Raw genomic sequence first — 144179 nt, 5'->3', positions numbered from 1 at the left:
GATGCACTAGATTCAGCAATGAGATGTGCCCTTGGCTATGAAATTTGCCCCAATACTTGAACAATCAGTTGAGACCCTCTAACTCATTTTTAGCCCATGATCTTTTGCTACTTGGGGTTTAGACATCCTTGGTCCCTTCCTATTTACCAAATCGATGGAAGTAAAAACCCTCGCCACTATCATATGTGTTTCCAAGAATTCTATAAGCACTAAAAACTACTTAAAGGGTATCCCATTTTGACAACCAATGGAATGAGGAAGCCTTTAGAGCAAGATTAGATCTATTGGAAGAACACGAAAGATCATGTCAAGATAATGCTAGCAACAAGAGCCTAGGTCGCTAACTGTTACAACACAAAAGTATGTAACCAACATTTTCAAATTAGTGACTTATTAATAAGGAATACAAAAGCTAGTCTCTTAACACCATAGTGAGGTAAAATGACACCTAATTGAGGGAGAACATATAAGGACCCATAATGAAAAGCACTTGAATTTTTTTCTATAAACATATTTGATTTTGATGAATGAAATTTTATTCTATCGTTACTAAATTCCCTCCAATACATATTCTAACACCCCAAAATTCATAGGATTAGAATTAATTAAACCATCAAGAAGGATGCCTTAGTTTAGGTGGTTAGGAGCCTAGTAAACTGCCTAGAAAGCCAAGGTTTAAGCTCCACTCTTTTCATTTTTCCTCTATTGTTTTTCAGCAACTAAGGAACAAACTCAACCTAGTATATCTATTAATTATGGTAGAAATATGCCAAGTATGGGTAGCAACTCAAGTGGTAAGGCTTCCATTTCTCCCGTTGTCCCTAGGTTTAAGTCACGCTACTCTCATTCTCATTTCCTCTTTTTGGACGGCAAAAAGGGTTTATTGCCCAATCAACTCCTCAAATTTTGAAACCCTAAGTATTTAATAATTTTTCCTAATCATACATTGATTTCAATTCCTTTTCAACCCTAAATTGAACTCTTTTTCTTCACCTTTAAAATCTTCATCTTCTTTCATTTTCCCCTTTTTCTCTTCATAAAAATTCTACATTCTTTTGCTGGATATTGATTGTAACACCCCACACCCGGCCTAGACGTTATGGATGAATCTTGAGGAATTATATAAGTTTGTTTTAAAACCAGATTTTGTAATTCGAAATCATGTAATAGAACAATGTTAAATTTTTTAAATCGATTTCCAGTTTTTAGGGAAATATTCATCTAAACTATTTGTTTTATTATAGAAAAGCACTTGAGTGATCACCTCATTTTGTAGCGAAAATTTTCAAAGTTATAAAATATTGAAAATCGTGGCTTGGTTTGTAAAATAAATGATTTTTACAGTTTGGAAATATAGTAGTTGCTAAAGTCGTTTAAGAAATTCAAAAATGAAAAATAAAATCCCAAAAATAATTTACAATCCGAAAATCCCGAAAAGTCCATAACAATCACAAAGTCTTTTAATAGCCATTTTATTTCAGAGAATGCAACCTGAGTTTTCGTACGTCGTTCGATCCTAAGAATGTTGATCACTTGAAAGGATAAAATAAAAGCGTAAGCTAACAAGCTTAGTGTGTAACTCAACCCAAACAAACAGAACAGAACAAATACAGTCACACTAACAGATTCAGGTGCAGATATAGAAACAGATACATAAATAGATTTTATCTCCATCCGCTACACACCATCTCCGTCCATCCCTACAGACCAATTAGGGTAATAGATACCCATCCAACCCCACACACCTATAAGTGAGCATATGTCACTTTTCAAAATAGTGCAGTCAAGCTGCCAGATAAAGTGCGGTAATCCACCAGAAACAAATAAGTGTGGTCAAGCCACCATAATAGATACGTACTTTAAACCACCAGATAAGACAGATCATTAAACTGCCACAGTTCCTCTGTCACATCATTATCCCTCCCCAATGCACATGCATACACTAATCAAATAACAAATGCACATGTATCATGCATGCTATTCACATCAGAAAATACCATCATGCTTTCAGAAATTGCACTAACAGAGGCAAAATATCATATTTCATATCAATAAGTCATACATAACACACTACGGAACCTACGAAGTGGCTAACCTCGAATTGCAATTCAAATATGACCCTAACTAAATTTTACAATAGTGTAGCCCGCACGGTTTGGCACACGATCGTGTGGCTCACACGATCTGGAACACAACTGTGTGGCGTCAATAGTGAATTTTTTGGCTTCGTGCCATTTGTTATTTTTCGAGATTAGTGTTACACACCTTATTGATTCTAAAAAACAATGATGAGGTACACTTACAGTCCCTAAAAACAATATTTAAAACGGACTAATTAGTAACAATATACAAAATCGAGTCACTAATTTGGCCACTTCTTCTAACTATCTATTAGCTAGCCGAGATGCTTTTATCATCTAAAGGTTGTGAAACAACTAACCATTTACCATATTTTATACCCAAATAATCATTTCTACTATTACAATCAACATTCTTTATAACTATCGCATTTGTTTGCCAAAATTTGGATATTATAGATGAGATACCTATAACAACATTTTAGAGTTAAATAATTTTTGTATTTTTAAATTTGCAAATTAAAAAATTATAATATATTAATAATGTTATTAATTAGTGAGATTTAAATCACATCTTTAATTAAATTTATAAATGCAATTTCATTTAATAATATTATTTTATGTAATAATATATTATCAATATGCTTTATATAAAATTTAAAATTTTATTGAAATAATTTTTATGTTTATTTCACTTAAAAATAAAATTATTTTATTAAATTTTGAGATAAGAGAATATTACAGAAAATTAATTTAGTAAAATGTATACTTTACTATCATTATTATTATAGATAAAAAGCTATTATAGAAAATAAAAACAAATATAAAAATTAATTTTACGATAAACTTAACCATTATAATAAAATGTTATTAGAAATGATATAGAGAAGAAAGCTAACCTTACCCAAATATGCCCTTTAACTCAATAATGTGAATTTAATAACTTTGACCTAAAATTCCCATAAATACTGCAAATTTTGATTTCAACCGTCACTTATTCTTATTTGTTTAGGTCATTTTGATGATAATTATTAGACTCTACCAACCATTCTAGGTTAATACTAGCATTAATTTCCTTGATACAATTTTACATTATATATATATATATTATAAGTTCTTTTAGTAACATTCTTATTCACTTTTGAAGTATCTTATTTTATATATATATTCCTAAATAATTATTTTTAAAAAAATTTTAAAGATATATATTTATCACTCTTAGTCCACATATTAAAAGATTTAGTGTGAATTGGATGCGTTTACTTGCGATTAGTGTAAAAATAGCGGTGGTGGTAAGATCACTGCAGCAAAACAGGCTTTTAACGGCGTTTTTTAGACCTATAGTAAAAATTTTGAATGCCGCTATAGACAATGTCGCTAAAGAACATGTACTTTAGCGGCGCTTTTGTCACAAATGCCTCTAAAGAACCTTTAACGGCACTTTTATCACAAACGCCGCTAAAGAACATGACCTTTAGCGGCGCCTTTTTCACAAACACCGCTAAAAGTACCGTTCTTTAGCGGCGTTTTACAAAAAACGCCACTAACTTTGGCAGATTTCTAGCATCCAATTTTTTATCCATATGCAACCCTTCCTGTAGCATGGAATCCAACCAAAAACAGCAAATCTAAATGATACTTCAAATTCAACGAAAGATATATGATATAAATTGATAATTGAAGTATAATTCAAATTATTCTTACAATAATGTTAAAAGTTAAAAAGTTAAAAATATTCATACGATAGTCTAAGATGGCGGATTTTGCGACTGCTGAGACATCATCATCATATTCTAAAGCTGTAGCTGGAGTGCGTCGTACTTTTTGCTCTACTCTGCTTCTCTCGCTGTTGCCTCCACTTTAACTTGTAGCTGGAGTTCTTCATATTTTCTTTCAGCTTCCGCTTTAAGTTGAGCAATTCGCTCATCTGTGCTCGCTTGCATCTGTGCCATCTGGTCTCTTAACCTTTGAATTTTAGCTTGAGCCTGACTCCCCGAATGCATGTATTGCTGTGAGCTGGATCCAAAATATTGGGTTGGGTTAACAAAAGATCCTTGAAATCTAACCCGACTATACCTTTCAGGACCCAAAACTTCAGTAATAATCTGGTTATCAATGTCGTCAAGATTAACAGAACTATCACTCAAAGCAATCGCTTCATACTCCGCCTTTTTATCCTTTAGTTGCTCTTAATAAATCAATCAAAGAGTTAGAAACGCAATATATATTATAAAAACAAATGCAACATAACTTAACATTATTTGCATTACAAACAAAGAATTAAATCATTATAATTAAACATTATAAATATTTAAAATAATTCAGATTTTATTAAGTAAACATACCATAATTTCTGCAGCTTCCAAAGTCATAGGAGATCCATCTTTCTTCCATGTGTAATGTCAAAAAGCTGAAGGCGTCCAACTTTTTGACCAGACGACAGTTTCTACAATATAGTAGTAAAAATATTATTTAATAGAAAGTAATAAATATTTGAAACTATTAATAAATTCAAAATACCTCGGCCTCAGCTACACAAGTAAAACTTTTCGAGCCAGCTGTGTGAGTGAATTTCTGTCTTTGCCAGCTGTTTGTTCCAACTCATTCACGATCCTACATTATGAAATTATTATTACGTATATAGTAAATACTATAAACCAAAATAATTATAAGAATTTGGAAGTACGTAATACCTCTCCTTTCTTTGAATTCCAAAATCTAACTGCATCTTCCCATTGGTACCTCAGCATTCCCGTCGGGACATTTCGCAATTTCTCTTTGAGGGTTATTTTTGTTTTAAAATATTCTTTCTTTAAAGTACTTTTATGGTCTCTCCATCTTTTTTCCAATGCCTTCTTGACATAATTATCCAAGACCTCTAAAGCAAACCTCTCCTACAAAAAACACAAGTTTAGAAAGTAAATATAAATGAAACTTAAACCAAAGTATTATAAATTACATTTACGTTTTGTTACCTTAATATTATCGAGAGCTTGATTTTTGTTATTATCAGGCATTTGATGCCATGACTCGTAGTTGATAGGCAACATATTGACATTTCGTGTTATAATGCCCAAATATCCTGCTAAAAGTCGAGCTTCTGATCCAACAGGCTGACCAAGATTGTTTCTAGATACTTTGACACGCTCAACAGGATTGAACTTGAATAAATCTTTAAGTAGCGCACGTCCTCTATAGACCTATCCATGGGCTGGGTGGCCCGGACCGGCCTGATGGCCCGCCCGAAATATGAGAGGGTTCGAGTAAAAATATAGGCCCAAAATATAGGTTTGGGCAAAAAAAGAGGCCCGTTTAAAAAATGGGCCAGGCCTCGGGCAGAATTTTTTTGTCCCGGGCCCGGCCCGGCCCGAAAATATATTAAATATATATATTAAGTTTTTTATGTTTAAAATATATATATTTATTTTTATGTTTAAGTTTTTAGTTTTAGTTTTCAATTTCATTTCCCCGACATTATAATCTACAGTCTGTCTTCCAATTCCAAATCCCTAACCCTATCATGCCTTGACTTCCTTGACTGCCGATCCACCTCCACCGTCAAGACCTCCATCGATCCACCTTCAATCCTCTACCCACTTCCAGAATCAAGCGTTTAAGGGTTTGTTTCTTCCCGAATCGCCAAGTAGAAGCAAGCATACAAGAACGAGGAGTTTGGTACAGGTACGGGTTTGCTCATCTTCTTCGATTTCCTCGTTTTCATTCTCTTTAAGATACTTCATTTCTTCTAATTATTCTTCTTCAGGTTACTCTTTTCTTTGTTTGCCTGCTGATCTTCTTTGTTTGTCATTTCTTTTCTTGTTTCTTCATTTTTCTGTGTTACATAAAAAATGCAAGCCTAAAATATAATAGACGCCTTTTGTGTTTTGAGATTCTAAAATGACGTTTCAGGGTTCATTGATGCCATGCGTAATAGTTGCTTTGCTTGATGGTCCGAACATAATGATTCTAAAATATATTTTTTAAGTTTTTTTTCCTCTCCAGTCTCCAGTTATGGAACTATATTGTCCTCATTAACCTTGTTGTTTTGGTCCTCAAAGTAATTTGCTATGGCCTGATATGGTATATGAGGTTTCGGTCCTATGAGCTAATTTGCATGTATTGGTTTGTAACTTTGTATTTAGTTTCATGTTTATTATTTTACTTTGAGGTCAGCAAGTAATTGAATAGGGAATACATCTAGCAATATTTTGGAAAGAGACTTCAAGCTGCTATAGAGTTGGCTGTAACTAAATTGTACCTAAACTGTTTTATCCTTTGATAGGAGTTTTAATGCGTATTGCAAATAAAAGAGAACAGCTCTATAAGTGAAAGATATTTCAACGTGATAAGTTTAATAAAATTGCAAAAAAGCTTTCCTCCGGGTAAACTTTTTGTTGTGTGGTTTGGAGGTGTGAATCTCAAAAAGAAATGTATGTTCTGATACGTGCACGGTACACCTGTTGCTGGTTTTACTTTTATTTACCCACTGAGATCTGAAGTCTCTTCAGAGTGTTGTTTTTGGCTTAATGATTTTTGCCTTTTTCTTCTTCCGTGCAATGTAACTTGGAAAATGGGAATGTGTACAAACTACTAGTTCTTATTAGTTTTGGAGCCAGTCCAATCCGCATGATTTTTTAATCTGCAGTACATGATTTTAGTAAACATTAGGACTAATGTATTTTACTTTTTCAGGCATTAGGTACAGATTCACTCAATTTGATAATACAAAAATGTAAACAATCAAATGTTAGATTTTGTTACAACAATTAATACAATCAATACAATTAACAATTAATACAATTAATAATTTGATAATTTTACTAATCAAATGTTAGATTTTGTTACAACAATTAATACAATTAACAATTAATAATTTGATAATTTTACTAACAATTAATTTTAATAACAATTAGTTTTAATTTGAGTCAAAAAGATTAATTTTAATTAAAAATGGGTCGGGCTGGGCCGGGCTCGGGTCCCATATTTTTTCTTCGGGCTGGGCCTGGACAAAATCTCAGGCCCATATTTCGGGCCGGGCCGGGCCCAAGCCTAGGAAGCGGGCCAAAATTTTTTTTTGGTCCCGGCTCGGCCCGGCCCGGCCCATGGACAGGTCTAGTCCTCGACCTCTACGTGTCCCACCACTTTCAGCTAAAAATGGTATATTATAATATAAGAATTTGAAAAAGAAATCAATAATAAAAGTCAACACGCATGTAAATTAAATTTAACATTACTTTAAATTTCTGCAGGTTCGTCAAGTGTATTCGGAACATTCAAAGATTCAATAGCAGTATATTGTTCACTATTTGTTTCTTCCGAATTTGGAGTATTTTGAACAATAATTAGATCTCGCAATCTTCTTCTAGGTATTTTATCTGCAATACACATAAAATAGTTGAAATTTTAGTAACTAATTACAATAATAATAGTACATATAAAATAGTTGAAATATTTAATAAGACCAATATTTAAATTATGATATTACATATAATTAAAAAATCGTAAAATCTTACTACATCATAATTCGTAAATATCTTCATCAGCATCCTGGCGAACCCATTGAAATTGTGTACTAATACTAAAGATATTTTCATTTAGTTTTTGTTATGGAAAAGGCAAAGTTTCTGATATTTTGTCGATGCCATCTCTACTTCCATTGCCCATGTCAAACAAGTCTCTAGGGATGTTACGGAGTACAACGTACCAACCCTCATCAGTTAGATCTTTCGAGTAAAAAACTTGTTTCACTTGAGAAGAAAATACATACGGTTCATCTATCAATTGTTGTCCAGTGTGAATCAATTGAGAGAAGTTCACCATTGTAAAGCTAAATTGATCTTGTTTAATTCCGCGAGCAGTTTAACATCAGCCCAATCACATCGAAATAAGACAACTTTCCATTTGCCATAGTAATCCAACTCAATAATGTCAGTAAGAAGTCTATAATACTCCACATTTCCCTCAACAGGATTACAGTCCCTAGCACTAGCATAACTTGTAATTAAAGAATTAACAATTATTCCACAATTTTGAGTTCTCCACAATCTCTCGCGATATTTCGTATGAAATCTGAATCCATTGATGAGAAAGGCACTATATCTTTTTACTACTCTATTAATACATTGGGAAAGCCATTTAACTTTGTTATTGACGTCCTTCCGACTCTAAACCTATTGAATCGAAAGTAAATTGAGTAATTATAAATGTTATGAGAAAACATTATTATTTGTCAATGAAAGCTTCAAATGCATACTGTTTGGCTTAACCATTCATGAAAAGATTCTGTGAATAACTTATTAATCTCTCGATGTTGTAATCTTCGGGAACGTGAATGAGATCTCAAGATTTGTTTATACTCACTATGTTAAAAAGAGGTTTACTTTGTTAGAAGATAAACAAATTAAAAAGATGAATATTTGTCAAATTCTAGAACTTACTTGCGTAATGGGTCTATTGAATCTTGGTGAAAAAGAACATATCAATATGCTTGTACCCACGATCTATCATCTAATTCTGCAATTTCAACTTTGCCGATTGGTTCTCCATAACTTTGAAATAAATAAGTTTCGGCCAAGTTATGATCAGTGAGCCCAACATTTCTACTTGGTCTGTTCGGTCTTGTTTCAACATCTTCTAAATATCTAGAACAGAAAGTCATACACTCCTCTGCCAAGTAACCTTCAGCAATTGATCCTTCTGGATAATGCTTATTACGGCAATAAGACTTCAATTTGGATAGGAACCTAAACACTAATACAACATTATCAAAAGTTGTAACTAAAGGCATAGAGGTGAATGAATGAATAATTTACAAATAAATTAGCACATTTCTATGGGATACATCCATCGATAGAAAACGGGTCCACCAAGTATTGCTTCATGAGGGAGATGGATTAGCAAGTGCACCATAATAGTGAAGAAGGAAGGTGGGAAGATCTTCTCCAAATTGCATAAAGTCAAAGCGGCTCAATCTTATACTTTCTCAAGTTCTTCAACATTCAAAACTTTTCCACAAATTGCTTTCATTATATTGGATAGTTCAATTATACAAGAAGTCACCTTTTTTGACATAGAACACCTTAAAGCAACTGGCAGTAAATCTTGCATTAAGATGTGATAATCATGTGATTTTAAGGAATATAGTCTTCGATCTTTAAGACTCACACATCTTGATATATTTGATGCATATGCATCTAGAACCTTTATATCCTTCAACACCATGTAGAACACTTCTTTTTTTTCTTCGACATTGAAAAAATAGAAGGCGACAACCGATATTTCCCATTCGAAAGTACTTGGGGATGCAGATCATGCCGAATTCCCATGTGAACTAAATCAAGTCGACTCTAAATATTGTCTTTCATTTTTCCATCGACATTCAAAATTATCCCAATAATGTTCTCGCAAACATTTTTCTCAATATGCATGACATCAAGATTGTGTCGTAAAATGTGATGCTCCCAATAAGGCAACTCAAAAAAAATACTTCTTTTTTCACAAGTCCGCCTCATTAAGATCATCCTCTTCATCAGATTCATCATCAGATTCATCCCTCGATCTTCTCTTTGTTTGCGTGTTGGGCTGTTGATTCATATTTCCATAACTGAAATTCATATCTTTCAACATGAATAAGATTTCAGATCCAATGGTCTGCAAAAGAGCTTCTCTGAACTATTCAGTACCGTCAAATAGAGTACTCTGAAATTTAAATCTCTAATTTCCTGATAACCACTGACGATGCCCCATATAATAGAACTTCTTCCCATTATATAACCATTTCGAACATGTTTGTACAGCACAACAAGGACAAGCATAACGTCCCTTGGTACTCCAACCAGATAAATTGGCATAAGCCGGGAAGTCATTAATAGTCCACAACAAAGATACACGTCAATTAAAGTTCTCCTTTCTCAATACATCATATGTCTCAACACCTGCCCACAACTGTTTTAACTCTTCAATAAGTGATTGCAAATAGATGTCAATATCATTTTTGGGACCTTTCTCTCTAGGGATAATTATAGATAAGATAAATGAAGATTGATTCATGCAAATCCATGGAGGAAAATTGTAAGGAACAAGCCTACAGGCCAAGTACTGTACGAAGTGCTCATGATTTTATAATGATTAAATCCATCAGATGCTAGCCCAAGCCTCACACTCCGAGGATCGCTTGCAAAGCTTGGAAATTTACTACCAAATGTTTTCCAAGCTAAAGAATCCGCAGGATGCCTTAATAATCCATCATCGGTTCGTCCATCATGGTGTCACGTCATAGACTCGGCTGTCTTCGACGACATGAAAAGCCTTGGTATTAGCAAAAAATATCGCAAAATATTAATTGGCTTCTTCCTTGATTGTGCATCATTTTCATCCTCATTCATATCTTCTGTATTTCTATTCATCCTACGAGATTTACCGCATACAGGACAAGACTGTTGGTTTTTCCGATCACCCCAATACTACATGCAGTCATTTGGGCAACTATGAATTTTGTTGTACCCAAGGCCTAAATCTTTTATCAGTTTCTTCATATATTTGCATCAATGAGGGATTTTTGCAAACGAAAACATATCTCTTAAAAACTCTAATAGCATTATCAAAAAGTTTCCGGTCCACCCTCCCAAATATTTTAACTGAAAAAGACGAATATAGAATGACATTTTTGAAAATTTTGATCCCTCATAAAGTTCTTCATTCATTTCATTAAATAATGTGTAGAACTTCGCCGCTTCTCCATTCGGCTCTTCATCAGGTACACTTCTTCTCGTTTCGATAAAAGCATTTCCACCAAGATTACAATCATCGGATGCAACAAAGTCGGGTGGAAACGATTGCAAACCATGACTGCGCATATTAAATGCATCCCACAACATACCTTCCATGTTATCTTCTCTAACAGACTGATGGTAAGGACTATGAGGATAAGCTGGATTAATCGTTGAAGAGGTTCTACTAGGTGTGCACTCTCCATGGAAAATCCATTTTTTATACCCCCGAACAAACCCATCAACAATTAGATGTTCGTAGACAACTTCACGAAAATCCAATTAATGTTGCAACACTTCTTACACGGGCAAAGAATCATATTCTCTTGGCTTGCATTTTGAAATTCAAATTTTAGAAAAGTTTGTACTCCATTTCGATAGTCGTTGCTTACCCTTGACAAATTCATCCAAGACCGGTCCATTTCGTAGTTCTTGAAGTCTAAAGTTGACAATAAATTACATGGGTAAATTGTTTATTTATAAGTATAATTAAGTTATGCAAGTTATGATATGATATATATTTATGTATTATGTAAATTACGTAAGTTATGAGAGTTATATAAGTTATGATATTATATATATTTATGTATTATGTAAGCTTTGTAAGTTATGTGAGTTATGTAAGTTATGTATGATATATATTTATGTATCATGTAAGTTATGTGAGTTATGTAAGTTATGATATGATATATATTTATGTATTATGTAAGTTATATAAGTTATGTGAGTTATGATATGATATATATAAGTTATTAAGTTATGTATGTTATGTGAGTTATATAAGTTATGATATGATATATATAAGTTATTAAGTTAAGATCCAAAGTTTTTTTTAATTCTTTAAAGTTATGTAAGTTTTGATATGATATATATTTATGTAAATTATGTAAGTTATGTATGTTATGTGGAAATTAGTATTTCAAGATTTGTATTTAGATTTTTAAAATAATGTAAATTGAGTAATATAATATTTATAATTATTTTAAAATTTAAAAATTTATTAGTAATGAATTTGAAATATAGGTTATATATCCATACTAATATAGGTTATATATTAAAAATATAGGTTTTAAGTTATTTAAAAATATAATATTTATATTTATTTTTAAAATTTAAAAACTTATTAGTAATAAAATAAAGATGCAAGGTAGTCTATACGAGAATGTATGAAACCAATGCCTCGCAGGCCATTTGATAAATGCAGAGATTGTCTTTATTCATGATTTTCCACAGGAGCAAATGCTTGTCTAAAACCTTCTTGTGTTTTGTCATTGGATGCTAGCATAGCATATCCTGATTTGCTATTATAATTCCTTTATGAATTATATTTGCTTAAGTGCTACCAGAAACTCTATTTTGAACATGAATAAAGCTCCAAACAAGCTGCTATCAACGAATGAGATCTCATCTTTAGGGGAAAATTTCTAAAGAGTTTTTTTTTATATAACAATTCAAGTATTTATGAACTAGTTTTAGTACCAGTTCACAGGTTAACCAAATTTTTACCAGTTCATGAACAGCACATTTTTATTTTTGATTATTTGGTACGCTCAAAATATCAAACACTTTATGAACAAATAATCAAAATTGATAACAGTTCAGTACTTAGTATTATGCCACAAACCTATTGAATCCTGCAAATGTAGCTAAGTAATGCTTAAAAATTAAACATAGAAACAAATTAATAATTTCTAAAGAAAATATTCCAAAATGTGAATTCACTAAGGGAGAGAACCCTAATTATTGGATTACTAAAAAAATGATTCCAAAATGAACTAGCTACAGCGTATTCATTCCAGAAACATTGACATACTCCCCAAAATAACAACAACAATAATAATAAGACTAAAACTTCAAAATAAACCCATTTCAAGAAACATATAATTTCAATAAGAACAAATTATACAAAGTAAACCCCAAAAAAAATATCGAAGAAAAAAAGAGACAAACTTTACTAAATTAATCTAGAGATGAGCGAAACTGACCTTCAAATCCTGAAAATGGAGCCCGTGAATAGAGGAAGCGGGCAACAGAGGAAAGTAATGCTTAAAAATTAAACATAGAAACAAATTAATAATTTCTATAAAAAAATGATTCCAGAATGTGAATTCACTAAGGGAGAGAACCCTAATTATTGGATTACTAAAAGAAATTAACTTAACAAGTTCAGTTCTCACAAAAATGAACTAGCCACAGCGTATTCATTCCAGAAACATTGACATACTCCCCAAAATAACAACAATAATAATAAGACTAAAACTTCAAAATAAACCCATTTCGAGAAACATATAATTTCAATAAGAAAAAAATATACAAAGCAAACCCCAAAAAATAAATATCAAAGAAAAAAAGAGACGAACTTTACTAAATTAATCCAGAGATGAGCGAAACTGGCCGTGAATAGAGTCCATGAATAGAGGAAGCGGGTGACAGAGCGACCGCTAGAGTGGAGACGACTGCGACGGCAACGGTGTTGGATAGGTCAGTTGGGAATTTGGGAAAATGAAATCGGGGAAATTGGGGGAAAAGGAATTGGGAAATTAGGGAAATAAAATCGGGAAATCTGAGTGAGGGAAAACTAAGTAAGCGGGTGACAGAGTGACTGCCAGAGTGGAGACGATTGCGACGGTAGCGGCGTTGGACAAGTCTGTTGGGAATTTAGGGAAATGAAATTGGGGAAATTGGGGGAAAATGAATTGGAAAATTGGGGAAATAAAATCGGGGAAATCTGAGTGGGGGAAAACTAACAAAATTCGGGGCTAAATAAACGACGTCGTTTAAGTTAGTTTAATTAAAATTTGCGGCGTTTATCAAAAGCGCCACTAACGCAGCTAAAATCGCAGATAAAAATGACAACGTTTTGCAAACTCTTAAAACATATTTGCGGTGCTTTTCGTGAAAACGCCACTAACGCATATCCTTTTGAGGCATTTTAGTAAAAACGCCACTAAAAACACAGACAAAACGGCAACGTTTTGCTATCTTTTAATACATATTTGCAGCATTTTGACCAAAAACGCCACTATTGTTCAACTTTTTGCGGCGTTTTGGGCCAAAAACGCCACTATTGCTCAACCTAATTAACCTTTATGGCGTTTTTTGTATAAACGCTGCTAAAAACTTAATCAGTCATATACCCAAAACATTTTAAAATTATTTTAAATAATAGTATTTATTTTTATTCATTTTTAACATATATTTTTTTATGTTTTTAGCTAAACCATAAATACTAAACCCTAAACACTAAATCATAAACCCTAAGCCACTAAACCCTAAAACATAAAATTTAAACCTTAAACCTTAATCTCCTAACCCCTAAACCCTAAGCCCATAACCCTATAAATCCTAAGCTCCTAACCCTTAACCCTTACACACTAAACACTAAACCATAAACCTACACCCTAAACCGTAAACACTAAACTCTTAACACTAAATCATAAACCTTAAATTTTAAACCCCAAATAATAAACCTACACCCTAAACCCTAAATGTATATATTACAAGGGACAAAAGTAATTAAAAAAAAATTTATTGCTTACCTAAACCCTAAAATGAATTTATTTTTATCATTTTATCAAAAACCCTAACCCTTAAACCCTAATAGCCTAACCTGTAAAACCATGAACAATACTAAGACCTTAACTATAAAATAATAAACCCCAAACCACAAACTGTAAACCATAAGCCCTAAACTCAAAACTCTAATCCCAATATAATAAACATTATATCATAAACCCTAAAACCCTAAACTATAGACATTAAACCTTAAATACTAAACCCTAAAATAAAATGATTTTTCTTTACAGCGTTTTTCCTAAAAGCGCCGGTAATGCTCGATCTATTACGGTATTTTCGACAAAGTGCCGCTAATTCTCGATTTATTGCAGCGTTTACTAAAAAGTGCCTTTAATGCCACTAAAGTTCAACAACAAACAACGTCGTTTTTCCCAACTTTTTTACGGCACCTTTTTAAAAATGCCGCTAATGCTAATTCTATAGCGGCGTTTTTCAAAAAGTGCCGCTAATGGCACTAAAGCTAAACATAAAATGATGGCGTTGTACTTATTTTTTTTGCTAAGCGCCGCTATATATCGAGCATTAGCGACACTTTTTGAAAAAAGCCGCTAATGCTTGATCTATAGCGCGTTTTTTTTAAAGCGCCGCTAATGCTCGATCTATAGCAGAGTTTTTCAAGAAGCGCCGCTAATGCTCGATCTATAACGACTTTTTTCAAGAAGCGCCGCTAATGTTCGATCTATAGCGGCGTTTGAATAACAAACGCCGCTAAAAATGCCGCTAAAAACTTGTTTTGCTATAGTGGATTAGATACTGTAGTGATACTGTAACGTGAAAGAAAAAGTAAACTAAATACATCGCACCGTCTGTCTAAACTCACCATTAATCTTGAAAAATGAAGCAACATATCTTTAAAAAGAATGAGAAGATAAACAATAGACACGTATATGTGAAAAACATAGGTGAAGCATGGGCATGAGGTACAACAAACCCTTTGAAAATGGTTGACGTGAAAATAGTATCATTTGTACTAATTTTGATTTTCGAAAAAGAGAGGACATAGAGAAGGTTTTCTTTAAGTTTAGGAAAATATTTAACATTAGTAAATTATTTATTGAAATAGTGGAAATGGAGGGTTGGAGGAGCCGACTCTAAAGCCGATTTGAAGAGTTGCAACAGGGAAAACGGCACCTCCACATGCCCACTTCCCATTCCAAGTTTCACATCCCTACTCCATCTTATAAAAAGATGGCTTTTTGTCATAAATAATCCTTGAAAGTTGATCAAAATTTTAATATAGTCCTTCCATTTTGTAGGTTTAAAAGTAAATCATGACGTTCATTTTAAAAAGTCTACTTCTTCTACTTCTTTAACAAGTAAATCTTAGATTTTCATATTTTATAAATACTTTAATTTTAAAGTCTTATAATACTTTTAATTTAAATAAAATGTAGTTTAATCTTTTAATTCAAAAACAACAGTTTTTAAATATAATTTTAAAGTGAAGGAAAATATAAAAATTTGATAAATTTTAAGGACTATATTGAAAATTTTAATATGAAACTAATAAATTTTAAATATAATTTTGAAGTGCTGGACTAAATTGAAAGGTTAATGAGTTTTTAATGATCATTTATGATAGGGAAGTCGGTTATGCTCAATAAAACAGGAAATAATATCATACATGGTCCCTGATAATTCATTAACCTTTCAATTTAGTCCATCCACTTCAAAATTATCCAAAAAGTTGTTTGTTTCATCTTAAAATTTTCAATATAATCCCTAAAATTTATCAATTTTTTACAAGTTCCTTCAATTTAAAATTATATTAAAACTGTTATTTTAATTTAAAATATCAAATACTTTTATTTAAATTAAAATTTATTATAAGATTTTAAAAATTAAAGTATTGAAATAAAATTATTTATAAAATATGAAAATCTAAGATTTACTTGTTAAAGAAGTACACTTTTTAATATGAATGTTATGATTTACTTTTAAACCTACAAAATGGATGGATTATATTGAAAATTTGATAAACTTTCAAGGATTATTTATGACAAAACGGCATGTGGAGGTGTTGTTTTCCCTGTCCAGGGGATACCGACTTTGGAGTCGGCTCCAACCCCTATTTTAGGGTTTTTTACCCAAATAATATAAAAATAATAATTAATTACGAAAAAGGCATAGAAAACAGTATAATTACGAAAATAGACACTTGCTACAATATTCTGACGGTGCCGCCTGACATATTGGCAGCATCAGACTAAAATGTGATGATCTAAGAACTCCAGGGACCTTATATGCAAATTTGTCATTTTAATTAGGTGCTGAAAAAATGCTTTTAAAAGGGTAAATTGCACCCTAAACCCTCTTATTTATTATTAATTTTTATCCTCCTTTTAACACCAAAAATAGATTGACCTCTTATCAATTAGTTTAAAATATTGTTTCTCTACCAAAAAATATTTTTGTAAGTAAACCGATTCCAACTCGAAATAAATTTTATTTATTTTTCAAAAATATTTTTATTGTTCAAATTATATTTGACATAACAGTTAATGGTATTTATAGTAGTTTTCTTTTGATCTCATTATATTTAGAAACTATAAATTTAACTAATAATTATAATTTATACATAATAAGATTTTCTAAAGCTTTTATAATTATAATTTTATCTTGTGTCCGTAAATCAAATTGATAATAAAATTATAAATATTTTTTAAAAATAAATAAAATTTATTTTCAATTGGAATCGACTTACTTACAAAAATACTTTTTGGTAGCAAAACTTTTTACACTAATTGATAAGAGGCCAATCTATTTTTAGTGTTAAAGGAGGATAAAAATTTATAATAAATAAGGGGGGTTTATGGTGGAATTTACCCTTTTAAAATTTGGTGCTGCCATGCTGTCAGGTCGCACCCTTTGAAGCATTATGTCAGCACCTAATTAAAATGGGAAATTTCCATATAAGGTACCTGGAATTTTTAAATCATCACATTTTAGCCTGGTGCCGTTAATGTGTCAGGCAGCACCACCAGAATACTGTAGCAAATGCCTATTTTTGTAATTATTCTATTTTCTATACCTTTTAGTAATTAATTATTTTTATATTATTTAGGTAAAACCCATTTTCGCTATTTCAATGAATAATTTACTAACCCGACTAATTTGCCAAATATTTTCTTAAACTAGTATATATGATTAAATAAGTCCATAGAGAATTAATTACATATAAAGGAAAAGAAAATAATGTTTAGATTACTATTTTCAAAAACAGAATCGAATCGATTAGTTAGATCAAAAGTGATTAAAATATCCGTTTGGACTAAAGAATTGAATCGATTAATCCATAAATTAAATTAAAAATAAATTCTTTTCCAAATTAACAAAGATTTTATTTATTTATAATTGATCCAAATGACTAGTTTTATTGTTTTAAAATAATAAATATAAATTTAATTATAAAATATATAAAATATTAAATTAAATTAAATTAAATTTTTAATATAAATTTGCATTTTATTATTTTTAAACAATAATATTATATTAATTTTTATAATTGTTCATTTTGTTAGTGTTATGTATGAATATATAATTTATCCATAAAAATATTAAAATAAGTTAAATTCTGCTATCAGATCTTATACTTCACATAATTTATGGATTTAATATTTGTACTTTAATTTGATCAAATTTAGTTCTTATACTTTCCGAGTTCGTCAATTTTAGTCCTTACACTTTTCGAATTTTAAAATTTTAGTCTTAGTCAAATGGTGATAGTTAAATATGTTTGGTTAAATTCTACTATTAGTCATATACTATGCGTAAAGTTATAGATTTAGTCCATATTCTCATCTTGGACCATTCTTAGTAACTATATTTTTGAATTTGAAATTCTAGTCTTAATACAAACAATAATCAATAAATCTATTAACTTTTTTTGTGTGTGAGGAATATATGGAATGGCAAGTTGATATTGCATTATGCATGTGATAATATGTTTAACGCATCAAATTTTAAAAATAATAGAACTTAATGAAATTAATAGCCACCATTCAGGTCAAGACTAAAAATTTAAATTATAAAAGTACAAGGACTTGAAATGAAGAAATTAAAGTATAGGTACTAAATTCACAACTTACTCAAAGTACAAGGCCTAATAGCAAAATTTGACCTATTAGAATATTACCAATGAGGATACCTATTTCTTTTAACTTAGCCCCTATACTTTAATTTCTAGAAATTTAGTCCCTCTACTTTTCATATTTCAAAATTAAAGTCCAATTGTTAGCACTTTTAAATTCTTGACATAATGACTTATTTGGCCCTCCAACTTTATAGAAAGTCATTTTAGCCATTCATATAATGTTTTGCCTCTTTTAGCCCTTGAACTTGCATTGATTGTCAAATCACTCCAAAACGGATAGAAAAGTTATGTCTGTTAACTTTGTTGATGTGACATTCACATGGCAGTCTACGTGTACGTCACATTAACAATTAATTAAATTTTTAAAAATTAAAAAATGTTTAAAATTATTTGTATATAATTTGTATACTTTTTAATACTTTTAAAATAATTTTTATAATCTTTTCGAATTTTTAAGTTTGAAAAAAATAATTAATTGCTGACATGGCATTTACGAGGAAATCCATATGTATGCCATGTTAGTAAAGTTAACTTTTTTTATCCATTTTGGAGAATATGACAAACAACGTAAATTTAAGGGTTAAAAGAGGCCAAAATTTTAATTGAGGGCTAAAGTGATTTTTTTTTTTTTGTAAAGTTGGAGGGTGAAATAAGTCATTATGCCTAAATTCTTTTTGCTATATTTGTTGGTTTGAGATTTTGAAATAAAAAAAATACTCACTTGGTAGACTTGTAACTAAAAATATGACATTGTAATGAACCTGGATTTAACCAAAAAAATTTAACAGTGTTAACAGTTGGGCCTGAATTTTGAAATTTCAAATGTTGAAGGACTAAATTCCAAAATTTGAAAAGCCAAGGACTTATGACATCTTTTTTTGTATTCCTTAGGTTTAGAGTTTGTGGCTACCTCTCCTAACAATGTCATCTCTAAAGTTCAAACAAAGGCATAGCCAGGGGGTTGGCAGAGGGCCCGGCCCCCCTAAAATGGAAAAATTTTCATTTAGGCCCTTTAAATTTTTAAAAAATTTAAATTAGTAAAGGTAAAATTGCACTTTGGTCCCCCTAAAAATGATAAAAAAAATTGATTTAATCTTTTAAAAACTATAAAGATATAGGCTATTCAAATGGTGAAATTACATTTTTACTATCGTAAAAATTAAAATTTAATTTCGCCCCCTAAAAAAAATTTATGTCTTCGCCCCTGAGTTCAAACCTGGATCATCCCATTGAGAATGTAACATCTCTTATCATTGCACCAACCACTTGCTTGATTGTGAAATGGAGGAAAATGATCTTATAAGTACAGTCACAAATAATAGATGTTGGAGCAATTATACCTAGAATCAATTCAGTGTAAAGATCAATCGAACAAAAAATTGAAATTTATACAAACAAGACTCACACAAACTCAATTTAAAGAACAAGTAGACTAGAAATCTATATTTGAAGAAGGCCATGCATGGTGAAAGTTAAATCTAAAAAGATGTATACGAAAACTCACATATGATATTTATGCTTTATGAGATTCTAATCTAGACACTCGAAATTCAAATCCTCAACTTTGTTAATAAATTTTTATTAATATTTGATATTTTAAGTATGAATATAATATGCATAATGTCGAAATCGTTTTTTGAAAACAAAAAATTTAGTTGTCGACTTTAAAAAACAAAAACTGGAGTCATCACCGATCCTTTATTAGGGTGTGATCGGCTCACCTTAAAAATTATTTTGGTCTGTGAATTTTAAGAAAACAGGTTCGGGAGTCAGTTACGCACGAGGAAGGGTTAGCACCCTCGTAACGCCCAAAATCGGTATCAATTTGATTATTAGATGTCTTGGTGTCGAAAGTTTAAAAAAGATTTTAAAATAAGTTTGAATGATGAAATTTGCAAAAGGATAATCAATTGTTCAAGTCATGTACAGAAATCGAGTCCCAATACGTTAGGGTACAATTCCTCATAATCCCCGAACCCTGAATATCACTTTTATTTTATACAAAAATCTTCATTACAAGAAAGTAACATGCCACACCCAATACGTTAGGGCACAACAAGTTAAGTTCCCAAAAATGATTTTTATGCATTTTGAATGAAAATATTCTCGATCATCTAGGATTGACAAAGAAAATCAGAACCCAATACGTTAGGGCTCAATTTCCCTCGAAAATCCCAAACCTCAAATAATATTTTTATTCAAAAAAAAACCTTTAAGTCAAGAAAATAACTTTGATGCATAGTTAAAACCAAAATATATTTTCAAAAGAGTATGTTAAAAGTTAATATACAATATGATCTGGTCATTTAATTTACAGACATATACGAATAAATATTCGCAAATATATATACAAATACAATATATCAAGAAAGTTGCAAACATATGTACACATATATCGAACACACATACCAAAGATACATGTAAAAAGAGAGAATGGAATATATCAAAAAAACAAATACAAATACATGTGTGAAAACAAAATAAAAGTATAAAAATACGCATATGTATACATTTACAAAATAAAAATGTATGGGTATATCATGAAAATATGAGTGTATGTAAATATATGTATATATGTACAATACGTATATAAAATAATAGAATATATATACACCAATAAAAATGCTTTAAAAATGTAAATATATACTATAAAAATGAATGTATATTTTAAATTATAATATATAGAAAATATATGTATATTCTAAAATGTACATGTATACTTATATATATATATATTTGTAAAAAATGTGAATAATATATAAAATATATATGGAAATATGCATGAATACGTATTTACAAAAGTAGGAAAAAACTAAAATATAAAAGCATATCTATATTATAAAAAAATGTTTGTATATACAAAAATATAAATGACAATAATAATAATAATAATAATAATAATAATAATAATAATAATAATAATAATAATAAATTAAATAGTAAAATAGTTCAAAAATGGATTAAATTGAACAAAAGACGAAAAAACGGGGCAAATTCAAAATAAATAAAAGGGAGACCAATTTGAATGCGAAGGAAACAATGGAGGACCTAAAAGGAAATTATTTCCGCCTTCCCAAAAGCAGCTAGCAGAGATGGGCCAAATTGAAACAAAAACGAAATCTGGCTTAATTTAAAAATAAAATAAAATGGGCTTGATTGAGCGCGACGCAACCAGAGGGGCCAATTAGCAAATTACCCATTTAGGGTAGAGAGCGCGGACCCGACCTGGGTCGGGTCAACGCGCGGACCCCCCAAAGAACGGCGCCGTTTTGCTCTTTAGTTTTAAAAGCAGTTTTTCTTTTTTAAAAACATTTGCGAGAAAGGAGAAAATAAAATAAAATAAAATCCTCTGCTAGGGTTTCTTCAACTCACCCTCTGCTAGCCGATCACAGGGCGGTGCTTCGATGGCGACGGAGACGCCCAATCCGGCGAAAAAGGTAAGTTTCTCTTCCCCTCTCCCTTTTATAAATTAATATAAGCACAAAAATACTGAAAAGAGGATAAAATCGAAAAAACACCTTTATATTCAAAGAAAAAAATGTATTTCTCTTTTCTTTTCTTTTGTATTTCGTATTTCGTATTTGTATTCCTTTACACCGAAATCCCCCCCTTACAGATTTGATATCGGCCCTTTTTATAGCCGAAAATGGAAAAAAAAATCAAATAAAATCCAAACAAAATCTATACTATTGCTCGTTTTTTGCTATTCTGTTTGTTTCTATTCGTTACTGCAGGTGTGGCGTGGAAGCGAACAGTAGCGGGAAGGCGCGCAGAGGCGCGGCGACGTGGTGGTCATTGTTGAGGGCGGCGGTGGTGATTTTTCCTTAGGGTTTCTATTTTTTTGTTTTTTTTTGGGCTAGGTTTGGTTTGGGCTTAGGTTTAGTTTATTGGGTTTGTTTATTTGCTTGGGCCCGAGCATTATTGGGCTTGTACACATAAAATATATTAATACCATATGATTATATGAAATGTTAGAATCAATTGAGTGTTAATCTATGCTTAAGGTGACTTAGCAAAGCATCATTTTCCAAATTTATAGAAAATATTGTAAGAAAGAGTAATCATATACCTTAAAGCCAGCATAAAAGATATTATGATTACGACGAAAAGAAAAGAATAAGTGCTATAGACAATTAATTTGGAGATAACTTTGGGAAAGTAAGCCCATAAACCCACTTACAAAATGAGGTACTTGATTTAGGTCAAAATCCTAAGAATATATTATATGGTAGTGTGGTCAGTTGTGCTTTTAAAAAGTATATATTATACACACACAAATATAATTTACTTACATATAAAAATGTTTATACGAAGTAAAGTCAGAAATATTATATAGATAGTGAAATTTTTTAACCTTATTAATAAGATTAAAAAGCTGATAATATAACTCCACTTGTAAAATTAAAAAACTTCATTTATTATTATTTTAAAACACTCTCAAAATAGAAACAGATTAAGAAGTCGACAAAGAGTCACTCACTTTTCAAGAGAAACTGTTGGTGGCTGAAGGAATTTCAATGATAATATGTACCGTTATCTGTCCATCACAACTTGAGAAGACAACAAAGATACCCACAAAATATGTTTGCAAACTAAAAATGAGGGAACGCACATGGAGCGAAAGAAAGAGAAAGTTGTTGGGGGGAAAAATGTTAATTATCTAAAACACTCAACAAATTAATACAGTAAAGTTAATTATGTAAAACAATATGATATACTCAATTGCATAAGATTTTTAAATGTTATAATGCATGAATGAGGATTTATAAAACCAATACCTCATAAATTACAGTGAAAAATAAAACAGTTTAATAAGTGCATAAATTGTAATTATAAATTCTTTAATTATCCACTCTCATAACTAGAAAGAAAATTAAAAATATATTACAAATTTAATTTAATGATAGAAGTAGAAATTCACAATTAATATATATGTAAATTTTAAATTACCAAATAATTTGTTTAATTTCCTCAATTTATATCCTTAAAATTGCAAGGTATTAGTTTACATGAATATTTGAATTAAGGACATTATTTGAATAATTTACCTACATTGTTTTTTTTTCAAATTAGTCCGAATACCTTTAAACATTAAGGATTATTATATGATTTGATTTTTAATACAACTTGTGGAATAAAAAAATATAGTTATTTTTTAATTTAGTTTCTCTACGGTTATTTCAAGTGATTTAATTTCTATATATTTTAGATTTAAAATGTAAGCCTAATTTTTAATATAATTAAAATCTTCTATTAAAATCAAGTTCATTAGTATGTCATTTTTTTATTACATGACTAATTAAAATATAATATTAAAAATTTTATTAAGATAGTGTTTGGGAGCTAAAATTTTAAATTTTAGATTTAAATTTTAAAATAATGTAAATTGGATTGTGAGATGTATAACATTCACAATAATTTCTCAAATCCATGAATTTGTTAGAGGTTTATTTAATAACAAATTTAAAATTCTTAAAATAATTTTCAATTTGACAAATCTACGATTTTTATATTTTTTAATATATAATCTCAACATTTATAAAAAAATATAAATAAAATAATTAAATTAAAATAAATATTTTCTCTTTAATTTATAATGTTGGCAATTACGTGACAAGCTGCAATTGGCTAACTTTGGGAATTGCAACCAAGAGAATCGTTTTGAAAGAGAGGGAGAGAGAGAAGTCGTGTGACGGCTACACGAATAGTTAACACGTAAAATCAAGCACTGTTAAAGAGGAGATGAAGGGATGAGATTTTGACAGGTGTAAGAGAAAGGAGGAGTTGAAAAAGATAGGTGATTGTGATTTAGTGCGTCAGCCAGTCGCCCCAGCACCACTGTCTCAGGATTCTCTCTCGTAATAAATGTGCCCCCTTTTTTTGGGTACCCATACACGCCCCTATCTTTGTCCCCCTCTTTGCAATTACCATTTTCTCCTCCAAATTTTCTTTTCAATCTAACAATGGGTGAGATTTCTATATCAACCAATGTAATTAACATTTTTGCAAGTATTTATACTCTTTTTTGTATATTTAAATTTTTATTTTTATTTTAAAAATTTTAATCAATTTATTTTCATATTTAAAATTGTAAATCTCATTCCAAAATTGTAAATCTCATTCCAACATAATTATTTTTTAAAATTTACATTTTTTTTTGGATAATTATTAAGTGAGTTTTTTTCTAAAAAATATTAGAACACCAAATTTAACAAAATATTTTTATAATATTAAAATTAGACTTAAATTTTAAAATATTAAAAATAAAGATTAAATTATTGAAAATATAAGTTGAGAGATTAAATTTTAAATATACAATAACCAGAAGGACATTAAAACATATTTTAATCTTTAATTAATTGAGTTCGAAGATTATGAGTTGTTTGACATTTGTATAAACAATTGTTGAATTGAAAATGAAATTTAATATTTTAATTGTGTTTGATAATTATTTTAGTTTCTTACTTAATATAAAAATTTTAACAAAAAAATGTTGAATAAATAAGTAAATAGGTATTGTAATACCCAATTTTTGACCCGGGCCCAACTAAGCCTAAAGCTCAAACCCATTACAAGCCCAAGTCATTAACCCAAATACCTGACCCACTAGCCTAAAATATAAAAAATGAACAGCAGAAACATTTGGCAATAAGCAGCAGATCGGCATCACCCTCGCCCCCACGTTGCAGCAACCGTCTTCACGTATGATCGCATAGCAACTGCCCACGTTGTCTCACCCACGTTCTCCAACGCCCACACCGGCAACAAGCCATGAACCACGAATAAAAATAATGGCAGAGAGGACGACAAAGGGGGGGGAGAGTTTTTTTTCGATAGTTTCTTTCTCCGTTGTTTCGGCTATATAAAGCCAAATCAAATCTGTAAAAGGGTTACACAGACATATATTGAAAAATACTGAAATACGAAAGAAAAGAATCAGAAAAAAAACAAATTTTTGAAGGTGATTTGTTCTTTCCAAGTTCTTTTTACTGTTTCTTTTTTTGTCTCATCTTTTTCTTTTGTATTTTACTTCGTTTTTTTGAGAAAGAAAACGAAAAGTAAAAGAAAGGGAGGAGATTCTTACCAGCAGAGGCGCGCCGTCGGTATCGTTTGCTTCATTTATCCAAATCAAAGTTAAAAGGGAGGGGGTTTTGGCGTGAGGAGTTGGGAAGAAGATGAAACAATTTTTGAAGCTGCTGCAGAATAGCTTTAAATTTGAGATTGAAATGGGTTTTAAGCACTTATGGGTTATTTATGCTTTTAATCCTCTCATGTTTTCATTATTTCAAAACCAATGTTTTTGCTATTTTCAAATTTTTCCCTAAAACATTAAATTTGTTTGATTTTAATCCAGTGCTGCACAGCACTTTGGGAGAGGAGGGATTAATTTCCCTTTTGACCCTTCATGTTGCCGGCATTTTGCAAATTCATCCTCTATTTTAATTTGATTTGGTGTTGTTAATTTTGTTTTGATTCTAATTTAGTCCATTGTATTTGCTTTTACAAATTAGATTAAATATTAGTTTGTTAATACTATTATTGTTATTAAGTTGCTGTTATCTTTGTTATTATATTATATTATATATTACTATTATTATTATATTACTTATTATTATTTTTATTATTATTATATATATTTATGTGCATATGTATCTTATTTTATATATATATTGTTTTATTTTTATTAATATATATACATTTTTTATTTTTTATTATTATATTTATGCATATATACGCATATGTTTGTTTTATTATAATATATATGTATATATTTTAAATGTTTTTAAATGAATACACATACACATACATATTCTATTATTATTTTATTTTCTTAGTTTTTACATACATACGTACATACATTATTATTTGATAATATTTATACATTTTTCATATTTTTATAATCCTATATATATATTTCTTTCATAATGTGCATGTTTATACATTATTCAAATTATTATAAATATTTTTTGCATGTTTTTATGTATATATTTTCCTTTTTTTGTAATTTACTAATATATTATATTTTTACTTTTATTTATTTTTTGTAAATGTATGAATATACTTTATATGTATTTTATTATTGTTTTATTTTCATGACTTTTGTATTCATATATATGTATGCACTAACATTTTATAAAACTTATGCATTTATTATTATTATTTTTTTTTATTTCATGGTCATATACATACTTGCAAAATTTACTTTTATACCATTTATATATATATATATATATCATATACATGTATAATTTAAATTAAAATATTCGTTTCATGTTGCATTGACATTTTTAACACATTTTAACTACATCTTGATTTTGTCAAAACATTAAATTATTTTTATGATTCAAAGATTTTCAAAATAAAAACGATATTCAAAGTTAGGGATTTTTGAAGAAAATTGAGCCCTAACGTATTGGGTTCCGATTTTCTTTGTTAATTCCAAATAACCGAGAATATTCATTATTTAAAATGTATAAACAAAAATCATTTTCGGGAATTCAATATGTTATGTCCTAATGCATTGGGCATGCCATATTGCTTTCTCGAAATGAAGATTTTCTTTGAAAATTTAATTAAAAAGCGATATTCAAAATTCGGGGATTTTGAGAAATTGTATCCTAGCGTATTGGGTCTCAATTTCTTCGCATGACTTGAATAATTGATTATCCTTTTCAGATTTCAACATTTGAGTTTAACAAAATCTTTTTAATTTTCGACACTAAGACATATAATAATCAATTTGGTACCGATTTTTGGGCGTTACGAGGGTGCTAACCCTTCCTTAACTGACTCCCGAACCCGTTTTCTCAAATTTCGTAGACCAAATTGTTTTAAAGGTGAGCCGGTCACACCTAAATCACGGATCGGTGGCGACTCCAATTTTTATTTTTTTAAAGTCGATGACCAAATTTTTGTTTTCAAAAAAATGGTTTCGACAGGTATCTACTTATCACTTAATGTAGAAAATATTTAGTTGATTTTATTTTATTAAAAATTTAAAATATATATTTTTTTAAAATGAAGTGTAACACCCCTTATCCGTATTTGACACCAAAATAGGGTACGAGGCATTACTAGAACACATACACTTGTAAACGTATTTAACCGAGTTTTAAAACTTCATCTAAATTAAAAATTTCAAATTATTAACATGCTTTTATAATTCTTCATAATATATCCTCAAAATATTATATTCATAATAAATAGGACCTACGCGACCGATACATATTCATGTAATTCACAAGTCTTAATAATTCAATGTTTCATTTCCATTTCATTCAGTTCATAAATTTCTCATGTTCACAATTCAAATCATTAAGTTCAATACTAATACATATTTATCATTTAACTCAATGTTTATCGATTATACCATTCATTAACACATTTATGAAATTCTCAATTTTGCAATGAAAATATCACTTTAGCTTAAATAACAACATCAATTCAACTCATCATCCCAGTATAAATTCACTACCACTTATCCATTTACTATAATTCTTTTGTGCCCATTTGTCACTTACCATCCTTAATCAAATTAGGGAACGGTTATGGAAAATTGAGTACTTCATTTCCACTTTGCCATAGTATAACTATGGTCTTGCGTATGATCACTTAGCACTTTTCGAAGCCATAGCCTTGCCATGGTCTTACACGGATCACATTTATCACTTGTCACTTATCCTTGATCAGATAAGTGTAGCTAAAGCTACCACTTATCACTTGTCACTTGTCACTGATTAGATAAGTGTAGCTAAAGCTACCACTTATCACTTGTCACTGATCAGAAGTACTCAAATCTGACGTTCCGCTCAGTTTGATCATTTATTCGGTTTTGCATTGTTATTTTATTCTCAATTCAGCAACAAATATATCTCATCATACATTATATAATTCACGAAATTAACATTTAATCATTAAATTTCCGCCATATGAACTTACTATTTCATTAACTTTCCACAATCGTTTCCTATGCACATCACACAAGATATAAACATATCATTCAACCATAGTCGCAAGCTAGTGTATTTAAACATAACTCTTTTTGGAGCTAACCACATGATAAACCATTTCACTAGAGATTACATAATTTAAACCTTACCACCATTTTCATGATCACAAGCATATTTTCAATTAGGCACTTACCATTTCAATTCATAACTTATAAATTTAACGTGGCATAATCCAGCCACTACTTGGCCAAAGCCTAAGCATGTACACCAAATATGTTAGCCAAATACACATACAGCATAAGCATTATAAGCATGGATGAGTACAACATTTATTCATGTATCAATCTTACCAACATGTGTTAATTCATAAACTATTCATGACATTATTTCATGCCAAATCATATACCGAATATACCATACACACATACTATGAAACTTTATTTTCACACATGAGCTTAAACCATGACCAATAATGCACAAATATAAGCATCATTTCTATTTCATCGTTTATCAATTATAATCAAGCATATGACCAATTATACACAAATCATTCATACATTTCTCAATTTTCCTCCTCCTCCTTTCCATTCCACATCCTTAATGTGTATAACACATTTAAACAACATTATCCATACTATCACTATTTTCCTGTGTGTAAATTCAGGTTGTCTGTCTGAGTTTGAGTCACTAATTTATTTATATCTCGAGCTACAGAGCTCCAAATTAAGTTCCATTAATTTTTCTTGAAACTAGACTCACATATCTTCTTACATAAAATTTTCAAAATTTTTTGGTTTAGCCAATAATTACAGTTTATTCTTTAAAATTTACCCTATTTCACTGTTCAACAGTTCCGACCTCTCTTCACTAAAAATTAATTATCTCATTGTACAGAATTCGAATGATGTCCTCTTTTATTTCTCTTGAAAATAGACTCATTAAGGATTTTAAACATATAAATTATAACCCATAATTATTTTCAATTTTTAATGATTTTTCCAAGTCAGAACAGGGGATTCCAAAATCATTCTAACCCTATCTCACCCAAGTTCAAATATCTAATAATATAAAATTCTTGTGTACACCGTTTCTTTTATGTGAAAATAGACTCATTCAGCTTTAATTGCATATATTATTCAGCCCCTAATTCAATTTCCACCATTTTTGGTGATTTTTCAAAGTCACACAACTGTTGTTGTCTAAACCGTTTTGTTGCTAATGTACTCTTTCATAATTTTTTCACTTTTTCTCGCTTTTTTTATTGATCAAGGTCAATTTCTCGTCTTTCTTGATTTATAACAACATATTTAAATTATTTAACACTCACATTATTCAATTTAGTTCAAAAATCACTCTTTACAAAAATTACATTTTCGCCCTAAACTTTTCATTAATTCCTATTTTATCCCTAGGCTCGAAAAATGAAATTCATGCAATTCAATCCCCTTTTCAAGCCTAAACAAAATTCATATGTATCTATAACAGTCCATATATTTCACAAAAATCAGAATTTTCTTTTGAATTTCACAAGTTTACCATTTAGTCCCTAAATCTCAATTTCACCCAAAATCACTTTGTAAAAGTTGTTTATTTACTAACAACCTTTCATTTTCTACCATAAATTTTTAATTTTCAGCATGTTCATCCATGGCACAGTTTTCATACCTTGATAACTTTTCAAATAAATCCTCAAAATAAAGAGAACATGTTATCTCGATCTCAAAAATATAAAAATTATTAAAAACGGGATATGATTACTTACCGATTTATGCCATGAAAGTCTTTTTTCTCTCTTGTAGGGTTTCCATGTAAATTTTGGGAAAGAAGATGATAGAAAAAGATGATATGTTCATGTAATTAATTATCATCTTTTAATTTCCCCAAATTCCAATTTAGTCCTTTTCTTTTCTCAAATTCCATGGATGATTCATCCATAAAATCTACCATCTTTTGATTGATAGCCTATTTACCATATAAGGACCTCTAGTTTTGAATTTCATAGCTATTTAACCCTTCTAGCTTCTAGAATTCAATTTCTACATTTTATACAAATAGGTCATTTCCTTAATTAATCACTAAATCTATAAAATTTTCATATCAGTATTTTCATGCAACCTTCCTATCATAATGCAACCCATGTCATGATTTTAAAATATATTTTTTTCTTTTCAGATTTGTGGTCTCGAAACCACTGTTCCAACTAGACCCAAAATCGGGCTGTTACATGAAGTATCCAAATTATCGTATTTACCTTTTATTTAAAACTATCTAAAATGATATAAAATATTATATTAATAAGATTAAAATTTAAAAATAAATAATCTTTTAAAATAAGAATTTACTTTTATCAAACAATATAATTATATTCCGTGCTTATATTTAATAATTTATCAAAAAATTTCTAATATAAATTTAACACTTATAAAATTTAGTAGTAATAATTTAGTACTTAATCTATTAGCACTTAAATTTTCAGTTTACCAAACACACTCTTAGTTAAGCATACTATAATAGTATTATATTTTGTCACAACCATGATGTGGGTGAAAGATAAATAAAAAATTAATATATCACAATTGAATCATAGGTAGACGAGTAAAGTTAAATTAAATAAGTTTTCCTTAGGCTTAGGTTCAATATTTAGACATAAAATAATTTTAAAAAATGAAAACACTCTTATATTAGTAATAAGCACTTCGTAAAATATGATTTTAAAGTAATTTTCCTCGTTGAGTGAAAAATACATTTACAAAAACTGACACAAAAAAGAAACAAACAAGGCTTTAATTGAAATAGTAAAACAAACCTGTTGAAAATCATAACATCTTAGGTTTAAATCTTATTAGGTATGTATTTTTATTTTTATATAAAAGATATAATAAGATAAAAATACCCTTAAAGTAAGTAATATAATTTACTTTGTAAAGTAATGGTATTTTAGTTATTACCTCTTGAGTTAGTGCTCACTAACACTAGCCCGATCAATGACTTATATACAGTATATATCGATATAGATATTTTCAAAAATATTTTTAGCAAAATTTATAATATTAACAAAACAAAATTTTATTCTTAAAACAAAAAACACACTTTTAAATATTGATTAATAATTTTATCATATGTGTATGTGTGTGAAAAACATATTTAGAGCACAAATATAGTATTAAAATAGCATTCACTAAAACAATGTAATATATATAATTTGACTGTGCTTTGTAATTTTAATTTTGATTGTAATTTTTCAAATATGTAGGTTAAATTGGAGAAAGAGAGAACCTATCCATTTTGTTTCTCAAATAATTTCTTTTTTTATGTTTATTTTTGAAAATTAAAAAACATATTTGGTAAAATGAAATAAAATTTGTTTTCAATAATGAAAACATAATTCATACCTATTTTCTTCTAATAGAAACATGAACATGATTATAAAATAAAAAGTTTTATATTTATATGGATTTGAATCAAAGTAATTGATCTGATATTTAAAAACTGTTGAAAAAAATTATTTGTTTTTAGAGCCAATGCACTATTTGCCTTCAGTGTCTAAATCTGATAATTATTCTCACGCTAGGCTTGAATTTTTTTGTTCAAATTAGTCATTGATTTGGCAATTGTTCCCATATTGGGATATGAACTTTGTTTTGTCCACGTTAGATCCTGAATTTGACAATTGTTCCCATGCTAAGGATCGAACTAGGCAATTGTTCTTATATTAGGGTTTGAACTTTTTTTGTTCAAATGAGCCCCTAAACTTGGAAATTGTTCTTACACAGGGGGTTAAAATTTTGCTTTTTCCAACTTTTTTTAAGGAAATATCATGGACTAACTTGGATAAAAAAAGTTCAAGCTTCAACATGAGAACAATTGTCAAGTCCAATGACTAACTTGGACAAAAAAATTTAAGCCCAATAAAGGAACAATTGTCAAGTTCAGGAACTAACTTGGACAAAAAAATTTTAAACCCCAATATAGGAACAATTACCAAGTTCAGATCCAAAATAGAGCATTGACTCTAATTATAGTTATTTCATATAGGTATAGTTTGTAACTATAATTGTATTTGTAAACTTTCTCTTTTTTTAATTTTCATGAAGATCATACTCAATTTTGTGATAACATGCAATTTATACTATATTATGGCGCACAAGGAAAATAATATAACAAATATATTTATAAGTAATTTCATATAAAAAAAAACTAAAGGAGGTACTGGTTGAAACTATAAAATTGCTGGAAACCATAATATATATTTGCACATGCTTTTCTTTTTATTTAAAATATACAAAAATTTTAAAACACCTTCAAAATAATACAGTTTACTTTGTAAGACAGTTATATTTTAGTCATTATCCAATTGAACTGGTTCCGGTCAATTTATGACTCCAATTTAGTCAATAACTTAATATTATATTAGATTATGTCACACCCACAATGTGTGTGAAAGAAAACATTTCATGTAGAAAATGTTTTCTTTTAATTTTACTCAATAATGATCACTAGAGCGGTAAAGAATTTGTGTTAACTCCAGTTAACACGGGTATCCTGGATATATTAATTTTAATTTTTATTTAAAATTATATAAAAGCATAAAACACACACAAAAATATCATAATAATAAATATAAATTAATATTTTTATATTTAAAATAAAATGATAAATAAATTGTAACACAAAATAATATATTTATGTTATCTTATTTGATACAAATACCCCAATCATTATGAAAACAAATCAATTTTTTGTAGCATAAAAAAAAAAAGCTTATGATGTAATGTTATGTATAATAACCAAGTTCACACTATAACTACTTAAAATAAATGTGTGATGTGATTTCCATGTTTCACGTTTTGATTTGTTCTTTTCATTTATTAGTACAATATATTATTTACGATTACATGTTGAAAGATGACACATTCACTTATAATTTTTATAATTATTAACATAAAAAACATTTTATTAATATATTTGGGTTTAATTTTATGGTTAGATTTGAGAACGTATAATTTTATAAATAATAATTCGAGTATAGTGTAAAAAAGAGTAGATAGTCGGTTTATTATTTCGGTATGATTATATCTTTAAGTGATGCCAATAGCCTTTTTATTGTTCTGATTTTATGATTATATCTAAATAGTAGTAAAGATTTTTACTAAACCGATGTCGTATTTTAATTCAAGTCTTAATTTAGTAGAGAATTTATTTGAAGTTTTTCTATTTTCACTTTTCAACCAGCCCCAATTCAATAAAGAATTTATCTAAAGTCGTTTATTGTTACAAAGCGAAGATATTGTTTTGAGGGTAATTTTATCTTTCCACATAAAATTAAGAAAATTATTTGCACTTAATAGGATTCAAATTCAAAACATTATAAATTTTAATAACTTAACTTACCATTTTAACCAAAACCATATTGGTTATTACATCAAATTTTATTAAATTTGTTACATAAAAATTCAATGAGTGTGCCATATTCTAGTATGATTATTTTACTTTACAAATGTCAAACGATCCGTTATTTCGGTCGAGTTTTAAATAAAACCATTTGTAATTTTATAATTTTATCGATTTGAGTGCAATAATTATTTGTCTATATAAATTTAATATTAAAAATATTTTTGGTTGAATCATATAAATCGAAAGAAAATTTTATAGTTATAGTAATTTTTATTAAGTTAGTATTATGGGTTAATCAAGTATTAATTCAGATGTAAAATTATTAATTTACCCTCTCAAATACAAATTAAGTTATAAGAAGATATTTTTATATTATTATATATAATAAATAAATAAAAATTCGAAACCCAATTAACTTTATCATTATAACCAAAATAACAATTAATTTTAATAAATATACGAGTTAAATAATATTTTTTCGCATAGGAGAGTTAAATCTTAAAAGGAGAAAGTAATTCTCTTAACAAATATTTTAACATACTCTAACAAATTGAATACTAAACCACTTAATCTGTAAAAGCTAAAATATGAGATAATTATTTTGGTAAAATTTAAATTTAGCCATTATATTTCTATTCTTAAGAATTTAATCCTCCATGTTTCAAATTTATGAATTTAAGTTCAATTGTTAAAATTACTTTTTTTATTAAATTTATTGGTATGACATTTTAAAATAAAGAACATTCAATTGGTAGTAATATAATTACAAAAATGACGTTGTAATAGACCTAAATTTAACAATTTAATTTGGGTGTAAACTATAGAATTAGTCACCCAACTATTAGTGTGTTTCTGCTTTGGTCACTGAACTATGAAAATTTCAATTTAGTCGCTAACATTTCAGATCATTCCTATTTCGGCAACTCATGTTTTAGATAGTTTCTATTTTGGTCACTCTCTGTTAAATAGTTAACGGAAGTGATAATGTAACCTTTTTCTTAATGGTATAATAACACATTTAATCCTCAATACTTACGCTAATAGTTGGTGACTAATTCTATAGTTTACCCAAATAATTTTAAGACAGTTGAAAAATTTTAAAATAAAGAGATTAAATTTCAAAAAATAAAAGTATATTGACTCATTTTGAATTTATTAAGAGTACAAATACCCATAGCAAATTCAAACCATTTGTAAATGGACTGTATAACCCCACAAACGTCCATTCCAGGTAAATTAAAACTAAGGGTTAAACCGTAATTTCATAACCTTATACAAACCAAAAACGGAAACAGAATAATGTTAAAAAGGAAAAGGATATTTCTGTCTTTTCCAAAATAAAAAATGGTATTTGGTGTAATTTCTCTGAACATAAAGGTTAATTCTAGTACTTCATATCCTATATATTCTTTGAGCACTCTTCCACTGCCATTTCTACCTTATATTTTCTTCCTTCTCTCCGCCTGCAGTTCCTGGGTTCTTTTTCGCTTTTCCGCCGTTCTTTTTACTCCTTACGCCGTCTGTCTACGGCAGCGACCACCACTTTAACCGCCGTTTGTAAGCACAGATCAAGGACTTTTTTTTCGATTCCCTGCAACCCGTGATTTTTTTATCGGATAATTTATTTTTTCATATTTTCGTTTTTATTTTGAATTTTTTTCCTACTGGTTTTGTTAAAAAATATATATTCCCCAATTTTTATGGTCGGCCAGATGGTTCTTTTGTAATTCTATTTTTGGGTCTTTTCACTTGTTTTGGACGTTTACGCTCACTTCTCGATAAAGATGATTAGACGTTTTTACCCAAGTAAAAAAAGATTTTTTTAATAGACGTTTTTGCCCTTTGTTGACTATCTGCTTACGTGGCAGTACTTATTATTATTTTATTATAAAATGAGTCATCAGCAGCGTAAGATTTTGACACCTGGAATCTGTAGAAAGCGTAAAGAACGAGAAGCTTTTTATTCCTTTAAACCGTCCGTTCCGGTTCAATCCTCGGTTTATACGAATCCAAAATCCCCGCCCCAACCTAATTGCTCGAACCGGCTCTTAGCTGGCTACATGGCGCATGAGTTCTTGACGAGGGGAACGTTGTTGGGTCAAAAATTCGATCCGGATCGATCGGAGGCGGTTCCGATGGTCGGCTCATTGGCTGAACCGCGAAAGGTCAAGACGGGAACCGAACCGAATGGTAAGAAAGAGTGCCCGAGCTATGCTGAGGTGGCAAGCGTTTTGAAGGGCGATGGGGCCCACATTCCGGGGATTGTTAATCCTACACAGCTGGCCAGGTGGATACAGATGTGAACAAAAGGAATTCCAAATTTCGAAGATTACGTGGCGGTATACGACTGGTGAAATTTTGACACCCACGTAATGGAAGTTTGCACTCACTAGCACCTGATTATCCTGCTTTCTCTCTCTATTATGTAGCTCTTTCCGTGGTGAGTCCCGTCTCAATCGAATTTTCGTGTAAACGGGAGAGATTCGTTTATCTTAATATAAAATTAAATTATTTTTAGTATTTTTATTTATTTAATTTTAGTGTCTGTTTGGATGAAAAAATTTAAGATTTTGGAAAAAAATTAAATATGTTAGTATTTTAAATTAGTATTTATTATTATTTTGAGGTAAAAAGTTCACATTTATGGTATTTATGATCATTAATGTCAATTACATACTGCTCAGCATGCACTTGGAAGAGTATAAATGTAGTTTTATTTGGTGATAAATAGGAAATGCTAATATTTTAAATTATTAATATTTATGATTATTTCCATTGTTACGATAGGTTCTGATAATGTCTTCTTAGGAATACTCACGACCACTTGTTAAGGAATAAAAGGTTGTAACAGTTAGTAGTTAACAGTTAGTAGTTAATAGTTGTAGTTAGTTAACAGTTAGTTATTAGCTTGGCAGATTGTGTATATATACCATAGCTTGTTATTCAGCTAAATATATGATAAATCAATCATTTTGTGCTCATCATAGACTGTTTCCATGTTTTTCATTATGGTATCTGAGCCATAGTCGTTTTTTTTTCTTCTTTGTATCTGCTCCATGGCAACTGAAGTTGTCTCTGGCAATGATGACGAGAATTGTCAGTCATTCAATACAGTTGCTCCAGCAGATGGTTTTTCTCTCGATCCTAATAATGCTTCTTTGAGAAAGATTCAGCAGTTTCCTAAGCATGACATTGTAAAACTCGGTGAGCATAATTTTCTTTTATAGAAACAAGTTATGTTAATTCTTGAAGGATAGGGGCTGCATGACTTTGTTCTTGGAACTATTAGTGTTCTTTCACAGTCGGTTGTCGATAGGGATGGTAATCTTGTTGCCAATCTTGAGTTATTGTTTCATAAGCAACAAGACAAGCTTTTAGCTTCCTGGCCATTATCCACTATTTGTGATGATACCTTGGTACATCTCACTGGTGCCCGATCAAGCTTTGATGTATGGAGTACTATTGTGCGTTGTTTTGCTTCTAAGTCCACTTTGACAGTCTCTACTCTGAGACATTCCTTATATTCTCAGAAAAAAAGGGCAATTAACCGTTAAAGAATACTTGGCTAAGGTTAAAAGCCTGTGTAACACTCTAATGGCTGCAGGAAATGTTATTTCTGAGCAAGAACAAATTAGCATTATTCTTGTTGGTCTGCCAGTGGAGTATGAACCGATTTGGATTGTGGCTTCTGCAATGAGTGTTCCTCTTGATCTTCTTGCTGAAATGCTCACTGATTGTAAAACTCGACAACAATATTTAATTTCAAGTGTCTTTACAGGCTAATGTTGCTCAGCAACATGGTAACAATGATAGCAACACAAGTCAGTTTGATAGAGGCTCTAGGCCACCCTATAGGGGTAGTGGTAGGTCTTCTCGATGCAGAGGTCGAGGAAGAAAGTTTGTCCATAATAAGCATCAATGCTAGCTGTGTGGACGGATTGGTCATACTATACAGAAGTGCTATTATCAATTTGATGAGACTTTTGAATGTGTTCCTGATCAGTCTATGCAGGTGCATTGTCATCAGTTCCAAGGTCCTTCCAATTTGACATATAGTGGGCTTCACTGTTGTTCTCACAGAGGTACTGTACAAGGTTCTAGCTTGCAATCTAATGTAGTCTTCAAATAAGAGCAGTTTCTCACGGGCCCTTTGAATGCGAAAGTTTGTATCTAGACTCAGGTGCATCCAATCATGTTACCAATGATCTGGACAATTTGCAGGAGGCAGCACCGTATATAGGTAACAACAAGCTTTTCATGGGGAATGGTGTGTGCCAGTACCTGTGGCTCATGTTGGCTCAAGCTTCTTTACAACTGAAAGTAGAGTTTTTTCATTTGAAAAATGTTTTGCACGTTCCCCGAATTTGTAAAAACTTAATGTCTGTTGCACAATTTGCAAAAGATAATCAAGTTTATTTTGAGTTTCATCATTTTCATTACTTTGTGAAAGATATCAAGACAGTGAACATATTGTTCGTGGGCCACATTCATGATGGCCTGTACCAGTTTGATCTATCAAACTCTCAAAGGTGTAGGACTGCTTTTCCTTCTCTAGCCACTGCTCATGCTACTCATTTGGGGTCACCTATTTCTAGTAGTCTCGTTTTTTTATTTGTGACACAAACAGACTTGGTCACCATTGTAATATAGTTTCAAATAGTTTTAAGTTGAGTTCAATCTGTTCAGTATGCCAACTTGGAAAGTTTCATAAGCTTTATTTCTCTCTTTCTACTATTGTGTATTCGGCTCCTTTTGATCTCATTGTTTCTGATCTTTGGGGGCCAATTTTTGTAGCATCTGAGGGTCATTCTTACTATGTCCCTTTTGTTGATGCATACTCTAGATATACTTGGTTATATCTCATAAAACACAAGTCTGAGGCTCTTGAAAAATTTCATCTACAAAAGTTTGTTGCAGTTCAATTTAAATGTAAGATAAAGGTTCTTCAGACTTATTGGGATGGCGAATTTCGTTATTTTCCAACAGTACTTTCCTAGCTGGGAATTCACCATCGACTCTCTTGTCCTTATACCTCTGAGAAAAACGGCTCGGTGGAAAGGAAGCACATGCATATAGTTGATACTGGTATGACATTGTTAGCTCAAGCTAGTGTCCCTATGCATCTTTGGGCTCATGCATTCATTAGTGTTGTTTATCTCATTAACAGGCTTCCCACACATATTCTCAATGGAAGATCTCCATATGAAATGTTGCATAAAACTTTGCCTAACTACATGCACTTGAAAGTTTTTAGTTGTAGGTGCTATCCATACCTTAGGCCATTTAACACTCATAAGCTGCAGTATCGTCCCAGGCCATGTATGTATCTTGGCTATAGCTCTGTTTACAAAGGGTACAAATGTCTTGATGATACTGGTAGGCTATTTATCTCTAGACATGTGGTGTTTGTTGAAAACTGTTTTCCCTTTACTACTTCTGCTAGTTCAGGCAGTGGTTCTGTCTCCTTTGGGATTCAGCCAGTCTCAAGTACCAGTTGTGGTCCCTTCTTTGCAACAGTCTGGTCTTGGTGCTCATCCTATGTCTATCCCTTTGGAGTCTACTGGTTGCAGTTAAGGCCAACTATTGACATTTTGCTAGGCAATGCAGCTAGCAGTAGTAGGTCTACTCCTTCTCATCCTCCATCCTAATCTCATCCTGCTGAAGCTTCTTCAATGGCCTCACGATTGGCTTCTAGTAGTAATCAGGTTGTTGAGGAGTTTTCTGCTCTTCCTGTCAATTTTCATCCTATACAAACCAGGTCTAAAAGCAGCATTTTTAAACCTAGAGTGATTTCAGCTGAGTTAGGTGTTACTGAACCTGTTACAATTGAGGAGGTTTTTTCTAGCAAGGAATGGGCACTGACAGCTCAGCAAGAATATGATGCTTTGCTAAGAAACAATACATGAGACTTAGTTCCCTTACCTGCAAACAGGAGGGCTGTAGGATGCAAGTGGGTGTTCAATCTTAAACGCCATTCAGATGGTACTATTGCTTGATACAAGGGTCGTTTGGTGGTTAAAGGGTATTTTCAGGAAGCAGGAGTCGATTTCCACGAGACCTTCAGTTCAATTGTAAAACCAACAACAATTCAAGTTGTTTTAACATTGGCTGTGAAGTTTGGATGGCAGCTAAGGCAAGTTGATATAAATAATGCATTTCTTAATGGTGACTTGTCTGAATAAATTTACATGGTTCAACATTCTGGTTTTGAGCAAAAGCATGGTGATCAAACTTTAGTATGCAGACTGAAGAAAGCACTGTATGGTCTTAAATAAGCTCCCGAGGCTTGATTATCTAAACTAAAATTTTTCTTGCTTGCTTTCTGGTTTGTTTTAGCCAAGTTAGATAGTTCTTTCTTTGTTCGACGAGCTAAGGGTGTGCTTTTGTATGTCCTCGTGTATGTGGATGACATTATTACCACTGGCAATCATCAAGGTAGCATTAATACTTTTGTCACAACTTTGGATACAAAGTTTTCATTAAAGGATTTGAGGCCTCTCAATTATTTTCTTGGCATTGAAGTCCTTCCTACCACTGGTGGGTTATTTTTGAGTCAACGCAAACATATTCTTGAACTTTTAAAGAGAGCTCGAATGGATCAAGCAAAAGGCTCTCCTGCACCCATGGCTACTTCAATAAATTTGTCACAACATGTTGGCAGTAGAATTGAAAATGCATCTGACTATAGGAGCATCGTGGGAGCTCTGCAATATGTGGTTATCATCAGGCTTGATATTACCTTTGCTATCAGTAGAGTTTGTCAATTCATGCACAAGCCTCTTGATCAACACTTTAAGGCTGTGAAACGTATTCTCAGGTATTTTCAAAGCACTATGGATTATGGTCTTCATTTTACTGTAGCTGTCAACTTGGAATTAGTAGGATATTCAGATGCAAACTGGGGAGCTGATGTGGATGATAGGAGGTCTACTACAAGGCTTTGTGTGTTCCTTGGTGGTAATCTTGTGGCCTGGGGATCAAAAAAGTAACAAATTGTCTCCAGGTCAACTGTAGAAGCTGAGTATAGAAGACTTGCTCATACTATTACTGAGGTAGTTTGGCTTGAATCTCTCTTGTTTGAGTTGCATGTCTTTCCTTCTAGAAAAAGCTGCAGTCTGGTGCGATAATTCCAGAGCTGTTGCTATTTCGGCTAATCCAGTGTTGCATTCAAAGTTCAAGTATGTCGAGTTGGATCTGTTTTTTGTTAGGGAAAAGGTTGCTACCGGCAAGTTAAGTGTAGGGCATGTTCTAACACAAGAACAAGCAGCAGATGTTTTCACCAAACCTTTGTCAGCTCCTTTGTTTACAAAGTTTAGATCGTATCTCAAAGTGGTTGCTAAACGTGAACAAACAGTAGAAATTAAGAAGCTAGAGGCATGTTAAGGAATAAAACTATTGTAAAAGTTAAGTAGGTAACAGTTAGTAGTTAGTAGTTGTTGTAGTTGGTTAACAGTTAGTTATTAGTTAACAGTTGTTGTAATTATCTTGACAGATTGTGTATATATACCATAGCTTGTTATTCAGCTAAATATATGATAAATCAATCATTTTGTGCTCATCATAGACTGTTTCCATGTTTTTCATTATAACTCGAGGATAATACATTTTAGCGCACTTGAACTTATGTCCTCTTGCATTGATAACGATACTCATACTAATCAAACTAATGAAAGTAGTTTCTTGCTTGAAACTTGGATTGAACATATAATATTTTGCAAACAAAGATAATGTTATCATTTTCCTTGTTTTTTACTTCACCATTGTTGCATTCTGAATTCTTTTCAAACATGAGTACTTTTGTGAAGAACCTTCCGTAAGAACATAATGAATTTAAAAGGGAGTTTCGACTTCTAATGTAGATTTAAGAGTCTTTCATCCTAAAGTTTACCATTATTCTTCATAAGATCTCTATCGGCTTTTGGCTATTGGAATAGCCCTCGTGCAAAGTAATCATGGTTTTAATGGCCCCATCAACATGCTACTTGGAAGAGGACGAATGTAATTCTATTTTTTTTTTCTTTCTATAGTTAACGTATCTTCATGCTTATTTTATGGTTTATGAAATATTTTTAGGGTCCGTAGTTACTCTTTCCAATAACGTTACTTTCAAAATATAAATTAAAATTCTCTTTTTAAGAGTGTAATATACTTTCTTATTACATTTAATATTTGTGAGTATAATGTAATTTTATTCAAAGATAAATAGGAAATACATTCAATGGTTGTTTTCATTGCCATGCGAAGACATGATGTCATTAATATAAGGGCATGAATTTTAGCTTTATGCTTATATGATTATAATAATGTTAAATTCAATTCAATCTATTCAATTATAAATAAATTAATATTTAAAAATATAGTAAAATTTAATTTAAAAATCATAAACAATTTAATTTAAACATGGTTAATGGTGAGTTATTCATTTAAGTCCAAAAGTTTACTTAAAATTTGAAAAGATTTAAACAAAAATATTAATCTAAAAATGAGTTTGGGAAAAGTTTTATGCTCATTTAAAATATAAGCTTGGATTGGGCTCGAGTTCTAATTTTAAACATAAGCTTAGCTTGATTCGTTTTAAGTTTATGATATATTATATTATATATTATGTAATTTGAATCATATTAAAAATATAAAAGAAAATGTTAAGTTGTGTTTGTTTAGGTTTAATAAAAGAAATATATATATATATTGGTTGTAAAATATATAATTATTAAATATTTAAAAATAATTATATTTTTAAAAATAAAAAAATATGGACATATATATACAACATTGAGTTAGCCATTTACAAATTGAGTGGGTTTAGGTAAATTTTGAAGCTTATATTTCAAGTTGAGCCGGGTTTGGATAACTATACATGGTATTAATACTATCCATAAGCCCAGCTCAAACCAACATATGAACACTTCTATTTCAATAAATTAAATCATCGATTTTTTTGCTTTTGATATTTCTTTTTTTTTACAGATTCACAACGATTTGATTTATATTAGTATCTATAACATCGATTCAATTAATCAAACCAATAATTTTTATTCAACTAATTTAAATGAACAATTAGATCCAATATCACATTATTAAATTATAATGAAAATGTAATTTGTGTTAGACATCATCATCAGAAAGAAAGAAATAAATAGGCAGAACCTTATTCTGCAAAGCAAAAATTTGAAGCCCTCTCATATCTCACAATGAATGGTGAGGAAAGCAAATTATTCTTTCTTTCTTCTTCTTTTCCTCTATATTAAGGTTGATTACTGTGATGAAAATAATTCATTAAAACTAGCTATTATTTTTAAAAGAGAACAAATTTTTGGAGTGTATTTAATATTTCAAGCCTTTATATGTATACTCAAATTTGTAAAAAAAAAACTTAATTCTTAAATTAGTACTTAAAATTATGCTATTTTTTTATTTTGGTACCTAAACTGTTTTTAGTCACAAGTGGTACCTAAACTCTTTTTTTCCAAATTGGTACTCCGTTAGTCAAATTGTTAAGTCTATTAAAAAGATTTAACCTACAAATTAGTACATAAATAAACTCTTTTTCCCAAGTTGATACCTAAATTTTGTTTGAAAATAATACCTAAACTTTTTTGTGGTCACAAGTGGTATCTAAACAATTCTTCCGTTATCCATTTGATACCAAAATATTATATCCGTTAAAAAATTTCAACCAATAATTGATTGCCACATCATATAATCTTAAAAAGGAATTCTTTTTTCTTTTACATTATTTCTCTCTATTTTTTTTCTATTTTTCTTTATTATTCTTTTATAATATTTGGCAATGCCAACAATGTTCAAAACTGGCCCACTAGAGGTCGAAATGCTAACGACTAATTTTGTTTTTGAACTTCACCGCTTACTTTCTCAATCTGATGTGATAAAAAATGTTCTTTCATAAATCAAAATCAGTATTTTTAAAACCAAACTAGATCAATTGGTTAGACTAAAAATCAATCCAGAGATAGGGGTTGAACCAGTTAACTCGCGAACAAATACAAATAAGGTGAACTATTCTAAAAAAAAAAAACCGGTTGGATTAGTTTTCTCTATTTTTTTATTTTAATGAATTTTTAATGATTTTTGGTGAATTTTAATAATTTTTTAAATATATATAAAAAATATTTTGTCTTTTTTTCTTTTGCTACATGATAATTTTAATTAGTTACTTTGTTTTAAAATTGTCTTTAACGGTTTAACTAATAACAGAGGTACCAACTTGGGGAACTAGTTTAGATACTATTTGCAATAAAAATATTTAGATACTAAAATGGGAAAAATGACATAGTTTAGATACCAATTTATGAGTTAAGCAGCCTTAATTGTTTAACTAATAGAGGCGCCAACTTAAGGAAAAATAATTTAACTACCAACATGAAAAAAATATAATTTAAATATTAATTTGTAAATTAAGTAAAAATAAATTATTAAAATTTCACAAATAAAAGAATACAATTGTAAAAGAAGAAGAATATCTTATGTCACATAGAACCACCTATTTGATGCTATAGGGGTAGTAAAACTCCAAGGCAAACTTCTCTCTATTAATAATGTTCAGGCAAGAGACTTGATGAACAAATCAAACGATGTTTGTTAGATCGACTTTTTTGAGAAAATTTTTTGAAGTTTTATCTATTAATTATAGATAGTTGACATTTTTTTTAAAAAAAATTACGAGAAGAGTTATAAATTAATGCAAAGGATATGGGTTAAATTATACTGAATTATTAATTAATAATAATTTGTAATCTTAAACTTTAAATCTTAAATGAAACTCGATCCTATGAATATTTTGTACCTATGAACTATATTAATAAGTGGTAGGAAGACCAAGGTTTTCGTTTTATAGCCTCATTCCGAGCATCTAAAAACAAAAATCCAACACTGGCAAAACATGTCGACCACCATTGATGCACTAAACAAATTAAGACAACAACAAAAGACAATGGATTCCTTGCTACTTCTGCCCATTTTCAAAACAAGAGAGATTCTCCTCTAGGATTTGTCAATTAGGGTTACTTTGCACATGATCTTTTTTATTAAGGGTTATATTAGCATCCTATAGTCTATTTCCATAAATGAGAAATGATTTTAGATTGGGAAAATTGGAGATTTGGAGTTAGGGTTTTTGTTTCTTTAATGGTTGGGGTTTTTTTAATCCTGGATTGAGTTGGGTTGAGTTAATAGTATGGTAGTCAGAATCAGATTTGAGCGATTTGATTGGATCAGAAATTTGTTAGAGTATCAGTTTAGATTAAGAAATTGAACTGACTTTTAAGTGAACCGATTGAACCGAGAAAAAAATTAATTGAACAGATTTGCATAATTTTTAATTTTATATATTTTTAATAATTTGTTTGATTAAAACCATTCAAACGATTAAACAAAAATTGATAATCTAATTTATTTGACTATCGATATAATTTTTAAAATAATAATTAATGATAAATTAATTGGGTATGCATTTATTTAAGCTAACTTATAAAATATATACTAAATTATATTTATCATCACTCTAATTCTGCTTGTTCAAATTCCATTAACAATATACTAAATTTTTTTCTTAATATTATATACTTAAGTTACATTTGATAGGAGTATTATTTTTACGCATGTTTCGGTATATAAGTTAACAATGAATTAATTCAATTGGTAATATTTAGTCATTACCATGACTTATTTTTAGCAAAGAAAAAAGAAAATTTTTACTTATTTTGAAGAGGTCTTATTTTTACAAAAAAATATACTCATATTTCTAATTTCAAGTTTAAAATTATACTAATTATAACTTATTTTATGTCTAACTATTATAATATATATATATATGTAATAAATAAACTTTTTTTCCTCATGTTGTTGTACTAATAACCAAACTAAGGATTATAAACTTTAACTAGGGGAATTCTCAGTTCGGTTAAAATTGAATTAACCGACCAAATCAATCTAATTCGGTTAATCGGTCAATGGTTGAATTTAGTTCAATCCGAAATTGGTTCATGATTTTTTGAAATTTTGATTATCGGTTAATTAGATTCAAAGGTTCAGTTTCAGTTTCTGACGAACTTTTTTCTGCGGTTTCGTGTTTTAAGGATCTCATTTGTTCTTTCATTTCTTGTTGTTCTGTTTTAAGCTGAGAAAGTTCCAATTTAATCTGTTTTATTTCCAGCTGTAATTCAGAATTTGTAATTTGCCTTGGTTTTATTTTCTCATATTTATTAAATATTATTTCTTATATATTATACATTTGTGATTGACAAGAAATGATTTCTTTTTCTTTTCTGGTTTATCTTTTAATGGGGATTTTAATTTCAAAAGGTATTCTCTTTTAAGCTCTAGGTCTTGAATTTTATCAATAACTTCAATCATAAATTCTTGATCTTTGGTTAACATGTTAATTGAAGGTTCATTTTCATCACTAGAAGATTGAGATGTTGTATGTAATTCATCTATTTGTAATTCATCTGTTTGATAAATGCATCATTTTCATAAGAAGTTGTTTCTAATAGGATTTCATTTAATTTTGTTCTACCTCTTCATCTAAATTTAAATTATTGATTTTTCTTTTGATTTTACAATATTTTGAAATATGTCCTGGTTTTCCACATCTATAACATTTTATTGTTTTATTAATTTTGTTTTCTATTTTTGTTGTTTCTTCCTTTTCGTATTTTCTATATTTAGGTTTTTATAAAATTCTGAAATATTCTTTTTCCTATTTTTGGCTTTTCGAGCAACATGTTTTTGAAGAAGAAGATTCATTCTGATGTCAAATTGGTGGCGAATGATCTTAATTCCTTTTACATTGATATCTTTCTTTCTTAAGTTATTTTGTAATTTTAAATCTTGACAAATTTTTAATCCTTTTTTGGGTAAAACTAATTAGTTCACCATATGTAAGCTTTTCATATGGAATAATACCTTTGTAATTTTCTCTTATTTGATTCCTAACTTTTTCTCCTAATAAAGTGGGAAGTCCTGCTAGAAATTTTTCTTTCCAAAATGGTTGTTGGTTATTAGATCTTTGCATAACTCCAGTCATAAAGACAACTTTATACCATTTAAAATCGGTTAATTTTTTGCATTTTAAATTTGATAATAATTCTGAATTTCTATGTTTAAGATGAGAAGAATCTCCAATAAAGTGTTTAGAGATTGAGAAAATTAATGTTGCTACTGCATCTTGGATTTCTCTTCCTTGTTCGTCTAAAATAATCCTATCGTGGTCATCTTTTTTTATTGCTTTTAAAATTTCTTCCTGTTGGGTTTTAGTGAGTGCATGACCCTACCATCCTTTTAATTGACCAGTAAATCCAGCAACTAAAAGATTAGCTATAGCATGATCACTGATTAATCCATTTTGATTTTGGGTTTTATAAACATTTGAAACCATTGTCATTTGTTGTAATAAACTAAGAATATTGTATTCAGACATTCCATCTATATTCCATTCATAGATTGTATTAACATTGTATTTATTTTGGAAAACAGGTTTTTCTTTTATGTTAAGATCAGGTGCAGTGATTTTTGGATAATATAATCTTTTTGGTTCTTTCCAAGCCATCTTGTTAATTTGTTGTTCATCTGACTAATCCGAGTCAGATTGGGAGGATTGGTGTAATGTATTTACTGAATATTGGGTTTGTATTGGGGTATAAGAGGCAATTAATTCAGACTTTTAGCTTTCCAAAGCATTAAGTCTATTTTGGATTTCTGTTAAGAATTTATTTTGGGATTTTTGGAAAGTTTTTGGAATCTCATAATGTGTGAATATTGGTTCTTTGGAACTTTTTTTGATTATCTCTTTTACTGGTTCTTTCCTGATTGGTTGACTTTCTACCAGATTCTCAATATAATCTAATTGTTTTCCTATTGTATGAAGATTAATATTTGTATAATTGTTTTGTTCTACTATCATTTTAATATCTTGTGATGAGATTTGTTCTCCTGCATCAGGAGCTCTCATTCTTAAAGGGTTTGCTTTTATTCCAGTATTCTTGTGAAGATATTGAACTTCCATTAAAGAGGGATGTCGAGATTCAACTTCTCCTTTATTAGTCTGCCATCTAATATTATGTCTTATTGTATTAATGATTCTAAATAATATTCTTCAAACCATTCAAAGAATTTTATATGAACTTTATGGGTATTCATAAATCCATAATATTCTTGAGCAATGCTTTCTTTTTATCATTATAATTTTTAAAGTAATCTTCCTTTTTTTGCTTATTTTTGTTGGAATAGAAGTGCTTTCTACACCATTCTTTATTTATTTCAAATTTTTTCTAAAACAAATATTTCTGAATTTTCTCATTGTCTTGCATTATTAGTCATTGATGAATATGTTGGTGACATATTAAGTGAATTTTGGGGACTCTCTTCCTGTCTGGCATAGATAGGTTGAGCTATATTTGATGAATTATCTATTCCTTATAAATCAGTTCTAAATGTTGTTGGGACAGAAGAGACAGAGGCTCTGGCCATCCTAAAATCTATTGTTTGTGTTTCTGGATTTAACTCTTCTTCTATATTTAACCTCCTAAAGGTTGTGCTGGTACTTCCTATTTCGAAGGAGTATATTGGAGGCATTCTTTGTGGTCTATTGAATTTTAATCCGACTGTGCCATCTTGGTGTTGAGAAATTTCACTTAATGAAGTGTTTCTTATGGGGGTTGGTGCCACGAGATCTGTAGCACCTTCAAGTTTCCACTTATCAGGAAGATTTATCTCATGCTATTGTATTGTTCTTGGGATTGTGGTATGAGATCTTGTGGTGTCTGTCTCTATTAAGAGGGTTTCTCCTTTTGGGCTTTGGAGTAAAGCTTTGGTATTAACAACAGAATACATAGCTTTGAAATGGAGTCTATACACTAAAGTTAATACTTTCGTACCAGGAAACATTTTGTAGTTATGGGTATGTATTTTGGAGGGTCAAAGATTGTAAAATATTTTTATCAGTCAAAGAAACCATAAAATTTGGATAACAATTAAAATGTATTGTGCCTGTACATAGGCTTGTTTCTATAGTTCCTAATAATGGGTCATTAAACATGATGTGTCTTTGGTCTCTTAAGACTACTAATATTGAGGTATTTTTAGTGGCTTCAACACTAAGAGATTTGACTCCAACCTGGACTAATCCAAAATGGATATATTTGTATCTTTATTCTTTGAGTTTACTAATGACGACTTTATCTAATAATTGGATTGTTTCATATTCTTTTTGAATAGGTAAACCCCTTTCTTTTGTTTTTATAACATAACTGCAAAAAGCATTTAAATTTTCAAAAGTTTTTTTTGTAAACTTGGTTTGTTGGAACTCTTGGAAGAGTCCAATTATCAAATCTTTGGGGAATATTTTCATAATGTTCTTCTTGTTCATTGACAGTGTTGTTTGAGGTTTGGTCAGATTCTTGGGATTGATTAGAAACAAAGCTTGCAGAAGAATTGATTCTTCTAAGGAAAGGAAACATTCTTTGTTTTCTTATTTCCTACAGGGGGTTCTACTATCTAAATTTCTGAATTAATTAAGTTGCCTACAAGGATATTATGTCCTTAACATGCCAAACCCATGGCTAATTGGACACCGTATCAATTTTCAGTAAAATAATAATACATTAATGAAGATAGTTAAACCAGAACTCGGAAATATTGAAAACAAATTGAATTTTTTTCCTAAACTTAAAAATACATGCTATTCCTTGGCTCTGATACAAGTAAGTTCCGAGGATCTGAGGATCAGATTGGTAATGAGATATTTGTAATTTGAAAACTTAAGTTTGAAAACTCAATTTGAAAATTTGGAAACTTAAAATTGAATTTTGAATAAGTTTTTTGGAAAATTTAGAGAAACAATTCAAATGGGTAAATCGAGTTCTGTCTTTCATTCTTAAACTGATAGCCTTTTATAGAGGGCTCTTCTCTCTTTACATTATCTGAATCGGGAAATCATTACATTTGAAACCTTGATTAAAACTTTTCAGAGAATATATTCTCTAATTACAAAAATACAAATTACAAAACTATTCACTTGTCTTTTCTTGGAGGGAATATTTCCTATTCACGCATTTTTTTGTTGCAGGGAATCTCTCTTGTTCACACATCATTTCTTGCAGGGAATCTTTCCTATTCACGCATCATTTCTTGCAGGGAATATTTCCTGTTCACGCATTATTTTGTTGCAGGGAATCTCTCATGTTCACACATCATTTCTTGTAGGGAATCTCTCATGTTCATTCGTCATTTCTGGTATTATTTCTTTTTGGACCTGGTGATGGTTATCAAAGTGGTATCATCTGCAAGATTTACTGTCTTGATTGAGGATGCTGAAGATTCATCTTCAGATTTAGAGTTCAATAAGCTGAGCATTTCAGCCATGAGTTTTTTGTATTCTTTTTTGGTCTTGGCTTGAGCTAACATTGCACTAGCTATCGACTTTGAGTGAAGAAATTTTACAGTGGTTTGATCCGGGGCTGCGGACTTACATAATATAGTATTCTTGTTGAAAAAATTATCCAAATATTTTGAATCATATTTTTCATCATTAAATTTATCCCACCATTTAGTCTTGTAGTTGCGAACTAATAATGGGATTCCAGTATGTTGGTCTTGCTCATAAGAATAATTCCATGAGACAATCCAAGAAATGCTTAGTTTTGAGAAAAAATGGATTGTCCTATAAATGTATTTTTGATCTGGTTCAGGATAAAATTTTTCAAAGAATTTGGGCCATAAGTTTTGAATTTTTTCTGGTAGTATCTCAAAGGATGATGGTCCATACCAATTCTACCACTCTTGAAACCAGTTTGGGAATTTGAATTGGGTGCCATATTTGAAATATATGAGCCAAGAATGTCTCATGTGTTGGTTGTTCATTAAGAAGGCATTGTACCATGCCATTTGGTAATCCCAATATTTAAAATATGGGTAATGGTCTATTTTGGTGGTAAATTTGGCTGGGAATTCTTTGGAGTATTTGGGTTTTCACTCCAATCTCTTGGTCGAAGAATTTTTAATATTTGGCCTGTTGAATGAGTAATAAAATTTGGATCTGTGTAATGTTTGAACAATACTGATCCAGTTTGGACCAATATATTTTCATAATACTGTTGGGGTTTTTGAGAATCCAATGGTTTGAAATGCCATCCATTGAAAAGTTCTTTTGCAAGTATTTGTGGAGGTTTTTCTGAAAATTCTTCCTCCATAACAAGAATTTTTTCAAAATATTTGTTTGGAAAATATTGTGAAGATTTTTGTGCAGCAGTCTATGAAGACACTGCTATCTCTTTTGGAAAAACATCTTGGAGAGAAGTCTATTTTAAAACATTTTTAAAAGATTTTGGTTTGTGTAAAATTATCTCTTTATTTTTTAAAACCTTTGCTGCTTCAGCAGCAATTTGTTTGAGAGGAGTTTCCTCTTTCATTTGTGAAAAGGCCAATGCTACTTCTGGAGATTGAGATAGGGACTCAATCCATTTTTTGATTTGAGAACCAATATCATTTGGATCTTGTGCATCTTGAATTATTGTATTTTTGGAGGATTTTGACGATGATGATGATTTCTCATCTTCTTCATGGCAAATTTCATACAATGACTTAATCGGTTTTGAGATGATTTGGGTTTTAGATGATTCTTCTATTTTCCCTTTTCCTTTGTCTCGAAGTTTGAGGGGCATTTTTGAATAAACTCTCTGATGAGAAAATCAGGCAAAGAATTAGTTTCTCCTTTGATGTATTCAATATCAAAATCAAATATGCTTAAGATTGCTTGCCATTCTGCAAAAATCTATTTTGAGGCAATATTTTGAACATCTTTTTATAAAACTTCTTTTGCTGATTTGCAATCGATTCGTAAAAGAAATTTTTGATTTAATAAATCACTTTGGAATTTGTAATGCACAAAACAATTGATAAAAATTTCTTTTTTAATGGTACTATAATTTTGCTGAGTAGGATTCCAGTGTCTGGAAGTAAACTGGACTCTTTGCTCTTTTCCCCCTTTAACTTGTTTTAGGATCCCACCATATCCTATTTCAGAAGCATCTGTCTCAACTATCTTGGGGGTATTTGGATCAGCTAATTATAGACAATGAAGCTTAGTGATTTGTTTTTTTTATTTGGGTGATAATATTGGTATGGTTATTTGTCCAAGGTTGTGGATTCTTTTTGAGCCTATCATATAACGGTTTACATAATTTGCTAAGACCTGGATAAAAGTATATGACATAATTGAGGCTTCCTAAGAACCTTTGTAATTAAACCTTATCAAGAATTTGGTCCGGGAATTTGCTAGCAAACTCTATAGATCGTTCTATTGGAGTAATGGTTCCTTGGATAATATAATGACCTAAAAACCTTACTTTGGTTTGGAACAAACTTATTTTGGATTTGGAAACTACTAAACCATTATTTCTTATGAATTTTATAAAGATTGATATACGTTTGAAGTGTTTTTCTAAATTTTCGAAAATACTAATACATCATCGATATATACTATTGTGAATTGAGAATATTGGTAAAAAATATCCTTCATTATTCTTTGAAACTCAGATAGAGCATTTTTTAACCCAAAGGGCATTACATTCCATTCATATTGTCCAAATGGTACGGTAAATGTTGTTTTATATCTTTCTTCTTCTTTTATTTGGATTTGCCAAAATCCAGACTTCATGTCAAATTTTGAGAAAATATTTGCATTACAAAGTTTTTGTAACAAATCTTTCTTATTTGGTATTGGGTATCTAATCCGTTTTAAGGCTTGATTAAGAGGTTTATAATTAATTACTAATCTTAGTGTTCCTCTTTCAAGTTCTGCATTTTTTATTACATAGAATGTTGAACAACTCCAGGGGGAACTACTCTTCCTAATTAAATTTTTATTAAGAAGGTCTTGTATTTCTTTTCTACAAAATTCTTCCATTTCTTTGTTCATTTGTATGGGTCTTGCTTTTGTGGGTATTTGCCTTTCATCAAAATCGTTTTCATATGATAATGTTACTTCGTGTTTTTTTTGTTCCAAAAGGCATTAGGAATGTCAGAACAAATTGTTGATTCTATTTCTTTTTTGATTTGATCTATTCCTTTTTGTATTTCTCTTTTTCTTAATTGTTCCGTTAATTTTTTAAAACATATTTCTTCTTTTACAAAAGAGATTTGCTTCATTTATAATTAATTAAATGATTAATTTGCCCATTATGAATGGATAAAGATTTTAACAGTTGAGATTTCTTATTTTCGGTTTTTCTACAAAAGAAATTCTACCTTAGTGTTTAAAACTTTGGTGGAGATAGAATTATTTGTTACTTTATAAGGTTTGAGTAAGGATATGAATGTGGTTCCTAATATGACATCTTGGGTAATATCTTTTACCATTAAAAAACATGTTTGATATTTTATACATTTGTTGGGTATTTCTGCATTGGGAATTTTGTAAGTAATTTTTAGTTTTTTACCATTTGCAGCTTTAAGAGATTCTGATGTTTTATTATAATATTTTGTTGGAATTATTCCTTCTCTAATGCAGTTTTGGTCCGCTCCTGTATCAAAAAGGGCTATTGTTTCTAATTGAAATTCATTATTTATAACAATATTTATTTTTATTAATTACTAGGTTTCGAATCAATTAACCAAAACCAAAATATTTGTTGTTTTCAAGACTTATGTAGTGCTTGGTTTTAACTTTCAAGACTTATGTAGTTTTTCTAATATCTTATTTATTGTTTTCACCTCCATTTAAAGTTTTTTGAACTATTAAGAGAAAATGAATATTAAGAATGTACATTTTATCTGCTTTTATACTTATTTTAACTAAAAGATAAAAACAAATCAAATTTAGTTAATTCAGTTAACCGATCGAATTAATTAAAATATTTCAGTTCAATTAATATATTTAAAAAATTCAATTCAATTAAAAATTTTTACATTTTAAATAATTTGATTTAAGTATTAACCCGGCCGACCTAATTTTAATCACACTAAAGAAAAGTAAGTGTAAGCAATAGTGGACTGCGCTACATATATATTAATTTTGCTGAAAATAATCCTTGTTTAATGCTTTAAGTATATATTAAAGTGACCCACGATTGACAGAGTAGATAAGGCACAAGTTAAATACAGTAGGTCACCACCATAATAAGAAAATATATGCAAGTAGAGACTAGAGAGTAGTGGAAATGTGGAATAACCATTAATTATTTATTTATTTATCTTAATTAGATGAAAATAAAGTACACTTTATTGTCCCACTAAATTTTATTTCAACTGTTTTAATAATTTAAAACATATGAATTTGGAGCTTTGAAAAAAAGAACTTAAAATATTTAATTTGAAAATCTCATGTATTAGTCAGGGTGTTCACCGTCATTATAAGTGTGACCTAAATTTGAGTCGCGCTAATTGTATTGTTGTTAGGGCTTTACTCTTCTCTTATAAAATAAAAATATCAACTATAAATATCCTTTCCTTTTATTCAGAAAAGTGTGAAAATATTTAAATTTTTCATCCCTTTGTTGGAAGTGAACATATTTTATTATTATTAAACTAAAACCCAAAGAGGCAAACAAAAACGTATAAACTTGTTTTCCTCTTTTCTCTTTAGGTTATATTTGGTGCACTTTTTACTACTAATCTTTTTTAAAGAAAAGTCACGTAAAGTATACATTTATTATTGTATTATATCATAATTTCATAATTCTTGAAAGAACTAAAATATAAATTTACTATTTTGAAGGACCACCTCCTCAAACTATCCTTAGAGTCATTTATATATCTATGAACAATTCATAATTTCGACACAATATAAGTATATGACATGTCACGAAAAAGTACAAAATAATATATAGACAAATCAAAATTTAGATAGCTATATAGTATTCCAAATATGATTATAATACTAACATATTCAAGAACTTATACCAAGCTGAAGGATACCCCCATTAATTAATTAATTAATTAATTAGCCCCCATGCTTCCCTAATTTGGGACTTATCCGATAGGAGGCAAGGCAAAGAGTATTATATATGTAAAATATTAGGCACTTGTAGCATACAAGATTGCCCTTAAAATTCCACCCATAGTACCCATAGATTCTTTCCTCGTCCAACCTTGTAAGTAAAATGGTATCTTTTATCTAAACCCTAAATAATAAAAATGTCCCAAATTGCAAAATTAAAAAGTTTTTTTTTTTTTTTTTTAAATTTCAGTCACTTCAAAGGCTAGATCCTAGCATGCCATCCCCATTAGTGAGATGTTTGTCATACACTCCACTAATTAATTACTTTTTATATATATAATACCTACATAATTTCTATCCCCAAAATTTTAAATCCAAAAAAAATATATGCTTAACACGCGTATTTTTAATTACTATAATAATAAGGGTAAACTATAAAAATAGTCACTTTTGTTTACCTCAGGTTACATTTAAATCACTTATGTTTGAAATGTTACGTTTTAGTCACTTATGTTATTATTTTGTTACGAAGTGATCACTCTTCCGTTAAGTTCCGTTATCTCCCTAACGGTAATCCAATGTGGCAGTCCAACTAGATTTTAAGTGCCAACTTGGATTTCCTAATGGGATGAGAATAGATTTTTAATTAAATAAATTTAATTAATTAAAAATTTTAAACCCTAAATCTTAGTTAAAAAATTGTTTATCTCCCCTTTTTTTAGTTTTCTTTTTCTGTTAAAAAACCCTATGCCCATCAGTGTTAGTCTGATCCTTAACACCTGCAGCCTCACCCTCTAGCAAAGCATGGATTAATTTATGAAGGTTAAAACTTTCTTATAAGATTATCGTCTTCCTTTGGAAAATTTGCACAAATTGCCTTCCAACCAATGAGCTCTTCTCAAGGCGTCTTTCCAAAGCAGGGAATCCATTGAGTACCTCTTCCTTGAATGCAATTTTGTTCGGGCAATTTGGTTTGGTTCTTTGCTTGCCCTTTGATCCAACTCCCTTCAGATTTCTTCTCTATCATCTAGTTCCTTCATTGGCTCAAGTCAAGCAACATCAGCTCCATCGGTTCAAAGAATGCTTACACCTATGCGGCTTGCACTCTCTAGATGATTTTGGAATCAAAGAATGAGCTCATTTTCAGAATGGTTGATCCTTCTCCAACAAGGGCAGTCATAAGGCCATGATTCCATAATGAATGCCTTCCCCTTTGACAACTTGCAAAGCCATCAATCAAGAATTCTCGTCTCAGAATGGGCTCTCTCTTGCATTGTCTATTGCAGGTGAAATGGCATAACTAGTGGAACAACCATCGTCTCAACTCCTATCCATCCGAAACAACAAATTTGCCAGCAAAATTCATGCCAAACTTCTCACTCTTCACTCCATCCTTATTTTCCTCAAAAATCATAATACTTGTCTGTAGGTTCCTTGAAAGTGACAAGTATTTCCTCCAATTTGTGGGCGTTGGAAGCTCCAACCAGTTAATGCTAAGGAGGCATGTGAAACTGATGAGTTGAGACCCTTGAAGAAGGCCAAGTTTGTGGTTGATGAAAATTGCTTTGATGATAATAGCTTTCTTAGTCAACTAAAAAAAAGGGGGAGATGAACGGTTTTCTAACTAAGATTTAGGGTTTAAAATTTTTAATTTATTAAATTTATTAAATTAAAAATCTATTCTCATCTCATTAGGAAATCCAAGTTGGCACTTAAAATCTAGTTGGACTACCACGTAGGATTACCGTTAGGGAGATAACAGAACTTAACGGAAGAGTGATCACTTCGTAGCAAAATAATATCATAAGTGACTAAAACGTAACATTTCAAACATAAGTGACTAAAATGTAACCTGAGCCAAACAAAAGTGACTATTTTTGTAGTTTACTCATAATAATAATAATGTGAATTAAATTAAGCTTAATCGATATTCATTAATTACTTAAATATTAATTTTTTGAATAAAATCAGATCATTTATATTTTTCGTATTGTATTTTTATCTTTTTATACAAATTATTGTTTTTTTAACATGGTATTTTGTACCACCTACACATTCCACCAATGAGGTTTTTAGGGCATGGGTTGTGACTTGGTCTTAGTGGATCAACACAAATAGTACGTCGTGTATTCCTTTCCCACTCTTATTTTTACAAATAAAAATAAAAATTTATTCCATAAAATTAATAATTTTAAAAATTTACTTTTTTATAAAACGGTAACTTTTATTCATACGAAAACTCACATATTTTTAATAATTGTAATAATGATCACTCAATTATAATTTTAAAATATTATATAAATAATTGTTTTCAATTCATTATTAATGTACGAAAATTGGTCAATATCACACAATGCAAAACGATGCATCACAAAATTGACTGGTACTTGTAAAGGACAATTGGTTTTGTCGTGGATTGATGACATAACTAGCATTACATGAATAAACCAATGCATCTATATTATATTAAATTGATAAATTGAGTTAATAGAATTTCTGAGAAAAAATTAAAAAAATGTTTGGAAATAACAATTTTTATTATAAGAGCAGGTTTATAATGTTTTTAAAATTAATTAACTTATGTTATAATTAAAATTTTAAAATGAATGAATAATTAAATTGTGAGATTTAAGTTGTTTTTGCAGTGGTTCAATTTTTAATATTGTTTTTATATGTTTATATAATTTTGTTTTTACTCCACTATGCGAGTAAAAAAGACAATAAGTTTTGATTAAATAAGAAAATAAATATTTATGTTTAGCTTTGTAGTTTTATTTTTAAGCATTTATACTATCAATCATATGTTGGCTAGAGAATACTACCCGCTCACATTGACTCTATAAATAAGTGTCAATTTTTTTACTATTTCTATAAATTTTTAGAATTTATTCATTTGAATATATTTACGATAGAAAGCTTGACAATTTTTTTAAAACTCCTTATGAAATAAAAGAAAATACACTATCAATATATCAAATGCTAACGCATCTTTTTTATATATAAATTAAAAAAACTGTACTAAAAATGTTTACCAAAAGTAAACCCATAACCAATTTTAAATCCCACGACAAAACATAGTGGCAGATAGATTGGCCAATGGTTTTAACTTTTTCGTGTTGACCCCTATGTATGTTCATAATTCTGAAATTTGACCCAATCTCAAAACAGTCCATTAATTATTTTTAAATTAATTCTTGAACCACCAATGTGCTCCACTAAATCTATATCTTAGATGTGTTTCAACTTTCATGTGCCCATATTTTCCCTACTTTTTAGCCCAATTAAAGAAAAAAAATGTGTTAAAGACTCGTTTAAATAATTATCATGTGGATTTTAATTTTATTATGTATAATTGTTATTTATAAATTTTATCTCATTATATTATTATTTTTGTTCATCTATACTTTGCATTCAACTAATTCTACTTTATAATTATTTGAATATATATTTATAATTATATAATTTTATATCTATGTATATTATATTATATACTTATATTGGTAAATTCTTAAAAAAAAATACTAACACGTCTTTTTCTCACAATATCATAATTAACCCAATTTTTCATAAAATTATCTGTCTTCAAATAAAATTTCTGCAATTTAAATTGGTTTTATTTAAATTATTATTTATCTCATAAAAATATTTTATTTAAATTTAATTATAAATGATATATTAACATATTAATATAAAATAATAATTTAATAATTAATTATAAAAGATTAATAATAATTCAATCCAAATTAAATTGAAATTTATATTTTCAAGGCCGCCAAACTCTTTTGCCCTCTACTCTCATATCTTTTCTCCCTTTATTTAGTGTAAACACTACTTAAGAAAAAAACGTTTCTTTCTTTTTCGTTTTCTCTCTATATTTAGATATTTGAGGGACTCATTTGATCATGTTCATATAATAGAGGGACCTCTCCTATATATTCACCCTTTGTTTAAAATATATGGAGATCTTACCAAACTCAACTTATATATATATGTACACATTTGCATCACTAATCCCTCTCAAGCTCTCAATCTCTCATTTCCCATTTTGCTCTTCAAAAAAAGCGAAGAAGAAGAAGAGAAGTGCAATAAGAGAAAAGAAGAGAAGAGAAAGATAGAAAACCATGGTGAAGTTCTCAAAGGAGCTTGAAGCTCAACTAATACCAGAATGGAAAGATGCCTTTGTTAACTATTGGCAGCTCAAGAAACATATAAAGAAGATCAAGCTCGCTAGAAACAAGAGACCAACTCAACTTAACCATGGTTTTGGTCGTTCTATTGTCGACCCCATTCGTTTCATTGCCATGAAACTACTTTCAACCAAGCTGTTCTTCAGCTCCAATAACAACACCAATACTGACGATGATGAGACCGTAAAGGTACAAGCTCTGACTCAAAAACATCAATCAGACTTTTTTTTCTTTTTCTTTTTAGGGTGTTTGCGAAAGTAGGTTCTTTTCATTTCTTCATTTCTTCAATGATTTTGACATAAAGTTGTGAAAATTTTCCAATGAAAGAGAAATAGGGTTTCAGCTGTATGCTTTCCAATGGCCGATAATACTGCTTGTTTCTAAACTGAGTCGTCCATGCTCTTTCTTTCAATTCATGTCGTGCTTTTTTGTGTTATGTCCAAACTTGTATCGTATTCCATGCTTCATGTTTAATAATATTAGGTCTACCGTCTACCTACCATGTTTTCATTTTTTCTATAAATATCACATGGTCTGCTTTTTCTTCCGAAAGCAATTTCTCACCTTTGATCATAAATACGGTTAAAGTTTCTTACAAATCCCCCATGTATCATACCATAAAATTTAGTTTAATCACTCTAAAATTAAAAGGAATATTTTAATCACTATAAGATTGAAAAGTCACATTTAAATCGTTGCACGTTTAACTTTACTGTTAAGAATGGCATTGCTTAACGTTTGATTATTGAAAAGCTAAACAACAATTTTAAAGAATGAATAGAAATATAGATATTAATTTTGTTTTTACCATAAAATTGTTTTATTTTTGTTTTTTATTTAAATTATTTATAATTTAGTCTATATCAATTCTCATTATTAATAACAACATCAATTACTATAAGTTCGTCAAACATTCAAAATTAAAATATTCTTTTTAATAGAAATGAATTAAAATAAACTTTTTGATATATAATAATTTTAACCCATAAATTTATCAAAATATTAAATAAAATTTTATTGTATTTTTTAAAGAAACTTTTATTGTCGTGTTTATTATATTAAACCTATAGTATTTAGACCAATATGAACATGATAATTTATAAAATTTCGAAAGCCTCCCATGATTAAAAGTTGATGAATAAAAAGCAAAGATTTGGCAACCCTTTTTGTGCCGAAAACATGCATCTTTAATACACTATTTAATTAACTTTAAAGTTAATTTTTCATCATGGGTTGAATTTTCTTGCATTTTAAGTGGGTTTGTCACCTTTTTCTTTTCTAGCAAAAATCTTTCTTTTTCTTTATTAGGAATACAGACTGTTACAAATGTGTGTTTTGTGTCACGCTAAGTTTATTGTAATAATTACAATTAATGTTGATATGTTCAATTGCGGCAACTATCAACACTAAAATATAACGATTTTATCATTAAATGGTAATAAATTCGTAAGCTCACAACTTCGAATCTTCTGAACGACAAAAATAGTGTTAAATGATCTTCGCCCCTCTATTAAGGATTTGACTAGGCTCGACTCTAAAGTTAATAAAAGAATATCGAAAGTTTTTAGGGAAAAAAAACCCAAAAGAAACAACTATATGAAGACACCAGATATAAGGGGAAGGTTGTGGAATAAATAATTTAATATCGAATTTTAATATATTTTACATTTTTTTTATGTTATAGGAGGATGCTTCTGATCATGAAGTAGAATTCTATCAAACTGAGCTTCTTCAATTATTTTCTGAAGAAGATGAGGTATACATAAAATTATTATTTGAAGTTGTTTGAGATTGAATATACATACTAAATCCATTTCTTCTGTTTTTTTTTTGAAGGTGAGGGTATTTTTTGAGAGGTTGGATGAAGAGTTGAATAAGGTGAATCAATTTTACAAGACTAAAGAGAGTGAGTTTCTTGAGAGAGGAGAGGCTTTGAATGATCAACTTCAAACCCTAATGGACTTGAAGCAGATACTCGACGGCAACCGACGACGGAAGCCGAATATCCTTCCGCGTTCATCGTCATCTTCTCGTCGCAACTCCGGCTTCTCGGGTGAGAGTTTGCATTGTTTTTTTCAATATTGTTAAGTGGACCAATGGTCGGTCCATGACCTAAGATGATTTTATATCTTAAACATAACTTAAAATTAAATAATGAATTATATACATATAAAAATTTTAATTGCATGGTTAAATCATAATTTTTAAGCTAACACACTTAAAATGCCCTTACACTATACCCCTATATGCAAATTAAAGGTTAAGTCTTTATTTGAGAGTATAAGGATGTTTAAGTAAAGGACTAATCCAAATACAGTGGTAACGTTGAGGGACTTTTTATGGAATTTACCATAATTTTTAGAATAAAATTAAATTTAAAATCTTGGGGAAAAAAACTGGAGGCAAGCTAAATTGTGGTTAATAATAATGTTGATTTTCTAATTAGAAGTAAATAAATGCAGAGAGTCCCTTAGGATTAAACGATGGTTCCACAGAAATCTCAGATGAGATAATCGCAGCATTTGAAAGGAATGGAGTGAAATTCATGAACTCACCGGCGGCTGCGGCGGCGGGCGGCGGGGCCAAGAGGAAGAAAGTTGAGAAGCGGAAGGCTGCGATGAGGATCGACATCCCGGCCACGACACCGACGAGCGCCATCTCAGCTGTGACATCAATGCTGTGGGAGGATCTAATCAGCAACTCCACGAAACAAGATTCGACAGCGGGGCATTCCATCAACAGAAAGAAGATCCAATGTGCTGAAAAGATGATTAGGACCGCTTTTGTTGAACTCTACAGAGGCCTTGGCCTCCTCAAAACTTACAGGTCCTTTCGTTTTTCTTACAAAAAAAATTCAGAATTGATTATTTAATTTAGGTGAAATTCTATTAATAGTCCCTGCAGTCTGCATAAGTTGCAGATTCAGTTCTTATGCCATAATTGTAAATATATGGCCCAGATGAGATTTTTCAAAACTATAGTCTAAATTTTATGCAGTGGGGTCCCTAGATTTACAAATTTTTTTAAAAAAATTTATGTTATTGTTTGATGAGATTATTAATATGATTGAATTATTATTTTGGCAGCTCCTTAAATATGGTGGCTTTTACAAAGATACTCAAGAAGTTTGACAAGGTAGTTCTATTTTTTATATCATAATGCATTCTATTAAAAAATAAATTGAAATTTTTTTATTAAAATTTTAATTTCCTAAAGGAGACAAAAATCTATTTCTTTTATTTAATAAAGAGACTAAGAAACATTAAATTGAATTTGTTAACATTTAAGAGGGTCTAAAGTCGTAATTATACAGCTAAGGTCTGTGGATGTATCCAATATGAGTAGACCTGAGCCTCGTCTGCCCAAAAAGTGGAAGAGTTTAGGTAAAATATAGTTCAAAAAATAGATTTGGGTAAAAATATAGTTCCGAAAAATGGGTTTGGACAAAAAAATATCTGTTTAGAAAACAATCGAGCCTCGAGCAAGGCTTTTAACTCGAGCCTGACCCGGTCTAAATTTACAAAAAGAAAAAAAAATTGTTGTTTTCCCATTGTTTTCTTATTGTTTTGTTATCATTTCATTGTTATGTTGTTTTTTTTGGGATATTGTATAACTCTTATTTTATTGTTAATTTTGCTACTATTTTAGAGGTATTTATTTGTTAAGTTACACCTATATTAGTGTTATTTAAGTACAAAGATTTTTTAAAATTTATTTTTAATTTGTTGGGAAACATTTATTTTAATGTTTTTAGTGTTTTTTTATGTATTATATTTTTAAAATAATTTTTATATAAAAATATTTAATACGGGCGGGTCGAGCCTGTGTTTTAGTATTTTTATCTGTGCGGACTTACCAAATGGGCCTAAAATTTTGTCAAGGCTTGAGTTTGGCTCAGCCCATAAACAAGTCTAAATATAGATATGTTTAGGGTGAATGTACCCAAAAAAATAAATAATTGTACTTTTTCCTCTTATAAATTATTAAATTATAAATTTATATATGATGAAATTTTACTTTAGTCTCCGAAAAATGAAAAAAAAATCTATTTAATTGTTTAAAAAATGATAATATCATAAACTAACATATGACAAAATTTTATTTTAACCTCTAAAAAATTTATAATTCAATTCCGGTCCCTCCTAAAAATTTACCTAGATTCACCCTTCTAAATATGTTTGAAGAACCATATTCTTCTATATGCCCGTATGCATACCTAATGGGCATAATGGTTTGAACAGGTATCCAAACAACAAGCATCAGCAAGATATTTGAAAGCAGTGAAGAGATCCCATTTCATTAGCTCTGATAAGGTAAGTTACTATATATTTTAGGGTTAATATATTATCCGATATTTGATTTTAGTTTTAATTTTAAATTTACTATAAGAGTTTTTCATCGTCTTAATTCGGTTAAGTTTCTCTTTAATATATAACTTGGTACCGGCATCAGAGGCCTAATAAATATTTGACACATGCACTCTAATAAACAAAATAGGTACTTCAATGGGATTAAAAAAATTTAAGTACCAAATTAAACACTAGAATTAAATTCAAGTACCAAACAATATATTAATCCTATATGTAAATTCAAGGCTAGTAGTCCATAATCCACAAATGGAATGACGAGCTATTAGTGTAATTTTACTAGAAATGTATTGTTTTCTAATCTAACAGGTTTATTTATGATGAAAATTGTTTAGGTAGTTAGACTAATGGATGAAGTGGAATCCATATTCACACAGCACTTCGCCAACAATGACAGGAAAAGGGCTATGAAGTTCTTGAGACCTCAGCAGCACAAAGATTCTCACTTGGTCACCTTTTTCTCTGGTAATTAACTCTGTTTTCCGAAATATCCATATTCGACATATATTCAAATACGAGTATAAGGCTCAAATTCGGATTCAACCTTCACTTTTGGTGGTTTTGCAGGATTGTTTACAGGCTGTTTTGTATCACTATTTGGTATATACATAATATTGGCACACTTGTGTGGTATATTCTCAGCTACTACTGGCACTGCTTACATGGAAACTGTCTACCCTGTTTTCAGGTTTGTAAACCTGAGAAAAATATCAAGTTTGATAGTGTACTAAATGGAAATTTGATTTTTTTTCTTTTTTGGTGCAGTGTATTTGCATTGTTAAGCTTGCATATGTTCTTGTATGGGTGCAATATGATGATGTGGAAGAACACAAGAATAAACTACAATTTCATATTTGAGTTTGCACCAAACACAGCCCTTAAATATAGGGATGCCTTTTTAATTTGCACCACTTTGATGACTTGTATTGTTGGGGCTTTGCTTATTCATCTCCTCCTCACTGCTGCTGCCATTTCTCCTTCTCATGTTGACACCATTCCTGGATTTCTGCTCCTGGTTAGTTCAATTAACTCCCTGTTCTCTTGCTCCCACTCTTTTATTTTCTTTTTTCAAATGATTTGTGCCGAGGTAGATTTTGAACATAATAGAACTGATCATGGACCAGGCCAGATGACTCACCCAAAAAGTGAGAGGATTTGGGCAAAAATATAAATTCGAAAAATAGGTTTGATCAAAAAATGTGGCTCATTTTCTAAATAGGTCAAGCTTTGTGTAAGTTTTTTTTACCTAGGCCGGGCCCAAATTTGTAAAAAAAAATTGTTGTTATTTTGGTGTCGTTTTGTTATTATATTGCTATTATATTGTTGTTTTTATTTAAATATTATATAATTCTTATTTTATTACTAATTTTGTTACTATTTTAGAGATATTTGTTTGCTAAGTTGCATCTAGTGTTATTTAAGTATAAACAAATTTTTAAAATTTATTTTTAATTTGTTGGAAAATATTTATTTTACTATTTTTAGTGTATTTGATTTATTATATTTTTTAAATTTATTTTTATATAAAAATAATAATATAAAAAAATTTAATACGAGTGGGCGAGCTCGAGTTTTAGCATTTTTATCCGAGTTAGAATTAGGTAAAATTTTAGACCCATTTTTTAGACCGAATCAAGCCTGGGCCTAGAAAATGTGCCTACAATTCTATTGAGGCCCGGCTCAAAACCAACCTAGCACATGATCACCTCTAAACATGAGTATAACCCTCATATAAATGAAAAAATTGAATATACTCATGTTCAATGGGTTACCATCAAGTTTTAGTATCCGAATCTGTTTTATTTTTGTAAACAATGAATTGAGATATATAAATCATTTATTTGAACCTGTTTTACTTCTCTTGATATCAGTGGCGGAATCGGAAGGGTTGGCAGGGGTTGGGCTACTAAAAGAGAAAATTTTTCATTTAGACTATTTTATAATTTATAAAATTTTAAATTAGTAATGGTAAAATTACACTTGATCCTCTCAAAAATGATAAAAATTTGATTTAATCTTTTAAAAATTATAAAGATACAGACTATTAAAATGATTAAATTACATTTTTATTATCATAAAAATATATAATTTAATTCCCAAAATTAATTTTCAGACTTCCCCTATTTTGTGTTTGGTTTTTCAATCTCAGATTTTTATAGCTTTGCTGATCTGCCCGTTTGACATCTTTTACCGACCAACTCGTTATTGCTTCCTTCGAATAATGCGCAACATAATTTGCTCTCCACTGTATAAGGTATCTTTACTTCCATGCTTATTATCTGCTAATGGATCGGGTAACAGTTGGATTCCGAAAAAATTCAAGTCCAATTTAGGATATAAATTATTTTGTCTAAACTTAATTAATTTGGGCGGTTGAATTATCCAGCTCTGGAACAGCTCTAGATAGTATGAAGTTTGAACACTTTTTGTTGTTGTTTGCAGGTTTTGATGGTAGATTTTTTCATGGCTGACCAACTTACTAGTCAGGTAGTTGTCTTGAGTTCAATTGAGTTTCATTTTAAAAAAGCTTGAATTTAATTCAGAATAAATGTATTTATTTAGTTTAACTTATTTACCTCAAAAAGATAATTTCGATTCATATGATCAATATCAAACTTGATTAATCAATAACGAGTTGCTCGGATTCAAATGTGAATTGGAATTTTTCAATGTTAACTAAAAATTTAAAAAATAAAAACTTGAGCTACTTGAATTAAGTATGAAGATACTCAGACACACTCAAGCTAAACTCGATAATATTCATTTTATCAACCATTTTTCTCTATTTTCTTTTTCTAAATTCAAGCATTTCATCATCAACCATGTTTTTTCTTTTTATTACAGATTCCATTGCTAAGACACTTGGAATCAACAGCTTGCTATTTTCTTGCTGAAAGCTTCAAAACTCACCAATATACCTGCAAAAACGGAAGCCTTTACCGACAGTTCGCTTATGTTATCTCGTTTTCGCCTTATTATTGGCGTGCCATGCAGGTAAAATTCGTATATTCATGCCATGTTTGTAAATTTTCTCGAATTATGATTATGTATTTATATAACATTTTATAAATTAAGAATTCATATCATATACATTTTAACTAATGTGTATTTGTGTTCCTTTGTTTATGGTTTGATTTCAAGTGTGCAAGAAGATGGTTTGATGAATCGGATCCGAACCATTTGGCTAACATGGGGAAGTATGTTTCGGCAATGGTGGCTGCCGGTGCTCGGCTAACGTATGCGACGCAGAGCAACAGCCTGTGGTTTGGTGTAGTTCTGGTGACTTCAATAGTGGCCACTGTTTACCAATTATATTGGGATTTTGTTAAAGATTGGGGACTTCTTAACCCTAATTCCAAAAACCCTTGGCTTAGAGATGATCTGATGCTAAAGAACAAGAGCTTTTACTACATTTCCATTGTGAGTTATATTACTTTTAACTTGGTCACACTTTTGAATATCATTGTCTTGTTCACTTATATTGTCCGTTTCGAAGGTATAAAAGTCGTTCTCACAGTTCTATATTTCAAAAAAAGATGCCAAATTAACTAATGAGCAGTCTAACAATCCTTCCATCAACTATATACATACACACACAAAAACTAGTTTTTTTTTTCCCCATAGAAGGATCTTTAATGAGACAATTGTGTAATTGTAGGCCCTGAATGTAGTACTAAGAGTTGCTTGGATAGAAAGCATCACACGGTTTCGAATCAATCAAGTTCAGACACATTTGCTGGACTTCTTCTTGGCTTCCCTAGAGGTCATTCGACGAGGGCATTGGAATTTTTACAGGTATTTCTAATTTCTCATTTTTTTTCCCAGTCAAAAAACCAATATGAAACATGATGATTCTGAGATCAAATGGTCTGACACAACATGATAAACTGTTAACTGTAACAGGTTGGAGAATGAACATCTAAACAATGCCGGCAAGTTCCGAGCAGTAAAGACCGTCCCATTGCCATTCCGTGAGATGGATTCTGATTGAAATCCATGAAAATTTCATGATCAGAGATGACATAGAAGCCAAACAAGCCAACTGCAATTCTAACTGGTGATTTGCTGATATCTGAATCAATCTGATGTATTAGCCAATACGCTTTACTCTCTCTATTCATTATCCTGCAAATGATTTTTGCTTTTTTTTTAAGATTATGTGATTTCTTTGCCACTGAGATTATTATAATTCAATTGAAGTCTACAATTTTTCTTCGATTTGTTTCCCCCAAGTGAGTTAGGTGAATTGTATTGTAGAAAAGGTAGAAATTTTTGTGGCAGAACTTACTCTTTGCATTACTTTTATGCCTTCATATACTTCGGATATACATAGGGGTGTAAACTCGACAACTGTGCTCTGAAGCTATTTAGGTTCAACTCAGAACAACTTGAATTCAGCTCGATCATTTTCGAATCAAGCTGGAGCAACTCAAGCTACAGAGAAGCTGAATTTGAGTATCCTAATGCTTGACTCAAGTAGCTTTTCTAAGCTAACCAAGCTTTTAATTAGTATGGAAATTAGAGCTCAAGCTCAAACGCAAATAATCAAACTTGAAATCAAGCTTACAACTTGAGCTTATTTGTTACTAGGTGAACAAGCCTAATTGAATCTAATAGAATTAACTCAGGTAAATCGGTTTTTATCTCGAAACAAGCTCAAGCTTTCAAAAAGAATCTCCGTTAAGCTCAAGTCTAGCTTTGAGTCTCAAGCCTCAAATTTTGAGTTGAGCTCAAGCTCAAGTTTCTTACCGCTTAAGCTTGACTTAACTTGATCATACCCTACATGCATTACTGTCCAATGATTTAGAGAATCCCATTTAATGGGATTTTGCTAACAAGAATGTCATAAGCTATTTTTTCTAACATAAAACATGTTTTTGTGCGTTATGTTTACCATAATTGTATAACGGATGCTATCATGTTATCAACATTGGAAAAAACCAAAACCATAAAATATTCTTCACTCTTCCAAAAAGACACTAGAACATAGAGAGTCAGCATGATGCTGCACTCAACTGGTGTTCTTATCACACATATATGCAATCAATAAATAACATAAGCATTATATGTTCTACATAGCATGCCATGAGAAGCCAAACATAAACTCCTAGAATTTAGACATTTTTTCAACATCTATCATACATACCTATGACAAGTGCCTCCATAGTGCTGGGCGATCTCTGGATATCAAGAGAACACGAGATGCCAAGTAGTCAAAAGAAGGGGAATACATGTCATCTGGTCCAACAATCTCTCGTACATTTTGAGCACTTCCTTGATCATATATGAAAGGCTGAAGCCCGTCATCCTTCAAGGCATCAAATACAAAAAGCCCCAGCCCACAAACACCCATGACAAGGTTCGAATTTCCCCAAACCTGTGGTATGGCTGAATAATGGGAATGAGCATTAGATTCAGGCAAAGAATAAGTAGTGAAGAGCCTTTGTTTGCGCAACGAGAATTGTTGCACTTGAGAACAAGGCTGTTTTTTCCCTGATGGCTTTACATTTGTGCATCCAAGAAAGACCATATCCCCACGGGAGAAAACAGAATGCACATTAACACCAACTTTTGCTATTTTCGCACCTATACCAGATGGATGGCGAAAATCCAAGATATTAATAGAATCTGCAGTGCAGAATACACCATCATTTCCTTCAGCCTCTGATGAACTTACTCTGCAATCCAAATTTTGCAAACATTAGGATCCATACACAAAATATTATGCTGGGAAACTAGAAAACAACCGTTGTAGAAATAATAAGACATGATAAACAACAACATGGGATAAAGTTCTAACCTTTGCCTAACCCCTCCACCTATCTCAGCATCAGTGTTATTTACATGAAGAGCAGAGATTTTTCGACCAGATGAAGAGACTGATAGTACTGTCTGAGGATGTAAAGAGTTCACATCCCAGACAGATATCATTTCTGCTTCGGCTACCACTACCTTCCCTCGGTTTCTCCACTGCAGTGGACTTGAATAATCCATTGTCAATACAGGCTTCTGGACCTCCCACTTCATAATTTCTTCACCATCACGGATGTCATATACTTTGACAACTTTCTGAGTGCTGGCGGTAGCGACCATAAGAGGGCCCAATGGTTTATACCACCACTGCTGAGTTTCAGGTGACAAACTATTACACAAAGCATTTCTTCTATACAAAGCATTGTTTGGTAAGGGACCAAGTACCGTTCTTGAAGCCATTTCCCTGTGCTCGGTGTGGAAAGCTCGCACCTCTTTGCTATAGAAATCCCATGAGCAGAATCCTGATTCTAAGGAATTGCCAGCGGATGCAGCCACAACATATCTCCCAGAACAACCATCTGCACTGGGAGCACGAATAATCCAACAATCCCTCCATATATTAGGTGAGATACCTACTGGAGGCTTGTAGATAGCCTTCTCCTGAAAAAACAAGTGACCATCATTTTAAGAAATTGTACATTCAGTTGTGTCTATGACTCCGTTTTTTTTATCAACACGCTCAATTAGTATAAAGATGCAAAAGAATTTGATTTATTAATGAAATTGAAATGAGATTCCGAGTTAAGTCCATTGAATTTAACAGAATGAAGATAGCAATAGAGACATTCAAATAATCAGAAGGAACACAAATCATCAAGCAGAGATAAGAAATACGATATTATGCTCAGATCACTATCATGAAACGACAGAGAACATCAGACAATTTGATAGTTGAATACAGAATACTAATATGGAACATAAAAATAACTTCAGACAGGTACAAGGAAGAATACCTCACAATTAGTAATGTCATAAAAGGAACATGATCCATCATCATGAGCAAGAAGAGCTGCCTCTCCTTCTGACACAAACCATCCTCCAGTTGACATCTTAGGGCCAATTTCATTGAGCGGATAAATGCTAGGATCTTCAGACTCCTCATCAATAACAGCAGTTGGCCTGTTCTCCTGGTCATCAAAGTCCTCAAGTATCTCATCTGATTCAAGATTGAACTCGACACCATGCTTCACAAATAAGTTTTTCGAAGGCCCTTGTGCACCTGAACCACCACCACCATCCATATCTTGAGTATCAGAATTCTCCATAGTAGCCAGCTCATTCCTTGTGGTGACTTGACTTTGCTTATCAAGTGAAGCCAAGAACTCCAAAGCTATTGGATTATCCTCAATGGAACTCAATAACTTCTTTTCATCCCTTATTTTACAACCAGATTCTATGGCATCAGAGGGTTCGTGACTTTGAGAGCTCCCTGATGGTTCCTTCAATGATGTGCGGTTTCTAAGCAATTTGTGATGAGGAAACAATCTAGCTTCCAACTCTTCACTATTCAAATCTTTAACAGAAATCTTAACATTACCCACCACCCGCCTACTCTGACTGCCATCAGCTTCTTTAGTACTCACTTCTTCATCTCCAGAACCTTTCGAACTGCTCGATTTACAATTTGAATCACTCACAACATTACCCATAGCCTTCTCGATACCAGAAATCTTGTCCTGAATATCTGAAAGGATCACCTTTGAGGCATCAGGATTGTTCATATCAAGTATCTCTTTAGTCCTCTTAATATCTGAAGCAATCCTCTTCACCTTCCCTTCTAGAAAAGCAAGCTTTTCATGAAGTTTGCTTGGATATTTAATGGCAGCCCCACTCCCTTCACTCTCTTGCACACTCAAGTCCTTCTCTTTTGAAATCACCAAGCTCTTTCCATCACTTAAAGACTTCTCTTTTAGAAACTTTGCGTCACATTTCTCATCAACCCTAATACAAGCTCCAAGTTCTGAATCAAAATCTGAAATACCCTTTTCATTAAAAGCCCCAAAACCCTCGTTTTGGATGTTATCACCATTTGGTTTTCCCAAATCAGAGCTAAATTTAGCATCTTTTTTACAATTCCCATCTGAAACCCTAACCCCTTTTACTTTCCCCTCATTTTCCTTCACTTTCATCACCAAACTCTCCCTAAACCCACCATTTTCTTTGTTACCTCTACCTGTTGAATCCCTAAAACCCTTCTTTTCCCTATCGATTGAAACCCTATCTTTTTTCAAATCAGAAAAGACCCTAACAAATTCAGATGGGCTCTGACTCCTACCTCTTGGCGCCGATGAAGTGGACCACCGCACCTGGCCTTCACTGTCGGAGCCACCAACCGCCGCCGCCTTCTCGACGCGTGGGACAGGCCGGATTTTGGGCTTCTGGGTCACCACGGAAGCCCGAGAAAGACTGCTGGGTCGTGGGTTTTCTTTTCCGGAAGATGTTTTTTTGAGGGTCGGAGTGGAGTCGGAGATTGGGTTCAGGTTTTTTGCAGGTCTCTGTTTGCCGGCGATTAAGTCTCTTTGCCGGCGAGCCGACGACGATGACATTTTTCTCTTTAGCTTTTGAGGATTAAATAAATTAACAGTAAATTGAAACGGATACTTTAGAAATTTAGAACTGAGAAATGATCTTTTCAGAACTTAAAGTTTGAATTTTTGGGCGGGAAATGAATGCTATTTTGAATTTTTGGGAATATTCTCATTTTTAATTTCTTTCTTTCTTTTTCTAAGGGATAAAACTCTTAATTGGACATAAACTTTACTTTATTGTGCAATTTGGTACATTAATTTTAATTTTGTACAATTATACACATGAATCTTTAATTGCCGTTCAATGTATACTTACAACTTTGATTGTGATTCAACTATACACATTTAAATAAATACACCAATTTATTTTTACATTAAATTAATATAATTATTTGTATCTCGCAACATATAAATATAAAATGACGTTACAGTCTATGTGTAATTTTGATATTTATCATTATTTCTAAAATTTGTTTAATTTTAATTTTAAAATATATTTAATATATCTATATATGCTTTTTTTCTTTGATTTCTATAGTATTTATATATTAGACATCTATAGATATTTTAAATATATTTTAAATTTTAAATTAAACAAATCTTATACTTATTTTATAATTAAATAAACCCTAATATACATTTTTATCCATTAAAGCCCTTCTCATTTTTAAGTGAAGTAATTTTTCTCATTAGTTACAAAGATTTAGTCTAATTTTTTCACTAAGCACTCAAATCTATAGAATTAAAATTCTTTTAATCTACCAAATTTTAAAATAATCATCAACTAGAATGTTGTGTATGGTGTATGATAAGTTTGGGTTCATGGGTGTCAATAGTGATGAATTCTAATGCCTAGAATTTATCATATTTTGTTTTAAGAAAATATTATTATTAGTAAGAATCATGAATAATAATAATACAAATACGTGTCACATAGTACAATTGATAAATAAATTATTATAAATTAATGTATAAATGTCATGTCTGCAAAGTAATCTAAAAAAAAAGGATAAATTGACACTAATTATAACATTGGACTAATTCAAAAACAAACCAGATATATATCAACTTGATAAAATCGTTGAACTTTGCGCTCTCATCAAATTAACCTGACAATGAACACCGATTAACCAATAAAATATTGTTAAAAGTCTCAATAAACCCATTGCATCATTGATGTACAAAAGACTAAGTCCCAAATGGTCTATCATTCTCCTCATCATTTTCAATTTATCATAATCATTATGATCTATCATGATAAAACCCTTTGAAAACAATTCCTAATAGGTTTGGCGGCACTAGCAAATCTCACATACACGTAAGAACATGATTAAAAATTAAAAGTAAAACCACCTATATAAGAGTGGTCAAAATAAAATCACAAAACTATGGACAAAATAAAATCACGAAACTGTAGACAAAACCATAATAATGTGGATTGAAATTAAAAACAAAATAAAATTACAAAAATATTGGAGAAATCGCAACCAACAATCAATCTGAAGGACTACACCGATTTTCACATCCACAAAGCAAAATTATAATTTGAAATAATTAAACAATTTTTTTCTATAAAAAGAGGAGATGGTATATGGTCAAATTATCATCACTTAAATAAATGGAATGAATGCTATTTTAAAGAAACAGTTTTAATTTTGGTAGCTAAATCTTTTTTCTAATCGATTTTTTTTAGCTGACGTTTTTTTTTTCTCTTAAAATCCGATAAACCCAAAAAAATCTAACATGGGAAACACGGCGAAATTGCGTCCCCAAGAGCGCGCAACGTGACAACAAATCGTGTCCACGTCAGCGCGCTTTGATGACGTGGACACAAATCGCGGTTTCAAGAACGCGCTTTGTTGCTACGTCAGCATAGCGAGTTGACGTGGATGCGATTTGCTGACATATCCCCTGACTTCGCGCTTACGTGAACGCGATTTATGGGAAAATGGCCCATTCCGGTAAATAATAAAATACCGAGTCTATTTCAATAAATTAAAAAAAATTTGGCTTTTTTAGTATTTTGCCCAAAATTGAATAAATAAAGTGTTGAAGCTGATTTTAAGTTGCAATTTTTTAAAATTTTAAAAGTAAAAAAAAAAACCATAGTAATAATTTTTTTTAACAATACAAAATTGTTTTGCACACTCGCAATGCAATTTCTAAAAAACCTTTCACAAGCGAAAAAATATTAACAAATAAAAACTAATTAAAAGGGACAAATGACAACTTCCCGTAATTTCACTGTCAATATAATTAATAATAATCATCCCATTTTTAATAATATCATAATGTATGGGCATTTACAAGAATGGTGAAAACTGCAGTCAAAGTCCACGTTGCCTACTTGTTTATTAGTTCACAAAAAATAAATTTTATATAAATATACCCAAATTATAAGAATATTGCAATTCGCCCAACAATAATTAAATCTAGTTAGATAATATCACTTGATTCAAATTTAAATTAAATAATAAAATTATTACTATTGAGGGGACAATTTTTTGAAAAAAATTTCGAAATGTTGTTTTTTAGGTAACCGATAAGTCCTCAATAATAAAAAATGTTGCTTTGTGTTAGGGTTTTATCTCCATTTCCATCGAGAGTCATATACGTTTTATGAGGAGAGGACGTCTCCCTTTAAGGTGATAACAAGATAAAACCTATAAGGCTCAAAGTAGAAATATCAGTACAATTGCAAATACAAAGATTAATAGATGCACATATAGTGAAATTTTATTAATTTTATGCACATATAGTGAATTTTTATTAATTTTATAAGTTGGATTAAAAAATTTAATTATGCATTGTTAAGCTGTATCTAAAAATTAAAAAATTAATTGAAGAGTGTTTTAGGTTTCTGAAGATTGAGGAGAACAATGGATGGTGATTTTGGAGAAGACTCATTGTGAGCCTCGGAGAACTGTAACCGACAACAGAGGACTAATGAGCTTTCTAGAAAAGCTTGAAATAGGTGACAATCCATTTTTGAATTGGACCGAGTCTTTTTGTTGTTTTTTTACTTTCCTTTTCCTGTAATTGTAACGACTCGATAGTCAGTGGTGTCGAAAAGTGTATTCCCGAGACTCCGTTCCCGTAAATTAGACTAGTAAATATTTATTAAAAACATTTACGAAGCTAGTTGTGTAGTTAATTAGGTCTTGGTTAAGAGAATTTGCTTGAATTAAGAGTAATTAGGTAAAAGGACTAAGTTGCATATAGGGTGAAAGTTGAATTATAGATTAAAGAAAAATTAAAAGGACTAAAGAAACAATTATGCCATTTTTTTATTAATGAGGCAACATAAGTTTAAAATATGTAAATTTAATATATATTATATTAAATTATACTTACTTAATTATTAAGTATATATATTATATATTATAAGATAATAAAACAAATAAATAAAAGAAAAAGAAAAAAAAGAAAGACAAGCAAAACGAAACAGAAAGGAAAAGAAAGAAAAGAAAAAGGGAAAGGGGAAGAAAGAAGAAGGAGACGAAGGGTCTTAAGTGCTTCAAAGTTTAAAAGTTCAATTAGTTAGTTAATTTAGTCCTTTTTCTTATAATTTTTATATTTTTGGAATCTTGGTGTTAAATACTACTCGACTCATGTCGAAATTTTAGAAATTATTTAGTTTTTAAGTGTTGTTAATGTTGAATAATTTTAGTATTAGAGATTAAATTGATAGATTTTAAGTTAGAAATAAAAAGGATTGAATTGTAGAATAAATTGTAAATTTTGAGTAATAGGGACTAAATTATGAAAAATTTGAAATTTAGGGATTTAAGTGAAAATAGAGAGTTAATTTTAGTTTAAAGTGGAATTTGTATGAAAATAAAGAAATAAATGTAAAGAAATAAAGTTAGTCTCGGTTTAGGGACTAAATTAGAATTTAGGAAAATATTGAGTAAAAATTGAAATATTAAATATGAGATTGAATTGTGTTGTATTAATGAATTTTAATTGTTTTAATTCTGTAGCTAAAGTCATACCTAAACCCTCGACTAAAAGGGAAAATATAAAGTCGATGAGGAATAGCTCGAATTTACGATTTGTATTTCTATAATCGAACTTAGTTATTATTTGTTGTATTTTTTATTTAATGCATATGGTAAGTATTGAGGTGAATATTTGACACTTTATCATTGAATTGAATTTAAATTGATTGAATGGATTGAATTAGTATATATATATATTGAATATATTAATTATTTGAATTGAAATGAATATTGGTCTTATTTGAAAAGTAAATTGGAACCCTATTAACTGTATCGGGCTAAGTCGGATATAGATGACATGCCATAGGATTGGAAGAGTTCAGGGATTTCTTTGACTTCGAGTTGATGAGACACTGGGTGTCAATTTACTACTTCGAATTAATTCGATGAGGCACTGGGTGCCAATTTACTTCAGTTTAGCCGATGAGACACTAGGTGTCAATTTATTACTTCGAATTATCCGATGAGGCACTGGGTGCCAAACTGGTGTGTTTTGGTTGGATCCGTGTATTCGTCCGAGTCCGAGTCGCGTTAATAGGAGAAATTAATTGAAATGACACTATAATTGATATTGGATGATATTGTATGTGGAATGAAAACGAGACAGTGATTTGAAATATGGATTGAGACACATGAATTGTGTATTAATGAATTGGATATGGAATGAACAATTTTTTTTTGTTTAAATGACATGCGTATCATGTTGTGAAAAACTATTATATAGCAAATGATGAGAATTGAGTATGGTATGAAATAATGTATTCACGAATTGAGTATTGCATGACTGATGCCATTGTACGAATAAATATGGTTTGATATGTGAATAACCCTTTATATAACAATTGTGTGAATTAGGATATTGTTTAACAAATGAAAAATAGTAGTTATGATACTAGACATTAATATGTCCTTATAATTTAATTATGTCTATTATATTATATTATCTTTAAATATTCGAATTATAGAAATACCACTGAGTTTTTACTCAGCGTACAATTTTGTTTTCCGTGCCCAGATTAGGTACAGTGATTTTGAAGAGTTGTAATTGAAGTTGTGAGCATCCATCTCATCACATCTCCAAGTACCAAGAGGGTACGTTTCAAAATTTTGAATAGAATGACATGTACATTAGGAAGATCAAGTGTGTTCTAAGTAGTAGGGACTAAAATATAAATTATAAAAATTTATTTATTTTAGGTTCAAATATATTAGTGATTAGCCAAAATCACTTTAGCATCAAATTTAATATTCCTATATCAGGTTCCTTCAGTCGAACCGGGTATAGGAGTGTTACAATAGATGCTTTTGGATTAAGGCTAGTTTTCGGCCTATTCTCTTTTGTTTTATTTTGATTTTGTTTTGGGGTTTATTTAATATAGTTCGATCTAAATTTAAAAAAATTTAAAGAGAATAATTGGCATTTTTTAAAAATTTAATTACCAATTTACAAAATGATTATTCATATAAAAAATCTTAAAAAAAGAAAAGAAAAAAAAGTAGATCTATTTACAAGTAAAGTGTTCCACTTCCCAATTGACCAACTTGTTTTGGGCTGGTTAAGGTGATATTTTTTTGTTTCAAGCCGGTTTGGTTTTATCCGAATTTAAATTAAATTATTTTAAAGAAAAAAATTAAACTTAATTATAAAATGTATAAACAATATAAAATTATTTATTAAAACAATAAAATGAGACATTTAGATGGATCCAACCAGATCCGAACTTGAAACCCGGCCCAGCAAATAACCCCACTCTATCATCAAGTACCAAACGGTCGGGCATTTTAAACTTCACCACCTATTAAAAGAAAAATAGCCGTTGACTATAACGGCTATTTTCGTACTTTTAATTTCGAAACTGCCACTCGAAACCCTTCCCTTTTCTACTTTCGTTTTCCTTTTTCCTTTTTTCAAGAACAATCATAATCTTGAACAACTCAAAAAAAAAAAAAAATCTCCATTTTCGTTTCTTTCTTCCGTATCATCATCATCATCTTGAAGAACTAAAACACAGTAAAAAACAATGGCTCCAACGCCATCTTCTTCTTCGAAACTAAACCAAACCCAGATGAGAACACCTCAATCCAAACACCGTCTCAACTTCACTTCAACAAGAAACAACCCAGCAATTGAACAACACCCACCGGGGGAACACCCGGTGGAAGTAATCGGCAGGATAAGGAACTATCCCGGCGAGCAAAAAGACAAAAACCCCATCTCCTATCTCCATATAAATCCCGATAACAAGACTCTCCGTGTGAGGGCTGATATTGGGTATCGGGATTTTACCCTAGATGGGATTTCTTCTTCAGAAGAAGAGGATCTTGATACTTTTTATAAAAAGTTTGTTCAGTCGAGAATCAATGGGGTTAAAATGGGAGCTAAGTGTACGATTATGATGTACGGACCTACCGGTGCCGGGAAGAGTCACACGATGTTTGGGTGTTTGAAGCAGCCTGGGATAGTTTATAGGTCTTTGAAAGATATATTGGGAGATGTTGGGGAAGATGACAGTGGAGGAACTTTTGTTCAAGTTACTGTTTTGGAGATTTATAATGAGGAAATTTATGATCTTTTGTCTAGTAATGGTGGAGGTGGTTTTGGAATTGGATGGCCTAAAGGCAATGGATCTAAGGTAAGTTTTTTGTGTTTAAATTTGTTGTTCATTGTTGGTCTTTTAGTTCACATTTTGCAGGGTTCATATAAGATTTAAGTTGATTATTCAATGAAACAGCTTCATTATCTGGTTCAATAAAAATGACATTGAGATGCTATAAGTTAAACTTAATTCATGTCATGAATGGTCTCAGCCTATCTGTGTCCTAATTTTTTTTTTAGAAATTTCCGTATTGCGTGTTCTTGTCCGGGCTTCCTAGCTTGTTAGTGTTATTAATGGTGTGAATTGTATACGACAGGTGAAACTGGAAGTAATGGGAAAGAAAGCAAAGAATGCTACTTTCCTCTCAGGAAGTGAAGCTGGAAAGATTTCAAAAGAGATTCAGAAAGTAGAGAAGAGAAGAATTGTTAAAAGTACACTCTGTAATGATAGAAGTTCTAGAAGTCACTGCATGGTATCAATTTCACTATTTTTTAAAAAGAATTATTAGGTGGTCTTGCAGATGATCCTTTTTTTAATAACATTTTTTAAAATCTTCACAGATAATTCTTGATGTTCCAACTGTTGGAGGAAGGCTTATGCTTGTGGACATGGCAGGTTCTGAAAATATTGATCAAGCTGGTCAAGTTGGATTTGAGGCAAAAATGCAGACTGCAAAGATAAACCAGGGAAACATTGCACTTAAAAGAGTTGTTGAATCCATTGCAAATGGAGATTCTCATGTGCCTTTCAGAGATAGTAAGTTGACAATGTTGCTCCAGGTAAAGTACTAGTGTCCAAAACCCGTTTCCAGCACATTCCTGAGTCCAAGTAGCATAGGTTCATAATGTTTCTTTTTTTGTTTGTTTGTTTCCCCAGGATTCATTTGAGGATGATCAGTCAAAGATTTTAATGATACTTTGTGCTAGTCCAGATCCTAAAGAGATGCATAAGACAATTTGCACCCTTGAATATGGAGCAAAAGCAAAGTGTATTGTAAGGGGGCCTCATACACCATTGAAGGACAAAAATGATGATTCTGCATCAGCTGTTAATTTAGGATCCAGGCTTGCAGCAATGGACCAGTTCATAAATAAACTACAGATGGAGAACAAACAGAGAGAAAGAGAGAGAAATGAGGCACATAAAGCGCTTGTGAAGAAAGAGGAAGAAGTTGCAGCGCTTCGATCCCTTCTGGAAGTGAAGGGTTCGGGTTCTGGTGTGACTGAAGATGAAATCAACTCGAAGGTAAATGAACGAACACAGATGTTAAAACTTGAGTTGGAGAAGAAACTGGATGAATGTAGGCGAATGGCTGAGGAGTTTGTTGAAATGGAAAGGAGAAGAATGGAGGAAAGAATCCTGCAACAGCAAGAAGAAGTCGAGATGCTAAGAAAGCGGTTGCAAGAGATAGAATTTGAGTTATGCAGTTCAAGGGATGGTAATGTTGAGGAGAATGAATCAACCAATGAGTTGGATGGAAGCAGTTTTGCTAAAAGGCTAGTTGGGATTTATGGTGATGAGGCTCCGGGGATGGTTATGTCGATGGAGCTGGACATGACTGATCCTGAACCATTTGTTCATGATGTGAAACAAATGGACAAAGCTGTGAATCAAGCCGATCCTTGGTCTGCAAAACATGATGGCTTTGCCCCACAGTTTGGTGCAAAACTAGGCCTAACCACTGTATATGAAGAAGAAGAGACAGAAGAGGAGAATGAAGTGGAGAAGGTGATAATAGAGGAAAAAAGGGTATGCTCGAACGAGAAAGATTTCAAATCGACACCTGAACAGTCGGATTCTGAAACAGACTCTTTGAGACTTCTAAGAATCCAAAACATCTTTACACTTTGTGGGAACCAAAGAGAGCTTTCTCAACAAATCAGAACTCCAACACCTGCAAAAGCAGCCATAACTGAAACCATTGATCCTCATTGGTCCTCGGTTATGGTAGCTTCAGATAATGATTCTGTTGTGAAAAGTTTGAACAAGGAAAACTCAGGTGCTTTAATGGCAGCATCCTTAAAGGAGAACCAAAACCCCTCTACTGACTGCACTGATGGTCAGATTGATGTTTATGTGAAATGGGAAGCATCTAAGGAAAATCCTGGAAAGTTTATCACAACATTGAAGGTTATAAAGGATGCAACACTCGCGGATCTCCGGAAGTTGATCGATATCTATCTCGGTGCAGATAATCAAGCATTCACTTTTCTAGTGCTTGGGGTAAGTTATTCTTAGAACTCAATTCATAATATACCGTCTCTGGTCTTCAAAAGTACTCATACTTCAGCATGTGCAGGATCCGACCGGGGCGCCCGTGCCAAAAGAGAATGAAGCCATTGTTAAGGCAAGTAAACTGCCAATATGCAACAATGGGCATCTGGCTTGCTTAAGGCCAGCAAAGGGTCTGCAGATAACTAATCATCTCCCCTTGAGTCCACTACAATTGACTCCACTACCATTGACTCCTCTGGAAAACAAGCTTCCACTCACCACAAGCACTCGCTTGTCAAACCAAGGTGATGATTTATCACCTAAGCTATCACCTCATCTCAGTTCCACTCCCTTTATTACTGCTCGAAGATGGTAGGATCGATATTTGCCTATTTTTTGTTCAGTTGAAATCTCAAGTGCAGCATGAGTATACATATACTCTTCCATTGTGTATAACATCAATGTGTAATATCATTAAGTGTGTCTTCTTCTGGTTATGGATTTAAACTCAATTTCCAATGTCTTTTTTCTTTTAGCTTCCTTAAGTTTCTTATAACTTGAAACTGTCAAGAAGATTCATTCATTGGACTTAATTGAACTTGATCTCTCTTTTTATCCAATTATTTCCCATAGCTTCCTAAAATTTTCTAAGAATATGGGTGAGAAGATAAAATTAACCAGGGAGAAGAACTGAACATTAATTCAAGGGTCAAGACATTTAACCAAAAATTACTAAAAACTAAGCATTCAAGAGTATGTGTTTAAAAGTCATTAATTATTTCAAGTAAATACGAAGGTTTAAGCCGGAAGCAAGATACTGGAAGTTCGAACACGGGAGTAAATATAGGTAGGTAGTCTCTCCTCTACTCATTAAACTTATTCCATCATGCCTTCATATCATCCAAGCCAAACTTGGCCTGCATAAATAGAATATATCTGGTTAGTTGATTTGCAGAATGCGCAATCGTTATGATAGACAATACTAAAATATACAATACATTTGACATGAAAAAGAACCATGGTTGATGAAAACTGAAGAAAACTTTTCATTTTATTAAAATGACATTATGAACTTTGAGTCATGGTCCATTATCTTGCATACTTCTATTTCAAAGCGGTGATAATGCTTTTGTATTTGATAAAATTTTAAATATATATATATCTTTCAAAACACCTAGAAAAAAATTTTGGAACTTGTTCAAAGTAATAAACAATTTTTTCAAATAAGTGAAAGTTCAAAAAAAATAAAGCAAAAACCAAAAGTATCAATACCTTCGGTATTCTTCAAAGTATAGATACCCATGACCTGGTATTAATACCAATTTAAGCTTTGATGTTTTGAAAAATTGAACAAAAATCAAAAGTATGGTTCGACGTTTTAGAAAATCAAAGAAAAAATTGCCCTTGTATTGATACCCTCGCCAAAATATCAATAAATTTTGTTGCAGGAGTCATTAATGCTCTGGTTTTTACACATCCAATGACTCTATTCAATTTTTCAACAACCAAAACAGTTAGAAATCAATTAGGAAAATCAATTAAGAACTATAAATACCAGTTTTCCAAAGCTTCTACAATAACTAGAGATCAAAAGTTATCAAGAAAGATCAAAAAATTCTTTTACCAACCTTTTGTGCTTAAATTCTTCATCTTTTCTTGTAAACACTGTGAGCATTCATTGAATTTTCTAAGTCCAAGTGTTTTTCATTGGGTGTGATTAACTTACAAACATTCTAATCTTTTAAAGATTTTTCACTGTTTGCTTATTTGTTTACTCTTTTGAGATAGAAATCTTAGTGGAATTATAAGGTTAAACCTTGATCAAATTAGTGAATTTGGGAAAATCCTTAAGGGTGGAAAGCTAAATAAGTGGAGTAGACAATTGGGGCTGAATCACTCTAAATCATTTGTGTTCATTGTTTTATTTTCTTGTCGTAGGTTCCACAATTTTTTTAAAAGCCAATTCACTCACTCTTGGTTATTACGGTTGATTGATTGAGCTTACAATCTTACCAGATATTTGTGATTCTCCTCAAGAAATGGGGGGAAAGTCGAACAAAATTTCTCCATGTCAGCATTAACATCTCCGGTGCCAGCTATCACTTCCATGAACTTCTTCCTATCTGGAGCCAACTTCAATGCAACCTGTATTCTAACAATTCAATAAGTGATGTAGGACAAGTAAATCAATACTCAGATATCCAGAAAGTCCCAGTAATTCATTCATCAAAAGCTAATGAGAACATTAAGTATTGATTATAATCGAATGTCTGCATATCATAGGTTATTATCAGGAAAGAGATATAGCGATCAAAAGAAACTTAATCAAATGGGAACAAAACTATTTACCGTGAAAGCGGAACTAGCAATCCAGCCATGGAACCTTTTCAGGGTTTTGCCATAGGAGTCTGTACAAGATTCGGTCATAGTCCAATCTGGATGTGCAAGTAAGTTGCGGAACAATTCTACGAGGAAATCCATTGCTCTGAAAATCATCAAAATAGTAAAATTACAAATTGACAAATACAAGGAAATGAAACATATGGAAGATTGATTTCTGCTATTGTTTATTGGCGAGATTACGTACCGTGTCAACCAGAGAAGACCATTGGTACAACTAGATGAATCTGTTGCTGTTTTACAATCAACCTCTTCTTTCACCATACTGTACAAGTGATTGTATTTAGCGGGATCAGTTTCGTATTTCTTTTCCAACCTCTGGAAACAGAATCAACAAAAGACAATAATTTTAGAAAATAAAATTTGTTTCATTAAACAGATGTGCATGGCGTTAAAATGCCTTCCAAACGTAAGTATATAAAAGGAACAATAGCTCATGATGACCATCTCGAAATTCCATACAATGTTGTTGCATGAAATTAACAAAAGACATGCTAGGACAAGGAAAAGTAAGCAAATATCATCAATAGCATACTCGAGAATAAACATCTTACCGATATGTTACCACCAACATCACTCTTCACAAGGCTCATAGCAGATCCGAACTTATCTGTAAAAGCAACAGCAACAGCAAGAGCTTTTAACCTTTTGCTCTAAATCAAGTATCAACATTGTATCCATAAAGAAAGAAAGCCAGTAATAGCTTGCATATTATAGGCCTTCAGCATCCAAAGATGTCAGCCTTTCACTATCTATCACACACTGCTGGGATCCAGTTTGAAATGCAAGCTTAGACAATCCTACCAAAACATTGACAGCTAAATCATCAAGCATTTGTCTATTACCAAATGATTTATAATCAAAGAGTATTTCGATATCAAATCATGCATACAACCCTAATGATTTCAATCTTATTATCCTTTGCAAATCTCAAAAACTTGCAGCGATAAAGTCAACTGGTATACTAACAAACTTGAAGAAAGATTTCCATGAAGATTCAACTCAAATTAGATGTTAAAAGTTAACTAATCTAACAAGCTTAACATAAGTAAATTGACCCATAATCAGAAATCCATGAAGATAACCGAAGGTATAATAAAAACAAAGAAACCTAGGACTGGCAAAATCAACTTGCAGACATCCAAAAAAGGCTTGGTAAGCATTTCCCCTTCTGGAGATTTGATATGCTTCATTCCTTCCAATGATGGAGTAAAAACTGATCCTTCCATTGCTCAAAAAAGATTTCAACTTTTTTTTCTCTCTTAACTGCAAAAATCAAAATTAAAATCACCAGTATTCAATTTCACTACATTAATATTATCCAACAAAGAAAAAGCCAGCCACTTTTATATATCTCCAAATCACTAGAGTTTTAACCTTTTTACTCAAAACCCAAAACCCCAATTCAAATATCATACAAAAAACATAATTGATCATATTAAAAGGTGTGAATTTTGATCAGATCTATCAAAACAATATATATAAAAAGAGACAGAGAGATCAATACATGGAGCTCTACTGCACTTAAAACTGAGGAAAATGGAGAACTGTGAGGAATTAAACAATAACTAAACGATTGAAAATGTGGGTATATGAATCTAATTCAATACAGATAAAAGATTAAAAACGGAACCTGGCGATTTTTTTTCTTTGAGAATTGGATTCGGTTGAAATATTGAAGACGAGAGAGAAACTGAATTGAAGTGACACTGAAGCTGAAACAGCTGTTTGTTGGTCGGTTGCACGTCTGCACGTTTCAGCGTGTACGCGTGTCTTTATCTTATTGGAAGTTTCACTTAGGTCACCAAAGCTAAGATCCGGATTGTCCATGAACAAGTATTTGGGTCGGGCACCCGAATATGAAATATCTTTGAGTGGACTTTCCTGTAATGTTCAAATAATCGAATAAGTGATCTTAATTTAATCGATTTGATTAGTTTGACTATTAGCACAATAATAATTAAATATATAATAAAAATATAAATATTAAAATAATATTAGAAAAATTAATTCAATTAATTTAATAGTCAATTTTTTGTTTCAATTTTAATTACTTATTTGTTTTGACCAATTTATTCAAAAACTGAGTTAATTTCTAAGTCCATAATAATATATCGAACCAATTCTTGATCCGAATTCAAATAATATTCCTACTTAATTTAATTATTCAACTCATTTTGCAAGCAATGTTATTTATTTTGAGCTAGCTTAGTCTAACCCAAATTCTAATTAATTATAAATATTAATATGGAATTATTATTATTTTATATTTTTTAACTGTGAAACAAATCATTTAAGTAGTAGAGTTAAACTCTAGCTCAAACCTGAAAAAAATATTCAAAGCGGGCCGGAGGAAAGATATTCATTGGCCCAATAAGAAGAGAGAAAAAGAAGGCCCAAATTCAAGCAAATAGCCTATACAAAAGAGATCCGAAATTTGATTAGCCCAAATCTCATCATCATAACCCAAAAATGAAAAACCCTAGATCCAACGGTTATAAACACCCTATAAAATCCACTATAAACTAAAATCCGTAGTTCGCAGTTCGCACCTCCTTTTTTATTTCCTTCTCGCCTCTGTAGTTTCCTACACTCTCACACACTCACAGCAAAAAATGGTGAGTTTTTTTAAAAAAAAAACTTTAATGGAGGATATCGTCCATGATTTTTATTCATGTATAAATGGAATTTTTAATTTTTTTTAATTTTCTTATTATTTTTTAGCCGTTCAAGAGGTATGTTGAGATCGGGAGGGTGGCTCTCGTTAACTACGGCAAAGACTACGGCAAGTTGGTTGTCATCGTTGATGTTGTTGACCAGAACAGAGTATGTCTCTTTTTTTAATATTTAATATAACATCATTTTAATTTCTTTTATTATCGTTTTAGGCGTATGGTGGATTTATAATTATGAAATGTATGATGGGTTTAGTGTGAAGTTGTATGATTTAAGGGGAAAAATGATAAAATTCAGTGTGTCATGGTTTTGAAGTTTTTTATATTAGGGTTTTTTAATTGGGTTTAAATTTGGTGCATGGATGAATTTTGTTAATTTATAGTGGAATTTAGTTGTTTTGATTCTAAAGAGTGTGATTAAAACTAGGTTTTCTGTATATTTCTTGTTTGAGTGGAACCTAGTTTGAAACATGTTATTGAAATGAATCTGCATGATGTTAAGTCATGGTATTGTAGTGATGAAGCTTATTAGAATCACTATTCTAACCTTATGTTGCTCGGACTCAAGAGTGACTGTCGGATATCTGTATGTGTTCAACATTATGTAAGCTTATTGGGAGTGTGAGGACTGCATATTTGCATCTACTTTAATGGGTCGGATATGGGTTGTAGAAGGGTCTTTCAGGAGAAAAAAAGAGTCGGGGGAACATCCATCTAATCTTAAATGGATTAGGTGAGCATGTTTGTTAATGTGCAACTTGCTAATTGTGGTTCATTCTAGTTTTAGTGACCATACATAAGGATAGAATCATGAGTCTAGTTAAAGTAAGATAGGTAATGATTGCATAAAAAACGAAAGTGAATTTTTTATTATATATTGGTATGCCAGGCTCTTGTTGACGCCCCAGATATGGTCAGAGGCCAAATGAACTTCAAGAGGCTTACTTTGACAGATATCACAATTGACATTCCCCGAGTTCCAAAGAAGAAAACATTGATTGAAGCCATGGAGAAGGCTGGTAGGGATGCTAATTTTTACTCACATTTGTCATACTGTCATTTCTCAAAATAATGTTCTCTTTCTTATCAGTTTTATGCGATTGTCTTAGATGTTAAGAACAAATGGGAGAATAGCTCCTGGGGTAGAAAGCTGATTGTCCAGAAGAGAAGGGCAGCGCTCACCGACTTCGATAGGTTCAAGCTTATGTTAGCTAAGATCAAGGTTGGTTTGTTGCACCACTAATACATTTACCTGTTTTACACGTAATTTCTTTTATCAACATCTAAATATGCTTTTTCGGAACTTTGACCTGAGCAGAAGGCTGGAGTCGTCAGGCAAGAGCTTGCAAAGCTTAAAAAGGAGAATGCATCTTGAAGTAATTCTGAATTATGGGATTTTTTGCTAGTTTTTTCATCAATGTTCCGTGAGTTCTTTTTGGGATTGATTTCGTTTTTCTATTAAACAAAGGATTAAGATCTTTTGAGGACACCTTATTTGCTGTATGACAGATTTTGTAGTGAGTTTATTGCTATATATTGCTTGCTCAATGTGGTTGCATGTTGCAGTATTCTTTTCCTTTCAAATTTCTGGTGTTTATGTCTTGGCTGTTCATTTGATGGCAGCAAAATCTTTAAGAATTTGGGCTAGATATTTCCTGATATATTGATTAATAATACAGTATTTTTTAAATAAATTTAACTTAAAAAATAAGAACAGATGATGAATTGAACTATAAACACTGTAGATTTCACAAGTGAATTTTAACACATAAGAGACTGCATCAATTGTTCTACACCAATGATACATAAAAGGCAAATTTTTATTACAAAAGTAGGTACAAAAGTAAGGGGTCGATGTACAACTCAATTGCTGTTAAAATGGTGTTAATTTGGCGAACTGCATTCTTGTGGCAATTGGGTGGGTTTGAACGGCTTCGGGTTGGGTTTATATTTTTTCGGGTTTTGATAGTTTCATGTTTGGTTTGGTTGTGACTTGTGAGGTAATGGGATAAAATCAAAGGCATTCTCTCATTTACAGTAAAACAATGGCAGAAATCCATGGCTACAACAGAGAGAGTACATAAAATCATGCTGGGATGTCACTTGCTAAGAACCAGTTTGGTTTAACATTGTGTCTACTTAAGGAACTTCCTTTGGAAATCGATATAAACGAGACAATTGAGACACTTCGGTTCACCTTTCATCATCAAGCTGTCAACTTCTTCTCACTGGTCTTGCTTTTGAATGGTGACAATAGGGAAAATGAGCGAGCAGCTGCATGATTATATAAAGTCCTTCATGTTAGATTATCAAACTTTAATGATGTAAAACTCTGTTACTCGGACTCGAGGATGATAATCCAATATTGGTATTTGTCCACCATGGATATGTTCAAATATGTATTAGAGACATACTTAAAAAGTCAGCGAAACTTAAGAAAAGGAACCAAAGAATGAGTATGGTTCAATGTGAAGCAATACTTACACTTTTTCAGTGTGTGGCTAGCTGTCGGGTTTTCATTCTGAGAGATTAGGTTCTTCAACGTATGAACTGACAACAACGAGAAAATTAGATGGTTTTGGATAAAATATGGTTGGAAAACTACCAAAGCTACAAAAGAACAACAACTATCATATGACAAGTGCACAAGAGATGAACTATAAGGCAATTACCTTCACTAGTAGATGCGCGGTTGTGACAAACTCATCAGCTGGAGAATCATTAACACCAACACTATCTGATTCAATGCGATGTTCACTTGTAGCTGAGCTATGATTCTTTCTTCCGAACTTTAACAGCCGCCGAATCCCTTTGGGTGACTCCTTTACTTGATGCTTATCTGGCACTTCAGGAATCTTTTCTAGTTTCAAGTTCTTTGAATCAGCTACACGAGCTCTAACACTCTCGGACTCTTTCGATGCAGCTTGCAATCTAGTTGGAGGTGCTATTGCATGATCTGAAACTTCACTGCATGGATCTTCTGAAGAAGAGACCCGAGCTAAAGGGGCTTGATAAGGTTTTTTGGTAACACTAGAACTTGTAAACTTCGATGGTTCCTTTTCGGTGTTACTCACATTAACCTTTTGCACCTGAAAAATTGTACATTTCCGGTTAAGATGAATTAGAGAACTGCTATAGGCTAATCAAACCTTTACAGTCAAATTCAGCAAACCATACCTCATAAGCTTGTGATCTTTGTTGTGTCAGGTGTTCATGATCAAGTGACCCGGCATTCAGTGAAGAAACTGGTGCACGAGTGGAGGGATAATCTGACACCTCCTTGGTTTTCCTCCCTACGTCATTTCCCTTCTGTATTGCTGCAGTACCTTCTGATGAGTTCACTGGGGGAACAGAGGGCTTCTCTTGTTCAAGCATCACAATGGTTTTTTCAATTATCATACTGTCATCCCCATCAATGTTGAACGAAACTTTGTCCAGGTTCTTACACAGTTCAGTAACATCGGTGGTAGAAGATACACTTCTATTCACCTTCTGAGTCATTCCCTTTCCTCCGGAATTGCTGTGGGTAATATTGGGGGCTTTAGTTGTTTTAATTTTGAGCTCTGGGAGGGATACGATCTTACTCTTATCATGGTTCACAATTGCTGATATTTTTCTGCTTTCAGGCCCTCGAAATGCTTTTCTTCTGGGTGATGGTTCCGAGTTCCGTGACTTCACCGAAGAAACACGTGCACTGCTACTTACTTTCGGCTCTGATAATCTCCTAATCCTTGCCATGGATACCTTTGCATCAGGTGTTACACTGCCGATGTCTTTCTTTTGTACAGGCAATGATGGAACCGACTTGCTTAATCTATTTCCACCGGAGTTGGTTCCGTTGTTCAATTTGCTCGGTTTGGGGGTTTTAAGAGAAGCAGGCGATACCACAGGAGTAATCCGGATGGATCTTTGTAGTGGCGACGACAATCCAGGCTCAGCATCAGTGAACTTCAATCCCTTATGAGAGCTGGGGGAAATTTTCAACAGCAACTGCTTCTTGTTTTGCATGGCCGTAGATGGCTGAGCTGCATTGGAACTATTTCTAGCTGCAATTCTCTTTTGTCTTTCCATCTTCAATGCTTCGAGTCGTTTAATCTCCGCCTCTTCCTGAAAAAGAAAGTATTAGAAAATGAATAAATAATTTATTTTGATAAACCGTCCAAGTTAGCTGTAAAGATTGTTGAGATTAGCATACTTTTTCCTTCTTCATTTTCTGAAGATCAGCTTTATATGTTCTTAGCCTCTCAGCCCGGGCTTTTGCTTCATCTAAAGGACTCATTTTCGAAGGCTTTCCCTTCCTTATGGGTCCTACAGTCTTCTTTTTATCGGAAGGATCTGCAACAAGTTTCGATTTCCAGATTTCTGAAGTCTTAGACCCTTTCATGCCCTCTTTCTTTTTCTTATCTAGGGAAGTAGCATATTCAGCATCAACCTGGATTTTATAATCTAAGGCAGGATCATAACCAATCGACCCAATTTCCATTCCCCGCTCAGGGATCAAAGTCAAATCATCTGTTTTGTAGTTGATTTGGCTTCCGACCCTGTTAGATGCAGTTCCTGATTTCTGAAGTGACAACGAGAACTCGGAATCCATACCAATGGCATTGCGATCATCAGTTCCGACTCGAGGGACTGAAGTTGACCTGAAAGGAACTATGTAGGAATCATCATTAATATTGTTTGATGACCGTTCAAACCAGTTAACAGCCAATCGACCTGACGGAGAATTCGTATTTTGTTGTCGATTTACTATAAACTCGTCATTCGTGGAACTCCTATACACCCTCCTACCCTCTATTTCCGTATAATGTGAACCATCAACGGAATTCCTATCATCAGCTGAGTGACCACCTTTTATCGAAGTCAAAGACTGATCATTTGATGATGCTTTAAGCATGCGACCGCTACTTGCACTAGTTCTATGCATGTCGGTCATGTTCCTTTCTTCGTATTGACTCATTTCTTGTCCACCTAAAACTACAGGGTCTTCACTCACTCTATTCAGTATTCTCTTTTCTTGAACCTCCTTTTCTGCCGAAAAAATGCGTTGGTTCGCTCTACGTTCTTCCTCTTCAGCACCTTTAAGCAAATAATTTTGAAATGCTTGCCAGTGTCCACCATCTATCTCCTTCCCGGAAACCGTTTCTTCTGTATCAACAGGCTTCGCTTGACTTCTTTTCCCCTTTGAGGATCTTAGAGAGTTCTTCTGCACTGAATTTCCATCTTCCTCGTCCATTTCAGGGCCAGAATGTGAGTCACTATCTGACAAGTTTTGCTTCTTCGAAGCGATATAATTGATGTTCCGAATGACGACCATTCCAGATTGTCTTTTACCCGAACTGCTACGCTTTTTTCTTGATTTTGGACTCACTGAAGTTTCATTCTCCGACTCCACATCATCTTGAGGTTTTGCTCTCTCCAGCTTCCAAGCTTCTGATCCATTCTGGCTATCCATAGAATGCCGTCTCTGTATTCTTTGACCAACATTGTGGCTCAGATCCTCCATTGATGGATAAGGTTGTTGAAAGAATGGACTACTTCCGGGATAGTGTGGATAATAGGACATGCCTTGCATAGCATATCCTTGAAAGGTTGGCATACCACCTGGTGGAGAATGGATAGGCCAGGGAGGAAACAGAGGACACGGAAATTGGGCTTGGGAATACTCTTGCCGGCCCGGGGTCTGTTGATCAATGGGAGGCTTCTCATCTGGCAATGTCGGAATTTTACTTATTTCAGTTCATAATACGAAAATTTGTAAGTCCCAGCATATAGAGTGGGCGGAAAATCAGACGAGAATAACTTACCTCTCATTAAATAATCCATCCAAAATAAATAAATAAAACCCGAAAACAAACAGTAGTGTTTTCCCTTAAAATTAAACAAGACCGTGTTTCCAACATTGAAAATTAGGACTATCACATGCACCAGAAGCAAGGCCAGATAGACGAAAGATTAATGCACATAATCACACATGCACAGAACATGTTGATACATATATCAACAAATCATTGTACGGAGAAATCTTTATTTTCAAATTATATGAAAAGAGCAATAATACTAAAGTAACCTTCCCGTTACTCAGAGAATAGCAGAACACATGTCATGTCATGTAAAAGAAAAGGTGAACTAACATTTTATCTAGAAGAAAATTCTAAAAAAACATACCTGTACTTGACTGAAGACCGGATTTTCCATTGTTTTCTGAAATCACGGGCCATGCTTGCTTGAGCTCTTTCATAGCGGAGAAATCAGCTCGACTAGACATTGCTTCGATTTCAAGCCACTGGCCTGTTTCATGCTTTCTTTTCCATAATTCAGTAAACTCTACACAAGCATCCCTGCAATGAAAAAAAATGAAGTGATGGAGAAATCATTCACCAGTTTGTCAATTATTCTTCCATGAGTAATTTTGACCTCTGAAAAAGCATTCAATCATGTTCGAGTATGTGATCATGCATAATATATATATGCTTTGAATACAACTAAGTGCCCTGTTAGAAAAGCTTGCATACCTCAAACGAGAGGCTCCGAAACGTTCAGAAAATGACATCAAAGGTGCCATGTCATCAATGCTAAAACCAGCAGCTGCAGCACGTGCAAAAGCCATACCTTGCTCTTTCTGCAGTGCTGTCTTCCTCGTCTCGAGGACTTTCAAAAGTTGAACTCTAGTAAAATATCGGGAAAAAATAACGTGTTAGATTATTCCAACAAATTAAATTATGTTATTCAACACTATGTTCAGCTGAAAATTAACATGATGCCACATACGACTTGTCTTATTCTTTTTGCCTTCAGTTTTTCTTTTTTTAGAAAAAGAAAAAAAATTCTTTTACTCAGAAAATTATGAAATGTCCGCATTTAGCCAATTAACTTTAAATGTTTATCCTCTATTATGAATATTAAGAAAAATCAACAAAATGTTATGCAAAACATTGAAGTCCCCTAGAAACCATAATGTTTTAGTCCTTCCTCGAAATTCTCATGACCTACTTGGACTTGACTCTAACCTTCAAGAATACTTGGATTTAATTCATACACTGTTCAGTCAATCTTTCATGTAGGTAGCTAAAAATTGCCGAGTGAGCCAAGTTCAAGTATGTAAACCTTGTATAGTTGGAAGGTAAAGCAGACAGAGGATAATATAGATAATATGCAAACTATGTGAAATTCGAAGTGACCACCAAAAACTATAGATAACATGCAAGCAATAGTAAAACATACTTCGGATTTTCTTCCTGTACAGCAGACCCGTTCGCTAAGGGTGGCCGTGCTCCAGGCTGCCAAAACGAGAAAAAGAGTTAAACAAGTTCCCATAAATCATAACAAATGCTAAGAATCATTTAGCGGATCCTCACTGCGTAAAGAATGATGGCTTTCTCCTCATTGGAATCCAATGTAGCCCTTTTGCCTGTTCAAAGACATCAGGTGTTAATAAGAGAACAAAAAATAAATAAACAACTCCATTCGTAATTACATGTAAAATGGTACTAATCCGGATGGAGTTAGAAGCGAACATCGTAGGCAATAAGTTACTAGCAGTACCTTCTATGCTTTCTGAAGATTTTAAGTGATGTTCTTCAGCCTATCATAAGAACGAAAAAAATAGAGTTAATCTTTACAGTATACATGTAATAGAACTCACAAACATTTCACTTACAGCAGCACTCAATCCTATATTGTTGTTGCTTTGAATTGCAATCGCCTCTTCAATCTGCAAAATTTCTAATTCAACGGTGTACACTCGTTCCAAGATCTCCGGAGTACTCACAAATCGAACAAACCTTCAAAAATGAAAAACAAATAGTATCTCGTGCCAACTTCAAAGGGAAACAAAAGATTCATCCTAGAGCCATTTTTCGACAACAAACTCGACATACATGAAGGACTCAACCATCAAAACAATAGCTCCAAGGCCAACCTTTGCATACCTTTCCATGGTTCCTTTTGTGAACCAAGTGGCATCAATACCGGGTTCCGGTTGAAGGATAATCGAATAACCCCCTTTGGAAATCTGATCTTGTGCAATCTTCAAATGGGCAAGGAATGGATTAAGCAAACCTGAAGCCATTTTCTCTGACTTCCCATTTGCAGATATCACCAATTCAAACCTGATGAAAGCAATGCAGAATCTAATAAAATTCATATCTACAAATATTATACACAAACAATACCAAATTCGATACGAGAATAATGATTCCGTCACAAGTGATATCAGAGTCTACTTGTAACTATTAACTACCCATTATCCAATGCCCCACTAGTGCCGCAATGGCTGTGGTGCTCAGAGTGGACCAACCCTGACTCTATACCGAACATCATATGAAACCGGACTGCGTGCATTAATCTCACATTGAATATGAATCAAATAACAAAGATCCATAAGTGTATTGCACACCAGAAAGAGAGTAATGATTCCGTGACAAGTTTTTTAAACATATATCAATGCTCACATACCAAGTAAATAAACAAACTCTAATGCTACTTCGAAACTTAGAGACGATACTATAGAATTACAAATCCTAAAACGTTGTAGAAGCAAGCTTAATACATATATCAAGCTAAGTATTAGCTACAAATCAAAGAAAACAAACATTACCTGGTTCGAGTTGGTGTGAGTTGGAACACAGCTGAGTCAAGCTGAGTTGAAGACTTCATTGTTAACCTCTTTCAAAGAAAAAAAAAGGCAAATCTTCAACAGTGAAATGACATCGTTATGAAATAAATAAATAAAAAGCAACAATTTTCATGAAATTTCACGGAAAAAAAAAAAGATAAAGACATTTGGGTTCTAAAGATAGCTCAGTTCAGTGAACCGCCAGAAAAAAAGGGGGGTTTGCAGAGAATCAGAAAGGCATAAAGAAATGGGAAAGTTCTCATAAAAGAATATATAAAGGCTTTTAGTGAGAGAGTGAAAAAAAAAGGGCATCTTTTTAGGGAGAGAAAAATGGAGGATCCAAAGACTGCTACTTTCGTTGAGTGGGAAACTGAGAGGAAAGAAATTACAAAACATTTTCCTGTTTGATTTACACTTTGGTCGGAAAATTGTTCTGTTGGGAGGAGGTAAAAATGAAAAAAAGGAAAAAGAAAGAGGGTATAATTGGGAATTTGAAGTACAGTTGACGGCAAGCATAGGGAATGCTGAAACGTAAAGGAGTTAGTTGATGAAATTATTTATTTCATGAATTTACGCAACTACCCTTTTTGTTTTTTTGTCAACGGTAAACACTGATTTTTTATAATATATAAAACATAGACTTCCACAGTTCATATTTTGAATTATTTCTTAAATTTTAAAATATATTAATTGAGTACGGTACGTATAATATCAATTAAGTTTTTCATCGGATTAGGCATTAAATACTAACTCACTTTTATAACATCGAATAATCTAATTACTAAATTAACGAAAGGATCTAAGTGATAAGGTATTGATATTTTGAACACTCAATTAAAACGTTTTAATGCGTTAGAACTAATTTAGAATGTGAGTCATTGTTACGAGATATAAAATATAATCAAGTTTTTTATATAAAAATGTGATAAAATAATCTAATAATCAAATTTGAAATTGATATAAGCTGAAAACCTAATACTAAATTCTTACAAATTAATTTTAAATAAATTTTTATCGGAATCAGGTATCCACCTCTAGTAATAGTGATTAACCCCTTCACCGCGGGTCATCACACTACACTTCATAAGATGGAAATTTACGTAGAAACTTTGATAATTTTTATTATTTCAATTTTATTTTATTTTATTAAATTTACGTAGAAACTTTGATAATTTTTTAAGGCTTGAAATTTTTAAATTCCAAATTATAATGATGCAAAACATGATTAGTAATTTTCATTAGATTGTGATTGCAACTGCAATCATTAAAATTTTAGTTTTCTTTTTGGCAAGCTCTTCACGTGTACTAAATTAATCCTTCACAACAAATTTTCTCTTAATTAAGCAGAAAGTTGAAGATAAGCCAACGTTACCTGAACCGAATTTGATCGGCTGACCAGACTTGTTGAACGAAAACCGATTAGGATATTGATCTGAGAAAGATTTTGAATCAATTGAGTTGGGAATCGATATTAACCAGTTCAATCGAATTAAAAAATTTGTTAAACCGGCGATTGAATTGATTTTTAATATTTTTTATTAATTTTTAATGATTTATTAATCAAACCGTCAGAATTTGTTAATCCAATGAACTGGTAACTTGATTGATTCGACAACCGGTCCGATTTTGAAAAGCTTGAGATTAACAAAGCATTACATTTGTTTAAGTTAGAGGCGGATCCAGGGAGCTGGCAGGGCCTCGGCCCCCCTAAAACAAAAAAAATTTATATTTAGGTCTTTTATAATTTATAAAATTTTAATTTAATAATGATAAAATTGTACTTTAACCTCAAAAATGATAAAATTTTGATTTAATCCTTTAAATTTTATAAAGATATAAGCTATTAAAATAGTGACATTACAGTTTTACTATCATAAAAATATATAATTTAATCCCTACCCCAACAAATTTTATTTGCTTCTCCCTAGTTTAAGTATCATTTGGTTAAAGACCTCTTTTAATTTTTTTAATTTTCTTTAATTTTTAATAACTATTTATTTTTAAGTATCATTAATTGATATTTTAACAAATTAAAAATAAATAAATAAGACACATGATATTCTTTTAGGATAATTATGGAAATTTTACAATTCCACGGGATTGAAATCATGCCATATGTCTTTAAATTATATTTTAAAAATTAAAAATAAATAATTAAGACTTGTGGCAGAATTTCAATCCTATGTACTATACAATTTTTTTTAATTTCGCTTATAATTTTTTTACTATTTGTTAATATTATTTCTTAAATAATTTTCTTTATAGTTTGGTACTCATAGACAAAATTGAAACTAAATTTTAACTTAATATTAAATATTGCCTTGTTTGGGCACTAAATGTTTACTTTGATTCAAGCTTCCAACTTTGATTTTGATAATTTGAAGATAAAATTCTAATTTTAATAATTGATAATAACTAATTAATGAAGTATAATAAAAGAAAAGGTAAATTATACAAATTGTCATCCAAGCGTTTCTATTTTGGTTATTCAATTTTAAAGTTTTTTAATTTAGGCATTAACATTTTAATTTGTTTCTGTTTTGGTCACCTATCGTTAAATTGATAACGGAAAGCCTTTTTTCTAATTGGTATAATAACACATTTAGTCCTCTATACTTACACATTCTATCAATTTGATTTTAATTCTAAATAATTTAATAAATTTAACCATTCACATTTACAAATTGTAACGCCCCAAAACCCGCCTAGAAGTTTAGACCAAATCCTGGAGGTTACATTGGCCACCAGAAGTGGCAGAAACTAAAACTTCAATTCAAACCAAGAAAACCTTTTTATTCATTATGTTTGAAACAATATTAAACCGGAGTCAAACATTCAGAAATAAAATCCATAGTTTCTAAAGTTCAGTCCAAATAACACCTTATGAAAGTCCAGCATAAAAACTTGTATCACAGTTTATATAATCGTCTTAAAACCGACTTAATTTTATTATATAAAACTTATGAGATTTTACTCAAACCGAATCAAACCATATATTTCTGTGATATTTGGTATACCGAGTCCAGCTTCAAAACACAGAATGTACCTGAAAAGAAAAACACTACAAGGACGAGCTATGCGAGCTCAGTGTGAATCCGAAACATGAACAGATGGCAAAAGACAGAGTGACACAATAAATACTTCAGACAAGCATATGTATAAAAATATCACTTACGAAAGTCTCAATCGGTATGTCAAATACAATATCAAACCACAGAGATGACGATCCAATCATACGCATTAATTAGGGACATTTTACATTACATTAACTATATTGTCAATAACCAAAAGTTCACACAAACAGACAAAATGTTCTGACAAACAAACGTATATCCAGATACGAACAAATGCACAAGTCAAGATCTCATCCTGCCAATCAAACACCACTTCGTCCATCCAGCACACCACATAAGGGCTATGGTAAGCCCGTCCACCATGCACACCACACAGAAACATAATAGGTGTTAGAGTATGCCCAAAGATCAATCATGAGATGGTTGTAATAACATACTTGATTTATCATGTTTATTAATATAAGGCGTTACCATTATTATTTCAGTTTCTTTTCTGTGTGTATAAATAAACTGTTTTCTAATAATATCCTAAGAATAAATGATTATTCTTAAAAGATCCTTAGTCAAGTATTATTGTTGGATAGGATAACAATAATGCATTAAGACTAACATGTAGTTGATTGATGATAAAGAGTTATCATTGATATGGAATATCAGAATCGATGCATGAATATGTGTGTTAGAGAACAACATATTGGACTGACCCATTATGAGTATGTTTCTTGGATTATTATGTAATTGTCACGACATTACTCATAGTGATTAATATGTATATGATCCTCAGACTTGAGATCATCATAATCCCAACATCGTGAGTAGTATATTTTGATACAGTCAAACGTACACCGTAACTGGTTGTTCTATAAAGGCTGGTGTTGGATATACCACAATCGATGTAGAGGGATATTGTTGGTCGATATAGAATAAGTCTCTCCTACATAATGGGAGAAATATCTTAGGCCACTTGATTAAGTGAGACTAGAAATGCATGGCCATGCTCAAATAAGTTGATATGAGATGTTATACCTATTTGTATATCGTAGTCTGCTTAAAATATCAAGGAACATGGAATGGACTATACAAGTGTGACTATTCCATGACTTGTGTCCAATCCAGAGATAAAGGACTTAAGGATTATTGCATAAAAGGTTAATCATAAAAGGTTATGTCGAATCATGATCTCTTGTGACTTAGGTAGCAATGATGCATTGCTAGATGCCACTCATTGTTTGTAACATTGGAATCGTTCTAGTATTACGCTAACGTTACAAGAACCTCTGTGGTCACACCCTATAGTTAAAATGAACGGAATAAACCATAGTTGGTATTGTTTTAGGTGTCACTTGAATTAAATTAATTATAGAATTAATTTAATTCGATTTCAACACATTATGTACAAGGTTGTTGTACACATAATGAGGTTAGCATATGAATTCAAATAAATATATGGTTTATCAAATTATATTATAATTAATGTAATTATAATTTTCGGTTTAAAATATTATTATATTTATTTTAATTCATAAATAAAACCCTAAAAAATAAATAATAAGGATATAAGTATCCCGTTTTTCTTTGTTTTGGTCTAGCAGCCGTCAAAGAAAATTCACTCTCAAAACTGTTTTGGGGATTTCTTCCGTTCGTAGTCAACTAGGTGGATCACGTAGAGGTCAGAGTCTCAATAGATTGCGGCTTAGTTCGACTGTAGATCAGACTACACGTTGTTGAGAAGTTGCTGTCTACTTAGAACAGCATTAGGTAATTTCGTAACTCTTTTCACCCCGATTCGTTCCTCACACATGGATCCGTGGTTAGGGTCGCCGATTATTAAATTTTTCCGCTACGCCGTAGGGGTGCCGGCGATCCAGCAATAGGTTCATCCACCCTACACACCACAATGTGGAACTATGCCACTTGAGTAACTGTATATAGTTGAGATAGTATACATATAGGATAGTGCGGTAAATCGCTATACAAAAGTATCACAATTAAAATTGCTAATTCTGTCTTCCTTCTCTTCATGGCCAGATCCCGAAATTTTCATGCTATGCAACAATGCACATATTATGCAAACATCATACAGAAATGGACATTAACATTTCCAGTTGAACAGATTCAGATTTGATTACACTTGTATTCTAATATTCAGCTACGTCAACAATAATAAACTCATACTTATTTATCACATAAACGAGTAATAAAATTAAAGCCCATAAACGTATATATACACAAACCAAACTAAATCGAGCCCCAAACACACTTATCGAGGCTTGAACGAGGTTCGAATTACACAGAAACATAAAACAGACAGTTTATGACTCAAAATAAAAATTCTGCAAAATAGGGCCACATGGTCGAGTGGAGGTGCCCAGGTCGTATGGGGGTCTACGCGCCCATGTGAAGGCCACACACGCCCGTGTGGAGGGGACACACGCCATTGTGAGCAGCCCGTGTAACTCACTGTCCAAAAATGGCAAAAATAAAGAGTAGAGGAGATACGGCCGTGTGGAGATCTCACATACCCGTGTGGATACACATGTCCATGTTACCAGGCCGTGTGGTACCAAAATTTACCCAAAAGCCCTAATTCCCAATTTCACATGGCCGTGTGAGCCATCCGTGTGGGGCACACGCCTGTGTGGCCACCCGTGTGGTTATGAAACCACACTGAAACAGCTTGAAATTCGTGTTTTTGACACCGAAACGATCCCCATCCTTTGGAAATCCAGAAATGTACTGAAATATGCAGAATATCATGCAATCCATCAATAACTCAACACTTAAAATCAACAGTTTCGGAAACACATCTTAAATCAGAATTGCAAACAACAAGGATTAACTGCTTCGCCTCCACAAAACTATTCTGACTCACATCCGATAACACGAAACACACAAGAGCAATCTCCTTTGACGGAACAATAAATAAATTGTGCAAAACAGAAGAAGCAAAAACAAACGCAATTAAAATTAGAAAGAACAGAAAAAAGGAACGATGGGGAAGAAAAAGAAAAAGTAAAAAAATGAAGAACGTAAACTTATTTTCTATTCTAAAATTAACTTCCCCTCTTTAAAAAATAAAATAAAAACAAATAAATGTAAAAAAAAAAACACTCACAAGGATTCAAATACTAGACCCAGAGATACATTAACACACAATTAACCACCAGACCAGCAAACCTATTCTAACATTAAAACGCGAAATTGAACCCCGATGTTCAACCCACTCACTGACCCTAACCACAAAACTCAAAACTTCTAACCTAGATTCCGGGATGTTACACAAATTCTATCAATTTGATCATCAAACTTTCTAACAAAAACTTTTGGCTTTTAAAACAGAGTCATTAAATATCTATAAATTTGTAAAACCCAAAAAAGGAAAAAAATTCTCTCAACTAACAAGTCGTTTTCTGAGCCAATTCTTGATACCATTGAGCTTATCTTGAAACTTTATTTCCATTTATTTTTTTCATTAGTTTTCTTCTAAACATAATATTTTATAACCCTTTGATTGATAAAACATTGGCTAAAGAAAATGAAAATACCTTTAAAAAAGTCTTTTAGATTTAATCTCATTATTAAATATTTCCTTCAAGGTACATAGAAATAGAAATAGTCATTGAAGTTGGCCATTGAAATTGGAAATTAAATACAAAGTTTAAAAGTATGGATTTGAAAATTCCAATTGTTCAATCAATAATTATATAAGAAAAATTATGAACATTTATTTTTCATAAGAAGAAAAATGTGAAAGAATTAATTGAATTTTATTTTATTGCATTGATAATATATATTTTAAAAATTTTATAAACTAATTAAGAGATTATTATGTGCTCTATTTATTTTTAATTTTAAATCCACAATAAGCAATATGTATCACTAATAATCTAATCTAGTATTTAAAACATACACATTTATTATAGTATGCTTTTAAACTTGGGATCAAATAAAGACGAAGTCGAAAAAAAAATTGTAGACGAAATTAAGTGTATATTTCTCGAGAACTAAAATACAATTTCACTATTTTAATAGCTTATATCTTTATAATAATTTAAATGACTAAACCAAAATTTTAGGTCAAAATATAATTTTATTATATATTAATTTAAATTTTTATTAGCTCTGATAATTAAATATCAAAGTTTAATAAGTAAAATTTGAATAAGCATGTGTTAATCCAAATATACAAATTAAAATAGTAATTAAAATAAAAATAGTTAAAATTGAATACCCACTTATAATATAGAGACAAAATTATCTTTTAATCTGATCTTAATATATCAAAAGATATTTACAAGCTGACAACTAAACTTGAGTAATTCCATAAATAAATAAATAAAGTGGTCCAATTGACAGTTAAAAAACTGTTATTTTCTTGTTTCTTTGCTTCACTGGGATTTTTGTTTTGGCTTTTTTATTTATATGAAGTTTTAGCAAAATGGTATATGCTAAATTCACTAAAATTTATTATTCCCAACATCTTATGCGACAGATATATTATAACAAGTGTAATGCAATGTCAATTTTTATTTTATATATTGCTTTAAAAAAAGTCAACGTTTTGTGTTAATAATGAAATTTTAAAATTCAGAAAATACAGGACTAAGAATGATCAAATTGGAGAATGTAAACTAAAATCTACAACTATAGTATAAGACTAATAGTGATATTTAACCAAACAAATTTAACTGTTTTAGTTTAGGATAAGGTTGAAATTTTATAATTAAAGAAATATGAAGACTAAAATTGATCAATTCAATAAATTAAAAAATAAAATTAACTTAATTAAAGTAAATCAATTAAATTCATAACAAATTCGTAGCACATGGATTAATTGAAATTTTCCATTTACTTATTAATCATGTTGATTCAGTTTAGGATTACATTATTAAATATATATGTTTAGTAATTCTGAATGTTTTAATATTTAATTTTAATAATTTAATAATTTAATATTTTAAAAATTAAAATGAAATGATAATTATTAATATAATAATATTAGGCTTGATTTAAATTAATTTTTATATAAAAATAAAATTACTCATAAAAGTTTTTTCAAAAATGACTTATATTTTGCAAAAGGTAAATCAATTTACATAGGAAATGACTTATTTTCCATGAATCTCTAAATCATTTTTAATAACCAAATTGTTTTCCATGAAACAAGCGCATTCGTTCTATGAATTCGCTAAAACCCTTGATAAAGAAAAAATACGATGAAAAATAATAAGTAGAGTTGAGATAATTCAAGAAATCAAAATAATATTTTATGTAAAAGACAAAATAAAAGGTTCTTTAAAATAATTATCACATGATTTAAAATTGACAGTAGTAGGGAAAGTCACAAAATATCATTAATCAACATAAGAGAATATATATACATGTCATAACTTACTTAGAATCAAAATAGGAAAATTACTCCTGTTCACCATTTACTTCCTATAATATGGAAAACTGCTCCTTTAAATAAATTATCTCAAAATATTGCATACTAATCTTCCCGTAATACCCCCATCAAGTTAGAGCATGCAAATCGTAAATGATCAATTTGCTAAGACAATAATCAAATTGTTTCTTTCCCAAAGCCTTTGTAAATATACTTGCTAGCTAATATGTAGTAGAGACATATGAGGGAGAAATAAGACCATCATAAATTGCATTCATAGTAAAATGACAATCCACCTCAATATGCTTTGTATGTTCGTGATTAATGGGATTACGAGCAATATCCAGAGCAGAATAACTATCACAAAACAAATGAATAGCTTTAGGGTTATGCATCCCGGAGCTAAGTAGCAAAGCCTTTAACCATTTCAATTCACAAGTAACAGAGGCCATAGAATGATACCCTACTTCAGTTAAGGATCGAAAGACAGTGTGTTGCTTTTTAGTTTTCCAGAAGATAGGCGATTTCCCAAGAAACATGAGTCATCCAGTTAGAGATCATTGAGTGATGGGACGTGCAACCTAATTTGAGTCACACCAGCCTTTTAAAGACAACTCACTATCTGCTTAGAGGAAGATACCTTGGCCTGGAGCACCTTTTAAATAACGAACTATTCCAATTGTCACATCCCAATGTTCCTCCTTGGGATGTTGCATAAATTGAAATAAAACATGCACAAGATATGCTAAATCTAGATGCATAACAACCAAATATATAAGGCGATCCATCAATGTCGATAGGATTCAGGATCTGCAATAAATTATTCTGTAGCATGTGCAAGTTTGTGGTTTTATTCAATAAGAGAGCTAGCTAGTTTGGGTCCCAATAATCTTATCTCAAAAATAATATCAAGTGCATACTTATGTTGACACAAGAACAAACCTTGAGCACTATAAGCAACCTCAATACCCAAAAAATACTTTAGTACTCCGAGATCCTTCATATGAAAACAATTACTGAGATAGGCCTTAAAAAAACTTCAATGCTGTTGAATTGTTACCAGAAACGATCAAATCAACATACACAAGCATATTAATCTATACAATGCCCCTAGTATATGTAAAAAGGGAATAATCAAAGTAAGATTGTATGAAGCTATACCCTTTTAGAGTTATAACGAGCTTGGCAAACCAATAGCGAGGTGTTTGCTTCAAACCATACAAAGGTTTTCAAAGCCTACACGCTGTGCCCGGATTCGAAGCGTCAAAACCAAGTGGAAGTTTCATATATACCTCCTCATCAAGATCCCCATGCAGAAAGGCATTGTGAACATCCATTTGATAAAGCTCACAATTCTTTAATGCAGCGATGGCCAATAAGGTTTGAGCAGTCACCATTTTTTCCACCGGAGCAAAGTCTCATTACAATCGATTCCTTCAATCTAATGATTATCGAAGACAACTAAACGAGCCTTCAATATCTCAATGGTACCGTCAAAGTTGTATTTTATCTTATACACCCATTTGCTACTTAGAGTTTCCTTTCTAGGAGGAATAAACTCTATAGTCCATATGTCATTAGCCTCCAAAGCTTGAACCTCCCTTTGCATAGCACTATGCCACCCCGCATCTTTCACAACCTCTTTAAAAGACTATGGCTCCACATTTGCAATTATTGTTGCAAGAAAATTTCTATGTTTTGCGGTAAATTTATCACAATTAACATAATGTGCTATACAAAAATGTGTACCTGATGAAGGAGAGGAAGCAGGTGACACGAGAGATAGACTTTTGTTAATCACAGTATATGTCACAAAATCCTTTAATTTGGATGAGGGGATTTTCGTTCTCATACCTCAACCCATAGAGGAATCAGGAGAAGCATTCGAACCATAAGTTGAATATTGCGAACCATTACTTAGTTGGGCAGCCATATTTATTGGCACATCCTTATTGAGACAATAGACGATTGTGTTTGTGGTGACGAAGAGGGGCGAGGCTCGCCATTAACCTCTTCCGTTCCCTCTGGCACCTCACCCTCATCCACAAAACAAAAATATTTTCATCCAAGTTATGTATAAGTTCGACACTAGCAGTGTCAACATCCAAGTGTCAGAAAATATTTTCATAAAATCGAACATCCCTAGATGCCAAAAAAACCTTTCTCTCCAAATCATATAACATCTAACCTTTTTTTTCCAAAAGGATACCTAACAAATACACATTTTCAACTTTGACTCACAAATTTGTCACCTTTTGCTTGTTGATTACGAGGAAAACACAAACAACTAAAAACATGCAAATAATCATACGAGGGTGGAGAACCAAACAAAATGTCATAGGGAGTTTTATTATAAAGTACAATAGAGGGAGTTCTATTAATCAGATGTGCCACAACTAAAACACACTCTCCCCAAAACATAACGACAAATTCCCTTGAAAACGCAAAGCGTGAGCAACATTTAAAATATGTTGATGTTTTCTCTCTACTCGTCTATTTTATTGAAGAGTGCCAACACAAGAGGTTTGGAATAAGATGTCATTAGCCAAAAAATAGTCCTTCATTCAATTAAACTCAATACCATTATCACTTCGTACTATCTTGATTTTCTTGGAAAATTAGCGTTCAATCATGGCAATAAAGAACATAAAAAATTGAAAAACCTTTGTTTTATCAACCAATAAATATACCAATACATCGCTTGAAAAATCATCAACTAATGTCAAAAAACATCTTGCTCCACAGGAAGAGGAGGGATTATAAGGACCCCATAAATCATGATGTATTAATTCAAAAATTCACGATGCTTTATTATTACTTAAAAGAAAAGACTCTCTAGGCTGCTTAGCACGATTTCACACTTCACATGCTTTATTTAAATGTTCCCTACACCTACTAACAAAATAATAATAATCTGACTACTTTTTCGAAATGATGTCCTAAACTCTTATGTCATAACTCCACCAAAGATGAACCCACAACTGCAGCCACTTTAACAGTTACATGCGCCGAAAGTAATAAAGTCCATCCTGTCTATCACTCGTTCCAATCAGCTTCCTCAAATGTCGATCCTGTATTGCACACATATTAGATGAAAATTGAATAAGACAATTTAAAAATTCTATTGGCAGTGTACCAAATGTTTTCTCATAATAAAATATAAAAAAATATTTAAAAAAAAGAATACACATATTTTTAACTAATAAATGTAAATCAATTTATAACTATAATTATTTTAACTAATAAATGTAAATCAATTTATAATTATAATTATCACAACTTTTTCTTATATAGTTTATGTTTTAGAGTTCTATTTAATAGTAAAATTTTGTTTACATCAAAATTTTTAATTAATAATTTTAAGTTAAATATTAATTATTTTAAAATGTAAATATAGTGATATGATGGAAAATAAATGACATTTTGTTCCAAACTCATAATTATATATATTATAAATTAAATAATTCATTTATAAATAATTAAAACTTTAAAATTAATTAAATCGAATAGATTTAATGTTGACCTTTACAAACTACCTTAATATGGACCACAAAACTTTTAATAAACAAAAAAGTTTAGGTCAAATCAATTACCAAACATTTCTTTGTTTTATGAACTAATGAAAGCTACATTGCATATTCTTTAACATGCAAATATGCATCCAACTATAAGAATTTGATTAAATCTATGAAATTTTCTATTTAATTATATACTATTATTCTCACCCCTTTATGCCGGGGTTTTCCCAAATATATATTTTTATAAATTTTATATAACAATATTAAATTTTATTTTTAAAATAATTATCACGCAATTTAATTACTTAATTCTTTTGTTAATTATAAAATTTAAATTTACTATTTATTTAAGTTGATGAGATGCAAATATATAATTTAAAATAAATATTTTTTCTGGTAATGCAGCAAATAAAAACATTTAATTAAAGATGAAATCTAATTTTAAGGTTGAGATCTTTTTGAGCACATCTTCGGTTCTTTGGTGTTTGATTTGGGAAAATTTTACTAATGGGGATTACATTAGAGATTGAGGAAACAGCGATTTTTTTTTAAAGAACAATTGAAGTAGCAGTAAAATTTGTAGAACTTTTTTTTTTGAATAAATTCTGACTGGGCTTTATTACTAAAATTAAGCAAATCAACACAAAAAAAGTCCAAAATTAAAATGAACCCAATACAAAGGCCTATAACTCAAACCCGGAAAGCAAATTAAAACCCATAAAACCAATCCCCCCTTATTTTTGAATTTTAAACTTAAAAAACTGTAAAACAGAAACCTCTAGAACCTAATAAATGCACCGCTATCATGCCCAATCAGAACCAAATCCTTCCCCGTCTTTTCAAATCTATTTTTTCATTTCTTCATTAAGACGTTTCCGGATATCCATGAGGTTGTTTCCTTCAAACTTTTGGGTTTCCCCTTTTTCAGCCTAAAAAATTTGTGTCCTTCATTTCATCTGCTTCTTTGTACTCCCTTCCGTTCATCTTCCTTCAGTCGCTCGGCATAATTCGGAACTCTACCAATCAGGTAAATTTCTTCTGTTTCCTTTAATGCCTCCCTTGCAAGCATATGAGCTAGACTATTTGCTTCTCTAGGCGTGTGCTCAAAATAGTGTCTTTTTTATTGTATTAGTAACTGATGAATATCTCGAATACATGCTCCAACCATTGATCTGTCATTTGCTTGTGTTTTGCATTTCTTAATGATTGAAAGTGCATCACCTTCAATAATAATATTTGGCCATTTCATGTTTATACCGATTCGAGTTGCTGTCCTGCAAGCAATTGCTTCTGCTGCAAAGGCTGATGCTATTTGGTGATGAAGCTCTGTAATAGATAAAAGGGCGTTTCCTTGACTGTCTCTGGCCACAATTCCCACTGCCGATTGTCGAGCATTTTCATCAAAGGCTGCGTCAAAGTTAAGCTTTATAAACTGACCAGGTGGGTGTTTCCACATTCTACCTTCTTTTATACTTTTTGTAGCTTTTTCTTCGATCCCCTTGAGCTCTGAAATATATCTCTGTACAAAACCTGTAATTTCTTTCCCAGATCTACTAACCTTCTCATGTACTCTTTTATTCCGCTCTCCCCAGATTGCCCAAAGAGCACAACAAAATACCCTACGCATATTGGGATTATTCTGATTGAAAACCCAGGTAAGCCACTTTAAAAATTCCATATAGGGTTCATGTAAAATCTTCGAGAGTGATAACTCTTCCCATACTTCTGTTGCCACAGGACACTCACGAAAAATGTGATTTGTGGTTTCTGCTGCTCTACCACACCCAGAACATGTCGTTTGACTTAGGAGCCTTCTGAAGTGCAGATTCACCCACGTTGGAATATAATTCCAGGCTATTCGCCAAATTGTAATTTTTATCTTCGAAGGTAGATTAAGGAGCCAGATATTTTTGTAAAAATCCCTAGTTTCAGTTTGTAAGGCATAAGCCCTAGGATCATTTTCATTACCTTGTAATAGTTTATAGGCGCTTCTCACGGTGAACTCTCCCGATGACTCTCCCCTCCAGGCTGGAAAATCTTTGTGAGGCTCTTTTGCAAGCGGAATGCAGAGGATTCTCTCAGCTATCTCCATTGGAAAGGTAGACTCAATCAAGCCCTGTTTCCACTCCCTCTTACTTTCATCAATTAGATCTGCAACTTTACAATCACGTAAATTAACAACATGCGATGATAACCTGGCATAATTTGGTATCCAACTATCATTCATCATCGAAATTTCACTCTCATTCCCCACTTTCCAGCATAATCCTTCTGATAGAGTACCCCTAGTAGCTCATATACTCTTCCATGTGTAAGAGCAATTATTCCCAAGACGCGAGTTTAAGAAATTAGTTTCTGGAAAATATTTTGCTTTTAAAACTTGTGAGACAATGAGCTTGGATTGGTGAGTATTCTCCAACCTTGTTTAGCAAGTAGAAAGATATTAAACTTGGCCAAACTCCTGAAGCCTAACCCCCCTTCTTCTTTACTTCTACACATATGCTCCCATTTGCACCAATGGATCCCTTTCTGCCCTTGCTTCTTTTGCCACCAGAAATTAGCAAAGATTTTTTCCAAATCTCCACATAAAGAGTTAGGAAGAAGAAAACATGACATAGCATAAGTCGGAATGGCCTGTAAAATAAAAACTTCATTTCCTCCTTGTGAAAGCCATCTAATGCTCCAATCTCTGATTCTGGAATTGACCTTATCCTTCAAATATTGAAAGGACTCCTTTTTACGTCTTCCAATCATATTAGGGAGACCTAAATACTTTTCCATATCTGTTGACCCTCTTAACCCTAAACTGCCTAAAATTTCACCTATTGTTTCATCTGCTGTATTTGAGCTGAAAAAAACTGTGGATTTTTCAAAATTAACGCACTGACCAGAACAGTCTTCGTATTCCTTCAGAACTCCTTTTAGCACTCTCATTCCCTTTGTGGTAGCTTCAATGAACATAATACAATCATCTGCGAATAGCAAATGTGATATTCCTGGACCTTTCCTACTTGCTCTTACCCCTTTCGACTTACCCTCTTTTAATGACAATCTCATTAATGCCGAAAGCCCCTCACTGCATATTAAGAAAAGGAATGGACTGAGGGGGTCCCCCTGGCGCAACCCTCTGGAAGATTGGAAAATTTCCCCTATTTTCCCATTAATGTTGACTACGAAAGATGTAGAAGAAATACATTTCATAATTAAATCAACCCATTCAACAGTAAAGCCCATTTTCAGCATCACCTCTCTAAGAAACCTCCACTCAACTCTGTCATAAGCTTTGCTCATATCGAGCTTAACTGCCATAAAACCTTTCTTTCCTATACGTTTCCGTCTAAAGGTATGAAGGAGTTCATAAGCTATTAAAATATTATCAGAAATTAATCTACCTGGGACGAAAGCACTTTGCGCCACATCAATACACTGCCCAATAACCCTCTGAAGTCGATTTGCAATTGTCTTTGCAACTAGTTTATATATAACTGTGCATAAACTAATTGGTCTGAAATTTGCTAAATTTTTTGGATTCTGGGTTTTTGGAATCAATATAATTTCAGTAGAGTTGAAGAGGCCAAGAGTTTTACCCCTGTTTAAACAGTCAAGGTAAAAACGGGTGACTTTTTCCCCTACAATATGTCGTATTGCTGAAAGAATCAGGCCCTGGCGCTTTCGTAGGCCCCATTCCTCTCAAGGCTGAAAACACTTCTTCTGCCGTGAATTTATCCGTTAAACCTGTGTTCATGTCTGACGTGATTTTTCCTTCGATACCTGTTAAGAGATGAGATAAATCTCCAACCCCTTTTGATGTAAACAGTTCCTGAAAAAATGTCTTCGCAGCCTTACTGATCCTATCCTCCTCAGTCACCTCTCTTCCACCCCCTAATTCAAGCCTCAAAATATTGTTTCTTTTCCGACGAGCCGAAGCATACTTATGAAAAAAACTTGTATTCTTATCCCCAACTTTAAGCCAGTTTGCTCTTGCCCTCTGCTCCCAATACCTCTCATCTTTGTCAATTTCTAAATTTAGATGCACCTTCGTATCAATAATCTTTGCCAACACATCATCATTGTTTTCTTCCTCCAACAACATCTCTAGATTCTTTTTTAGCCTTTTCTTTAACCCTTCACGGCTTTTCCTAATTTGTTCTGTCCATACCATTAAATTCGATTGAAGCATTTCCATTTTCTCCATTAAAGAATCAGCTAGTGTCTCCCAAGATGATTTAATTTTTCCTTCTAAAGACTCTTCCATAATCCACCATGCCTCAAACTTGAACCTTTGCCTCCCCACATAATCAGTACCATTTCTTGTATTGAGTAAAATTGGACAGTGATCAGAGATCGAGTGAATTAAGTGTTGAATATTACCATTTGGGAAAAGGTTTCTCCATTTGTCGTTTGCAACACCTCTATCCAATCTTTCTCTGATGTTTGTTTCAGGCAGATTCCCTCTTTCCCATGTGAACCAAGCCCCTGTATACCCCAGATCTTCTAATTGACATTCCTCAAGGGTCTTTCTGAAAGCCTCCATTCTTCTTTCTTCTCTTAGAAGCCCTCCTTTCTTCTCGAAAGAATACATAATTTCGTTGAAATCCCCAGTTACAAGCCACGGGTGTTCCTGATTCTATCCCAATTTTCGTAAAAGGTTCAAAGACTCCTCTTTATCTTTAACATAAGGGGATCCATAGAATCCTGTGAGTCTCCACTCTACATTATCAACCTCTTCATTCACCATAACATCAATATGACTTCTGGAAAAACTTCTTAGTGTGACTAAAATATCTCCTTTCCAAGCTAAACATAGTCCACCTCTAGAACCCTCCGCAACAACCTCAATACCATTTAGAAACCCACAACTTCTTCTGACTTTTTCCATACATTGCTTGTTAATTTTCGTCTCCATTAAGAAGACCATTTGGGGATTATGCTGCCTTAAGAAATGTCGCAGCCTTTTAACTGTTCGTGGACTCCCCAATCCACGAATATTCCAACTGATACTTTTCATTGCGTTCAGTCGGCTTGCCTCTTGGCAGCCGTCGATCCCATAAGTAATTGAACTTCGTTCTCAACCAAAATATTACTCATCGTTTCTGTTAACGATTCTTCTAGGTCCTTTTCTTGCCCTATTTTCTATCGTTTCGTGCTATTATCATATTCATCTTCTGCATTAAGAGACTCCATTCTTCCTTCCGTAACTTTCCTCTTCTTTAAACCACCTTCATCCACTCGTAAACTTCCCCTTTGACCTGGGCCAATTCTTTTCCAACTCATTTTTTTTCCTGAATTAGAATTTATTATAGAGATGCTCCTATTATCCACCATATTAGCATCAGTCATGACTGTGCCGTCATCCACCTGATTTTTCAGTATCTCCTCTTTCACGTTCATTTGTAATCTCCCATTTTCCTCCACCTCCAAATTTTTCACTTTTCTATTTATTATATCTTCAGTCATCGCATACTCAGCATCACCAGTATAAGAGCATTGAGTTCTATCCTTCTTCGCAGACTCATTAAATTTTATAACTTCCTTTCCAACAAATTTTGATTCTGCTTTTAATGCCATCGTATATGAAGGATCCTCTTTAATTTTATTTTTTTTTGCAAGACTCAAGACACTACATTACGAAGTCCATGGCCCAACCGTCCACAACCAAAACAGAATAAAGGTAATTTCTCATACTTAAACGAAATCCACCATTGATTCCTATTATCTGATGAAACAAAGATTCCTCTTCGAAGCGGTTTCTGTACATTCAGATTTATTTTGAGACGACACCACTCTCCACTAATTTCAGATCTAATGACTCCTCCAAATGTAACACCTATAGCATGTAATAAATCCTTTTTATCAAATTCTGGTAAACATGGGCCTATCTTTAACCAGACCGGAGATGAATTAAGACATATCTTTGATCTTTTCACCGAATGAGTTAACCTGTCAAATAAGATTAAACTTTTTCGAAAAAGCCATGGTCTACCCTCCATGATCAACTCCAGATCTTCTTCTGATTCAAACATAATCAAATATAAATTATGTCCTGCCAATTGAATTTCAAACTTTTTCTTTGTTTTCCACACACTCCTCATCTGCGCTTTAAAACTTTCAGGGTTGTAAAGTTTACCTGTCCAAATTGTGCATATTAGGGTTGGTTTTTCATCTGGAACCACCTTCAAACCTTTAACAGATAATTGCATGAGCTCTTCAGATAGAAGGGAAATCTCCTCCCTCTGCTCTCTAACGTCGCCACCGCTTTCCCCCATCCCAAGCCACAAAAACAACTAGGACTTACGGCAAAGCACTCTTGGAGAATAGGGAGAATTAGGGTTTTTCCATTTTTAATTTATAAAAAATTTGTAGAACTTAATTGTGCTATCTTTGTATAAAAAACTTAGAACAAATACAATTATCGTAATATTAAATAAAAAAAGAACATCAATTTCAAAATAGATAAAAAAATTATGTTAGTGACCATGATTTGTTTTATAGATCCTTTAGGAATCTATTTGTTTTCTCATCCTTTATTTGTTTATTTTTAAAAAATTTGTTAAAATAATTTTTGGATTATTTAATTTGAGGTCTCTTTTATTATTCAAATAAAAGAAAATCTAACAAAAAGTCACACATGACACCCTACAATTGGGCCACATGTCCTGATAAGGTACTACATTAATAAATAAAGTAAAATTTTAAGTACCAAAATAGATATTTTCAAGTTATATGTACCATATTAAAAGATATAATAACATACAAGGACTAAATATGATATTATCCCAAGTACTAAATGTCAAACATGGAGGGCCAAGTCATAAAAAGAAAGAAAAAAGCTAAGTGTCAAACATCGAGGGCCAAACATCTACACAGCCCTCAATGTATGTTATTTCTTTTTTTTATTTTTTGATATAAATTCTGGATTGGGCTTTTATTAAAAATAAATAAATACTGTTCAAAACAAAAAACCAAAAACTTAACAAAACCAGCCTATGGCAAAATAAACTAACGTCAAAGCCTAAAAACACGACCCAAAAACATATGGCCTTAAATAAAAATTGAAATATTAAAAAAGATGATTCTAGAACCGGCAATAAGTGCACCGATCCATTACCCAATCAGAAACTATTTGAAATCTGTCCTCTGATCTTTCTGTCATGTCTATTCATTTCGACGATTCCATTTTCAATGTATGCCCAGTAAATCGATTCATTCCTGTTCTGAGGCTTACCAAACCTTCAACCTTCCTCCCCTGAAAACTTCCTAGTCTGGTTCCCTTCTCATCTCATATCGGCCTTGCTCCTCAGTGTATTCCGGAACACCCATATCCAGGTACATTTCTTCTCCTCTCCTTAGCGTTTCTGTTGCTAGAAATGTGCTAGACTATTTGCTGATCTTGGTGCATGTTGGAATCTTATCTTATCAAGCCCGTATATTTGCTGTTGGATATCATAAATGTATGTTCCTATCATTGATCTATCTTGACCCTTTATATTGCATTTCTTGATGACTGCGAGGGAATCTCCTTCAAAAATCAGAAACCGCCATCCCTTCCCGGTTCCTATTTGGATCGCTTTACGGCGGGTTATTGCTTCGCAAAGAAATGCTTGATAAGATATTTTCATGGATTTCTGTACATGATAAGAGGATTTTCCCTTCTGAATCTCTTACCACAACTCCGGAGGCCGAGCGGTTCTGGCTTTTATCGAAGGCCCCGTCAAAATTGATCTTAATGAACCCTCCCTGTGGCCTTTTCCATCTTATTTTCCCCCCGGTAAAATTCAGATCCCTTCTTTCAAGACTAGTGATCTCACCCATGTAGCTATTTATAAAGTTTGCTACTTCCTTTCTGGTACTAACCTTTCCTTCATGTACTCTTTTGTTCCTATCTCCCAATATGGCCCAGAGTGCACAACAGAAGAGTCTACTGTGATAAAGGTTAAGCTTCTCCAGCACCCAGGTAATCCACTGTGCAAAATCCTCAAATTGATTCATAATAATGTTCTGAAATGATAATGCTCTCCATACCTCATTTGTAGCAGGACAGTCACGAAAAAGATGATTCATTGTTTCAGCTCCTTCACCGCAACGGGGACAACTTTGGTTAACTGTTAACTTTCGATGCTGAAGGTTCACCTTTGTAGGCAAATAGTTCCACGATAACCTCCATATTGTGACCTTTATTTTTGTTGGTAGACTTAGGCTCCAAAGTTTTTTGTAAAAATTTCTGTAGATGGTTTGTAAAGCATAAGCTCTAAGATTGTCAATCGATCTCTGTAATAGTTTGTAGGCGCTTCTGACCGTAAATTCACCTGACATCTCACCTTCCCAGAACAGAAATTCTTCGTGCGGTGTTTGCACCAGAGGGATTCTGAGGATTCTTGCAGCATCTTCTTCCGTAAAGGTATTATTGATTAACTCTACTTTCCAGCTTCTGTTATTACTGTCAATCAACTCCTCAACATTAGAAACATGCAAAGAGTTAATTTCTGATGATAATCTAAAGTTAACTGAATCTGGAATCCAAGCGTCAGTAATAGATATATTAGTACCCATCCCCACCCTCCAACAATACCCTTTTGTTAATAAATCTTTGGCTGCCCAAATACTTTTCCACACATAAGAACATGAATTTCCTAGGTGGGAGTTTAGAAAATGAGTTTCCGGGAAATATTTTGCTTTAAATACTTGTGTAACTAGGGCGTTCTGATTATTCATAATCCTCCACCCTTGTTTGGCCAGTAAAGCTATGTTAAATTACGCCATATTTCAAAAATCCATACCACCCTCCTCTTTAGGCCTACACAAATAGTCCCATTGACACCAGTGAATCCCTTTCCTGCCTTTTCCTTTTTGCCACCAAAATCGAGCAAATAAACTGTCAAATTCACTGCAAAGTGACTTTGGCAATAGAAAACATGTCATGGCATAAGTTGGAATTGCTTGTAATACGGATTTAATGAAGACCTCTCTACCTCCTTGAGATAAAAATCGCGTACTCCAATGTTCGATCATTTGCTTTATTCTGTCTTTAAGATTCTGAAAAGATTCTTTTTTCCTTCTTCCAACAATGTTTGGCAATCCTAAATATTTCTCCATATTATTCGAACACCTAATTCCCATTTCAGCCGATATCCTCCTTTTGCCACCTTCCTCTATATTAGAGCTAAAAAAGATCATAGACTTGTTAAAATTGACACATTGACCAGAACAAAACTCATACTCCTGTAAAATAGCTTTTAGATTCCTAGCGCTGTTCTCAGTAGCTTCACCAAACAAAATGCAGTCATCTGCAAATACCAAGTGTGAAATTGTCGGGCTTCTTCTGCTAGCTCTCACCCCTTTAATCAGCCCCTCTCTCGTGCCAATCCTGATTAAGGTCGATAGTCCTTCACTACAAATAAGAAATAGAAAAGGGCTAAGTAGGTCACCTTGTCGGAGTCCTCTGGTAGGTTTAAAAATTCTTCCATTTCTCCCATTTGTGGTCACAACATAAGAGACTGTAGAGATATATCTCATGATTAACGACACTCATTCCTTCGCAAAACCCATCCGAATCATGACTTCCTTCAGGAAAATCCATTCGACTCTATCATAGGCTTTACTCATGTCCAATTTGACCGCCATAAATCCTTTTATCCCCTGCTTTTTTTTGTCGGAGTGTATGTAAAAGCTCATATGCAATCAAAACATTATCCGAAATAAGCCTTCCTGGGACAAAAGCACTCTGGGCACTATCAATGCAGCTTCCGGTAACTCCTTGAAGACGATTTGCAATGGCTTTGGCAATTATTTTATAAATAACAGTGCATAAACTAATTGGTCTAAAATTAGCCAGATTTGTAGGATTTGAGTTCTTCGGTATAAGAGTGATCCTTGTTAGATTTAACTCTTCGACGCATTTCCTGTTATTTAAAACCTCCAAACAGAAATTCCCGATATCTTTTCCAACAATGCCCCAGTATTTTTGAAAAAATAGGGCCGGAAATCCATCATGACCTGGAGCTTTAGTAGCACCCATTCCTTTTACTGCAAGAAAAATCTCTTCTGCCGTAAACGATTCTAAAAGGGTTTTGTTTGTGTCCGGAGAGATACTATTTTCAATACCTGTTAAGAGGTGGGAAAAGTCTCCAACACCATTAGTTGAGAATAACTTCTGAAAGTACTGTGTGGCTATCTCATTTATTTCTGCTTCCTTAGTGATCCTCTGACCCTCATCATTATCAAGCCTGTTGATGGTGTTGGTCCTTTTCCGCATAGAGGCATATTTGTGAAAGAACGCCGTATTCTTATCCCCTAACCTCAGCCAGTTAGCCCGTGCTCTCTGTTCCCAATACATCTCCTCCTTCTCGGTCTCCCTACTCAAATGAATTCGCTTGTCAATAATCTGTATCATAGTATCTTCATCTGGTTCCTTCATCATTAAATCTTCAAGTTCTTTTGTAATTTTATCCGCCAGCCCCTTTTGTTTCTTTTTAATTGAATTTGCCCACTTTGACAAGTTGATCTGTAGTCGCTCAATCTTCTCACACACCGATCCATCTGACGACTCCCATGATCTCCTAATTTCTTCTTCAATTGATTCCTCTGTGGTCCACCATGCTTCGAATTTGAAACTCAGAACTCTCCTAAGTCTACTTTCATTAGTTGTGTGTATTAAAAGGGGACAATGATCTGAAAGTGAAGATGTTAAATGATGTATATTGCCCGTTGGAAATAACTCCATCCAGTTTTCATTCGCAACACCCCTATCCAATCTTTCTCGGATGTTTGTCTCTGGTAGATTTCCCCTTTCCCAAGTATACCATATTCCTGATTATCCCACGTCAATAAGTTGGCAGTCTTCCAGAACTTCACGAAATGCTACCATCTTCTTTTCCTCCTTAAGCTGACCTCCCCTTTTTTCAAATGAATAAGCTATTTCATTAAAATCTCCGCTCACTAACCATGGATACTCTCGCTCCTGCCCCAATTTCCTTAGTAGGTCCCATGAGGCATTTTTATTTTGTGCGTAAGGTGATCCATAAAAACCTGTATATATCCATTCTTTATGAACCCCTTCTTCTTTTATTAACACATCAATATGACTAGTTGACATGGTTTTAAGATTGACCTGGACCTCCTCTTTCCATGCTAAGCAAATCCCGCCTCGAATACCAGTAGCTCCTACTTCAAGCCCATTCGTGAATCCACACCTCCTCCTAATTACCTCCATACATTTTCCACTAACTTTAGTCTCCATCAGGAAGACTATTTGGGGATTATTTTGCTTTAGTAGAAACCGAAGCCTCTTTACTGCCCGTGGACTCCCCAATCCACGAACATTCTAGCATATGATTTTCATTGTGTCCGGTCGGCTAGCCCATTGGCAGTCGCCGGTCCATTCTGATTAGAATATTCTATTATCGAATAAGTTTCAATCTCATTTGTTAGAACCCGTTCGCCATGTCTCGCCCTTTTTTGTATTTTTGCCTGAGTCTCTCTTACTTCGTACTTATCCTGTGTGATCTCTGTCAATTTCCTTTTATGCACTTGGCGTTCTATTTCATTATTCCTCATTACTCCTATTAATTTCATCCTTTTCCAGCTGGTTCTCCTGGCTAAATTCGATCTATTGGCGTGTTTGTCTTCATTATTCCCTTCGTTGCTTCCTTCCTCCTTTTGTATCTCCAAATCTGCTGTTTTTGTTGTCAACCAAGCATCATCTTGCGGTTCTCTTATCATACCACTACTTTGTTTGTTGTATGAAGGCTCTTCCTGTTTTTCTGTAGATTTTCCAACATACGAACATTGTATTTATAGTTTCTTTGCTAGGGCATTTAGCTTTAGACTCTCCCTTCCAACCAGATTTAATTCTGCTTTTAAAGCCAAAGAAAAAGGTGGATCCTCTCTAATTCTATTTTCCTCTGCAGGTGCAATTTCTGTACAATCATGAAGACTGTGCCCCAACATTCCACCCCCAAAGCAAAAAGTCTGCAGCTTTTCATACTTGAATGGAATCCAAAATTTATTTCCATTCCCTATTGAAACAAAAATACCCCTGTGAAGGGGTCTCTGTACATTTAATTTCACTCTAAGACGGCAAAACTCACCCAGTATTTCAGATCTGAGCACCCTTCCAAAAGTAACACCTACTGCATGTAGCAGATCTTTTTTGTCAAACTCTGGTAAGCAAGGCCCGATTTTAATCCAAAACGGAGATGAAACAAGCCTGATTTGATCTCTCGCCATTGATTTACTCAATCGATCAAAAAGGATTAATTACTTCATAAACAACCATGGCTGACCTTCCAAGACCGTCTTTAAATCCTCTTCTGATTCAAACGATATCATAAAAAGATTTTGTCCTACCCCTTGAATCCCAAATTTCTTCTTTGTCTTCCAAATGCTCATCATCTGTGCTTTGAAGCTCTCCTGATTATAAGATTTCTTAGTCCATATAGAACATATTAGAGAAAACTTCCCGTTTGGTTCCACCATCGAACTCTTTACCGAAAGTTGAATAAGCTCCTCTGTTAATAGGGAGATCTCGTCTCCTCCCAACCCATCGTTACCACCACTCTCCATCATCCCAAGCCACAGCAGCCACTGTAATCGCTGGGATCCCAATGATAACACTCTTGGTCTTCTCAATGTATGTTATTTCTATATATGTTATAGATGTATATATACAGGCTTATATGTATTTAGAAATAAAAAATAAAAAATAAAGTTGTTTGCATTTTCATGAATATCCCTTTTTAGATTTTGATATTTGCCGAGGTTTTCAAAATTGTGTTAATTAGTCATATCACTAGTTTTCCGTTCGATCAAAATATTAAGATTAATTGATTAATTATTTAAAAAACATAAGAAAGGAAAAAGAAAATCAGTTCAACTATCAACTCAATCAATTTTTTAGTTTGGCTCAATATTTCATATCGGTTCATGAGTTAATCAATTCAAACCTTTATTTTGGATCAATACCTCGACCAATTCATGGTACAACCTGTTGGGATCTAATGAGCTTAGAGTAGTATTTTCGATTAAGTATATTTATATTTTTTGAATAAATTGATTTAATAAAATATCTATTAATTACATTAATGCCCTTTGTTTATTGTCCTTAATGTTTTTGCACACAGACCAAAATGGAAGTAAAAATTGGCTCATCAATTATCTAAAATTTAACTAATACTAAACAATATTATGTGGTCGGATCATAATACAGAAAGACAATTTATTTTAGTATATGAACCTAAACATATCCTTAGTCTAATCGAAAATGAGCAAATTGGTTGAAAGACTAATATGTCCTCTATTAAGTCCAATTGGGGAAATGCTTTGTCTTGAGTACCGAAGCGAATGATTCCTAGAAGATAAAGATATAGATGTGGCTGATTGGGCTGACAATATATCAAACAGGACCCAAGTAGAATAGATTCTAGATCCATTTATGGATTTATTCACTTGCGACATTTATAATGCAACATACCTTAATCTTGAGTGGATGATGAACTATATATGCGTCGCTCATATACTTTGATTCAAGTAAAAACCAGAGTTCAAATAGATAAGGAACCAAAAGTTGGTATGTTGAGTATATGACTTTTGCAGCATGTAGCATCATTCACAATAGTGGAATTCATAGTCCAACTAAAGAGTAAATGATATCCTCTAATTGACATTACATGATAGATGAAAAGTAAACGCGGTTACGGGTTGTTTATTTTTGTTATAAACAACTTGATTACTATTTTATAGTAATTGACTTTTCATGAAGAAATATGTAATGATTACCATAAGATAAAATATGATTATATTAGAATAACAAATTTATTCCAAAAAGATTTAAAATATCCTATGAGGGTAGGTAACACATTTATGAAAAGGTTATTGGACAAGCACTTATTGGGTAGCTTTCGTGATGATATGTAATTAAGCGAGCTCAGTCACGATACTATAATAGAATGACTATGTGATTAAATAAGTTTGTAATTAATAAGCAAAAAGTTGAAACTTAAATTATAAATTATTTGATCCCTAATTATATATGTCAAATCCATCATTCCGCTAGCTCGTTGAAATAAAAAATTAATTGCATGTAGAATCAAATGAACAGAAATGAACGAAAATGATGAAGTTAGAGAAATGTGGCGCATTTACAAATGAATGCGCTTTTTCATTGAGTAAAAAAATGACTTGAAAATTAATTTTAAAACAATTAAATATTAGCTAATTAATTATAATTAAATAATTGAAGTTTGAAAATGAAATTAAATTAATTAGTCCTTATGAATTCGTTGAAAATAGAAATTAAATATATTTTCTCATGGATTCTTTTACGGTAAAATTGTCACAACTTTACCAATATCGAATTGGGTTGAGAAAATTATTTAATTGAGAAATTAATTCATTTAAATTAATTAAATCAATAATATTTATTTTGAGAAATAAAACAAATATTAGATTGAATTAAATTATAATGCTACTGACTCAAAAGTTTAAAAACACATTAATTGGATCCAATACAATGTTTGAGGGCAACAACTCTAATGTTTTTTTATCTAAGGTGTGCTCCCCTTCTAGTTAGATTAAGAAAGTGATTTTCTATTAAATAAATATTATTTGTTTAAGTCTTATTCAACTAGAATTTTTCTGTCTTTTCCTATAAATAGATTACATTAGTAGAGCTATTAATACACGAGTTTCATATATTGTTATTCTACTAGAGAATAGTGAAATTTTTTCTAAGAATAAATTATATTTTCCAAGAATTACAATTTCTATTGATTTTATTTGAGAGAATTAATTTCCTACTTAAAATAATTAAATTGTTTCTTGTTCTATGTTTGGTTTGTGTTGTTCAAGCCCACATTCGACGCAATTTAGGGTACAAGGATAACAAAGAAGACTATTTAGTTAAAAGTTGAAATTATTTAAATTCTTTTTGCTCTAAGCACAAGTACATTTCAAGAAAAAATTTATTACTGTAAATATTACCAATCGACTTAATTTTCTAAATTTTTAAATTTCTGTTGTTACTCAAAACTGTTTTCTAAACTAAAATTTTCCAACAACCATTTCCAGGGTAATTTACCAATAAAAGCCATTTTTTCAAAATTTACCGAAATGGGCCGATTTTTTGATTATTTACCGGAATAGGTCATTTTCCGCAAAATCGCGTCCACGTCAGCGCGATGTCAGGGTACGTGTCAGGACATCGCGTCCACGTCAGTGCGATTTGCTTATGTGGACACAAATCGCGCCTACGAGGACGCGATTTGTCGACGGATGAACAGCTTTATGTTTTAAGCTTGTAAAACTTTGAAAGGCCATAACTTTTCGCCGGTTGTCCGATTGAGACGATTTTTTATTTCAATAACTTTTGAGATCTACGCTGACAAATCAAGGCGCTTATGGTAGTTTTGTCGAAAAAGATCCTTTTTTGCCCCTAAATTTTGATTTTTTCGGTTTAAAATTGAATTTTGAAACATTCAAATCATTATTTTTCTTATTTATTTGAAGTAAACACCGGATATTTTTTTACAGAATTGTCTTATATCATCCTGTAATAGGTATAAGTCAGCTCATTCTACTTTTGAGAAGTTCCCTAAAATTTTCCATTTTATTCAATTTAGTCCCTAAAACCTAAATAGTCATATTTTCAAATCTAAGCTTCGTTTTTCAATTCAAATTCAAATTCATCCTTCCATAACATTCAAATATTCTTAAATACAAAAATTTCATGCTAATTTTGAAATAATTACACTTTAGTCCCTATACTCGTAACTAACAAATTATACTTTACAAATTAGTCCCTATTCATCTCTAAGCAGTTTGTCAGCACGTAGATCTCAAAAATTTATTTGAAATAAAAAAAATCGTCTCAATCGGACAACCGAGCCAAAAGTTATGGCGTTTCAAAGTTTTTCAAGCTAAAAACATAAATCGTTTCATGCCACGTCGAGAAATCGCGTCCTCTAGGGCGCGATTTCATCCACGCCAACAAGTCGCGCTGGACGTGGACGCGATTTCTGGCGTGTACCACGACATCGTCTTGACGTGGACGCGATTTTATGGAAAATGGACCATTCCGGTAAATAATTAAATAGTTGGCCCATTTCGGTAAATTTAAAAAAAAGGGCTTTTATTGGTAAATTACCCCATTTCCATCCACTTCTTAATTCAATAGATTCTTTTGTGTTGTTTACTTATTATAATTATTTTAATGTTCATGCGTAAAATTTAGGAAATAATATTATATACAATTTTCATTTTCCTATCATTAAAATATGCTTTTATTGTTTTTACTCTGAAATCGGTATAAAAATTTAAGTAAATTCTATCACACATGTATACGTGGAAACCACGTAATTAGAATATGCAAGTGTGTTTAAAAATAACACATAATAAATAATGAAACGTTTGATTTGAAACTAATTAATAGTATTTGGAATATGTACGACATCAAAATGAAAACAAAATTATATATCAACTCAATCAACAACATTAGTAGTACTAGAAATTCTATCACACGCGTATGCATATGAAAACCATGTATTTTAAACATAACGGCGTGTTTAAAAATAACATACAAAAATAACATGCAATTAACTTGAGTTCAAACCTCACAACATGCAAACTTTTTATTGGTTTTTCTAAAAATTAAAAAGACTAAAGTATCATTGGATAATATAACTTGTTTTAATTACAAAAAGACATTTGTAATTTTTCTAAACGACCTGATGTTTGATTGACTCATGACACTAACTCAGTAAGGGGTGTAAATAATAGTATAGATAAATTATACTTTCTCTATGCTACTGACACTTAGAGTGTGTTTGATAAACTGAAATTTTATGTGTCGAAAAATTAAGGACTAAATTTTTATTGCTAAATTTTATAAGTGTTAAATTTATATTAGAAAATTGTTTGATAAATTAGTATAAGTATTGAATATAATTATATTGTTTGATAAAAGTAAATACTAATTTTAATTTTTTTCTAAATTTTAAATAATTTTGGATAAAATATACATTTGGTAACTTTGAATATCACATTAAAGAAAAAAAGATAATTTATTTGAAATGTTTTAAAAAATAAAATCAAATTAGTATTTTCTAGTTACCTACTTACTTATTTTATTCAATGTTTTTATTGAAATTTTTATATTAAATAAAAATAAAATATTTATTAAATACATCCTATAATAATATTAAGCTACGAGAGTAGATTTATAATTCGGATTTTATTTTAAGTTTCATTATCGTGTATTATTTATAATAATATTAGTAAATCTTGAAAATAAAATATACTTGCTCAACCATATCTCCTATACCTTTCTTTTTGTTGGGAAATTACCATCAACAAATAATTTTATAAATTTAAAAACAGGCTAGAAATTATCTTAGCACAACCTAATCAAATTTAAAACAAATAATTGATCATAATTATCACCTACTCAAAACAACTACTACTATAAAATCAACCCAACAAACATTAATTTTTTTATTTTGAAAATTCTAATGTTTATGTATTCAAGAGTTTACAAATATAATTATAATAATAAATTAGAAAATAAAGTGTATTCGAATAATACAAACATGTAATGTTACATAAATTTAGAATACATGTTTAATCAACTATAATCGAAAGATAACCCATATAATATATATATATATATATGATGTGACTCAATTTAAGTGGTTAGTATATTAAGCCTTTCCTTTTATTGGTATTGTGGTAGTCTTAAAATTCTTTTTTATGAAATTAATGTATCTTACATTATTTTAAAGTTTGTGATTAACTCTTTCAACAATAATGTTAGAATCAATTTTTCTCGTAAAAATATAATATCTTGTTCATACCTAATTAGTTAGGTTCTCATATATATTTTTATTGGATCATAATTACAATTAATTTACTTTAATATTATATTTAGTGTAATATTTTATTAATCTTAATCAAATATTTAAATATATAATAAAAAGAGTAATTTTTGTTTTAAAATACTAAAATCCACCTACTAATATAATATCAATTTTATCATTGAACTTTCTCTCCAATCATCCAAAACATTTTTATTTCTCTTTCTTTCTCAAAAAAAAAAAAAAGTATTTCCTTTTTCTTCGTCCAAAAGAAATTTCCCGAGAAAATTAAATCCTTGTCTTATAACCCAGATCCAATAGATCATCGCCCCCAAATTCTTTGCCCATAAATTCGTTCCTTTTGGATTCTTTTTCCCATATTCCCCTTTACCGGGGCAATCAAAATATAGCCTTTTTTTTTACCCCCTTCTATACTACTGAACTTGTATCTCCTTAAAAATTTCTCTTTTCTTTTTCCCACCTTGAAAATGCAGCTTGATGGTCCCAAAACGTTTGCCTTGGTTCACTGATTAATGGGTATTCCGTAGTTTCTCAGTCAAGTTTGCTCCTTTTGTTTATTATCCCTTTAGTCACTAAAGAGGTTAACGCCTTTTTGTTCTTTTAAGGGAGCTTTTATAAGGATTTTAGAAACTGGGTTTTGATCTCTGGAGTTGATAGTTAATAATTTTGATCGATCTGAGAACTAGTTTAAAGAGAAGGTTATTGAGTCAATTTGTCAATATTAGTTTAGTGAAATAAGAGGCAAGGGTGTTTTTCTTTCCCTTTACTGTGATATATAGTTGAGTGTGCAAAGTTTACTAAGATTAGATCATGGAACACATTATTGGTGGAAAATTCAAGCTTGGTCGAAAGATCGGGAATGGATCATTTGGTGAACTTTATTTAGGTATTATTGTAATCATATTTCTTTTGTTTATTTTTTTCCTTCTTTTTAGTTGTTTCATTGATTTTGGTGTTTTTTGTTTTGCAGGCGTTAATGTTCAAAGTGGAGAGGAAGTGGCTGTTAAGCTGGTAATGTTTTGAAGCTTTACTGCATTTCCCACACATTTGATTTGGTGGAGTTTTTTAAAAGATTGTATTGATTAATCACTAGACATGTAGTATGGTCAATTAAGCCGAGACTATTGTGCTTTTGTTTGCCATTATTCTGTGATATATTTCTTTGTGTTTCATTTGGATTACTAGTACTTTAGATTATGCCTTTGCTTGGAATTTCTTTGTGTTTCGTTTGGATTACTAGTACTTTAGATTAAGCCTTTGCTTGGTGCTTTAGATTAGGGAGTGTAAAACAATTTCATTAGTATATTTATATTCATATGCCATGATAGAAACGCTAGATTTTAATGTTTGTAGAGCTACCTTGTCAAAGGAGATCAGGACCATCTGGTGGCACCTGTGGTTGTTCAAATCCAAGCAGTTCTTTTATGCCATTGAAATCTAAGAAAACCAAATAGTGAACTTTCTGCTTTTATTAAATAGTTCACTGAGTTGGAGTTTAGATGTATGCAATAAGTTCAAGTTGACTTGGCTACAAAGCATTAATGGAGAGTTTCTTTATATGTTTACTTTTGTAATGTGAAAATGGAGTCAAGGTAAGAATTTGTTTGACTGTGATTTATTTCGAGTAGTCTTAGAATTGGAGAGTGACGTTTGCTGCTAAAACGGGGATGTTGCTTAAGAAATTTCTCTAGAACTTGAGTTCTTACATTGTAGTAATGTTTCTATCATTTCTTTTTCCATTTGTTATTCTAATTGAACTTTATAGTATTGTCACTGCTTGAAGTTTTGAACCAATTATCACTGTGTACTCTCCTTGTTTGCCCAGGAACCTGTCAAGACCAAACATCCTCAACTTCACTACGAGTCAAAGCTGTACATGCTTCTTCAAGGAGGGAGTGAGTTTTCAGTTTTGTTGTGTTTACTCTCTCTTACATGTTTATCTGTATATTATCATAAGTTGGAGTCAGTAAGTAGTTTCTCTTATGTGCAGCTGGTATTCCTCATTTAAAATGGTTTGGAGTTGAGGGTGAATACAGTATTATGGTCATTGATCTTCTTGGACCAAGCCTTGAAGATTTGTTCAACTATTGCAACCGGAAGTTTTCTTTAAAAACGGTTTTGATGCTGGCAGATCAGTTAGTAAGTATGCCTGCTTTTTTCAGGGAACTTTTAACCTTGTCAATTGGCTGCCTTACTAATACTTGTTCTTTGCTTGTTGGTCATTCAGATAAATAGAGTTGAGTATATGCACTCTCGTGGTTTTCTTCACCGTGACATAAAGCCTGATAACTTTTTGATGGGTTTAGGGCGCAAAGCAAATCAGGCACGTTTTTCTGTTTATTTCCTATATCTAGAGGCACATGCATTTCATGGATTTGTAAAGAGATGATAAAGCTCAAGATCATGCTTATAAGATTTTCACAGTATTAAATTCTATTTGAAATATCATTTTTCCTCCAAATAGCTATTGTTTTCCTGTAACTGAAAAGTCAAGATGTCCTAGTATATGTTGCTTAATTCTGTTATTTCCCACTTTTCTCCATAGGTATATGTAATTGATTATGGCCTTGCAAAAAAGTATAGGGATCTTCAAACGCACAAGCACATACCATACAGGTAATACTTATGATGTTTTTTCTTGTAGGATTTAATGTTCTGTCTTTGAGATTGTTCATCAACTTATCCAACGTAAAGAACTCTAAGCTTGACTTAATTCATTATAATAGATTTAAAGCCCACAAGTTATCACAGAAAGGCTATTTATCTTAGCAAACAGAAGATGGTTAAAATTTTCATTGTTCATGTTTGGCGCGCATCAGCATGCCTAATTAACTACTTTGAGAAAATTTTGATATTTAATTTTGCATTTAGCTTTAGCATCAATTGTCAATTCTTCCCATAAGCGCATAGCTTATATGTTGCCATACTAACTTCATCTTGTACTATTTTTGTCTTCTTTATGAACCTTCTTACTGGACATGGGCTCTCTTTTTAAGTTATCCATTTTTTCTAATAGGGAAAACAAGAATCTTACAGGAACAGCTCGATATGCAAGTGTTAACACTCACCTTGGAGTCGGTGAGTAAACTTACTGCATTTATATCGATATGGGTTTTACTTTCAGCAAAGACCTGTCACTTTGGACTGTTTTGGCTTTATGTATGATTCACCGTGCTTTACATAACTCGCAGAGCAAAGCAGGAGGGATGATCTCGAATCTCTTGGTTATGTGCTTATGTACTTCCTTAGGGGAAGGTTGGTTGAACACATAACTGGTTGTATACTTCACAATTCTTTTATATATTGAGTCGCATTGTTAACTTAGTTTGTTGTTCTGTCTCAGCCTTCCATGGCAAGGTTTGAAAGCTGGTAATAAAAAGCAGAAGTACGACAAAATTAGTGAAAAGAAGATGCTTACCCCCATAGAGGTAGTATTATTTGCTTGCTTTAATTACCAGTGAATTCTTTTATATGAATAAATTGAAGATGGATTGTGTGCCTGACAAGTAATATGCCATTTTCAGGTCCTTTGCAAATCATATCCTTCTGAGTTCACATCGTACTTCCATTATTGCCGATCACTAAGGTTTGAAGACAAACCAGATTATTCATACCTGAAGAGGCTATTCCGGGACCTTTTCATTCGAGAAGGTTGACTTGCTAGTCTAATCCTCACTTTTGTTTTGAACATTGAATCAGTCTTCGGATTAGTTCATCATCTTAAATTTGCTAGAGATATCTTACCATTATATATGCTTTTTGAACTCCCAAATTTTAACAACAAATTGATGCAGGTTATCAGTTTGACTATGTATTTGATTGGACCATGCTGAGATATCCACAGGCTGCCTCTAGCTCAAGAGTACGGGTCAGTGATCTTTAATATGCTGGAATTGATTTTCATGGAACTAAACTTGTTTCTTAATTGAGATTCTTATACTATGTTTTGTATTATTCTTTAACAGCCAAGCCCAAAGCCGGGTTTAAATCCCCAAGGCGTATCTGCTGAAAGAACCGGAAGGCCTTCAGGTCTGTTCCTTTTCACAACCTGGTTTGAGATTATAAGAAAATTTTACTGGTGAATAAGTTTTTCGATATAAATATTTTATTTAAAAGGCACCCTAATTTGACATGTTCTGACCTTGATTTGCTGTAGTTGGTCAAGAGATTCGAGAAAGGTTCTCTGGTGCTGTTGAGGCATTTGCAAGACGGAATGGATCAGGGCATGGTGATCAGTCTAGACACAGATCTCCCGACAATGTGCTATCATCCAAAGAAATGGTGAGCAATCCTGCTTCTGCATTTTTTCTGTTTATTTCAACTATTGTGTTCCTATGAATGCCAGCATACCATTTTCTTTCTTGGAAAATGACACTTTTAAATGTCTTTAAGCATATGTGCCACAGAAGTTATGATTTTCTTCTAAACTTTCTCTCCTTCAGCAACCTGGTTCTGATAGGGCTCACTCTTCCTCGAGAAATGGTAGTACTTCAAAGAGGCCTGTTGTATCAGGCAGCCGACCTAACTCCTCTGGTGAGCCTAGTGACAACCGGTCTAGCAGATTGGTCTCAAGCAGTGGTCGCCTGTCAACAACTCAGAGAGTTCAACCTGGGTTTGAATCCAAATCATCAACTTTTACTCGTACTACAGCCACGAGAAGTAGCCGCAACCATGCCCTTAGGAGCTTTGAGTTCTTGACAATCGGAAGCGGGAAAAGGAAATAAACAGCACTACACATCTAGTAAGGATTTGCTTGTCTTGAAGGAGATCTCCGCACTATTTCGGTATCTACAAACAGTTTACTCTCGTGTATCAGTGCCCACAATTTGGTTCCATCAAGAACTGCAACAATCTCCTTCCTCGTGCACCCTTTCAGGTATTCTCACTAGTATCATGCCCCTCTAGATTGTCATTGAAGAAAAAAGAGAGAAATGATATCATGCTCACCTTAGGGAAAATTGTTCATATATTTTCCAAGTTTCAACTATTATTCTAGCTGTAATAAAACACTTGATGTTTCTTTTTTTTCATTAGAAGCAAACAAGAACAAATGCCTGAAAAGTATATTATAGCAAAGACACTATGGCTTTTATGTGTCATCTACATTGGAAGTATTGTTCTCTTCGAGTCCTTTGAGGCTTTGGTTCGAACCAAGGATCATTTTTCGCAACATAAGTATTAAGTACTGGCTGAGCTAAGTTTGTAATTTACTGTTAAGAAAAATGGATGTTGCTATGATTAAAAATTTAACATGGGCTATGTTGTTAATCATTGTTCTCTCTTTTTTCCTTTTTTGTTATTACTTGTCTACTTAAGTTTAAAGTGAGAAAAGGGTTTATTTAGTGTCCTTTTATCATCATTTTGGTAGCCATTAATGAGTAAAAGGGAGCGTGTAGGGCATCAATAGTTGACATAACTTTATCATATATTTGCTACATAACATAATGTGTCGGATTTATATTCATATCTGATACTTGTTTTGTGTTTGGTGCTAGATATTGCTTTGTATTGTTCATGATTTATCTTTTTAAATAACAATATTATTAGAATAACTCCATGAAAGGGGTTGTTGAGAAGCATATAATAATTACATGGCTGAAGTGATGCCTTTTATTCACATGAATCAATGATGCAAAGCCAAAAGATACTTATGACTTAAATTTTATTAATTTTGGGTAAGCTACAATTATGCTTTTAAGTTTTATTTTGGTCATCTAATTAAAAAATTACAAAATAGTTATCCAAATTGTATTTGTTTTTTTTTTGTCTAATTTTGTTCATTGTCGTTGACTTTGTGATGAAGTGGCAGTTCTAAAATCTTCTATTTTCCTTTTTGTTCTAAACTCCTTCCCCATGGAGGATGGATTTGGGAAAGTAATGGAGGATAAGAAAGGAGAATACAGGAGAAAAAAGAAAAAAGTTAGGGAAAGAACGAGGAAAAAGGTTATGATATATATATATATATATATATATATATATATATATAAAATTGAGATAATGTATAAATGTTGTTTAATTTTTAAAATCATAATCAAATTAATATAATATATAAATGTTGAGAGTTAAATTTAGTATTATATTAATTTTAGAATTAATATTGACATTTTCATTACAAAGTTGACGATAATTAACAAAAGTAGATTAAAAAGAAAAGAGAACATGGTTGGTAGAGTGATTATTTTATTACAACTTTTTATGACTAGGTGACAAAATTTGAACATAATAAAATGTTTTGTAGCTTTGTGTTGAGAAAAGAATAGGAATATATTAAAATTTACAAAAGCATGGGCGTTGTAAAGCATTAATATATGATGCATGGTAAATAGCACTCGAGTGGACATCTAACAATAAAATTTTTACCTCATTTCAGGTTGTTTTAAAAATAAAACTAGTTGAATAGCTTTGATGATTTAGTACAAATTCACATCATCTTTTGCCATCTTAATTTACTTCCTCGGATCAATCAATTTAGTTCTTGAATAAGTTTGAGATTAGTTGAGTTTATTTATGGTATGATATCTAAATTTGACATTTCCCAATATTTGGCAAAAAATATACATTATGGAATCCTAAAACCACGATTAGACTATAGACTATATTTAACAATAAATTAGATGCAAAATTATAAAAATTCAAACTGAACAATTACTGCAATACGAATGCAAACAGTTACGGTACTAGTATACCTGAGAACAAGTAACTAATAATTACATGCAAAATGAAAAACAACAATGGGGTCTTATACAGTAACTTCTTTCAGCTATGTCAATTGACGTAATAATTTGAAGAGGGAAAAAAATTACACAACAAATATAAAAAAAATATTTACTTTCAGATATTATTTTTACAGAAAAGAACAATCTCCTAACTGGCTCTGGAAGAGCCAAATCCCATATCTCAAACCATTTTGTTTTGGGGACCTTTGCCCCTAAAACTTTGAAATGTTAATGTGGCAAAAAGCAAACGCTAAGCACCGGGGAACACCCGGTTATCACGGGGATATGGAAACACTCATTTTCTCGAACGGTCCTCTGGGGCTTCTTCTATTTGTGGAGGCAAGAGGTTTATAAAGCTCCCTTGGACAGGTTGACTGGCAGCTGCTGCCGATTCATCCTCTGCACAACATAGATCAAGATTAACACCTGATTGATAACATTCGGTACGTGTGATGTGCCAAACGTAACCCAATAACCGGAGCGCAACCACCAAAAGCATAATAACAGTGATAGCATCTTACCGAAAAGGGATTTGATGGAAGGTCGCTTGGGTTTTGAACTTTTCTTTTTCAATTCAGCTGCACGATGGAAGAGATAAGAACCAGTCAAATACAAAGATCTTGCTAGGTTCGAAATTTGCAGGAGATAAATCTTCAGTTCATAACAACCAGCAGAGGAAGATGTGAAAGATAAGGAGCACGGAAAACTGAAGCAGCAAAAGAAAAAATATATAAATAGGAGTAAGCAAAATACCGATGCCAGGTAACTGATTATCATTTACAATTTCATAGTTCTTGTATGTGTAACCCACAAAGTTTATATCCTTGGACGGAAGCATCTGCATCAACGGAAAATCATTAAATAATTTTGGCTTGTGAGCGATAGAAACATTATATATGATCCACTATCCCTTCTTAACCATGCTATTATAAGTTAAAGACAGTCATTATTACATATGTTTTTTTTAGAAATTTGATTTCAACAATTTAACATAATGAAGTATAACATATATATTAAAGCCAACAGTGCCAAAAATGCTGTGCTCCCCAAGATAAGTTTTCACATTAAGGTTCTGATATAAAAGGAAAATGCAGATTTTCAAAGAATTCATTTGATTGAACATTAGTATAGGTGCAACAAAAGAACCAGCAGAAATCCCTGACCAGACACCAAAATAATGATGCCATTTAATTTTGAAAGCTTCTAGCAAACTTGGTTAAGAAATGATCACTGAGTTCTCAGTTAAGGACATTTTATTGAAAATGTGTCCTGACCTTTCTCCATGGACCTGATTTTGTTGCAGATGGAATTTGGTTGTCAGCCTGGTGTATAAAAAAAAGGACAGTAGTAAGGAAATGTCTAAACAGGCCATTTTGCATATTTGTACGAATTGTACCATTAATCTACCTCTTCAAACTTCTCAAAATTTTGTGTATCTAACTCATCATTGACTTCGGGAATAAACGCAGCTTTCATTTGGTATAACTTGTCCCATTCAATACCTTTAAACCATGGGTGAATCTGGAAGAAAACAGATAGAGCCAGTTAATTTAGCAATTTGCATTCTATTTTTAAAACAAAAATCAAGGAATCTAGAACAGAACACACCGCACAACACCTTAATTTCATGGGCACCTTTTGTGCCAAGCCTCTGCTCAACATTACATAGAAGTTTACTGATAAGGTCTTTCGCTTCGGGTGATAGTTTTGCTTCTTCTGGAAATTTTAAGTGTGTTCTCCAATTCACTATCTGGAAAATGTAGAGAAAAGGACAACACCAGTCATCAGTAACAAAGAAAGTACGAAGTAAAATAAATAGTTGCTATACGGAACTTAATTACAAACAATGTTCAGATTCAAAGATAGAAGTACAAATAATAGCACAAAAGAATGACAGCACAATAACTTAATGTAAAAACATACCTTCCGACAGGTTGACATTGGCTCATCTGAATAAAAGGGTGGATATCCAACAAGCATTTCATACATGATAGCACCAAGAGACCACCTAGACAAGTATCCAAAAAATACCATTGTAACCATATCTGACAATAATAAATACAAATAAAATATCATGTTTCATATACAAACCAATCGCATTCCATTCCATATCCTTTCTTCAGCAAAACCTCTGGAGCAATATAGTCAGGTGTACCAACTGTAGAATAAGCCTGAAGTATCACAAAGTTTAAATGTTCAAGCAACATTCATTTGCGATTTCAATAAAAGTAACTATGAGCAATAAACTCTAAGCCTTGTAAACTCTGAAAAATAAAAGCAAGCCTGAACTATGGAAAATAAAGGAGAAACAAGTTGGGAACTTTCTTGCTTTGTAAACCCAACCAATATTACCATCGGTAGAAAAAAAATACTAAGTTGCATTAGTTATGTGGTAGTCAAGCACTTACAAGCATCCTTCTGTTTCTTTGCCAATGCTGCAACTGCTCTTGTTGTGTGCGTTTTGGTGCTGCAGGTCGTCCATCACTTTGAAGAGCCCCACTGAGATTTTTTGCCATAGAAAAATCCTTTTCCTGGAGATTACTACAATCTAATGGCTTACATAATCCAAAATCTGATAATTTCATATGACCATTTCTATCAAGTAGTAGGTTGTCAGGCTTGATGTCTCTGCAACATGTGACATAGAATGGGTTCACCACTTAATGCAAACTCAAAAAGACCGTTATATAACAGTGTATGAAGGATTAGCATCATGCCGAATCACCTATGAATATAATTATGTTTGTGGATTGATTCAATCGCCAGGACAGTTTCTCCAACATAAAACCTGGCCTCGTCTTCAGTTAGTATATCCTTCCGCATCAATAAAGTCATCATATCTCCCCCAGGTAAATATTCCATAATGAGATATAGATACTCTTCATCTTGGAAGGAGCAATATAGTTTAACAATGCAATTACTGTCAACCTCCGCAAGTAGATTTCTCTCAGCTTTCACATGTTCAACCTGAACATTAGAAATGCAAACTAACAAATTATCATCATGGCGCAAAACCCATCAAGGAAACTACATAGCTGGCTTAAAATCATATACCTGGCCTCTGCGAAGCATCTCTGACTTCTTGAGCTTCTTCATAGCATAAACATGACCAGTTGCCTTCTCCCTACAGATTCTAACCTGTAATGAGAAGAAGTTACGTTAAAAGTAATTCTGGCAAAAAGAGAACAAGATGTTTGAGATTGAAGATAACTACACAAAAGGGTGAAACATAGGAGAGAGGTAAAACTTAGGTTCAGAAGCATCAGTAACAAGCAAATCAAGCGACTAAATCAGATATAAGTAGAAGGCTTTCCTAGAAGTTTCCTAGATGCATTGTCTCAGTTAAAAAAGTTCTGATGGTAGGGAGAAATTTTAAATATAAGATTTTAGCATAATGATCTAGAGGTCTTCATAGCTCATTTAATTTTGACAGGTAGATTAAAGCAAGACCACAAATAAAAGCAAAAGAAACACCTACGTTATTATGTACAATGTGACAAATTTAATTACCTCTCCAAATGCACCCTTGCCAATCATGGTCAATGGCTCAAAATCATCAGTCCCCATCTTATGCCTTTGCATACGCATGTATTCCCTCTCCTTCTTTTCAAAATACTTAAGTAAGTTGTTCTGTTCTTCTTCAGAGACTTCAGCATCAGCCAACTTCTTTTCTAGAATATCACGCCTGCATAAAATCATAATTACCCGAAACGTCATCCCTATTCTTTAAAACAAAACTACCATTACTTTTCCCGCGTTTAAAATCACAAAGTACGCTTTATCAAGTTACTTTGTGCAGAAGATATGGAGTGAAATGACAGCACTAATCTTTTTTGAATAAATTTTTGTAACTGAAACCTGCTACAAAATAACTCGACTTGATAATTCAGCCATTCATCAGTCTGTAGTATAGCACACAGTTACACTGCATGCTATATCATAGTTATGTGACCATGACAGTAACTATTAGACAGGGAAATATCCAATACCGCTCCTTTCTTTCCTGCAGGCTTTTCATCTGCTTCTTATAATGGTCTTCAATATACTGCTTCGCAGCTGCTACCCGTTGTTTGGTGACATCTGATGGTGCCTCTTCACTTGTTGGTGGTTTAGACCCCTCCTTTGCATTACCTACAGCTTCTTTATTCTTTGAAGACCTTACCTTGTCTTTCGATTTGAACTTGTTGAACCATCTCCTCGTAGTTTCCATCGGTTTACTCGATAAATATGATCCTTATAAACCCACACTACTAAAAATGTGCAGTACGGTCACGCAGGTTTCTCACACACAAAAACTTAATGATTTTATCACATCATTGTGTACCAAAATATCCAACAAACAGATTCTGCAAATTCAAGAACAAAAGCAAAATAAAGAGTACATTAGCTTAGAACAAAATAATAGTATTAATAATCCCCAACACAGTTCAGAACAAAGAAATGAGATGATGCTGTAATCCTCACCGAATAACCACCTAATTGAAAGCACTTTAATTCAATCAATAAAATTCAAAACCAATTCAACTCATATATTCTGGAATAAACTATAAAGAGTTCATAATACTTAAAACATTCTGCTACAAATTTTTAGGACACTCAAAAAGAATTGCGAGACGAAGTGAATCTAACAGCCTAAAATCACTTTCTAGACAAACAAAAAAAAACACTTCAATTTTCCAACGTTTTCTCAGTAAACAAACAAAAAATTCAAAATCGAAATCTCAACTCAATCTTAAAACTAAAACAATTTGTACTACCTGATTGAATTTTAAGAGAGCTTGATTGTTGCAGAGCAGATAAAAAAAAGCAGAAGTGTAGTGAAAAACCTAAAGCTAAAGAGAAAACCGAAAGAAGAGAAAATTAAGTGAAGATTGACGAAATTGAAATCCCATTGGTTGGATTTTAGGTCCTTTTGAAAGGTGGGAAGCTTTGCCTCTTTGACTTTGCCTTTGCTTTTTAGCTGCTTTTATTTATCTATCTATATGTTAATTCGAAATTAAAAATCATTTAATAATTAATAATTAATAATATTTCATTTTTCCCCTGAAATTTATTTGTTTATTAATTAATACCATATCAGTTTTTTTTTCCGCATTTTAGGTAATTTTTAGTCCTTTTGGGTAAATGGAAATATTATATTTTGACCCTGAAATTTGTTTTTTTAATTTTAATCTCTTCATAATTTTATAATTTTATATTTCCATCACGGTAATATTTTGAAAACAAAGTCAACCAAGGTTAATTTAGTGAAAAAATAAATTCTTATTATTTTCAAGTATTATAAAACAGTATAATTACAAGCACAACACAAATATAAATGGTAAGTACAAGTATCAATATTTGTCTAGCCAACTACAATGGCATATAGAATCACAAAGAATCGAAAATAACTAGAGAAAACCCTAACAACTAGAAACATAAAGAAATGGAAATAATCGGAAAAAATCCACACATGACACTTCACAATTACGCATTGTGAAACTCGAAGCGAAGATTCGATTTACTTTCAAGTCTTAATTTATATGAATTAAATTTATGTATTCTCTTCCCTTATCTCTAATATTGCAAATAGTTATCATATTTATTTTCTAGTAAAAGATTTTAAATTTAAATTTTTTGGAAGGGAAAAAAATATTTTAAATTTTAAAAGCATGTATTAAAAAATTTATTTAATAAATAAAGCATCTAATAAATATTCAGTCTCATTAAAATATGTCATGGGAGAATATAAATTATAGAGATATGAGCTGGACCACTTAAAAATAATTAGATTAGGAACTATCAATATTAATTAATTGGACAAATAATAATAATAATAACTTCTTTAATTAAAGAAAAAAAACACAAATATTCAATATCAAAGCCTTGATGTCCGCCTTAGACAAAGCCGCGTTATTGACACGTGTCCCTGGCCTTATGTCCTTACCAGTTGTCGCAGGCAGGGGATGTATCAAGGGAAAAGTATTCCAACCATGTTTTAAATTAGATTAAAATATGTTGAAAGTTGATGAATTTAGAATTTAGTCTTTGTATTTTTATTTTTAGAATTTTTTTTATTTTTTAGATTTAAAAATTTAGGATTAATTTTTAATATTATTAAAAATATTTTGTTAAATTCAGATTCAATTGTTGTCACTTGATTTAGAGATTGAGAAGAATCTACGAAGGCTCGGTTAATTGAACATCAATTTGAAGTTGAATCTGAAGAGTCAACCATGGATGACCCCAATGCGAATGATACTGATAATGCACAAATTAATTTACAAGCTCCTCCTCCTACTCCTGTTGTTCCCACTTCCTAGGTCTATTAGAGACTATGCCATACCTTACATCGAAGGGCTTTGAACTAGTATTCACTTTTCAATTTGTGGAAGTAAACAGCTTTGAGATCAAATCAACAGTTATTCAGATGGTTGAAACAATTCTTTTTTTTTTTCTCATGAAGATCCCAACCAACATCTACGAAAGTTCATCAAATTATGCAATACATTCAAATCTAATGGTATTTTAGTAGAAGCTATGAAATTAAGGTTGTTTTTGTTTTCTTTTCTTGGACGAGCTACAAATTCATTAGATGGCCTACCAAATGAGTCAATTACAACTTGAGATCAAGTTGTGAAAAAATTCTTAACTAAATTCTTTCCTACAGCTAAATTGCGAAATGACATCACTAGATTCTAATCATATAGAAAGCAAACTTTACATGAGGCATGAAAACTATTTAAGGACATGGAAAAAAAGTGCCTTCTGTTGGTAATGCAAAGAATGATGGTAAGTGGATATATCCCACATTAGTTAAATATAGACTATTAAAAGGGTTTATATATAGCCTTACATCTTACATTTGTCATGTAATTGGGCTATAGGCCAAATACATGCATGTTGTTGTTTCTTACTCGATTCATGTTTATGTTAACACATACTACTTGTATTTTTTTGGATAAAATTATTATATTAATTTTCAGAAAATAATTTCTTTAAAATAAATTGACTTTTTCTGATTTTTGACTGTTACAAATATCTGAACAGTATATATTTTTTGACTGTTGTGCGGAAATAGTGGGTTAGTTTTGTAACTGACCCTACAGTTTTTTACTCTTTTGCCTCTACATATTTACTAGTTTTCGTGACCGTGTTAACACGTGTCTTCGACACGTACCGCGGTTATTTCTTTTTGGATAAAATTCTTATATTATTTTCCAGAAAATAATTTCTTTAAAACAATTTACCTTTTTTTTATTTTTGATTGTTACGAAAATCTGAACAGTATATTTTTTTTACTGTTGCGCGGAAATGGTGGATCACTTTTGTTACTAACCCTATGTTTTTTACTCTTTTACCCCTGCATATTTATTATTTTATCCTTCTATTACTAGTATAAATAGAGAGCTAATTTTCCTCATTTGACACACAAAAAGCAAAACACCTTCCTCATTTGACCCCTCCAAACTTTCCTGGAATCAATTCTAGTGTGATTTCCTTGAGAAGAGAAATATCAAGCGTGCTCCACCTTTTTTTTTTCCGGTGTAAATTTTGATTTCTTAATTCTAGGCAATAGTTCTTCCACGACGTAGTAAATTTCGATTTCTTAATTCTTGGTTTATTTTTTCACCTAGTGCTAACAAATTTGTTTTGCAGTAATATATTGTCCAACATCCTCACCGTCAAGTGTCAAATTGGTTGTTGATTCAGACTTTATACAAAGAGTTGAGATAGTTCATTAAAGGTAATCTAGATGTAATAACTAATAGGGCATTATTGAGTAAGTCGCCTGAAAAATTGTCAAGATAATTTAAGACATGGTAGAAAATAATCCATAGCGGATTTCGAGCAGAACTGGTGTAAACCCAAAGAAATTGGTTAAAGTAGTTGAGGTTGATGCAATGATTGCTCTTCTTGCTGAACTAGTTGTTTTGGATGAGATGTAAATGAGAAAATTGAGGTTAACATGAAGCAACCAATCTATGCTATCTGTGACCAATGTGGGGATAATCACCATTCTTGGCACTGGACATTTGAGTCAGAATTGGTTGGATATGTTAGAAATTTGGAAAGACAACAACATAACCAATTCGTCAACACTTATATGCCAAGATGAAGGAACCATCCCAACTTTGCTTGGGGTAACAATCAAGGCAATTTTTATCAAGATAGACTAGTTGAACCTCCGGTTTTCCCTCAAAGCCAGTATTAAAGGCAACATTCGCAACAACCCACAACAATTTATACAAGCAATCGACCTTAGGATGAAGGTATTGGAAACTCAAGTGGGTCAAATAGCCTTCTTAATAGGCCATTCATAATAGGCCACAATGAGCATTATCGTCAAACAATTAGCCTTCTTAATGTTATTAATCATAGAGAGCATTGTAAATTTTTAGAAATGGCAGGGAGTTATCGAGTGCCTCTCCATCAATTGAGGTAAATGCAAAAAATCATTTGCCTATCCCACCAATCGACAAGAGTTCTAATGAGCTTTAAGAAAGCTCTAAAAAATATGTTCATCATGAGACAGAAGCAAGGAAGCCATCAAAGGAGATAGTTAAGCCAAAATATTCTCCACCACAATTCCCACGAAGGTTGCACTAGAATACGTTAAACAAATGCCTAATTATATAAAATTTATGAAAGATATTTTGTCGAAAAAAAGATGACTAAGTGATTATGAGAATATAACACTTAGTGAAGAGTGCAATGTCATTGGTTCTCACACTTTCGATAAGGCACTCTGTAAATTGGTGCCGCTCTCTATAGCTCGGAAGTTAAGTTTGGGTATATTATACTAACCTCAGACACATTGCAAATGGCTGATAGAACTCTAAATTACTCTAAGGGGTGGTCGAAGATGTACTAGTAAAAGTGATATTAGTAGATCATTTATTATAATTATAATTTTAAAAATTAATTAAAAAAGTTCATCCAACACAAATTCAATTCAATTTAAATAAATAACCCTTCAATAAATTTATACTTTCTTTTTTCTTGCAAATAAAAGTTTCTACATGCAAAATAAATGAAAGATTATAAATGTAATTCCAAACAAAAGAATAAGATTTGGGAAAAAGAAATGAGGGCAATGCCAACTTGATTCAACAATGAGAGTGTTGTGGATTTCCCTTAGAAATGGGGCATAATAATTTGGGGACCATTTACTTTTTAAGCCATGATATGGATAGATATCAATTCAAAAAATAAATAAATAGCAAAAAAGTAAAATAAAGAAGAAGAAAAAAGAGTTTTTTTAGACTTGTCCATGGGTTGAGCAACTCAACCTGATTCGAAGGTCCACTTAAAAAGTGAGAGGATTTGGGAAAAAATATAGGCTCAAAAAATGAGTTTGGACAAAAAATAATTTCTAAACGGTCTAAGCCTCGAGTAAGGTTTTTTTGGCCTATGCCCGGCCCAAATTTACAAAAAAAAAAATATTTTTCGTTGTTTTGCTATCATTTCTTTATTGTATTGCTACTATTTTATCGTTATTATTTGGATATTGTATAACTCTTGTTTTATTATTAATTTTATTACTATTTTAGAGGAATTTACTTGTTAAGTTGCACATAAAAAATAATATAAAAAATTTTAATACAAATCGAGCTCGAGTTTTAATATTTTTATTCAGACCAAACTTGCGTAAAATTTTAGACCCATTTTTTAAGCCGGATCTAGCCCGAACCTAGAAATTGGGCCTAATATTTTTACTTGACTCACCCGACCCACGAATAACTCTAATTCTTATGTTTGTGAAAACTACCGCAATGTAAAAAAAAAAAAAGTTGTTTAATCTTGATATTTAGGTTTGGAAAGAATATAAAGAAACCCTCATTTGATTAATTTATTTAATTAAATTATTATGCATTTATCTTTTATTAGTAATCGAATCAATCATTAATATTTTACTTATATCGAAATTATCTCTTATTCTTTAATTTATAAATAAAGAAACTATTAGCATAAAATCAATATTTTAATTGAGAAAATACCAATTAAATGAAAATAAATTAATTTAATTACAATTAAAAGTTTAATAATTAAATAATTATTAATTTGTGAAAGTGGGAACACAAGGAGACACCACTACATGTTTTATTGAACATTATATACTAATCTCAAAACCTTTTGACTTTCACTGCATGAAGAATATTTATGTGATGATATGTTTCCGACTAGTCCGGTTTAAATAATCATGAAAAAAGGCTTCTAGGTCGAAATGAGTTTGGATAGATTCATACATGATATTAATTACATATTTGACACAAAATATGGGTATCAAATTTTATCATAACCAGCTTATATTTATAAATTATTAATTCAAATTCATTTAGGTTTGTGAATATTATATTTTAAATATAATATTTTTTATTTTTATTAAATTTTAAACAAAACAACTTTAAATATTTTTATTATTCTTATTATACTATAATATATTTAATTTTTATATAATATAAGTTATATAATATATATATATATAATATAAACTTAAAATTAGGTCCGATGAGTTGAGCTTGAGCCTTAATTATTAGAGTTCAACTTTAACCCGTATTTTAAATAATATTTTTTATCAAACCCACTTTTCAATCTTAACATTCTAAAATTTTAATCTAGCCATTAAGTTTGGACAAATAGTTTGACCTCGAATAAATCTACAAAAAACTTAAACCTTACATTTTAAGTATTTTTCTACTTAAACTAGCAGTTCATTAGCTATATTTATATGGGTAAACTATATTCAATGTTACTAAACTATTAGTAAGTTTACGTTTTGGTTACTCAACTTCAAAATGTTACAAAATGATCACTAAACTATTTGAAAGTTTTATTTAGGTCATTGGATTGTTAAGTTTTTTTTTTAAAGTCTGGCTAACGAGCTCTAAGCAACGATTTGACGGTTAGTACAGTGGATCAGTAACCATCGACGAGTAGAAGAATATACCTTAGATCCAAGGTGGTTTGACGAACAGTGTCGGAGATTAAAAAAAAAAGTTGTTTGGATTTTGGTTCACAGATTCATAACGTTCAAAGTTGTTTCATGAAAAACAAAATTGAGCTATAGAAGAAAAGGGAAAGAAGAGTTTTTGATCCATGTAGACGGTGCAAATAAAAAAGTCCATACAATAGCTATTTTAATATCCTAGTGACTTAAATGAAAAGTTTCAAATAGTCCAATGACCATTTTGTAACTTTTTGAAGTTGAATGACTAAAACATAAACTTGCTAATAGTTTAGTGACCTTGAACATAATTTACCCTTTTTATATTTTTATGGGGTTTTTGACATGCTCATTTCATGTTCTATTAGAATAAGAAAGAATTTTTTGCTTGGACCGTGAGATGTTTCAGCTCGGGTGTTTGACCTTTTCTTTTGCCTATTAAGGAGTGACATGTTTGACAAAACAATGATAAATATTAAGGATAATTGATGGGATAGTTTCAAACTTATCAAAACTTTGTTGGGTAGACTCTTATATCAGCCTATAAAAAAGTTAGGCGTCACTTTGAGAGCAGTTTTTGGGTGTCTTTATGAGAGCTTTGTTGTGTTGTTGTGGTTATTTTGTGACACTCTTTTAAAAATTATTTGGAGAGGTTTATTGGTTATAGGTAGGGATGACAGGATTTGAACCCGTGACATTTTGTACCCAAAACAAACGCGCTACCAAGCTACGCTACATACCTTTCAATTGGCCTACAATGTCATTGTAGATAATCCCTATCTTGTTTTCCACACCCTTATTTCATCTATTGATATACAAAAAGGATCTTTCTATTTCCTCTTTTTGGTCTCATATCATATAACAACCATATAATGAATAATAAATGAATATTTTTAGCGAAAATTCTCAAGCGGAAAGGGACCTATTTTGTTTTGTTGTTTTAAGAAAGGGAAAATCCTATCTATCGAATCATTGTACATTTAAATTTGAATTTTGAATTAGGAATTCCGAGTACAAATAGACAAATCCAAGTGTATTATAAGGTAATTGAGTGAATGATTTGTGATTATTGGAGCCTGTGTTAGGGCCACAATTATTTTTTTATGCAATGGTAGATTAGGCTTAAGCCAATGATATTAATAATTGTTGAATAAAATCATTCACTGGGCCAAGCTCTGTAGGCATAGGACCATTATGTATAAATTGTGTTAACAAAGATCGCGTGTTAATTCTTTCATTACTTTGCTCATTGTGTTGCTTTACATTTAATATTTATATTTGTTTCTATTCTAACTGCAGTTAAAAATGAAATTATTTTCAAGTGTAAACCAAAATTTTTTTTTTTTCATGTTCAAATACAAATATAAAAAATATAACAGTTATAAAGTAGTTAGGAGTTTGAATATTGCTTGCATTGTAGATATTCCGTTGCTTGCAACCAAGAAAACAAAGAGGGACACGCAACGAAGAACAAAAGGACAGAACTTTTGGGTTCCTCCCAGTTCATGTATACATACATAAAGATGTATGTATGTATATATGTATATATAGATGGAGAATAAGAAAGGAAAAACAGTTGAGTTGGCGGTTGGGCATTGGTCCCCCGGTGACCAGGTAAACAAGTAGTAGAACCGTAGAAACAACAATTTGTCGTTACAGTCATTTCATGGATTGGGCTCCAATGTCTTGGTTTTTTCTTACACGGTTATAATTAGACAAAACCAATAATGGGTTTGGTTTGTTTGGAAGATTATAATTTATATGTTCATATCCATTATCGGTGTGTATTACTTACAATAATCACATTCAAATAATTCTCGGAGAACAAAAAATCCAAATAATAAAAACATGGGTAAATTCAACTCTTCGATTTAAAATAAAGACAATACTACATTTTCGCATTTTATATACATAGTTTTATATCTATATTACAGGTATCACGAATCAATTAAGTATTAATTTATTTTTGTATTCATTAAAATAGTATTATTTTAAAAAATATATTTTTTATGTTTTTTTCAATAAACTACAAGAGAAAGGCAAAGCCCTAATAATAACGCAACTAGCACAGCTTGAACCCAAACCACACCTACAATGAAACTAACCTTTATTTTATTTTCTCTTTTAAACATTCAATTTTGATTTACTCCAGTTTGAAGAAAAAAAACAAAGAGAAGTAAAAAAAAAAGATGTGAAATATCTTATTTATCCTTGTAATATTGGACATAAATTGATTTATAAAAAATAAATATAATTGAAGAAAGAAGGTTATAATGGATCATTTCTATTTCTTTCTACAATGCCTTCTCCTTCCTTTTTAACTATCCAATCAAATACAAGTTAGAACATATTACAACACACATGTCCTCTTAAAAATTTGAAGCATAGTTTGATTTGTAAAGTCAAATTGTGAATGCATGAAAACATTGACGTTCATGTTCTGAACATTTAGGGTTTAGAGTTTTTGGAACTCTAAACTAAG

At 31.7% G+C, this 144179-nt stretch overlaps 9 protein-coding genes and 3 long non-coding RNA genes across 17 annotated transcripts; 7 read left to right on the top strand and 5 right to left on the bottom strand.

The window, feature by feature from the left end:
* Positions 1–35249: 35249 nt before the first annotated feature.
* LOC105796745 (uncharacterized) lies at positions 35250–38553 on the top strand. The gene is made up of 2 exons (XR_008194212.1): positions 35250–36299; positions 36929–38553. It is a non-coding gene; the product is annotated as an uncharacterized LOC105796745 (long non-coding RNA).
* Positions 38554–58838: 20285 nt separating this feature from the next.
* LOC105796744 (phosphate transporter PHO1) lies at positions 58839–67582 on the top strand. Of its 2 annotated transcripts, XM_052628029.1 has the most exons (15): positions 58839–59188; positions 60684–60755; positions 60836–61052; positions 61462–61825; positions 62086–62134; positions 63241–63312; positions 63702–63831; positions 63934–64054; positions 64132–64381; positions 65516–65620; positions 65809–65853; positions 66211–66360; positions 66508–66786; positions 67025–67161; positions 67270–67582. In XM_052628029.1, the coding sequence occupies exons 1-15, from the start codon at positions 58934–58936 to the stop codon at positions 67355–67357; spliced, it is 2334 nt and encodes a 777-aa protein (XP_052483989.1). In that variant the 5' UTR covers positions 58839–58933; the 3' UTR covers positions 67358–67582. The 2 variants fall into 2 exon arrangements, with proteins under 2 accessions (XP_052483989.1, XP_052483990.1); XM_052628030.1 differs by lacking the exon at positions 60684–60755.
* A 705-nt stretch (positions 67583–68287) lies between these two features.
* On the bottom strand, positions 68288–71793 carry LOC105796743 (KIN14B-interacting protein At4g14310). 3 transcript variants are annotated; one of them, XM_052628027.1, is made up of 4 exons: positions 70134–71793; positions 69565–69780; positions 69167–69489; positions 68288–69044 (listed from the first exon to the last, which is right to left on the bottom strand). In XM_052628027.1, the coding sequence occupies exons 1-4, from the start codon at positions 71724–71726 to the stop codon at positions 68513–68515; spliced, it is 2664 nt and encodes an 887-aa protein (XP_052483987.1). In that variant the 5' UTR covers positions 71727–71793; the 3' UTR covers positions 68288–68512. The 3 variants fall into 3 exon arrangements, with proteins under 3 accessions (XP_052483987.1, XP_052483988.1, XP_012481998.2); XM_052628028.1 differs by having other exon boundaries at positions 69167–69486; XM_012626544.2 differs by having other exon boundaries at positions 69167–69780.
* A 5807-nt stretch (positions 71794–77600) lies between these two features.
* On the top strand, positions 77601–81055 carry LOC105796741 (kinesin-like protein KIN-10A). Its single transcript, XM_012626540.2, has 5 exons — positions 77601–78342; positions 78623–78778; positions 78867–79085; positions 79183–80529; positions 80606–81055. Exons 1-5 carry the CDS (start codon positions 77731–77733, stop codon positions 80894–80896), a joined length of 2625 nt encoding a protein of 874 aa, XP_012481994.1. The 5' UTR covers positions 77601–77730; the 3' UTR covers positions 80897–81055.
* A 133-nt stretch (positions 81056–81188) lies between these two features.
* LOC105796742 (glycolipid transfer protein 1) lies at positions 81189–84704 on the bottom strand. Of its 2 annotated transcripts, none has more exons than XM_012626542.2 (7): positions 84554–84704; positions 84032–84186; positions 83475–83530; positions 83108–83238; positions 82870–83005; positions 82534–82665; positions 81189–81437 (listed from the first exon to the last, which is right to left on the bottom strand). In XM_012626542.2, exons 2-7 carry the CDS (start codon positions 84147–84149, stop codon positions 81405–81407), a joined length of 606 nt encoding a protein of 201 aa, XP_012481996.1. In that variant the 5' UTR covers positions 84150–84186; positions 84554–84704; the 3' UTR covers positions 81189–81404. The 2 variants fall into 2 exon arrangements, with proteins under 2 accessions (XP_012481996.1, XP_012481997.1); XM_012626543.2 differs by having other exon boundaries at positions 84428–84566.
* Positions 84705–85392: 688 nt separating this feature from the next.
* Positions 85393–87153, top strand: LOC105796740 (60S ribosomal protein L14-1). Its single transcript, XM_012626539.2, has 5 exons — positions 85393–85538; positions 85645–85746; positions 86485–86614; positions 86705–86817; positions 86914–87153. The coding sequence occupies exons 1-5, from the start codon at positions 85536–85538 to the stop codon at positions 86968–86970; spliced, it is 405 nt and encodes a 134-aa protein (XP_012481993.1). The 5' UTR covers positions 85393–85535; the 3' UTR covers positions 86971–87153.
* A 163-nt stretch (positions 87154–87316) lies between these two features.
* Positions 87317–94641, bottom strand: LOC105796739 (COP1-interacting protein 7-like). Its single transcript, XM_052628026.1, is given in 14 exon segments — positions 87317–87869; positions 88080–88145; positions 88268–88285; positions 88288–88684; positions 88773–89702; positions 89791–91304; positions 91764–91936; positions 92111–92263; positions 92820–92875; positions 92954–93006; positions 93141–93180; positions 93256–93379; positions 93527–93706; positions 94195–94641. Coding segments are annotated over 14 exon segments (3831 nt in total). The 5' UTR covers positions 94254–94641; the 3' UTR covers positions 87317–87801.
* Positions 94642–107434: 12793 nt separating this feature from the next.
* On the top strand, positions 107435–108357 carry LOC105796738 (uncharacterized). The gene is made up of 3 exons (XR_008194054.1): positions 107435–107630; positions 107783–107845; positions 107928–108357. It is a non-coding gene; the product is annotated as an uncharacterized LOC105796738 (long non-coding RNA).
* A 3445-nt stretch (positions 108358–111802) lies between these two features.
* LOC128039888 (uncharacterized) lies at positions 111803–112456 on the bottom strand. The gene has a single exon (XM_052628806.1). It carries the CDS (start codon positions 112454–112456, stop codon positions 111803–111805), a length of 654 nt encoding a protein of 217 aa, XP_052484766.1.
* A 1344-nt stretch (positions 112457–113800) lies between these two features.
* On the top strand, positions 113801–118754 carry LOC128040006 (uncharacterized). 2 transcript variants are annotated; one of them, XR_008194661.1, is made up of 4 exons: positions 113801–113958; positions 114091–114144; positions 114227–114588; positions 118097–118754. It is a non-coding gene; the product is annotated as an uncharacterized LOC128040006 (long non-coding RNA). The 2 variants fall into 2 exon arrangements; XR_008194660.1 differs by having other exon boundaries at positions 114224–114588.
* A 5497-nt stretch (positions 118755–124251) lies between these two features.
* LOC105796737 (casein kinase 1-like protein 10) lies at positions 124252–129325 on the top strand. The gene is made up of 14 exons (XM_012626537.2): positions 124252–124940; positions 125025–125065; positions 125880–125949; positions 126045–126193; positions 126282–126377; positions 126600–126670; positions 127071–127132; positions 127246–127309; positions 127398–127482; positions 127579–127705; positions 127849–127922; positions 128020–128083; positions 128211–128335; positions 128497–129325. Exons 1-14 carry the CDS (start codon positions 124865–124867, stop codon positions 128776–128778), a joined length of 1386 nt encoding a protein of 461 aa, XP_012481991.1. The 5' UTR covers positions 124252–124864; the 3' UTR covers positions 128779–129325.
* Positions 129326–130676: 1351 nt separating this feature from the next.
* Positions 130677–135698, bottom strand: LOC105796736 (uncharacterized). The gene is made up of 14 exons (XM_012626534.2): positions 135528–135698; positions 134760–135116; positions 134281–134455; positions 133825–133908; positions 133496–133737; positions 133179–133398; positions 132862–132941; positions 132694–132778; positions 132389–132520; positions 132178–132291; positions 132045–132092; positions 131524–131608; positions 131292–131348; positions 130677–131169 (listed from the first exon to the last, which is right to left on the bottom strand). Exons 2-14 carry the CDS (start codon positions 134978–134980, stop codon positions 131066–131068), a joined length of 1647 nt encoding a protein of 548 aa, XP_012481988.1. The 5' UTR covers positions 134981–135116; positions 135528–135698; the 3' UTR covers positions 130677–131065.
* Positions 135699–144179: the final 8481 nt, after the last annotated feature.

The sequence above is a fragment of the Gossypium raimondii genome, chromosome 3 (assembly GCF_025698545.1).
Source record: "Gossypium raimondii isolate GPD5lz chromosome 3, ASM2569854v1, whole genome shotgun sequence".
In the NCBI taxonomy this organism is placed as follows: Eukaryota; Viridiplantae; Streptophyta; class Magnoliopsida; order Malvales; family Malvaceae; genus Gossypium; species Gossypium raimondii.
This window is presented reverse-complemented; position numbering and strand designations above follow the sequence as displayed.

Excerpts from the sequence above, each read along its gene's own strand:
- LOC105796737 (XM_012626537.2), top strand. The coding sequence starts at position 124,865 with ATGGAACACATTATTGGTGGAAAATTCAAGCTTGGTCGAAAGATCGGG. Across the intron at positions 127,706-127,848 it reads GGACCTTTTCATTCGAGAAG|GTTATCAGTTTGACTATGTA; the intron begins GTTGACTTGCTA and ends AAATTGATGCAG. Across the intron at positions 128,084-128,210 it reads AAGAACCGGAAGGCCTTCAG|TTGGTCAAGAGATTCGAGAA; the intron begins GTCTGTTCCTTT and ends GATTTGCTGTAG.
- LOC105796740 (XM_012626539.2), top strand. Across the intron at positions 85,747-86,484 it reads ATGTTGTTGACCAGAACAGA|GCTCTTGTTGACGCCCCAGA; the intron begins GTATGTCTCTTT and ends TTGGTATGCCAG. Across the intron at positions 86,615-86,704 it reads TGAAGCCATGGAGAAGGCTG|ATGTTAAGAACAAATGGGAG; the intron begins GTAGGGATGCTA and ends CGATTGTCTTAG.
- LOC105796741 (XM_012626540.2), top strand. The coding sequence starts at position 77,731 with ATGGCTCCAACGCCATCTTCTTCTTCGAAACTAAACCAAACCCAGATG. Across the intron at positions 79,086-79,182 it reads AGTTGACAATGTTGCTCCAG|GATTCATTTGAGGATGATCA; the intron begins GTAAAGTACTAG and ends TTGTTTCCCCAG. Across the intron at positions 80,530-80,605 it reads TCACTTTTCTAGTGCTTGGG|GATCCGACCGGGGCGCCCGT; the intron begins GTAAGTTATTCT and ends CAGCATGTGCAG.
- LOC105796743 (XM_012626544.2), bottom strand. The coding sequence starts at position 71,726 with ATGTCATCGTCGTCGGCTCGCCGGCAAAGAGACTTAATCGCCGGCAAA. Across the intron at positions 69,781-70,133 it reads ATGACATTACTAATTGTGAG|GAGAAGGCTATCTACAAGCC; the intron begins GTATTCTTCCTT and ends TTGTTTTTTCAG. Across the intron at positions 69,045-69,166 it reads GGTGGAGGGGTTAGGCAAAG|AGTAAGTTCATCAGAGGCTG; the intron begins GTTAGAACTTTA and ends TTTGGATTGCAG.
- LOC128039888 (XM_052628806.1), bottom strand. The coding sequence starts at position 112,456 with ATGGGGGAAAGCGGTGGCGACGTTAGAGAGCAGAGGGAGGAGATTTCC.
- LOC105796736 (XM_012626534.2), bottom strand. The coding sequence starts at position 134,980 with ATGGAAACTACGAGGAGATGGTTCAACAAGTTCAAATCGAAAGACAAG. Across the intron at positions 133,909-134,280 it reads GCAAGGGTGCATTTGGAGAG|GTTAGAATCTGTAGGGAGAA; the intron begins GTAATTAAATTT and ends TTCTCATTACAG. Across the intron at positions 132,521-132,693 it reads CAATGTCAACCTGTCGGAAG|ATAGTGAATTGGAGAACACA; the intron begins GTATGTTTTTAC and ends TACATTTTCCAG.
- LOC105796744 (XM_052628029.1), top strand. The coding sequence starts at position 58,934 with ATGGTGAAGTTCTCAAAGGAGCTTGAAGCTCAACTAATACCAGAATGG. Across the intron at positions 59,189-60,683 it reads ACGATGATGAGACCGTAAAG|GAGGATGCTTCTGATCATGA; the intron begins GTACAAGCTCTG and ends TTTATGTTATAG. Across the intron at positions 66,361-66,507 it reads ATTATTGGCGTGCCATGCAG|TGTGCAAGAAGATGGTTTGA; the intron begins GTAAAATTCGTA and ends TTTGATTTCAAG.
- LOC105796742 (XM_012626542.2), bottom strand. The coding sequence starts at position 84,149 with ATGGAAGGATCAGTTTTTACTCCATCATTGGAAGGAATGAAGCATATC. Across the intron at positions 83,239-83,474 it reads ATGTTGGTGGTAACATATCG|AGGTTGGAAAAGAAATACGA; the intron begins GTAAGATGTTTA and ends TTCTGTTTCCAG. Across the intron at positions 81,438-82,533 it reads AGGAGAATCACAAATATCTG|GCCAAGTTTGGCTTGGATGA; the intron begins GTAAGATTGTAA and ends CTATTTATGCAG.